General features: G+C 37.8%; 2 protein-coding genes across 2 annotated transcripts; both read left to right on the forward strand.

Annotated features, from left to right (window-relative positions):
- Positions 1-29,459: 29,459 nt before the first annotated feature.
- On the forward strand, positions 29,460-95,235 carry LOC131855828 (disease resistance protein RPV1-like). The gene is made up of 5 exons (XM_059214567.1): positions 29,460-29,946; positions 91,599-91,926; positions 92,910-93,987; positions 94,111-94,401; positions 94,501-95,235. Exons 1-5 carry the CDS (start codon positions 29,460-29,462, stop codon positions 95,233-95,235), a joined length of 2,919 nt encoding a protein of 972 aa, XP_059070550.1.
- Positions 94,140-96,875, forward strand: LOC131072446 (uncharacterized). The gene is made up of 2 exons (XM_058008613.2): positions 94,140-95,766; positions 96,123-96,875. The coding sequence occupies exons 1-2, from the start codon at positions 95,692-95,694 to the stop codon at positions 96,708-96,710; spliced, it is 663 nt and encodes a 220-aa protein (XP_057864596.2). The 5' UTR covers positions 94,140-95,691; the 3' UTR covers positions 96,711-96,875.
- Positions 96,876-144,179: the final 47,304 nt, after the last annotated feature.

Here is a 144,179-nt window from a genome sequence, read left to right on the forward strand (position 1 = left end):
CACAATGCAAGAAAAGAAGTCTCTTTTTTTTTTATGTTTTGAAAGCAAATAAAATATACTAGATCTAGATCTAACAATGCAATGCAATTAAATTGGAATTGGATTCACGTCGGGTTCACCAAATATGTGTAGGGGAAAATTTGAGACTAAGTATGGAAACACTAATCCCACTCTCATACACACTCATGAAATACGAAAGAGCCTAGGGAGGTAACACACTTCAGCTACTTCTTATGAGAAAGAGAGAGTCGTGAATTACCTCTTAGGGTTTCTATTCCATTGCTACAAATGAGAGAGAGGAATGATTCAAAATGCAATTTAACCTAAAGTGCAAGTAAGCAAGCAAACTCTAATTTGGAAATGTAGAATAGAAAACAACTAATAAACTGCTGAAAAGTACTAATTAGGAAGCAAAATCAGAAGTGCACCTGTGTCTGAAATCTTAGTCAAAATGTCTGGGACTAGGGTGCCACGCCACTATTCTGATTTTGCAAGTCTGAAGCTGCAACTGATAGGATGGGATCTGAGATTTCCAAATTGTTGCATTGTCAAATCTTTCTGAAAACAGGCAAGACCAGGGCGCCACGCCCTGTCTTGGGGATTTTTGCTGAGATCTGAACCCTAGGACAACCTCTGTGTGCTTTGTCCATCCTGAAACTTCCAGCGATGCTCGGATCCGAACTTGTACCTGTAGCTGAAAAAGAGGGTTTTGGGTGGCTATGTAGGGTTTTGCCTTAGTCAAACTCCCATTTTAGCGATTTCCACCTCAACAAATAGTCGATAATGTACTAAAAATGTGTAAGAAAGATCCTAAAATGAAAGCAAACAATCTAGAGCAACCCTAAAGAGTAAACCCTAATTTCTTATAATTGACAAAGTAAATTCTCTAAATCCATGATGCAAAGTGATCTAAAGCATAAATATGAGTCAAAATGAAGCTCATACAAAGACATGAAAACAACATGAAACCATACCCAACCCCAAGGGAGAGGTACAAGCCAATCTTCAGTCGGTGATCTCCTATTGATTTCCTATATCTTCAAAAGCCCCTAATTGATGAAATGATGTTTGATGAATGTTTGATGGATGAATGTTGAATGTTGTTGAAGACTTCAAAGATCTACTCTTTCACTACAAAGAAGGCTCTTTATACTCCAAAAACCTGCCATTTGATTCTTCGAAGAAGACCTCTTCAAATGAAGAAAGAGAGCTCTTAAGTATGAAACCCTAGATCTTAATTTCATGTTTAGGCCGACCTAGGATTTGAATTTACTGCCAATATTTTGGGGCTAAGCATTATTATATCATAGGATTATGCTCCCAAAATTTTGAGAAAAAAGTCAAGGACCATGTGCACTTTCAACATGGTCTGACCAACTTTTCACCAAATTTTCAAGGCCATTAGATATGATGATATTAGAGTGAATCCCAAAGTTACAGCTGATTCTGAGGTATTTTGATATGTGAAATCGGGCCTTAAAGGTTGAAATAGGACATAGTTAGGGCTTATGATTAAATTATTTATTGAAGGAATAAAAGAGGCACACTTAGGATAAAGGGCCCAATTTTATAACATGTGAAGTGATGAAATATGAATTTAGATTTAATTAAATTAATTAATTAAATGTTTAAAAGAGATTAGAAATGCAAGATGCAAAACACACTAAGGTGGGTGCTAAACCAAGTATGAAATTGTACCACCCTAGAAAGGGTGTACAATTTAAGACACTACAAAATGAACTTAGAAATTTAATGGGGTTATGTAGTTATGCATTTGATAGCTCATAATTTCAAGATAGGAAGAAAGTACTTGAGTAGAACTTAAATAAAATGGATGTTAATTATTTCATGATATGGATATATTATTGTGATGTTGCTAGTAAGTAGCGACTTTAAGATACCCTAGGGAGAAAGTGAATGGATGAATGAAAGATTAGATGTAAGCATTGAGATGATAATTGTTATGATGTTATTTCCACTTGTGTTATGTGTTTTTATGGGTGTGGTTATGTTCATGATGTTATATGCATTCATGTGATGTTAATCTATTATTTGTAGTAATGATAGTTATTATGTTGCATTAGTTAATGTTTAAAAAAAATATATCTCTATTTGTTGGTTAGTTTAGTTATTTTCTCTAGGGTATTTTGGCGAGCATTATAAATTATCTTAACCTTAATCTTGGGTTGGGAGGAGGTGAATGTGACATTGGAAGGATTAGATGGAGGTGGTGGAACAGATGTATTGAGTGGACAATGATAGGGTTGTTTTCCCTCAAGGAGTTTACAATTCTTGAAGCGCTAATGATCAGCCAAGATTATGATTTCTCTACCATTGTAAGGGAATTTAAGGCATTGATGGTAAGTGGATGGAACAAATTGAATAGAGTGGATCCATAGATGGCCAAGGAGGATGTTATAGGGGAGATCAAGGTCTAAGACTTGACAGGTAGTTTCCATCGTTGCAGGGCCCACGTGAAGAGGTAATGTAATTGTGTCTTTGGATACCCTTTCTGCATCATCATGAGCCTTTATTGTGATCTTGTCAAATGTGTCAACCAAGTCTTCATAAATACCAAGTTGTTTTATCAATTTATATGTACAAAGGTTTAGTCTAGACCCACCATCTATAAGGACTCTCTTGATTTTATTCTTATGTATGATGCACTCAATGTGAAGGGGTTCATTGTGGGATGGGTTTGCAGATGGATTATCTTTGGATGTGAAAACAAGAAGGTTTTTCATAGAAAGGTTGACAATTAAGGCTTGGAATTGGGCAGCTTTGATGTTATCTGGAATACGGGATTCCAAGAGGGCTTTCTCAAGGATCTCTTTATGAATGGGTGAGGTCTTGAGGAGTTCAATAATGGAGATCTGTGCACGCATCTTACCAAGGTGATCAAGGATATCATAACAGTGGGTAGACGACATAGAAGCTTGTAGAGGAGGAGGAGTTCCCTGAATGGTTACTCTCCCTCTCCAGGTTGTGACATTGCAGTAATTATGAGAATATGAAGTGGAAGGTACAACACCTTTAATAACCATCTTATCTTGCAAAGGTATTCTTGATGGTTGTTGGGGAGGGGCACCTTGAATAGCTAACCTAGGTCTCTGTGGAGTAAATGAATAATTAGCTTCTTGGATGATAATGGTGTTGACATGAGTGTCAACACATTCTATGCAGCCTACCAAGGAGTCAAAGCTTGTAATGTGATTGGTGTAATCATAATGGACTTCGTGAGATGATAAGATTTTATCATTACCATGATTAGGGAAGGGATCCAGATACATTTTAATTTCATCATTTGAATTACCAGGCTTAGCGACCGCAACTTCAACATCACCTTTATCAATCGGGTCTTGAATATAGTTCTTGAGTTTCATATACTTGTGTGTATCATGACCTTGGACACGATGGTAGTCATAATATTCATTCTCATTGTACCATCTAGGTTTTGGTTGATTTGCATCAAAAGGATGAGTCATCGGAAAGACAACAACGCTAGCCTTGACAAGCTTTTGGAAGATTACCTATATAGGTTTGGCGAGCGGGGTGTACTCACACTAGGATTAATTATTGGAATGGGGAGAGTGACCTTGGGTAGAGACGTTATTGTAGGGTTGGGATTGATTGCAGGAATCAAATTGGTTGACGAATTGAGTATTGGTGATGGTAGGTTTGGTGGGGATGGTCAAAGTTTGGATGCGCTTGGTGTTGATAACTCCATCATTGACAATATTTTTATTTTTGGACCACCTAGGCTTTTCATTGGACGAAGAGGGGCCTTGTGAATTTTTCTGATACGGTTTGAGAGTACCTTCTTCTAGAAGGAATATTTCTAATGTGAGACCTGTTAGTATTAAGTGGTGACTGAGAGGGGGGGTGAATCGGTCAAAACAATTTATACACAATTCAAACATTCAAATTGACTGGTATGCAATTGTCCTTCCAAATCTACTTAAACATTGCATAAATCATGAAAGAAAATAACATCAAATAAAAGAGATTTGCATGCACAAATAAGCATCACATAACACTAGCAATTATGTGTGGAAACCCTTGGTTAGAGGGAGAAAACCATGGTGGGGATAACCCACAATCTCTTTTACTGCAGTGGAAAAGAGTGCCCTGTTAAGAGCTTACAACCAGTTCTTTCTGAGAACATCACCCTGTTAGAAGTGACTAGTATCCGGTTAAGAATACCTTAGAACCTGTTAAAGTTCACCTTGCTAGAGGATTTTACAAATTCATGTCTGAAGTGACTCGGTTATGAGTTTTTACATAAAGAACCGGTTAAGGGATTTACAATGCTGCAATTGCTAAAAGGCAACAAAGATGATTGATTTGTCTGATGGGTGAGGTCTTGAGGAGTTCAATAATGGAGATCTATGCATGTATCTTACCAAGGTGATCAAGGATATCATAATAGTGGGTAGATGACATAGAAGCTTGTAGAGGAGGAGGAGTTCCCTGAATGGTTACTCTCCCTCTCCAGGTTGTGACATTGTAGTAATTATGAGAATATGAAGTGGAAGGTACAACACCTTTAATAACCATCTTATCTTGTGAAGGTATTCTTGATGGTTGTTGGGGAGGGGCACCTTGAATAGCTAACCTAGGTCTCTGTGGAGTAAATGAATAATTGGCTTCTTGGATGATAATGGTGTTGACATGAGTGTCAACACACTCTATGCAGCCTACCAAGGAGTCAAAGCTCATAATGTGATTGGTGTAATCATAATGGACTTCATGAGATGATAAGATTTTATCATTACCATGATTAGGGAAGGGATCTAGATACATTTTAAGTTCATCATTTGAATTACCAGGCTTAGCGACCGCAACTTCAACATCACCTTTATCAATCGGGTCTTGAATATAGTTCTTGAGTTTCATATACTTGTGTGTATCATGACCTTGGACACGATGGTAGTCATAATATTCATTCTCATTGTACCATCTAGGTTTTGGTTGATTTGCATCAAAAGGATGAGTCATCGGAAAGACAACAATGCTAGCCTTGACAAGCTTTTGGAAGATGACCTATATAGGTTTGGCGAGCGGGGTGTACTCACACTAGGATTAATTATTGGAATGGGGAGAGTGACCTTGGGTAGAGACGTTATTGTAGGGTTGGGATTGATTGCAAGAATCAAATTGGTTGACGAATTGAGTATTGGTGATGGCAGGTTTGGTGGGGATGGTCAAAGTTTGGATGTGCTTGGTGTTGATAACTCCATCATTGACAATATTTTTATTTTTGGACCACCTAGGCTTTTCATTGGATGAAGAGGGGCCTTGTGAATTTTTCTGATATGGTTTGAGAGTACCTTCTTCTAGAAGGAATCTTTCTAATGTGAGACCTGTTAGTATTAAGTGGTGACTAAGAGGGGGGGTGAATCAGTCAAAACAATTTATTCACAATTCAAACATTCAAATTGACTGGTATGCAATTGTCCTTCCAAATCTACTTAAACATTGCATAAATCATGAAAGAAAATAACATCAAATAAAAGAGATTTGCATGCACAAATAAGCATCACATAACACTAGCAATTATGTGTGGAAACCCTTGGTTAGAGGGAGAAAACCATGGTGGGGATAACCCACAATCTCTTTTACTGCAGTGGAAAAGAGTGCCCTGTTAAGAGCTTACAACCAGTTCTTTCTGAGAACATCACCCTGTTAGAAGTGACTAGTATCTGGTTAAGAATACCTTAGAACCTATTAAAGTTCACCTTGCTAGAGGATTTTACAAATTCATGTCTAAAGTGACTCGGTTATGAGTTTTTACATAAAGAACCGGTTAAGGTTCACCCTGTTAAGGGATTTACAATGCTGCAATTGCTAAAAGGCAACAAAGATGATTGATTTGTCTGATGGCACTACCTCTATCTCATAGAACCACTTTGCATGCTCTGTTCTTCCGATCAGTGTCAGCTTCACCGATTCATACCTCTATCTGTTGCACTCTATTCTTCTCCCCCTGTTTACATTCACATAGATATTTTTCACATTGACAACAACAACTATCAGAATGAATGATGTGAATATATTAGCCTTTAGTTCTAGTGTCAACTTTCCCTCCAAAAATCAGATTCAAAATTATGTTATCGTGCCTCAAATTACTCTCCAAAAATCATTCCAGGAATATCGATCAAGATAGTCATTCATGGCAATAAGCCCACCAGTTGAAAAGAGAAGATTGTATGTTCAACTGAATGTTCTCTGGGTTTGTCGGTTGAGACTCCTTTATTTTTGGTTGCCGCCTATGTATCGGTCCAATTATTCTTAACCGGTTACCTCTTGTATACCGGTCTACTCACTGCTTAGCCAGTTACCTCTTGTCTACTAGTCTACTCACTACTTAGTCGGTTAACCTCTATATACCGGTCTAGTCACTACTTAGTCGATTAACCCCTGTATACCAATCGACTCATTGTCGATAGGAATAAGGACTCTTGTTCTTCACTAGTTACCCTTTACTCCTTTACCGATGGATTGTGTAGACTTGGAAGATGATGTTACCAACAATGACAACCATTTCACTGGTCATACAAAATGCATCATAATGCCAACAAACACCTAGCCTTGTCATTGGATGAAGAGGAGCCTTGTGAAGTTTTTTTATACGGTTTGAGAGTGCCTTCTTCTAGAAGGACTCTTTCTAATGCGAGACCCTTCTTGGTAACTTGTTCAAAGGAATTAGGACACTGACAAGTCAAAGGATGAGACATTTCCAACACTAGGTTGCATAGAAATAACTCAATTTGGTAAGACTGTAGTATTTCCCAAGGGAATTTCTTGATGAGGTGTCACCATCTTTGCAAGAAATTGGTGCAAGTCTCTCCAGGCCTTTGATTTGTGTTGCATAGGTCCATCATTGAGGCATCATTTTCAATTTCATATTCATAATGGGAAACAAAATTTTCTACAATGTCGGGGAATTAATTGATGGAGCCATGAGGCAAGGCCGAAAACCAAGTGAGGGTGGGTCCACTAAGACTCTTGGGAAAATTCGATGTAAATAGACATCACTATAGGAGATCTCTTGATAGGCTATATAGAATTCTCAAATGTGATCTCTAGGGTATCCTTTGCTTTTGTATTTCTTGAATTTAGGCATTTCAAAATTGGGAGGATATAGAGCCACTAAAAGAGAAGGATCATAGGGAGAAGGAAAAATTTCCTCAAATGTGTATGGTTTCTTACGGGTCCCATCCTTAAGGTTTCTGATGAGATCCTTCATGTCCTAGATCTCTTTCATGAGGTCAGGTTGTTGATTTTGGACATTAGGAATGTAGTGACTTGAGTTGGACCTTGGGATGTAGATCCTTCATGTCCTTAATCTCTTTCATGAGGTCAGGTTGTTGATTTTGGATATTAGGAATGTAGTGATCTGAGTTGGACCTTGTGATGTACGTAGACATAACTAGTATACCACCACCAATATAATGATAGGATGAAGTGGGAGATCTTGAAGTGATTAAAGGGTGTGATGCAATGATGGTGCTAATAGGAGGTAAGCTAGTGTTGATGTAGTTAGTCAAATTTTGAAGAGGTGCGGATGACCTAGGAGGTTGGGAGATAGTGGGATTAGAAAGGATAGGGGGTATAGAAATTGGGGGTATAAATGTTGTGGGTGCAGAATTCGTTGGTGGTGGATGAAGAATGGTATTGAGGATAGGGTGATTTATAAGGTCGTGCAGGAGTTTCAAGAACTGATTGATCAAATTCAGGGGGTAATCATACCCTTGATTGATAAGCTAAGCCACAAGCCCATTGAGATCAAATTTTAAGAATTTCTCAATCATTTCTTGATTGTAAGAATCATCCATAAATGTTTTCAGATGTGGGGAGTGCTCAGGTTGATCCACTAATTATTCTTCTTGTTGGAGATCATGATTGACAAGGAGACTAGATTCAGGCATCTCACTACATTTGAAGGTCATCTTTGCTTTTTGGGAGTGAGTCAAGACCATACATGGGTAACCTCAAGAATGAAAAGGATGGAAATGACGAGAATGGATTTTGGATCTGCTGAGGAAATTGATGAGAAAGTCTTAGCGAATTTGGATTTTGGTTTGATTTTGGATTTTGGTTTGATTTTGGATTTGATTCAATTGGATTGGATGATCCTTGGATTAGGAAGAAATTGATTTGGAATATATCTTATTCCTTGGATTAGGATGTAGGTAAGGTGTAGGGGTCAATTATGCGGGCCACAAAATGAGGTAACAACAAAGCTAGGCTAAACTTAGACCTTAGATTAATATTGGATGAAGCCTTCTTCTACTTAGGATAGACTTCATTCTGAAGATAAATAAGAAAATTTCTTAGGGTTTTGATCAACTAAAATTATTATAGGATCAATTGAATAATATACTTGAGCTAGATTCTTTCACAAGAACAAGGCTAATTGAGGATTTGACAGATGGTAAAAGGTCTAAGTCAGACTTTGCAAAGTGTTGACCTTGGATTGGGAGGATGATTAATTGATAGATTGATTGAAATTGGATTAATATTTTTGGTTGGATTTATTTGTTAATTCCTCAAACGTGAAAATGGAAATGACTATGGAAGAAGATGGATTGAAGTAAAGAAATGGAAGAAACGCTACCATAGATAGAAAATGACTCAATAAATGATTTCTGGTAGAGGCAAGTTGGAAAATGAGATACGACCAACCCTATTAAGGGATTTGATGTAGAGGATGTCAAGGGAAGCACAATCAAGCCCTAACTCCAACCTTCTACACTAAATCAATTCCCTTGTTCACTTTGACCCAATGAACAATGCAGCTTTATTTAGCATGCTAAGGCTAATGGTTGATAAGACAAATTAGCCAAACGTGATACTACTCGAACCCTTTGGTTTAGGGAGTGGATAGGGTTCCCCCATATTGTTCCAGACTTGTTCTGATCAACCAAGTTGATCCCTAACAGCTCCTAGACCCACAACACCCAAATGCAACTTGACTGTTAAACCAGACCGTTTTCTGTTTGTAGCCCTCTAGACATTGTTTTTGGCAAAACAGCCTCAACTTATTCAAAGGATGAAAAAACAAACTACAGATAGGAGTACCCTTTATTGATTACCTTCAGACTCCAAAAGGATAGGCTCCAACTCCTCTTGTACACCTCTAAACTGTCTAGGTCGGACGGGCCAAAAAGGGGTAATCAGGTATGGTTCTGGGGCAACAACCTGCAAATGAATACACTTGGCTAGATTACCATTTGTTTCAGGTTTGAGGATGTTCCTACATACACAATCCAGCCTTGGATTGGTTCAGTCCACTCCCAGAGTCTTTCTGCACTCCTACTTCCTTAATTTTGAGACCAAGCACATGGGCATGGTTGGCCTAGGGTATGGTGTGGAACCTACGTGCTGACACCTTCTAGACTGCAACTACTGAAATCCTAACATACATTGCTCCAACTTGAAATCCTCTAATGGTCGTTGTGGTCCAATGCGGGAGTCTCAAGTTAGAGTCATTTCTAGATGAAAACCCTGACTTCACTTCACCCTGGTTGTCAGACGAGAACTAGAAAAATTTCTGACTCAGATGTGTCCACTCAAATCCTAAGCCAACTAAAACAAATGGAATTACTCAACTCCTAAATTTTCACACCCATGACAAGTCCTACCAGTACAATTTATTGATTGTATAATGCAAGGATGTTCTGTGAAACCTGCAACTGTATTTTTGTTCACACCAAAAGTTCGATTACATTTGTTGAATCATCCACCTCTCCTCTGGAAATTATTCAAACATGTTCATATCGGTCTCCTTTCAACATCCTCAACTAAAATTCAACTGGTTTAGCCATTGGAAGGAGTTGGAAGACCGAATTCCCTTTCGGTTACCATTTCTGGCAAGTTGGTAACTTCCATCGGGTTATCGGCATAGGTTGAAAACATGCCTTCCAATGCTCAATGACAAGCTTTACAATTCATGCGGTTCTATCTGGTCATTGGGTTAACCCAAAAACAAGCTTCCTGATGCCCGACCACAAAATCTGCCAACGGTGCATTCCTATCGGGTTCTTCGGAGTAGCTCAAACACTATCCATCTGATGCCCGATGACATGTCACCAAGGTGGTGCGCTTTTCCATCAGCTCTTTCGGGGTAGCACAAACATCAGCTCGCCGATGCCTGATGACTAGTGGGCACAAGACCACTTTTCCATTGGGTCATCAGGATGACTCCCAAACAGTTCCTCTGATGGTCGATACCAAAACTCCAAGTGGCCTGACTTATCGGGTCATCGGGGTAGTCAGGATCTTCGACTTTTGATCCCCGATGTCGATTCCTTCCGCATACTTTTCTATTGGGTCACCACAAGTGGAGTAAAACAACTACACTGATGCCCGATAAGACTCCTCTGAAATGTCACCCCTTCCATCGGGCTATAGGATGGCATCCAAAATGGTTACGTCAATACCTGATGACAGCTTTTCAAGAAGGCGACTCTATCGAGACAAGTTACATCGAAAATGCAAATTTTACAACTTTATGCAACATTTGGTCTATTGACCATTTATGCATTTTCCTACACTCCAAAGGTTTCCAAATGAACCCTAAGCACACCAAACACACAAAATTAACTCTTCCTAATCTATCATAGATCCATTGACCAATTTTGACCAAGTGGTTTATAAATGTACCATCTTGACAATTGGTCTTACAAAAATGGATCTTTATTACTAACAAGAAAATGGAAAAGGGGCTTCATTATTGGGGTGCTCCAACACCATAATCCCCCTATTGCTTTGAACTCAAGTTCCTACTTGAGAGTAGCTCTTGTAATGTGGTGCCATGCTTGAGGATTGTCTGCTCAACCATCCAGGTGGCATCCAAGTCTAGTAAACCTCTCCACTTGACTAGATATTCCTTGTAGGTGTTCTTCCAGGTCTATTTGACCACTTTAGTGTCCAGCACTTTCTCCAACTAGAGTGGTTGGCTAGGTGGAAGGTCCTTCAGCCATTAAACCTATTCATCATCATCTTCCTACAAAGAATTGTTATCACCTGCAATACTCCTAAATGGAGTGAGATCACAAACATTAAAAATAGGAGAAATAGCAAGATTAGGTGGTAGAGAGATTTCATATGCATTATCTCCAAATTTATGGATGATTTGGCAAGGACAAATCTTCCGCATTTGCAACTTGGTGTACTTGCATTTAGGCAACTTTCCTTTGTTCAAATAAGCCCACACTTGATCCCCTATTTTAAAACTGACATATCTTTTTTTGTGATCTGCCTGCACCTTATACTTCTCTGTAGTAGATTTCAAAGTCTCCTTCACCTATTCATGAACTTGTTTGATAAACTCTGCCAAATCTTCTCCTTGGGCACTTGTTTTGAAATCATTTGGTAGCTCTCTTAACTCCATCACCCCTCTAGGATGAATACCATAGTTGATCTGAAAAGGAGTTTTTCTAGTGCTCCTGTTAATAGTATCATTAAATGCAAATTTTGCCTGTGGGAGAATTGAATCCCAAGCTTGCGCATACTACTTAGTTAGACATCTGAGTAGGTTTCCAAGAGATCTATTTACAACTTTATTCTGTCCATCTGTCTAAGGATGGTATGCAGAATTGAAAGACAAATTTGTGCCTAACTTCTTCCAAAGAGTTCACCAAAAATGGCCTTGAAACTTTACATCTCTGTCTGAGATGATTGAGGAAGGCAATCCATGGAATTTGACTAATTCCTTAAAGAATAGATTTGCAATGTGAGATGCATCATTTATGGACTTGCAGGGTACAAAATGTGCCATTTTGCTGAATCTGTCTACAATGACAAAAATATTGTCAAACCCTTATCTTGTCCTAGGCAAACCCATAACAAAGTCCATACTCACACCATCCCACAGTTTTGTACGTATTGCCAATGGTTGGTAGAGGCCTTGATTTGTGCTAACTCCCTTAGCTCTTTGACAGATTGTGCAAGACTCTACAAACTTCCTAATGTTTGTATGCATTTTAGGCCAAAAGTAGTGCCTCCTAACCAACTCTAGTATTTTATCAATACCAAAATGACCTCCCATAGGACCACAATGTTTTTCCTTAATGAGATTTCCTCTCATTGAACACTTTGGAATACACAACTGTCCCCCTTTGAAAAATAAGTCATTCTGAATTTGAATCATATAATCAAAATACAAAGTGTGATATGCATCCGAAAAAGTAATGCAAACCTCATATATCTCACCAAAATCTGCATCACCCTTGTATAGGTTTTTCAATGTATCAATCCCAATACTCTGGATCTAAACCTCTTGCACTAAATGGACTCTCCTACTAAATGAATCTGCCACTTTGTATTGTGTTCCCTTCTTACATTTTATAGTAAAGGTATAGGCCTGCAACTGCTCAACCCACTTCATGTGCCTGTAACTTAGTTTCTCCTATCCAATCAAGAAGCTTAATGCATGGTTGTTAGTGAAAACAATAAATTCTTTGGGTAAAAGATAATGCCTCCACTTTTTAAGTGCTTTTACGATTGCATACAGTTCCAAGTCATATGTACTATACTTTTGTTTAGCTTCATTCAATTTTTCAGAAAAAAATGCAACCGGCCTACCTTCTTGGCTAAGGACTACTCCAATGGCCAAATTACTTGCATCTGTTTCTACTGTGAACATTTTATTTAAATCGAGAAGGGTAAGAATAGGAAATTGTGACACTCTACCTTTCAGGTATTCAAATGCTTCCTCTGCTTTGGTTGTCCATTCAAACTTTACCTTTCTTCCTCCCTTGATGGTGTCAAGGAGTGGTGCACAGATGTGACTAAAATTCTTAATGAATTTCCTATAAAATGTTGCCAACCCATTAAAAATTCTCACCTCTCCCAGTGTCCTTGGTGTTGGCCAAGTCAAGATGGCATCTACCTTATTCAGATCCATCTTCAAAGTACCTTTGGATATCACAAATCCCAAGTATATTAGTTCTTCCTGCATAAAAACACATTTTTCCATATTTATCAACAATTCTTGTTCATGAAGTCTTTGTAAGACTTGACTGAGATGTTCCAAGTGTCCTACCTTGGTTTTACTGAAAACAAGTATATCATCAAGATATACAACCACAAACTTTCCATTGAAGTCCTCAAGGACTTCATTCATCAATCGCATGAATGCGCTAGGTGCATTACTAAGGCCAAATGGTATGACAAGTCATTCATATAATCCCTTAGTGGTTTTAAATGCAGTTTTCCACTCATCTCCTAGCCTTATCCTAATCTAGTGATAGCCTGATTTAAGGTCTATCTTTGAAAAGTAACATGCACCTCCTAACTGATCCATTAGATCTTCAATCTTTGGAATTGGAAATTTTTATCTAATTATGATTTTGTTCACTGCCCTAGAATCAGTGCATAGCCTCAATTTTCCATCCTTTTTAGGAGCTAATACACTAGGGACTGCACATGGGCTCTTACTCTTTTGGATCAACCCTTTGTCTAGTAGATCCTGGACTTGTCTTGTGACTTTTGTAGTCTGAGCAGGGGTAAGCTTATAAGTTGCTTTGTTAGGTAGAGAAGCACCAGGTACGAAGTCAATGTGATGACATATATCTCTTAAAGGTGGTAGGGCATCCAGCAAGTCTCCTGCAACTACACCTTTGTTAATGTTAAGAAGTTATTGCACTTCTCTGGGTACCTCCTTAGGGTTTTCCTGCTCCTTGGGCTTCAAGATTAAGGCATAGGCTCCTTCATCTTCTTTTATGGTTTCTACCATCTCCCTTTCTCTTACCAATAATACCATTGGTTCATTTTGTTTTTCATCCCTCAAGTCAGGAAGTGGTTTCATGGTGTATACATTTACATCCTTGTTGATGGTATAAGTGTTTTTCATCCCATCATGTTGTGCCTTGAGGTCATACTGCCAAGGGTGACCTAACAGCAAATGACACACATCCATGTCTATAACATCACATAGTACTCTATCCCTATATTCTCCTATAGATAAATCACCCCAAGCTTGTTTATTTATGAGGGTTTGTTGGCCTTTGCTAAGCCAAGATACATGGGATGGGTTGGGATGGGGTAACTTTACAAGTTTGAGTTTGTCTACAATTTCTTTAGACACTAGATTCTTAGTTGAACAAGAATCAGCAACAAGTCTACAAACCTTACCGTGGCTCTTGCACTTTGACTTGAATAGTGTCTTCCTTTGTGGTGGTTCTTGCGGTGTTGGTGTCTTCAGCAACGTCCTCTTCATCATTAGGAATACTCCTTCTTCTAGATCCAAATCCTTTGAAGGTGAGTGGGAACTTTGTGCATCCTCCTAGATCAGGTTTGTTCTCCTATCTCCCTATGTGCTTGACCCTGTCTTCTCCAGACATCTATTGGCATGGTGGCCTATTTGGTTGCAATTGAAGCACCTCATAGGACCTCCATTTCTTCCACCAAATCTGCCTCTGCTATTGGATCTCCTACCTTTGTATCCACCTCTAGAACTACTCTCTCCTTGTGAGTTCTCTTGGTTTGACTCTCCTTGGGGTTTGAAGTTCTATCCCCTTCCACTAGACATTCCTTTACCTCTATTATTAAAGTGATTTTTGCCTCTACCCCTATTATTCTAGTCTTTCCTCCTCTTGATATTTTCTTCGACCTTTAGCGCCAATTAATAGCACTTTTTCACCATCTCTGGGTTGCAATGATTCAGTTCATCCCAAATGCTTACCCTCATGCCATTCAGGTATCTAGCTACCTTCTTAGTGTCACCTTCCACTGTCTTGGATTTCAGACATAGCCTTTGGAATTCCTTAGTATAGCTACTAACATCCATCTCTTTCTGTCTCAAGTTCTATCTTTTTTTTTAATTTGTACTTCATAATCTTCAGGTACATAAGATTCTTTGATCTTGGTAACCATCACCTTCCATGAAGTGATCATGTTCTTTCCTTCCTTCACCCTTTCTCATTGAGTGAAGTTCCACCAAGTCAATGTTGTACCTTTCAATTTTTTCTTTTCTATCTTGACCCTCTGGTTCTCAGGGATCTCATCACATTCAAAGAAACCTTCCAATGCACCCACCCATTCCATGACTAGGTCTAGGTCCATCTTTCCACTGAACATGGGCAAGTCCAACTTACTATCTAAAGTCCTTCTAGCCATAGACTTGAGGGCATTCACAAGGTGTCTTTGGTCTGCAGGAATTTCCTCTTCCTCTTCTTCCTCCTCTAGGATCTCCTCTTCTTCTCCCCTTTCTTCCACTAGACCTTCTTCCCTCCTCGCAATCTTGCCTTTCCAATTTCGTAGTTCAGTGCTCAATCCTTGCACCATCTTTGCAAGTTCAACATTGGTCACCTTCAAAGGGATCCTAAGGATTTCCTCCTCTCCTTCTTGGTTTTGGTTAGACATGTTCAGCTACTTCTTCCCTTAGGATTCGCCTAAGCTCTGATAACACTTGATGCAAAGGACATCAGGGGAAGCACAATCAATCCCTAACTCCAACCTTCTACACTAAATCAATTCCCTTGTTCACTTTGACCCAATGAACAATGTAGCTTTACTTAGCATGCTAACGCTAATGGCTGATAAGCCAAATTAGCCAAACGTGATACTACTTGAACCCTTTAGTTTAGGGAGTGGATAGGGTTCCCCCGTCTTGTTCAAGACTTGTTCTAATCAACCAAGTTGATCCCTTACATCTCCTAGACCCACAACACCCAAATGCAGCTTGAGTGTTAAACCAGACCATTTTCTGTTTGTAGCCCTCCAGACACTGTTTTGGAAAAATATCCTCAACTTCTTCAAAGGATGAAGAAAACAAACTATAGACTGGAGTACCCTTTATTGAGTACCTTCAGACTCCAAAAGGATAGGCTCCAACTCCTCTTGTACAACACTCATCTGTCTAGGCCGGACATGCCAAAAAGGGGTAATCAGGTCTGGTTCTGGGGCAACAACCTGCAAATGAATACACTTTGCTAGATGGTCATTTGTTTTGGGTCTAAGGATGTTCCTACATACACAATCCAACCATGGATTGTTTCAATCCACTCCCAGAGTCTTTCTGCACTCCTACTTCCTTAATTCTGAGACCAAGCAAATGGGAATGTTTGGCCTAGGGTATGGTGTGGAACCTAAGTGCTGACACCTTCTAGGCTGCAACTATCAGAGTCCTAACATACATTGCTCCAACTTTAACTCCTCTAATGGCCATTGTGGTCCAATGTAGGAATCTCAAGTTAGAGCCATTTCTAGATGAAAACCCTGACTTCACTTCACCCTGGTTGTTAGACGAGAAGAGAGAAATTTCAGACTCAGATGTGTCCAGCCAGATCCTAAGCCGACTGAAACAAATGGAATTACTCAACTCCTAAATTTGCACACCCATGCCAAGTCCTACTAGTACAATTTATTGATTTTATAACACAAGGAGGTTCTATGAAACCTACAACTGTATTTTTGTTCACACCAAAAGTTTGATTACATTTGTTGAATCATCCGCCTCTCCTCTGGAAATGATTCAAACATGTTCATATCGGTCTCCTTTCAACATCTTCAACCAAAATTCAACCGATTTATCCATTGGAAGGAGTTGGAAGAGCGAATTCCCTTTTGGTTACCGCTCCTAGTAGGTCAGTAACTTCCATCGGGTTATCGGCATAGGTTGAAAACATGCCTTCCGATGCCTGATGACAAGCTTTGTAATTCATGTGGTTCTATCGGGTCATCGGGTTAACCCAAAAACAAGCTTCCCGATGCCCAACCACAAACTCTACCAACAATGCATTCCTATCAGGTTCTTCGGAATAGCTCAAACACTCTCCATCTGATGCCCAATGACATGTCACCAAGGTGGTGCGCTTTTCGATCGGCTCTTTCGGGGTAGCACAAACATCTGCTCGTCAATGCCTGATGACTAGTGGGCACAGGTCTGCCTTTTGATCGGGTCATTGGGATGACTCCCAAACAATTCCTCTGATGGCCGATGCTGAAAATCCAAGTGGGCTAACTTATCGAGTCATCAGGGTAGTCAGGATCTTTGACTTCCGATCCCCGATGTCGATTCCTTCCGCATGCTTTGCTATCGGGTCACCACGAGTGGAGAAAAATAGCTACACTAATGCTTGATAAGACTCCTCTGGAATGTCACCCCTTCCATTGGGTTATAGGATGGCATCCAAAATGGTTACGCCGATACCCGGTGACATCTTTTTTAGAAGGCGACTCTATCGGGACAAGTTACACCAAAAATGCAACTTTTACAACTCTATGCAACATTTGGTCTATCAACCATTTATGCATTTTCCTGCACTCCAAAAGTTTCCAAATGAACCCTAAGCACACCAGACACACAAAATTGACTCTTCCTAATCTACCAGAGATTCGTTGACCAAGTTTGACCAAGTGGTTTATAAATGTACCATCTTGACAATTGGTCTTACAAAAATGGATCTTTATTACAAACAAGAAAATGGAAAAGGGGCTTCATTGTTGGGCTGCTCCTACACCAAGATTGGGGTAATTCTGATCTTTGATGGAAAGCATAGGATCTCAAATGTTCTTCATCAAACTCCTTTCCATAACTGTGTAGATAACCGTGAAAATGTTGTAGGAAGGTACGATGTTTCAACAATAGTTTATGGTTGGTGTACAAGACCTTACAACACTTGAGGATTTGTTTATAACTTGGCTTTTTCTTCTTGATTTGGCAGTAAATGGATTTCTTGAGATGTTTAAGCAATTTGGGTTTATGGTACATGAGTGGAAAAGTGAATTTGGATCATTTTTGTCTTGGCAAGAAATGTCAAATAATTAAAACACGTTGGCCAACGTAATGCTTCAAGCAAGCATGAAAGATAGGGGCCTAAATTAGGCCAATGTGACAAAATTTATAGGTATGAACAAATGAAGACACGCAAAAGACACACAAGCTAGGCTGGAAAGTAGATTCTACTTGTTGGATCCCCACGTGGATTTCTCCAAATACCTAGATAAGGCATATAGATAGAGATCTAGTAACACTAGCTCCCCTCCACAGCACTCATTTTTAGGCTATGTCACAAAAATAGGATAACCCCTACATTTTTTGTCAAATTTGTAGCCCGTGTTCTCTAAGCACGCTTTTAAAGGTAGTTTTCATTCCCCCTTCATGCATGATTTAGGACCCTCGATTCAAAGGTTCTAGTCCTTTTTTGGGTCTTTTAAGTTAGTTTTTTGTGTTTTGGTGAAAATCGAGTTCACAAACCTGAATTACACCTCTTTTGTCCACACCAATGTAAATCAAGGTTACAAACCCGAATTACACTTCCCCTTCAAAAATTTTAGTCCAGTGCAAATTGGGTTTGTAGCCCCGATTAACACCACTTCATAACCAAGTCTTGTTTTTGGTGCATGTCAGGGTTATAACCCCGACCTACACCAAGTCCTCTGATTTTGGTGTAAGTTAGAGTTACAACCCTGACTTATACCAAGTTCTCCCTTTTTGGTGCAAGGACGGGTTATAACCCTAACCTGCACCAAGTCTATCCATTCTGGTGTAGATTGGAGTCGTAACCCCAACCTACACCTAGTCATCTTGAGTCATCTCAAAATGGTGTTGGTCAGGGCTGTAACTATGACCTACATTGAGGCCTTACCCAACGCTGCATGTTGGGGTTATAACCCCAACCCACACCATTTTTCCTTTGCATTTTTCCAAGTGTTGGTGTGAATCAAGGTTGTAACCCTGACTTGCACCATGATTCTTTCTTAAGGTGTAAATCGAGGTTATAACCCTGATTCACACCAAAGATAGTTTCTTTCCTTTGTTTTTTGCATAAGTGCATTTTGGACTTATAAGCCCGATATGCACCTTTATCATTGTTGACCCTCCCCAAATGCAAATCAGACTTATAAGTTTGAAATGCACTTCATGAACCACACCTTTGGGCTTCTTTGTCCAACAATGGGAATTCTTCAAATCCATTTCTGCAACTCCACTCCACATGCCAGATTCAACACATTGGGACCAAATGACTGTGAAATAAAGGCTACCTTGTGACAATATGAAGATTTCTTGAAGTAAAATGGAGACAATGATGAACAAGACGAGGCTCCAAACACTTAGTCATTTTTATGCATCTCTAGCCTAGTGTAATTTTGTAATCTCAATCGACACCTCAAGTATCACTTTGTATTCAAGTTTTTGCATCCAGAACTTGCATGTGTCCTAAGTCAAATAAACTCTACCTTTGACTTGGTCACAAATTAGTTGTAAATTTTCTAGTTTCATGTTGCACCTCTCCTCTATATATATGAGGATTTTCATTGTAATAGGGATCTTTTTGATCTTTTTGGATCTAGAATCTTTAATCTATATGCCAAAACTCTGTCGAAGTCAAGAGCAAAAAGTAAAACTTTGTGTTCCTATTGTTATTTTTCCAACTTGATCAAATAAGAAGAAACCTTTGGCATTCAGACTTTGTGTTTGATTCATTATGATTTATAGTGAGAGTGTTCTTATGTCATTGTTGTTGTAAATTCATATTTTTCTCAAGTAAAGTTGTATTTGAGGAGATATTGTTAAAGAGTAGAAACAATAGTTGGTTTGTGGACTTTGTGTCATATTTCAACTCTTGTTGTTATAATTAGGAATAGGTGAAAGTGATATCATTTTGAAGACTTTGAGCTTCATATTGGTATTGTCAAGATAAAAGTTAGCTGAAATATAGTAAGATAGCACTTTAAAGACTTTATGCTTTGTTTTGTCATCTTGATAGAAGGAGATAATAACTTGAAGACTTTGAACTTCATATTGTTGTTTCTAGAAAATATTATCAAAAGTTGTAATATGTAATCAAGTTAAAGACTGTGCTTTTCTTTGATTTTCTTAATTAACACCTTGGGTTACAGAAGTTATTTGAATAAAGGTGGATAGGATAATTGTGATTGCAAGACTTTGAGAACAAACTCTATTTTCCCATCTTGGAGAAGCAACTGAGGAATTTGGGCCTTTATAGAAACTTTGCTTCTTTATTTGTTTGTAATATGTTCATTCACACATTTCAAGTTAATTTGTAACATTGAAATTGTATGAATTATTTTTTCTCTACATTGTAAATTCTTTCTTTAAGAAAGAGGAGAGAATAACATCTATTATGAAAAAAGAGGATAGGATGATGGACCACCAAAGTTTAAATTAGAAATCAAAAGTTGTATCTTGTTCTATAAAGATAGAGTAGTAAGTTAAAGGTGAGCCTTCCCTTAGAAATTAGGAGAGATTCAATCTCACACACTATGCTTGAAACCACAACTTTGTAAACTCATTTGGTTCGCAAAATTTTCAACCAACAGTTTTTGGCAACTCTGTTGAAATCAAGGAACACGAAGAGGGGGGTGAATCAGTGTTCTACTTGTACGTTAGGAAATAGGAAATCATCACAAACAATATAAACATTAACCATTAGCTCAGTCACGAAAGCTTAAAAGTAATGATCTATCCTAAACACACTCAATAGAGACATGAAATAAAAACATTCACAATTAAAGACATATGCAAACCAATGGTAGACTTGAATGCTTCTTCATGCGGCTCCATTGTCCTTCTTTCTTCTCCAAATAGCCTTTGTTTGTGGATCTCACCTTCAAGTGCACAAACCTAATGTGAAAGCAAGATTGATATTGGCACAAGAGTACTAGAAGAAGTGATTATTTCTCATTATCTGATTCTATGATTATGTGATTGCAAAAATGATTACCAATTAGCTTTGATTGATGAAGATCATCCAATTTATAGATAAATTGGAGATAGGATCAAATTAGCATGAAATGGATATTAGAAGCAATTAATTTCAAAAATGGCACAATTGAGTCAAAAGAAGAAGGTTATGACACCTTCTATGTCATGAATTATGACATATTGCCAATGCAAAGCTTAGAAAACTAGAACCTTATGACATCTTGCTATGTCAAGAGTATGATGCATGAGAAATTCATGCTTCCACCGAAGCACAAAAATAGGGAGAACTAGAGACAAGTTAATTAGGTGGAAATTTAATTTGACAAATTAGAAAATAGGTGGAAATTAGGAATTAGGAAATTTAGAAAATTAGAAATTAGGAAATTAAGAATTAGAAATGATGAAAATTAGAAATTAGGTAAATTAATTAATAATTTGTCATTTATTAATTAATTCACAAAGAGGAATAATTAGCCAATTAAATGAAGATTTAATTGTAATAAGAAGACTTAGGATAAATAAGTAATTTATTAATCCTAAAGGAAGAAAATGACACACACAAGGTTAAATGATTAAATCACGAAACCCTAGAAGATGAATTAGGTCTTGATGAAAGATAATTGACTTGATCATGATTTGATTTTGGGTTGATAAATGACCAATGTGATAAATGATTTGATTGAGAAAATGCGCCAATTGATGAGGAACAATGACAAATTGATCCAAATTGACATGATTGAAAAGGACAAGGATCGATGATGAATCGATCGCAATATGACAAGATTGACAAGGACAAAGATCAACCAAAATAATGATTGAATATTGTTGTCGACAAGACCAAATTCGAAAGCGAAACAGATGAAGAATGCAGAAGAAGGACTCGATGCTAGCAAATGATAAAAACCAAGTGCGTGACATAGGAGAAATGTTAATGCGACACAAAAACCTAAAATGAGGCAATGCGCAAATGTTAAAGCATGACTCCGCAAGCGTTGACCATTTTTAGGTGTCTACACTACCGATAAATAGATTTTCAAGCTTATTCTCAGACCACCGGAAGGATATGTAAGAAAGTAAAATACAAAAACACAAGATAATCAACCACAAAATCATAACACCAGGATTTTTACGTGGAAACCCAAAAAGGGAAAAACCATGGTGGGATTGGAACCCACAATATTCATATACTATGATCAGGAGTACATAAATATTACATAAGGGGAATGCACTTGCATTCAGGCACACTGCCTAGAACCAAAGGTTCAATTACAATATGGAAGTCTCACTGACTTACAGATCAATTACACTGATAACTTCAATTGTTAAACTCCAAAATAGCATCAAACAATGTCTGGATAAGTTTCGCTTAAGTGAAATAAGTCTGACTGTAACACATCTGCAACTCTGCTATATTTTTCTTCTCGGTCAGCTACCGGATCAAGAATGTGCATGTGAAATTATGCCAAAAGCTTTCTTAATCACAACTCGCTCATACCATCACCCAAAAATATCTTCTACATCGGTCATATATATTTGCAATCACAAAACAAGACATTCATCAAGTCGGCCAAGCACAATATGCAATGTAATGTGTAACCGGGTGTATGCTAAGACCGGATCACCAAAACTTATGTGGATCAACCAAATAATGTCTACATGATTTTTACATGTCAGCCCTATCATCCCATGTATGAATCTAACCACCGTAATCACTACAAAGATTCCAAACCAAAAGTTCTCTACTTATCCTAAAATACCAAAGACAGATTACTGGACCATTTCCTCCACCAGTTACCAAGAACCATTACTACCGGATAGGATTTCCAAGGAGATTTGCCATCAATGACAACTCTAATCCATTATCATTGCATTAGAATTCACCAGATGAGTGTCAATTGCCAACAATCTCCCCCTTTGGCATTGATGGAAACACTCGTGCAAAATGACTAAGTGTTGAGACTAGTATACTAGATCAAATTTTCTAAGGCTCCCCCTTTGACAACAATGCCAAAGTTGGGATGCTTCTCAAAAACTTATATACAAGGGTACATACCGGATATTCTATACATACTTGAATATATTTGTAAAAATAGTTTTCAAAAATCCTAAGTGGGTGTCACACCTATATTCTTTAAGTTGTCCAAAATTGTGATGAAAGCACTGAAAACATAAGCATATATTTCCACATCTTTTAATCCAAGCAGAACTGGTTGAGCCAATGTCTTCAAGAAATCAACTTTTTTTCTCAGCATGGTGTCCATCTAGGGAGAAATAAGGTTTCGGAGTTCACCAACCTACCTCAGTATCATATCCTATTCTGAATTTAGGCTCAAGATTTGATCAGTTAAAGCCATCACCTAACCTTCTACACTACTAGTAAGGGCTAAATTGGAATCAAATGACTGAGATATACTATCAAGTTTACCTTGGAAAACATTGATCTGCTTATCTATATATGAGGTGAATTTGGGTAGTATAAGGCATGACTTGTATATTTTTCATCCTTCACTCAATGCCTCAGAGATAGTCTGCAGACCTTTGTTCAGTCTAACTCTATCATCTTCAATCATCTTTCAGAATGTCTACAAATGCACCTCCTTGAATCTATTCAATACTTTCTTAGTAGTTTCCTTCTCCAGTGATTCAAAATTGGTATTGATATTGTTAATTAACTATAGCAGCCTATCAGAAGAGTTGGAGTTTTGGTACCAAATTTTGTAAAACACCTACAGACATCTCAATTAGCTTCTTGTCCCCATTCTCAGATTTCACCAAGTCCTAACTACCTTGTGCCTAGACTGTTGCAGCAACCACCAACCTTTCAGCTAGAGACATCTACCCAATATCAAGCGGTTTATCAAGATTAATCGAGATCTACAAGAGAACTCTTTTCCCTTTGTCCTTAGGAGTGTCAATTGCCATGACTACCGAGACATTGCTAGATTTTTTCTTTTCCTTATTGACCTCATCATCTTTATAATGTGCCTTGTCCTTTTCTACTTCTTCTCTTTCTGCATCCTTTTCTGATTATTTCTTAGTATGAACTGCTTCTTTGTCCTTTTCTTGTGCATCGGTGTCACCAATTGGTGCAGTATCATTTTTAGGTGTCTCTTGGGCCTCTTCACCCTTCATTTCCACTATCTTTGGGTGATCAAATAGAGGATTTTGACTGTCTTCTGCATCAAGGGTTACATTGGCCTAGACTTCCAAATGAGAAGTATCTTCCTTCTATGATTCATCATCATTGATTGGCAACTGATTGATATTTAGAAACTTTTTCCATATCTCTTTAGTTTCTATTCTTATTTCTTCAACCCTACCAACCATGAGCCTGTTTACTCTGTTTTTTCTTCTGAATTCTTTCTTATTGGCCATCTCTATGAGTCTATCAACTTCTTCTTGTGAAATGCAAGCACTGATATTTTTCAATTCTAGCTCTTTCATTTCTTTATCTAATCTACTTGCAATTAGCCTTCTAGCATCAAGAATGTTATATAAATCTTTTGGAATGCTATGTTCTAAATCAATTAATGACTTGCTAAAGTTATGAAAATGCAACACAACAACTTCCTCAATTTCCCTCTACTCGTTCTCATCAAGATCATCATAGTATGCACTAATATTCTTGAGGCTACAATCCTTAACTATTTCATCAGTCAATTCTTTAGCAGCCAATGGGGGAATAATGATATATTTACCTTCCACCTTGTCGGATTCAAGATCCTTATCAAACTCTCTCCTTAGCCTTCTTCCTCTTTTAGGCCTATCGGTTAGAGAGGGTTCAGATTTTATCTTCTTACTCTGCTCACCACTAGATTGGGGTTTCCTAATTACTTTGACAAATTCTCCTTTCTTCTTTGCTTTCTCTGCTTCCTCATCTGACTTTGTCTTAGAAACAACAAGAGATACAGCAACATAGATTCTTTTTGGCTTTTGCTTCTACTTCAACACTTCTTTTACTAGATGAGTTTTTATTTTTTCATGACTACACCAGAGTGGGAGAAGACTTAGTCTCCTTGGACTTTGCTTTGGAGGGAACCGGTTTAGTCTTAGGCTTCTTTGATTCCATCTCTGCTTCCATCGGAGCCTTCTTCTCCTTAGCCTTCTTAATAGCTTCTTTGGTAAAGCCCATTTTCTCATCTACAGCCTCGTCCATCTTTGTTACTTTTCTCTTCCTTTCAAGCTAAGTGAATTTCTTATGCAATTCCATATCTTTTTCCTTGAAAGTGCCAAGGTTCTTGAGGGTTAACCAGTTTTCTCAAAATATGTTGAGCATAGCCTTCAAGAGTTTGAGCATCAACCTCATAACCCATTGGCATTATCCATACTATCCTGGGCTCTATAGCCTCCATATGGCACTGATCCTTATCAACCATGATGCAGATCACTATCACTTCCTTAGGGATTCTCACTTTACTTTTCATTTTGCTTTGGAAGGTTTTGAAGAAGCTCCATAGGGAAGCTATATGATTCTCTCTATTTCCCAATCCCTACAAACCTTGTTTGATCTAAGTAGCTACCGGTAATTCATATGCCCATTGGATTGTGCATGTGTCAGGGATTTCATTCATGAAGTAGAAAGCTAGACAAACAATTAGTGAACCAAATTTGAAGACATTCTTCTTGTCATTTTTTATTTTTGTCAGATTTCTCAGGAGCTCTTTAAGAAGAATTGTGCACAAGTCATATTGTATGTCTTCTTTTACCATCCGATAGGATGCATATATCGCAATACCGGAGATCGAATTAAATCTTCTAGATCGAATTAACTTTGTACCACTGGTTAGCTTAGTGACGGTTGGATTAGTCACCTTCCTTAAATTGGGTTTTCCACTGGTCTGATGTAGACATGTGACTGCATCGATTTCCTACTTGGTTATCTTGTAGGGTCAGTCCAACCATATGAATTCATCATGGACATGGCTCAAAATGTACCTTACCCATTCATCCTCATCAAATGTTAGCAAGTGAACAAACTATGTGAAACCCTTCCTCTACAACTATGTATATTCGAGCTTGGGATTTCTAGCTTCATCCATTATGTGGTCAGTATACAAAGTTAAGATGTCCCTATTTCTAGTTTCCTCAACTGAACAGTGAATGTATGCCCTCACATCATCAATGTGAAAAACTCCATATGGAATGGACAAAAAAGAACCATTGGGATCATCCTCAACCGCCTTAAAAGGATGTCTTTTGAATTGGGGCCTTCCTCGCTCAAAAACTTCTACTACCAAAGGTGTATCAATAGAAGAAGATGCCATTTCAAGAAATTTTAGGGTTCAAAGGATAAACATGCCTCGATAAATATCTTTTTCTTCTATCAAATGCACAAGAACTCCTTGTTGGATCACCTCAAGCCTTCCGATCACCTTGAAAACTAGTTTGCCTCATTCTACAGCTTCAACTCTTTGTTCGCAATATGTGAAATGATTCATATTTCACCCTTTTTAACTTCGCAAACCCTAACCGAATGAAATAAATGCAACTATAAAGTTGAACCGAATGTCATGTTCAACATAATCCATTCAATCGGATTCCAAGATCGACATGAAGAATTCTTGATAATCATTTCCAAGCATTTGCAATCAACCTTGATCGATTAAATATCTCTCGAGGGGATTCTGCAAGATTGTGCATGAAGATGCCACCCCCTAAGGCCAAATGCCTTAGTTATCAGATGAAGATCCTACACCAGATTCTAGTGCAGATCCACTGTCAGTCTTGGATTCATCTTTTCTAACCCACATCTTCTCATGCTTGTTCTAGATCTCTTCTACCTTTGCTTTGTCTTTCTCATCTGATTTTCCTTTATTTACTGGATCATTATTCTTGCTTCTACAATACTTTGTAATGTGACTGGTTTTGTCGCATGCATGGCAAACAACATTTCTCTACATAGGCCTGAAATTCATCCAATTTGGTCTCATCCTACATTGGTTAGAGATATGTCCAAACTTCCCACAAGCATAACATCTCTTGTTCTGGAAATTGTTCATTACTACTCTGCACATGTTTGACTTGTGACCAAAATTATTGCATATGAAACACTGACTGATAAAGGTAGGACCATTTTTCATATTATCCATTCCATTATTCATCCTACTTCAGCATTGATTTTCCATATTTCCAAATTTATTGCAAGTAAAACATCTACCATTGAATTTATAGGCAGTAGGTTGTCTTACCAAAGGATTCTTGCTCTTCTTATGATTAGGCTTTGCATTAATTTGTCCAGGTTTGGAGGATTCACCTTTCTCAAATCTAAGTCCTTGCATGTATTTTCCATGTCTCTGAATTTCCATCATCTCGTCCAACCTTGCTGAGCTAGCATTGAATTTGTCTTTGTATTCATTTGCAGTAGCAAGTTCATCTCTTAGGGAAACAATTTATCTTTCAAGTTCTTGACCATTATTCCTTGATTGTGTCAACTCAAGCTTCAACTGATCATTCTCATATGTAAGCCTAAAGCATTCATCTGATCTGTCTTTCAATGATTGAGTCAAAATTTCTTCATTCTTCTTTCGGTCTTCAATCTCCTTAGTCAGCCTAATCACAATGGATTGCATGTCATTCTTCAATATAACATTCTCTCTAGAAAGCTTGTCATATTCATTAGCTTTGTCCTGATTTTCCATGGTTTGTTCTTCTTTCTCCTTCAACTTGTCCATCAACTCTTTCCTCTTGTCTCTTGAAGTATTTAATTGATCTTTCAAATCATTAATGAAGTCTTCAGCTGCATTCAAGTTTCTCTTTAAGGAACTTATTTCATTTCTTGTTCCATAAATATCCTCAAGTGTCACACAAAGATGTCTCTATAGACTGGAATCCATTGATTCAATCTCCCAGACCTTCCTCAAGTGGGTAGGCTTCCTTAGAGGAACTAGGCTCTGATACCAATTGTTGAAATGAAGGAACACTGAGAGGGGGGTGAATCAGTGTTCTACCAGTAAATAGATTTTCAAGATTATTCTCAAACCATCGAAAGTGGATGTAAGAAAGTAAAATATAGAAACACAAGATAATCGACCACAAAATCATAACACCGAGATTTTTACGTGGAAACCCAGAAAGCGAAAAACCACGGTGGAATTTGAACCCACAATATTCATATACTATGATCAGGAGTACATAAATATTACATAAGGGGAATGCACTTGCATTCAGACACACTACCTAGAACCAAAGGTTCAATTACAATATGGAAGTATCACTGACTTATAGATCAATTACAATGATAACTTCAATTGTTGAACTCCAAAATAGCATCAAACAATGTCTGGATGAGTTCTAGTTAACTGCAAGAACTCTGACTATAACACCTCTTTAACTCTTCTCTACTCTGCTTCTCAGTCAGCTACCAGATCAAGAATGCGCACGTGAAACTACGCCAAAAGGTTTCTCAATCACAACTCGCTCATACCATCACCCAAAAAAATCTTCTACATTATTCATATATATATGCAATCACAAAACAAGACATTCATCAAGTTAGCCAAGCACAATATGCAATGTAACGTGTAACCAGGTGTCGGCTAAAACCAGATCACCAAAAATTATGTGTATCAACCAAATAATGTCTAAATGATTTCTACATGTCAGCCCTATCATCCCATGCATGAATCTAACCACCACAATCACCTCAAAGATTCCGGACCAAAAGTGCATTGCTTATCCTGAAATACTAGAGATAGATTACCAGACCACTTCCTCCACCGGTTACCAAGAACCATGACTACCGAATTGGCTTTCCAAGGAGATTTGTAATCAATGAAAACACTAATCCATTATCCATGCATTATAATTCACTGAATGAGTGTCAATTTCCAACCAACTCTATTGGGGATACGATATGTATCCAAAGGCCTTATGCTTTGGGTTGAACTATACCAGTATCCTATTCATTGTAATTTCTTTTTATTGTAATTTGTCAAGCTTTCACAAAGGACATGTAAAATGGTTGCTCAAGGTCCTTGGGGAAATGCTTTTGGTTCATTGAATCTGACTCCACCTCTACATGCTCTTCCTAATGGCTCATGGAAGAATATTCCTAAGTTATATGGGGATGGCACACAACATCCAAATGAACATCTTGTTGCTTTTTACATTGCATGTGGTGTTCTCGAGGTTGAACATGGATATGTTTCAATGAGGTTATTCATTGAGACATTTTGAGGTGTTGTTGCTAACTGGTTCTACCATCTTGCACCATAAACCATCACCAATTGGCAAACACTCAGGATAAAGTTTGAAGAGAGGTTCAATCCTACAGAAGATTCTCATGCATTGTTAGCACAGTTGACTCAAATGAAAAAAGAACCACAAGAACCCATGTGGGAGTTTGTGGCTAAATTTAATAGCCTATCTAACAAAATTCCAATGGTGGCCCAATCCACTACTGAAAATTTAAAGTGCTTCTTTATCAATGCTCAGTTGCCTAAGGTGAGTTTCTTGTTAAGAAGGGTTGTTTTAAGAGACCTTGCAGATGCACAAACCTTTGCAATTGAGATTGAAGATGATCTTATCCTTGCTGGTAAGATAAAGATAGAGCCAAATGGGTCTAGAGAAAATTCTCCTTTGGAATCATCGTCTACCAAGAGAACAAATCCCATGGTGCAGAGGCTAGCTAATGAAGTGTTAGCCCTTAAGAAGCATTTATTACAAGGTTCTTCTTTTATCTCTTATAGAGATATCCTAAGGACTTATCCAAATATTGCTTCTAATCATGTTGTAGGAAATTAGGTCAAGCTTCCTTCACCACCACCAAAAAAGCTTAGACATGCACGAAAGTACCATTCAAGTTGAACAAAATGAGAATGCATCTATGTTTCAAGGTCGTGAACTTGGACATATTGTGCATGTGGAAGAAACTAGAAAGGAACTTGATGAAGACATTTTCACAAGCATAATAGAGGAGTTTTTCTTAAGTCTTGATGGCAATTATCCCAAATCTGAAGTTGGTGAACAACATGATGAAGCAAGACGTGCAGCCATATTTTCACTTCAATCACATGAGGAAAATCATTCCACTCGGCATGAGGTTGTGGTTGAGGAATCAGTTGATAAAGGCATAATAGGAAAGAAGATCTTAGAGTTTGTCCTATCAAGGGGATGTCCTATAAGACATCTAGCTTGGTTGGAAGATAACAAGATGTCAAAAGTTACACTTGAGCTTGAGCATGAGGACACATATGAACATGGAATCAAGCATGCATTTGTAGTTGAGCAGGAGCAATCCAGATTCATTGATCCATTTTGGAGCAGCAGTACATATGTTTTTCTTCAAGAGACAAGTGTATTTATTCATTTCTTCCAAGACATGGTGCATCATCTCATGGTACTACTATTTGTGATTCATCTACACCTAGCAATCTATGATCATGTCAAACATTACACCTTGTTGAAGAAAAGAAGCTCTACTTTGGAAGACCAGTTAATGGATTCATTTGTAGAAGTTCTTCTTGTTGGTTAACCTTTAGGTTAGGTTAGTTTCCCTTTCCAATAAGTGTAGTTGCACAAATTTAAGTCTTGTCTTAGTAGGTTGTTTTAGTTAAGTCTTGTTTTTTCCTTTTTTCTTTTATGTCTTTTGTTGCTTGACTTTGTAGCCCAATGAATGAAAAAGGAACTTAGAGTTATGGATTCTTCTCCCTTCAATCATTCCAATGATCTAAGGAAGTTCCCTAGTCAAAGCCAGCTATTGTCCTCATTTTTGGGCTATGTCACAAAAATAAGATAACCCCTACAATTTTTTTCCAATTTGTAACCCATGTACTCTAAGCATTCTTTTTGAGGTAGTCTTCATTCCTCCTCATGTATTATTTAGGACCCTCAATTCTTGATTCGAAGGTTCTAGTCCTTTTTGGGGTCTTTTAAGTTAGTTTTTGTGTTTTGGTGCAAATCAGGTTCACAAACCTGAATTACACCTCTTTTGTGCACACAAGTGTAAATCGGGGTTACAAACACAAATTACACTTGCCCTTCAAAAAATTTAGTCCAATGCAAATTGGGTTTGTAGCCCCGATTAACACTTCATAACCAAGTCATGTTTTTGGTGCATGTCGAGGTTATAACCCCAACCTACACCAAGTCCTCTGATTTTGGTGCAAGTCAGAGTTATAACCCCGACTTACACCAAGTTATCCATTTCTGGTGCAAGGCAGGGTTAGAACCTCAACCTGCACCAAGTCCACCCATTCTGGGGTAGATCGGTGTCGTAACCCTGACCTATACCAAGTCATGTTGAAATGGTGTTGTTTGGGGCTATAATATCGACCTACATCGAGGCCTTATCCAACGGTGCATGTCAGGGTTTATAAGCCCGACTCACACTATTTTTCCTTTGCATATTTCCAAGTGTTGGTGCAAATTGGGGTTGTAACCCCAACTTGCACCATGATTCTTTCGTAAGGTGTAATCGAGGTTATAACCCTGATTCGCACCAAAGACAGTTTCTTTCCTTTATTTTTTGCACGAGTGCATTTTGGACTTGTAAGCCCAATATGCACCTTTATGATTGTTGACCCTCCCCAAATGAAAATCATACTTATAAGTCCAAAATGCAGTTCATGAACCACACCTTTGGTCTTTTTTGTCCAACTTTGGGAATTCTTCAAATCCATTTCTGCAACTCCACTCCATATGCCTGATTCAGCACATTGGGACTAGATGACTATGAAATACAGGCTACCTTGCAACAATATGAAGATTTCTTGAAGTAAAATGGAGACAATGATGAACAAGATGAGGCTCCAAACACTTAGTCATTTTTATGCATCTCTAACCCAGTGTCATTTTGTAATCTCAATTGACACCTCAAGTGTCATTTTGTATTCAAGTTTTTGCATCCAGAACTTCCATGTGTCTTAAGTCAAATTAAACACTGCCATTGACTTGGTCACAAATTAGTTGTAACTTTCCTAGTTTCATGTTGCACCTCTCCTCTATATATAGTTTCATTTTGAAGACTTTGAGCTTCATATTGGTATTGTCAAGATAAAAGTTAGCTGAAATGTAGTAAGATAACACTTCAAAGTCTTTATGCTTTGTTTTGTCATCTTGATAGAAGGAGATAATAACTTGAAGACTTTGAGCTTCATATTGTTGTTTCTAGAAAATATTATCAAAATTTGTAATAAGTAATCAAGTTAAAGACTTTCTGCTTTGCTTTGATTTTTTTAATTAACACATTGGGTTACAAAAGTTATTTGAACAAAGGTTGATAGGATTACAGTGATTGCAATAATTTGAGCTTGAACACTATTTTCCCATCCTACAGAAGCAACAGAGTACTTTGAGCCTTTATAGAAACTTTGAATCCTTTATTTGCTTGTAATTTGTTCATTCACACATTTCAAGTTAATTTGTAACATAAAAATTTTATGAATTATTGTTTCTCTATATTGTGAATTCTTTCCTAAGAAAGTGGAGAGAATAACATCTATTCTAAAAAAAGAGGATAGGATGATGCACCACCCTAGTTTAGATTAGAAATCAAAAGTTGTATCTTGTTCTAGAAAGATAGAGTAGTATGTTAAAGGGGGAGCCTTCCCTTAGAAATTAGGGGAGATTCGATCTCACACACTGTGCTTGAGAACGCAATTTTGTAAACTCATCTGGTTTGCAAAATTTTCAACCAACACAAATGATTAAGGGTATTGATTAATTGGGTTAATGAGGAATTAGAGTGCAAGTGGGAAAGTTAGGAGGATGTGACATGAGAAGAGAGAATCAGTGGAGGAATTTAAAATTGAGGAAAAATATAAGCATGATTACAGAGTGATTCATTAGGCTACATGATAGGATTAGGAAAAGTGGTTTGTAGGAATCACATGATTAGCTTAGTTAATTAAAATTAATTAACTAATAGAGATTTAGAAGGAATAATGATTGGAATGACTTTAGATTAGGAATGGGGGAATAATTAATTTTGATAAATTAATTATAGGGCTATAGTGATAAGATTTTTTAAATTTGACTTAATTAACCCTAAGAGGAATGGGATCAACACAATTAAATTAATTAAATATGTGCAAAGTATTAAATTAATTAAATATTAATTTAATTAATTTTAGACATGTACAAATATTTCATTTAATTTCCATACTTACATGAAATAGAGTTAGTTATTTGATCTTCTGGCATAGTTTTGGGTTATGTCCCTTACAAATAATTATATTCTTGGTATGGAGATCAACATAGATTAGGTTCACAAAAAGCTTTGGTTAAGTTAAATTAAGTATGTTGATACTATTTTGTAGAGATTTAATATTTATGATTGTAAGCCAATTATTATTCCATTTGCAGTTGATAATAAGTTGAGTTTAGACATGTGTCCCAGTACCAATAATTCTTTTGAGGAGATGTCTAAGGTTACTTTCTCATGCTAGTGCTACTGGAATTTTGATGTATGTAATGGTTTTCACTAGACCAGATATAGCCCAAGGAGTAATCTCTAAGAAAGGTTATGTCTAATTTTGATAGATGTTGACATTTTATGTCATCATTAAGCCATCAACTACCACCAACTTGAGATGGAAAAAATGGCTTAAACCCCTCTACAATTTACCCACAAAGGCCTTAAACCCTAAACCCTAAGCCTTCATGCCTTGGTCATCCTCAATCTTGTTTTATTTTCATGTTTACTTGTTGAAGCCTCGCAGGGTAGTGGTAAAGTCGTTCACCCGCACTATCCACATGGAAAAGGGGGAAGAAGTCTTGTAGCCTAGCGGTGCATCTTGTGGGGTGGTGGTAAGGATGAGGTAGTGATTAAAGGGTGCTCCCACCATCCCACAAAGGGAAGAAAAACCATTTAGAAGATGGTTGTGGTATCGTGGTGAGATTATTGTTGGCCTGCTACTAAAGCAAAATTGTTTTACAAGACAATTGTGGGTGGGCGGTGAACCTGCTGAGTCGCAAAGGTTTCAAAACTTGTTCATAAGGCAGTTGCAGTAGGGTGGTAAAGACATCTACTATTATTGCGGCCCCGTAAGAAGGGAAAGAAAGATTAAAGGGATGGTTGTGGTAGGGCGGTAAAGGCATGAATGTTACCGCAACCCATAGGAATTCTTGGTTCGATCTTCATTGTCCATCTTACAACATAGATCCAGATCAACAATGATGTCTTAATCTCCCATTGTTAGGACTCCCAGAATGCATCAAGGTTACTCATTTGCACATGAAGTCAGATCTAATGGACCACATTCAAACTTGACGTAGAACATTCAAATTCAAATAGTTTCCCGAGGGTAGTTGCAAACTATTAGGTTGATAATCAATTCCAACCTCATCAACAGCCTGAGTTTGATGACTTCACCTCAACCACTTCCATTTGATGCGAGACAGTTGTCATTAATTCATCTTCACTTTGCAGATACTTCTCAAGGCTTCCCATGACCATTTATTACATGTAGAAGACTTTCATGTCCTGATAGGGAACAATCAGACACTATCTTTTTTATAGGGCCACCTATATTTTGATGTCTCTTACCTTCATTAACTGCAGCAACGTCTTTCCCATCCTATGGAGCTATTCCAACATGCAAGCAATTAGATCTTTGATCTAATTCATGTATCTTCTTTCCTGTTGTAACCTAACCCTAGTTGGTTAGGGTTTCTAAATTCAATGACCAATCAAAGTTATGCCTACACTATAATGTTTGTAACATATTTTTCAAGGTTCTTCTCCCTTCAATTCTCATATAGAAATTCATGCCTTTATGTATCTATATTTTTTTCTTGCCTTACATTAATAAAGCTACCTATTTTACCTTGTCTCTTTCAGCTATCTTGTGCAAGATTGATCTACCTTTGTATCTGAATACTTTTCTTTGTTTCTAGATTGTATGATTGTGTTAATTTAGCTCACAGGTGTTGTATTGTGAATGCTCTTTCCTTTTAATACCTTATGAATTCTAACCTTCATACGAATCTTCAAGAAACTAGTCAAGCTAGAGATTTGTGTATGTTTGGATATCTTTTTTGGGATGTTTTGTGCAATCATAGGCAGGGGAAGACCAATTCTAGTCTTGGTGCATCACCTCCATTCACTTTTTTGCACTCCTTATCCCCTTTTCTCTACAAATTAGTAAAAAAAGTTTAGGATTAGGCTTTACAAGTGTTGGGTTGGTTCAACATTGCACCCTAATTGGAAAGGAAGTTCGCCTTCTTCGGAGACTCAACCTCACATGTCAAGGTCCCACACTTTGAGGTTGTTTCCATGTTTCACAAAGTTGTCTGAGTTAATAGCTCGGGCAATGTTACAAACTTTTGTGACAACAATAGAAAGCATCAAAATTTTGTTAAAAGGGTGTTTAGATATTTGTGAGGTACTTATGATTATTGTTTTCTCTATCATGGTATTGATGATGTGGTTAAGTCATTAGACATATAGGGGTTTGCTGATGTAAATTGGGTAGCTGACTTGGATAGTCTAAGATCCACTAGTTGCAATGTATTTGCTTTCTTTATGAGAACAATGAGTTGGATGAGTAAAAGGCAACCTACAATTTATTTTTCCATCATTGAACAACAGATGGCTACTACACATGCCTCCAAGGAGGAGATATGGTTATAGAGACTTTGTAATTACATTGATTTTGATTGCAGGACTATAATGATCATATGTGATAGTCAAAGTGTTATTTGTTTGTCCAAGAATTCTATGTATCAAGCTCATACTAAGCATGTTTATTTTTAGTATCACTTTGCACAATAAATGGTTGAGAATGGTAAGGTCTTGATTGAAAATGTTGACACTTTGGGAAATGTTGTAGATTCTCTTATGAATTCAATGACCATGAAAAAGTTATCTTGGTGCAAGAAGGCCATAGGCCTTGATCATTGTCTTAATTTTATTATTTGCATCTCTTTGATGCAATTGCAATGCATAATGTCAAGTGGGACAATGCTAAGATAATATGTGACATTAACCTTGCAATCCTATGTAATTCATGTATCTCAACATTCCTTCAAAAGTGTTGTTGGGGACATGAGAGGAAAAATATTAAATATTTGTCTTTTATGTCAAATCATAATTACATTTTCAAGATGTGAACATGTTTCTATGATGGAAATAAGACAATGGGTAAAACTACCTCATAGGCATCCGCTTTGGGGAATATGAAGAGTCGTGCTTTGGGTGCCCAAGTTTGGAAGGTGAAAGGTCATGATCTGAAGAGTCATCCAAGAGTTACAAAGAATGATCCAAAAAGTAGAAGAGTTGAGTGGATATGGGTTAGGTGCCCAAGTTGGAGCCATTTGAAATATATTATTTTATTAACATGTCTACCGGTTGTCCATTATCCTAGGTATGGGTTTTTGCAAGTGGTTTCTTGCCTCTTGTTTCACGATACCACATTAGTTTTACCTCTCATAGTTTTCTATAAGTTGGATCCATGAGATGGTAGTTTTATGTTGAGTTCTTGCAAGTAATAGGGTGTTGGCAATGTGGAAAATAGTGAAGTGTATCGTTGTATAGCACTAGTGAAGGACTACAATCTGAGCATTATCAGGTTGAGCAATGTTGCATCAAATCAAACAAATTTAAACTAAAAATGCTAGTTCATAGCACAAATAAAAGCCTTATAAATTTTATTAAATATGTCAAGGTTATAATATTTGTGACAAAATTATACAATTATACATTTCACCTCTGAGAAGACTACTGACCAATTCATATTAACTTCACACGCTCAATCAATGTTCATACTGGAACATTTTCTTATCCCCCACGTAGGTTACATTTTGTTTTGTATAGACTAATTCAAAATCTCTGATTCCCCCCTTACATAGCTAGCCACACTTCCAATGCACTTACTCCCCCTTCTTTCTTCTCACGAACATACTTCTCTACTTTTCCAACCTTTTGCAACACTTTCTATCTGAACATCCACACTCTCTTCTTTTTGTTTCTTTGTGCAAGTATTATTATCCTTACTCACTCCCCCTTTCTTCTCAAAGAAAATATCTGCATACTTCTCACACACCCACACATAGGTATATTTTTTTAATTTTTACACAGCTTATATTTTTTTGATATCCTCACACACTTTTCACTAAACTTTTCCTTCTCGCTGCATCTTCCCAAAAACTGTTTCATATTTATTTCCCTTCCTTTTCTTGGTTGTTTTCTTTCTCATGCAATTTGTGCCGGTTGAAAGGGCTCCTCTTCCATGTAGCTTCATCTGCCATCTCTCTAACTTATGCAAATGATGAGCCTCTTCTTATTGTAGGTATGTTATTTGGAAAGTTTTTATTTTCCTTTTGTTTCTTTTTCCCATTCTTTGTTGTGGAAGCACTTAACTTCCACCCACGACATAAATCTCTTCAAGTTCACTGTGTTTGTCCTGAGTCTATCCATATTTAACTCATTGATTTGGAGTCCATGGAGATTACATATGAAAATAATAAAATTATATTTTTCAAACAAAATTTGGACAAATATTTACAACACTAAGAAAAGAGACATTGACATAAATGGAAAAACAACATCAAACTAAAAGGTAAGATAAAACAAAAAAGGGCAATGTGGATCACCTATGAGCTCAAGTTCTTTGACATCAAATGTCATGGGTATGAAGAAATGTTCCATGAGTGTGCAACGCATGAACATTTCAGTAAAGTTGAAACCAAAAACCCACAATTCACGAAATCTAATGCACTAACTCATGAAGCCTTATCTATTGCACAGTTCTTCCAACAAACCACATACTCCCAATATTATTTTATTCTCATCTTCTTAGTAATGTGTGAATCAATCACCTGGCCAATTCTCTCAAAAAATTCCTTCTCCAACAATTGATGTGCCCATTCTAGTGCATCTGACAAATATGAAATTGTATTATGTTGCCCACTTGATTCATTCTCATGAAACTCATACAAATCTGCAACATTAAATATTGGAGAAATATCAAGTCCAATTGGAAGCTCAATTACATATGCATTTGATGAGATCTTCCACAAAGTTTAAAAATGCCCAACCCATAGACTCAAGGTCACTGGTCAAGACCATCATTCAAGAGCTAGAAAGAAAGAGTTGTTATGTTTTGAGTTTACAAAGGCATGGTAGTCTTTCTTCCTCTTCTATGACTCGGTCTAAACTAAATTTGTCTAACAAATTTAATGTCCTCTCTAATCATGTGGCAAATGAGCCTAGAAAAGAAGAGGCATGCTCTCCAAATGACTTCTCTAATGGTGAGGATCTTAAGAATTCTCCAGTCTTTGTGGATGTATTGACTACCTTGCCTATGCGAACCCCAAACAAGATGGCCCTAACATGTTCTACATTTGGCAATGGAGGAAGTGATGTAACCTTTCCTACACAAGAGGAAAATGAGGAGCCAATCATAGGAAAGGAAGGTGAATCCCTACACGTGGACTCTCAAAGCCTAAATGAGAATCCCACTACCACTAATTATCAAGCTTTGATTCTATATCATAAACCTAGCAACACCCCTAGCTTAATGTCTGGTGGGAACCACATTGTGGATCGTGCTAGGACAACCAAGGAAGGCCCTAAATTAAAATTTATTAAGAGGAAGAAGAAGTCAAATCTTGATCCATCTCCCACCTCTAAAGATGACTCCAAAGATAAATTGATACCAAAAGGCTATGAATTTTTTAATGTGTTGAAACATTAAAGGAAAAATAGAATCGAATAATTTGCATCTCATATTCATAAAAGAAATGAGACTAGTGAAAGACTACCTAAGTGCGTTAAAGCCTTTAGGAAACCAACAGACACTACTGAACGATTTGATATATGAATATGAACTGTTTGTTATGTAATATAAGGGGGTTGGAATCCCCAGATAGAAAAATGTAGTGAGGTGATTCCTTAATTTAGTCAAAAATAAAGATGCAGTCTTCATCCAAGAAGTAAAAGGCACTCAATTTACACTAGATGCAAGCTTAAAATGCATATGGAAAGATTCTACTCAATTCAATACCAAACATGAAAAAGGAAAATGTGGAGTTGTCATTCTATTGTCCAATAAATAGGTCAACTAAATCATTGAACAGGGATCCTCCCCATGCAATAGAGAATCCTAGGTAATAATTGAAATGCTGAATTAAGGATATGATAGTGCTCTATTTATGCCCCAAATAACTACAAGAACATAATTGAATTATGGAAGTGGTTGTACACCCTACCTAATGTTCATTGGGTTATAAGTGGGGAATTTAACATGGTAGAGCACCAAGAGGATAAGATTGGGGGTAGCAAGTTTGATTGGAAGGGTGATAAGAAACACTACTAGAGAAAGATGAAGGACAAATTAAAATTATTTGACCCATTGGAAGCGAGGAGACAAGAGAACAAAACTATCTAGTACACGTGGTATAATTATCAATAGGAAAGAAGGAGAATCTATTGCAAAAATTGATCAAATCTATGTCAACAAAGAGATGTTTAGCCTCAATAAAGATGAGTTTGGAAACACTATCAAAGTCCTCCCCCATACTGTATTAGATCATCACCTCATCCAAGTTGAGATAGTATTTAACAACTATATGGGGATTTTGCATAATAGAGATTGCAATTTTTTTCTTAATACCAATATGCTAAAAGATGAGGACTAATTGTGCCATATACATGATTAGACAAATCAATAAATGGGGAATGTTATTGACGATTAGGAAAAAAATAAACAATTGGAAAGTCTTATTCCAAAATACTGGTAAGAAGGCGAAATATAATAAATGGTTTGAGGATAAATTGAATTATGAGATTCTTCTCTCTAAGACCCAATTGCAAGATGACCCCTATAATAGGGATCTCAATGATAAATTGTACATGGTAAAAAATTCTCTAAGGATAATTCATACTAGAAGAATCCAAGGCCTAAGAGTAAGATCCTGGATGAATTGCATGCAGAATGGGGACAAAGGTTCCAAGTTTTTCTTCAAATTGTTAAGACAAAGAGTTCAAGGAAAAAATACACAAGATATGGGAGGATGACAAAACAATCATAGAGCAAGATGAAGTCAAAGAGGCCTTCTTCCAATTCTACAAAAAAACTATTCCCCTCAAAAGGTATAAATAATAAATGTTAAGAGGCCAGGAGTTTTGCAAAACGCTTATCCCTAGAAAAATCACAAATGAAGGAAGACATAAAATTAAGAAGGGAATCACCTTGGAAGAAGTACAAAAGGCAATCAGTGTCCTAAATAAAGACAAATCACCAGGTCGAGATGGACTACCCCTTGAATTCTATAGCAAAAATATCAAATGGATCTATGAAGATATACTACAAGATTATAATATAGCCATTAATAAAGGTACCTTAGGGATATAAATTAACAAAGGGATTTGTTTTTCGCAAGTGGAAGGGGAAGTCCTCCCCACCCCCCCAAGGCTCAAGTGTTCATACCCCTCCTTGAGTTGGGTCTAAGTTGTAGAAGGTTGGATAGGTCTTTTTCTTTTGTTTGACCTTGCTTGTTTTGGGCTTGCTCCAATGTGTTGTTTTTATTGCCTGTGGGATTTTCTTTTTGATAGTCTCTGACTATGTAAAGGATCGGCACCCTAGTTAACACAGCTTTTTTAATTAAAAAAAAGGGATCATCAAACTACTTCCAAAGGATGGGGATAAAAACCTCATCAAAAACTAGAGACCGATCACTCTACTAAATGTATCTATAAAATCCCAACCAAGATAATTGCATGAAGATTAATTGGCATACTTCCCATGTTTGTAAGTAATACATAAATTGGATTCACTAAAGGAAGATATATCCTAAAAAAAAATTTACAAGCTAGGAAGAAATGAATTGGGCTAAGGTCTCTAATCAAAATTTTCTTGTTGGATTTTGAGAAAGAATTTTACCCTTGGTTTAATGGTCATTCATTTTAATGATTCTAGAATATTTTGGATTCCCAAGCACTTTTTGTCATTTGGTTCAAACTCTTATAAAAGATGCATTTGCTCAAATAGACATTAATGAATCATTGACTAAGAGGTTCCCTCTAGAGAGATCTATCAAGCAAGGATGCCCCCTAGTCTCAACCTTATTTGTTATTACTTCAAATACCATTTGCTATCTACTAAGAGAATCATCCATCTCTCCTAAGTTCAAAGGAATTACCCTACCCAATAGAAAGGATCTCTTGAACATCTAATTTGTGGATGACATTGCATTGTTTATCGAATTGAATGAAGATAATATGGATTCACTTATCAAGAAGCTTAGATATTTTGTGATGCATCTAGTGCTAAAATATCCAACTCTAAATCTATAATATTAGGTTGGGTGAAAGATCCCCCTCCTTGGTTTGCAAAATATAGTTTTTAGTTGGGTGGCCCCACTAAATAGGTAAGGTACCTTGGCATCTTGTTTACCATTAATCCCTATCTGAAATATACATGGCTATGTATTAAAGGCAAAATAGATAACAAGTTGAACAAACGGAATAAATAGTTCCTCTCTTACTGACATAATGCAAGTGTGCCAAAAAATCCTATCTTCCTACAATATATACTATTCTTCAATTTAGTTGTTTAGTAGTTACCAACTTAATGATATTCAAAAGAAAATAAGAAAGTTCCTTTGGTCTGATGGCAAAGTCAAAAAGAAGGCTCACTATATTAAATGGAAATGGTGTTGCTTGGATAAGAGGTGGGGAGGCCTAGGACTGAAAGATCTTAAAGTACAAAGTATTGCTCTTGCAACAAAATGGATCTTCAAAGCTCTAGAAGGGGATGAAACCTAGAAAATACTTATTAGAAATAATATCAATCTTTCTATCCCTAAGCAAGCCAAGACATGGAAATGTATTCCTCTTAATGACCTCTTAATTGGTAGCTTTCCTATTTCCCTTTTAGGATCCACAAAATTTTATATGATATAGAAAGCTTGAGAAAGTGTTCGGAGTATCATTACACATAATGGGATCATTATTGATGATAGTAGCATTTATGGTGAGAGACCCATTTGGTGGATTCTTACCCATAAGGAAAAGCCTCTTTCTCTCCTTCAAGGTTGCTCTGCTAGGAAGTGGTACTTCAAGGGTATCAAATGATTTAAAGATATCCTTTTTTATGAACAATTAAAATCCTGAGCTTCCTCAAGTCATAAAATTTGACCTCCCTGTCTCAAATTGGAGAACCTACTTTGTCCTTAGGGAAGCCTACACCCATCTTTGCCTTCTGAGGGTTTTCCGGGATTATAAGTAAAGCATGCACTATAAGTGGTATGATGGTAATGCCTTAATGAAGACTAATCCTAAGTTAATTTAAACTCTCTATGCAATAATATTGATCTTATTAAGCATCTTAACAACATATGGTAGGTAAACCTTAACAATAAGGAATGACATGATAGAGTGTGTGCACAAAGATGGTGGTCAGAAAAGTGGACACCACCCAAAAAAAACTTGGAAAAACAGGCAGCACGTACACGGTTTTAAAATTTCAAATTCCCGCGTACGCGCTTAGGTTTGTTCTTCTCGAGCCTAGAAAAGGTAGCACGTACGCGCTAAGCTTAGGAAACTGAGCGCGTACGTGCTATGCCTAGGAAAATTAGCATGTACACGCTGCTTATAGGAAAATGAGCGCGTACGTGCTAATAATCCTAGTAAAACCACGTACGTGGTGCCTGATGAAAAAAAATTTTAAAAAAAACTAGGTCCTCATTTACCCGAAAAGCGCATTTTTACTTTCTTTTTTTCCCATTTTTTAAGCTAAACCGCGAACGGGGTGAGAAATTTGTCCTCAAGCTATGGATCAAGGTTAGTTTTTGTTTTTTTTTGTCTTTCTTTCTGGTTTATGCAATTTGTTTTACATTTTGAATTTAATTTCATTAATTTTGATTAGGTTTTTTCATTTTTTGTTTCAAAAACCAGATTCTTCTAATCCAGAACAAGAACAACCAAATGCACCTCCTGAAAACCCACAAGAACAACCAAATGCACCTCCTGAAAACACACAAGAACAACCCCCAATTCCTCCTTTTCACCGCATAGCCGAAACACAGGAAGAATTAATTAATCAGTTAGGGCAAAATACATCCAAAATCAATAGACTGATTGTAAAATTGAAAACTTCTGAACTTGACCATCTTCAATCCCTCACCACTAGCCTAGAAACATTAGCTAGTGGTGCCATAGTTGTTTCCACTAAAATTACCAAATGGGGAAGCTTTAGGGATAGGTGTCGTCAATTCTATGCCAATGGGCTATCATACGATGGAGTTAAAAACAAAAATATTTCTAAACAACAAATATGTGCCCTTTTTGTTGACCCCAAAATTGGTCAGTCATTACCTCCTAATGCAAAGAGGTTTCCCATACATTGGTGTACCAATATGCAGATGAAGAATCTTTTTTGGCAAAGGTGGTGGATGGTCTTTGATGATCCACCCTGTAATAATTATGAGGTGCCATTATATTTTTTGAGAAAAATATATTGTGAGTTTGTGCTCAATGTGCGCCCAAATTATTTTGACATGAGATATTTTCATGGTAGAGGTGGTGGCTCTGCCCAAGATAGACCTAGAGCCCATAGGCGATTAGCCGCAGAGAGTCGCCGCCCCCTAGCACCCAAACCCAAGATGCATCAGGCTATCCCATTGGAGCTGAAAGAGTCGATGGAGCTACAAACTCTTCAGGCGGCCACAACATTGACTGGTGCCATCTTCCAGCATGGGACATCATTAGTACACCCTATTGTATTGGATGATGAGCCATTAGAGGGCGACAGAGAGCCCATCAAGCATATGTGTGTCAGTTGCTCGGCGATATGCTCGGGGATAGATGATGCAGCCGGTGTAGATGGATACTCATATCATCTATGCATGATTTGTGGTTGTAGATGTCAGGCTCACACGGTTGAGGATGTCGTGTTGACAGATGAGCTGATGGACATGGTGTTTGCCCATGAGCCACAGACACAGGTGTGTTGATTTGAATTCATAACATTTTATTTATCAGTCACTTTAATTTTGTAATCACATAAATGAATTTTTATTTATACATCGATTTAAATTGAGACAAATAATATGCATTTCAGGATGCAGCAGCGGTATCCCATACACCTCCCCCAGTTACCACAGCTGCAACTTCGACGCCTGAGGTATAAATTTTGTAACATGTTAAAATAGAATAGTACACTTTGAATTCAAAAAAATACAAGATATACTAACTATCTTTAATGCTTGGTCCAATTTCTGGTTTGTAGGTGTTGACAGGGGATGAAATGTCCCAGATTGATGACATCACGCTGTCGGCGATTGATTTTGGCCTACAAGGCTATACGGTATCATATTTTGTACAACTCTTTTTATGTATTGTTTTGATGGAATATGCAAGTCATTTCATTTTAGAGTTTTAAAATTATGTTTAATTTATTATCTGTACTAATATCTCATGTTAATTTTCTATTTTTAGGGCACCCCCTCTGCATCTAGGGCTTGTCCAAAGAAAAAGAATATCTCAAAGATGCCAAAACATGTGAAGAAGGTAATTGAACACATTTTTAGTTGTAAAATTGTTTGAAAATGTTGAAATCAAGTATTAGTTGGGGTTTGTAGATTGATTAGTGTTTTTTGTCTATTTTACATGTACAATGGCCATTGAGCTTTGTGGATATGTTGAATGCACCTGATTCACCCGCAAATCAAGACAGGGCGGAGGTATGTATCTCTACTTTATTTTCTTGATTTCATGATTATATGCACGTGTACATGTGAACTTGTGATATATTATAATCTTATATTTTTTTCATACAACAAATATCCATACCTATTTCGTCAATGGCGAACCCTCCTCCTTGCACTGGAGAAGCATATCAGGATCTAGTACACTTTTGTTTGATATGTAAAACTAATTGTTTTCAACCTTCAATACTTATCATTATATTAATTGTATTTAATCTTTGTACATTTTTTGTATAGGTAATAGCGATCGTTTCTACATCGATGGTGAGTCATCCTCAGTCCATTGGAGAAGCATCTAAGGCACAAGTATGTCATTGTTCTCTATATTATAGCTTTTAAGTGTTTTTGATATATTTATATTAGTACATTGTATTAATTGTACATTTAATCTACAATAGACTTGTTCGTGGTACGGCCATAACGTGGATCCATTTAAGTATGTCTTCAAGAAAACTCCTAAGAGTGACAAGGAGAGGAGAGTGAAGACATTAGCTCTTGGATCAGCTGATGAGGTAATCTACATTTCAATTGCAAAGGAATTAAAGTTAAATTCATAGTTATGATGTCAATTGTGAACTATTTTCTACAAAAGAATTCTAACTTGGCTTTTGAATTGTGGTTTTGCAGCCATCTACAGAGCCGCGTACTACGCCGAAGAGGCTTGATTTTGATGATCCACCAGAAGTTTAGGATCATATAGTGTTAGTTTTGGTCATAGAATGACCAATACATGTAGATATATTCTACATTTTTATTGTATATCGATTTGGACATGGCATATGCCACATTTTTGTAATACTTGTATTGACTTGGCAGACATGCCTTTTTTTATATATATAAATATCGATATTCGATCCAATAAATGTGTAATGAGTTCATTATTTTGTACTCGTTGTATTTTGTGGTTATCCTTTTATAAATTTAAATGAATATTTGTATATGTAATCAACAATATGAATATAAACAACAAAAATATATGATATAAAGTATTGCAATCATGGAATATGATTTGATAAAATTTCTAAAATGTTGAATTAACCGTACAAAACTCCTTGTATTAAGTTCATTATTGTGTATTCGTTGTATTTGGTGGCTGCCCTTTTATAAATTTAAATGAATATTTGCATATGTAATTAACAATATGAATATAAACAACAAAAATCAACAATATGAATTTAAACAACAATGTGTTTGGTGAGAGAGCACCCTCACGCTCGCAATGGTCAAATTTTATTCCTCGTGTGCACAAATCGATGTCGCGAGCGCATCCGAGTGGGCATGTTTACACTAGGAATGCCCCTGTCATGCATCCCAAAGCACCAGAACGTCGAGAGTCATACCCTATCGATGAGATCTCTCAAGCACCCTGAGTCCAAAAAATTGTCAAAATTTGACAGACTGTTTCTTCCAATCCACGACACATACGGTCAATCTGTTTGATCCCATGGGGTCGCGTGAGGGTCCTCTACAATGGCCTATCTCTTTTTTTGATGACTCGAAGCCATTTTCAATTAGTAGCATTTTTTCGCTTGCTCAAAAAACCGTTAGTTGCTTGCAAGGAAAAGTTGCAAGATTGGCTAGAATTGATTATGTTCCTCATGTGCACAAACCGACATCGCGAGCGCATCTGGGTGGGCATGTTTATACTAGGCATGCCCCTGTCATGCATCCCAAAGCACCAGAACGTCGAGAGTCATACCCTACCGACGCAATGTAGAAGTTGCTTGACAACTTTTTTGACAATTTTTTGGACAACAATGACAATTTTTGCTCAAATTGTATCTAGTCTCAATCTATCACCCCTATGACCCGATAATGACTCAAATAATTATCCATGATTATACAAGAATCAAGAATGCTCATGATTGACTAGGGACACATCACATATACTCAAAACATAGTCACAAAACATTGACACACAAAATAGTCACAAAACATTGTCACATATTATTCAAATCAGCTCTTGGCTATTTGATTATACAAAAAATTGTCTTACAAATAATCTCATGGGCTTTTATACAAAATTTGGCATTACAATATATGCGATTTAGCTTATCGCCATTTTAAAATACAAATCATCTCATGGGCTTTTATACAAAATTTGGCATTACAATATGTGTGATTGAGCTCATCGCCATTTTAATATACAAAATTTGGCATGTACATATGTACAAATCAGCTCATTGCCACTTAAATATACAAAATTATGCCCCTAAACAAGTAAAAATCAGCTCATGGGCATTTATATATACAAAAAATGAATATAGAACAATTCGTCGACGATTTATACAAAATTCTCAAAATCATTCTACTCTGAACCGTAGAATCAATCAAGTGAGCCTTCAGGATCAGCTCTGACCCGTATTGTGTCAAGTATTGCCTCGTGGTCAGATTCATGAACTTTCCATAAAATCTTGTTATGAGGTCTACCACGATACTTCATCAAATGAATATTTGTTGCAACAACAAGGTTAGAGAAATGAAGAATATGCCTGTGTGTTTCAAAGTCCTCGAACAACCAAACATCAGAATTCTTGATAGGGTATCTCTGAAGCCATGTTCCTATCACAACAACAGACCCTATTGGGTACTCAATACCCTCTCTGTCAATGATTGTGGTTGTCAATTTTCTTTTAGACTCAACACAACGACACAAATAGTAATCTATTCCTTCTTCATTGTTCTCTTCTGCAACAACTGCATACACATGACCTGCATTTTATAAAGTGTTGATTAATACCAAAAATAAAGTATGATGTACAACAAAATGAACCAAAAAGAATACTTGCAAAAAAATTAACTCAAAAAATCACCTGAATCCACTAGGTCGGATACATGGTCAAAATCCACTGATGTCTCCATCTAGCTCAATTGTAGTGCTTTGGGAATTTGATATGAATCAATGGGAACCAATGGTCTACAAGACCATTTGTCAACCCACTCTTCTTATTCACATTCTTCCCACAAACAATACATGCATGAAGAGCAAAAACATACCATCTATCTCGTATAAATTACCAGTGAACTTGAATTTGAACTCATAAATGAGTGCATGTCACTCGATCCTACAACTGTACAACAATCTAGATAGTTTTCAGTGTTAGATTCAATAATCAACCAAAAATATCTACGAACCAATGACGTAATTGGATTACCTGGATCCATCGTAGACTTACACCATCGCACAATTGTTTCTGCATCTACCAACTCAGCACCACCTTAATACTTCAATTCTTCCCTGGCTAGGGCTCTTTTCACACATGCTTCTGCACCATTGTGCTCTCCCTTACCATGTCCAGCCTCAGTCAAATTCCAAAAATGTTGTACACCACTTGTCACATGCATCCTTGTCAGCCAATAAAACATCCTTGCATTCTTGAATTGTGCGGTGCAATTATCTGACCATATTAAGTGTCGGTTGTATCGTATGTTCCTTTCCCTTAAACTATCATAGAAAACTTTAAAGCATCCTTGTACAAACTCCGATGAATGAGTACAATCATCACTTATGTAGAAGTGATACTCTCTTACAACCTCTCTATCCTCCTCTGTGCTATCATCTGCATGCATGAATGCTATGTGTACAAAAATAGAAACTTGTGTAGAGTGATAATACATGGATTGCACTTCATTTTGAGGTTGTAGAGTATAATTTTCAGCGAAATCAATGATAGAGACAATGGTGCCAAGAGGAAATGTGCCCTTACACAACTTGAATTGCTCATCTAACCATCAAGCTCTATGTGTATGCATTATGTACTCATAAACTAGTTTCTCTTGAAACATTTTCATAAATTGAACTACACATATATCATTTTTCACTATCTCACATCTCTTCAAATCTTTTCCATCTTTAACTCCATATGTGACTGTCTTGTATTTTCCAAAAGAAACTAGTTTCGTACCAATTTCATGTGTGCTCTCTAAATGTATGCATCTTGGTAAACATTGCAAACCACCACATATAGCACAAGAACCTTCCAAACAAGGCATCTTATAATAAATGCAACCATCATGTCTATTACATAACACACTTGAAATAAATTTTCTTGCCAACTTAGGAGGTGCTTGTATATTACATTCCTGTAAAACATCGTTAGTATGCAAAGTAGAACAAATATGATGAAAAATATCATAATGCATGGAAAATTCAATATGCATCCTACAACAACACGTGGTGCATACGTGATTAATCTTAATATAAAAAGGTTTTGCCATTTCAAAAAATCTTTGAGAAATTTTTATTTGAGGAAACTTTTGAAGGAATCTTTCATAAAATTTAGTTTGAGTCATATCCAAATAGTGTTTCGCATGTGGCTCATGATTTTTAGACCCAATTAGCCTTCTAACAACATCTCTTTGGTTGGGTGATACTCTTGTGTTGTCATGCCAAAAATTTTGAATTAATGTTTTTAGTGCATCTACAACAACCTTGTCTTTACGTGGTAGTCTACCCAAGAATGCCCAAAGAGAATTATTGTTAGGTTCCTCTATTTGTTCTCACCTCTTTAATGCTTTACTTAATGTTGTTCTACTAACGTTCAATGACTTACTTGTTTTGCTTATCAAACGATCTTTTTTTTATTTTCTTGCTCATTATGGTTGATGTAATGACACATCGAGTAGCATTAGAATCTTTACTACGTGATTTTGAACCAATAGATTGATATGCATCAAATAGATTTCTGACAATAGTTCTTTCACTATTACTTTCAAATGATCTTAGGCCTAGAATTTTCATTGTCTCTCTAAAATTCAAATTTTTAATCATTTGAATAGTTAATTGACATCTTGCGGTTTGATTTAAGTTTTTAAAATTGTTTTGCCATATTCTTTTAACCATTCTCCTACAAGTTCGTTCATTCATTTTATTGGGCATTGACTTCAATATATTCTCATCAATGTCAATTAGATACTTTGGTTTCCTACGAATGATTCTAGGAGGTGTTAACATCGGTGCATTATGTACTTTCAATTCATCAAGTAGAGAAGGTGTAATATGTTCACCATTTAATTGATTATTCAATGCGGTATCTTCTTCAATTGCATTAGGTTCAAATGGTAAATTATCAAATGTTTCTTCTTCAATTGCATTAGGTGCATTATATTCATTTGGTAAATCAAATTGAGATGTTGAGGTTGACATACCTTCTTCTCCCATTGTTCTTATGTCACGCAATTTCTTCATATGTTGCCTTTTTCTTTCCTTTTGAGCCTCTCATTGTTCCATAGTTCCTTGCTTGTTCTTTCCCATGGTTGAGATCGGTTGACCTAAATAGAATCATATTACATATATATGTAAAGAAAAGTTCAAAAATAAATAAATAACCATAAGTATGCATCTTATCACAATTTTTTGGAATCAAACTATTAAACAATCACAATTTAATCATTTGAAACCATGCAAAAATAAAAAACTAATAAAAACAACAATTCAATCATTTGAAATCATGCAAAAAACAAAAAATTCACTTACTTTTATGTATACAATAGTGATAGAAGTGCAGACACAGTTCTAGTGGGGCCTTCAACGACCTCAAAAACTTCTTTTGAGGTCGTTGAGGCTCTTGGGCAACTAAAACTATGTCTATAAACCGCGTACGCGCTACATTGATAACCGCATACACGCTGCTAGGCCATAGAATGTTGGCAAGCCCAACGGTATTCTTGGCCTATGAGTAATAAGTACCGCATACACTCTTATGAGTAAAAAGTACCGCGTACGCGCTAATAAGCCTTAAAAAAGTTATGGAAGGGGTATGGAGGAAGGGAGAGGGAGAGAGGGAGAGAAGAGGGGGGGAAGGGAGAGAGAAGGAGAGGAGAGGGGAGAGGGAGAGGGAGGGAGAGAGAGGGAGAAAGGGAGAGGAGAGGGGAGAGGGAGAGAGAGGGAGAGGAGAGGGGAGAGGGAGAGAGAGGGAGTGAGGGAGAGAACATGGGGGGAAGGGAGAGGTAGAGGGAGGGAGAGAGGGAGAGAAGAGGGGGGAGGGAAGGGAGAGAGAGAGAGAGAGAGAGAGAGAGAGAGAGAGATGGAAGGAGGGAGAGAGAGAGAGAGGGAGAGGGGAGAGGGAGAGAGAGAGAGAGAGAGGAAGGAGGGAGGGGAGAGGGAGAGAGAGGGAGAGGAGAGGGGAGAGGGGAGGAGAGGGGAGAGGGAGAGAGAGGGAGAGGAGAGGGGAGAGGGAAGGAGAGAGAGAGAGAGAGAGAGAGAGAGAGAGAGAGAGAGCATGGGTGGAAGGGAGAGGTAGAGGGAGGGAGAGAGGGAGAGAAGAGGGGGGAGGGAAGGAGAGAGAGAGAGAGAGAGAGAGAGAGAGAGAGAGAGAGAGAGAGAGAGAGAGGGAGGGAGTGGGGGAGAGAGAGAGAGAGGGAGAGAGGGAGAGGAGAAGGAGAGAGAGAGAGAGAGAGAGAGAGAGAGAGAGAGAGAGAGAGAGAGAGAGAGAGAGAGAGAACATGGGTGGAAGGGAGAGGTAGAGGGAGGGAGAGAGGGAGAGAAGAGGGGGGAGGGAAGGTAGAGAGAGAGAGAGAGAGAGAGAGAGAGAGAGAGAGAGAGAAGGAGAGAGAGGGAGAGGGAGAGGAGAGGGGAGAGGGAGAGAGGGAGAGAACATGGGGGGAAGGGAGAGGTAGAGGGAGGGAGAGAATACATGATAAAAATCAAAGAGGAAGTTGCAGATAAGAAATAAATTCACTTACTTCTATAGAAGTGCAGACACAGTTGCAGTGGAGTATGAAGGGAGAGAAGAAGAGAAAGAGGGATGGGGTATGGAGGAAGGGAGAAGGGGAGAGAGAGAGAGTGAGAGAGAGAGAGACCTTGCATGCGTTTGAGAGGGAGAGATGATACACTTACATGTGTATATGTATGTTTAATATATTATATGTATATAAACATATTATATATACAATGTCATATTATGCACATTATATATTACACATATTATATGAATATACACATATTATACATAGAATATCATATTATACAATAGCGTGTACGTGTTGTTTATAGTAAAGATAGCGCGTACGCGCTGTTTAATGGGAAACACGCGTGTACGCGCTTCTTACACTATAAATACCACATACGCACTTTTTAAACCATATGTACCCCGTACGCGCTTTTGACTTTTTAGGCTTGGAAATAGGCCTAGATGACAAAGCTGCAGATTGGAAGTTTGATTTCCCTTTATTTCTCTCATTTTTGACGTGTTTTATTTTATCAACTTGGTTTATCGACTTTGTCATCATCAATTTTACACTTCATAAAGTGGGTATTTCTAAAATTGCCACCATATTTTCACCCATCTTCTGAGCTTTCTAACCATATAAATTTTTTTCAATTTGAACAACAATAACATATTATTATTGAATTTCTTTTACTAGTGTCTCCATAGTTCTCACAGACATAGGTGCACCATTTTTTGAATAACTTTTTATATACGTATCCAAATTTAAAAAACTTTATATATTATTGTAGTGCACTTGATTCTTTACAATTTAAAAATAAAAATTGTATTTTCGATTTGTTTAGTGCAACTTATGCTTCGCGCACGAATAGGTACCAAATTTTCAGGATGTGCTCAATTGGAAAAACCATTAAAAAAAAAATACTCAACAAAAAATTACAAAAAAATACACATCTTCTAGTGCTCACTCTTAAATATCTTTCTGCCAAAGGATTTGTCAAAATACTAAATCTAACTATGACTTTTTTGATGAGCACGTCAGACACTATGTTATGTTTTTCAGAAAAAAATAGGGTCAGTTTTTCGTACGCAAAGGATTTGACCCCCTTAATCTTATCCAATTTTGAAAAAGTTTAGTAGTTTGGAAACTAGATTCAGAGTACTACAATATTTTTTCTTTGATTATCTTCATATCTTGAGTGGATGAATTTAAAATTTTGCCTCTAAGTTCAGGTTCACCTGATTTTAGAAAAAGTGTCCACTTATACCCCCCTTTTTGACCACCATCTTTGTGCACTTACCCTATATTTTCTCCTGAAGATTAAATAATAGCATAAAGCCTAAAAAGCCCTATTTCAAATGGTTTTTTATTGCAGATATTGCCCTATAAATATTTCAATAGTGATAATGGCCTGTGTATTATTTGTAGGAAACCTAAGAATATTAAGCATATATTTCTTGAATGTTTTGTTGCCAAAGAAATATAGAAACACTTCAATTCTAATTTAAATGGATGGAATGATAACATTGTCTATTTTGGAATTGTGTTTGGTTTTATCACAACTATGAATAAGGAATTCAATCTATTTTGTCTAATGGAATTTTGTGGCAAATCTGGACAATGGGGAATGAGGACAAGTTTAAAGGGGTTAAAAGGGTGCTTGTTGAGTCTTATAAGAGACTCATTACTCTCAATGTTGTCTTGCAGGTCTCTATCACATTGAACATCTCAAGGTTCAAGTTTGAAAAGTTGTTGGAGGATGACATAGTAAGATTTAACTCCTTTGAGATCTCATTTGGGCATACCTATGTTTACACCAAAGAAGACTATAAGCCATTTTGTGGAAGGGCTACATGAGTTTATGAAAGAATACAATGAAGAAAAGAAGACTAATAAAAAATCCAAAAAAATAAGGAGCATATAGAAGTAGAAAAAAGAGCCAAGAAAGGAGGATTCAGATACCACGTGAACACAAGGGAATGTATAGCCATGGAGTTAGTAAATTCAAAAGAAGAAATCTCAGACATAGACCCTCCATTGGATGGCAAGATCTGGATCAATACAATGAGTGTAGGAACTACTAAAGGCAAAGATAGAAGGGGCAAACTTTTTTGTTGAGAAAATGTAGTTAAGACTATATAATGATATATAAAAAATGTATCTAAACCATATGAGAGTGTTTTTGATAATAAAGTAGCCAAAAAAGAGGGGGCTGACCCATAGGTACAATTAAGAGAACAGTGGCAGGACCATTGTTCACATAAAATCAGCAAAGTAGCAACCTTTTGCCTCTATCAAAAACAAAAACCATACTACAAGAGTTTATCAGCGATAAAAATCTACCAGTCACAGTATAATTCATATGCCATGTAGGGCAATAAACAGCAAAATAATAACATAAGCCTAAACTGCACATATCCAGCCCGCAACTACACATCCTAGACAAAAAACTCCTCCACATGCAGACAGTTATTTCTTTTTCCCTTGGCTCTTCTTAGGGAGCAGCTTTCTAGCCCATTCCTTCGTGAGGAACTTTAACACACCTTTGTAGTCATTGTCCTCCTTACCTTTCCCTTTGGTCGTGGTATCCTGCAATAGGCATAGCGTAGTAGCCGAGCATCTCATGACATTCAGCGTGAACTTGGACACATCATGCATCTTGGACTCCTCGCCTCCAGTATGTTGGTAATCACCTGCACATTGTCAGAGAGGACCTCTATCTTTTTCTCAAGCTTAACTAAGTTGGGATCTTCTTCCTTCACGCTACTGGCCTCTTCAACAACTAGCATTTTTTCAATCCTAAAGGTTGGGGATGGGAAATTGGCTGGCTCCAGATTCATAGAGGAGACAGGGCTTTCAAAAATCCAGGTGGAGCTCACAGAATGGGGGGTCTGTTTGTGCTGGGTCAGGGGCATTATGACATTCAGAATGGATTTGCCTGTGTCATGCGAGGAGGAGGGGTCTCCCAGGGATTTCTCTAAGGGTTTAGAGGCCAATCTGGTAGAGTGGTAGGGGGTGTTGACTTCTTCAGTAATGTCCAAATCAAATTCAATCTCTTGGATTTTGACTCTTTTAGGGGTTCTGACCTCCTCCAGGGAGTGATTCTTAGTTTTCTTGCTGGAAAATCCGAATTCCGAGCACCAAGGGCTTGAATCATTAATGGTCGGAGGTTGGGTCAAGGGGCTTACATTCTACACAGAAATAGAAAGGGGCGGGTAGAGGGCGAGGTGAAAGTTATACAGGCAGAGCATAAGGCCCTGATGTAGGATGGGAAAATCTTTCCCTTTCTTCTTAGCTTCGGCTATATTTTTAATGTTAGCATCCATCGAATGCAGTAAAAAGAACGAAATGGAAATGAGGTCTTTGTCCCTCAAATGGTTCAGGAACGGGAGATGGTAGTAGTAGAAAATGCCATACCTTCCCTCCAGCATAAAATACTTCATCATGATGTAGCAGACATCATCCCACGGATGAGGAAGCTCCTCCCTATTGAAACCTCCAGCCCTCTTGATAGGGTTCTCGCCTTGGCAGAAAAATTGGTTGAGGCTAGTAGAATCCGCAATGTGGCTCTGCTTTTTCCATTTTTTGCCTTCCATTGAAAGGCTCGTCGCTTGAGCAATGACCTCTTCGTTGATTTCAAAAGAGATTCCCCCCATGGTCACCCTTCTGTCCTCCCAGGAAGTCACAATTTGTTTGGAGAGTCTCTCGTCGTTGCCCTTCATATTTTCATTGAATTTGTCAATACCACCTTCAGTGCACACAAACTAGGCCGCCGGTTTGGCTTTGAACTTGTCCACTTTGTTGGGTTCCAATCTGAGCCTATCCCCCCCCATTCTTGAATCCTCCAGTTTCATAGTTTGAGAATGACAAAAATCCAGAAGACAAAGCCGAAGCAAACTCAAGATGGAATGGTTGAGAAAAGTGTGTTGGACTTTAAATAAATGGTCATAATAATCAGAGTGATTATTATCCCTTAAGATCTCGTAGATATGAATGGCCAGAGATCTACTCAGAATGTGCGAGCCTTTACTCGGGCCAATGTGAGTTGACAGATCCCCAATGCCACCTTTACCATTGCCAGTTGGCTCCGTCCGGGTAATAATTAGAGGGTAATCATTCCCGATGTCAGTACTTCCATCATAAATCCATTCCAAGTGGTAGTGGTGACTCAGCCTACCCTTGATATGTGGTCGTCTAGGGTAGAAATTGGCGGGATCTCCGCACTAATTTAAAAATTGCAAAAAGGTTTCCTTCATCATTGAGCGGATGGGACAGTCCTTTCCTGGATAAAGGCCTTTTCATTTTCCAAGATTTCCTTAATGGTGATTGGTAGCAGATTGGGGTCCCTCCAGCATCGTAAGCCATTCTGTAGCCTTCCTTCAGCCACCATGGAATCGACAGCTCTGTTTCCTTCTCTGAAGATGTGGCATATAGTGAAGTCCTCCATTTTGACTAGAAAGCACCTGATGTCCCTTAGAATAGGTTCCACTCTCCATCCTACTGAAGTGTTTCCTTTGGTAGACTCAATAATGATTTCAGAATCTCTTTTGATTTCTAGGTGTTTTATTCCTATGGAGTTAGCCATTTTCAGACCCCAAAGGAGGGCCATTCCTTCAGCTTGAGTGACCATATTATCCCTTAGGTTGTTAGCATAGGCTGCAACCATGTTCCCTAGATGATCCCTGATGACTCCACCACCTGTCTGACAGTTGCATTGAGAAGAGCCATCAAAATTCAGTTTAAACTAGTGAAGCCTGGGGGTTGACCATCTAGTCATCCATCTCCTCATCTTGGTGTTGTTGTTGAAGCGATCAAAGCCAGGGGGGAGCTTCCAGCAAACAAAGATCTTCTTGTCCGCCTCATCGGGAGGATAGGGGGGATTTTCCATTTTGTAACTTCTAAATTTTCAGTAATCATCTTAAAGCAAATGTGAGCCATAGAGTCCGGGGGGGTCTCAGTGTCTCTGAAAATTCTGTTATTTCTTTCTTTCCAGAAGGCCTAGTAGATGTGCGATGGAATTTATTTCCAAAGTTGAATGATGAGGGGATGATGGGAGGGGGGAGTCCAATCAAAAGTGAAATTTTTAATATTCTTCTGGAAGACCCAACAGAGACCGCATTTCTGAAGAGTAATAGACCAAATATGAGCTGCAAAGGGATAGAGAACAAAAAGGTGGTCAATAGATTCCTCATCAGCTTTACACAAACTGCATCTATTGGGGAGATGGAATCCCCTCTTTTTTAGGTTATCAAGTGTGAGGGTTTTACCATGCATGAGGGCCCACTAGAAGAAATTAATTTTAGGGATTAGCTGAGGGTTCCAGACTTTCTTCCAGCATTTTGTGTCCATAGGGTACTTAAGGAGCTAATTGTAAGCAGATTTGACTAAGAAATAGCCCAATTGTGTCTCTTTCCAAATGAATCTATCTTCATTCAGAGCCAGGGGGATTCTGGTTTTCGAAAAAATGAGTTACAAATCCTGAGCCAAGGGGACCAGATTAGGTCTATTGCTGCAGATGATAACAATGTCCTTCTAGCCCCTCCCTGGGACCAAATAATCCACAGCATAATCCTCCAGGATACCTTTAAGGTGATTCATGATTTGATGGAAGTGAGTGTTGACCAAAGGCATGTCCTCCGTCCAAAAATCCTCCCAAAATCTCACCTTTTTACCGTCTCCCAGCTGCCACTTCAGACCTTCTCTAACCATCACTTTTTTCTTCAGGATGTTGTTCCACAACTTGTAACCTTGGGGAAGGTCAGTTGTATTCAAATTATAAAAGAAATGCTCTCGGTCCAAGTACTTCGCTTTGATGATGTTGCACCAGTCCGCCTCACCTTTAGCCAGGTTCCATCCAATCTTGGCAATTAGCGCCTTATTGAGGGCATTAATCTTTCTTATGCCCAAACCTCCCAGAGATTTGGGTAGACACATACTATCCCAATTGACCAGAGCAAGGCATTTTTTTTCCTCTAAGCCAGTCCATAAAAAGTTTCTTTGGATTTTTTCAAGTTTTTCTCCCATGGTCCCTGATATTTTAAACATGGAGAGGAAGTACACCAGAATTCCCTATAGGGAGGCTGCGAGAAGCTGGAGCTTCCCCACACTACTGAGGAATTTCCCTTTCCATCCCGCAAGTTTTTTCTGCATTCGTTCCAAGATAGAGTTCCAGAAGGTGGGGGTGACTTCCTTGACCGTGAGGGGGAGACCCAGGTAGGTCCCTGGGAGAGTTGCCACTTTGCATCTGAGGATGGAGAGAATTTTGAGTTGGAGGTCATTTGGAGTGTTGAAGAAGTAGAGATTACTCTTCTCATAGTTGATGCATTATCCCGACGCCTTGGTGTAGTCTGCCAGTAGGATCTTCCATCCTTTAGCCTCCATGATAGAAGTCCTACCCAAAAGGAAAGTGTCATCCACGAACTATTGAATATTAGAGGGGGGGAGCATGGAGGCCTCTTTGAATCCTTGGAGCCTACCATTGGTGACCAGATGAGTCACATTTATGTTTAAGACTTCAGCTATCATGATAAACAGATAAGGGGATAAAGGATCGCCCTGCTGGATACCTTTCTCAGCTTTGAAGCATCCCCTAGGAGTCCCATTAATCAAAACTAAGAATTGAACCATGGTCACACATTCTTGAATCATATTCACCATTTTTTGGTTAAATCCCAGTTTTAGAAGCACTTTGAAAAGAAACTCCCAATTAACCTTATCATAAGCTTTTGATATATCAAGTTTAAAGGCTATACCTAGCAATTTGCTCCTATCCATGGAGTGGATTATCTCATGAGTTGCAATGGAAGCATCCAAAATTTGGCGTCCCGGGACGAAGCCTTTCTGAGACGGACTGATAAATTTTTTTAGGAAGGGTTTAATCCTATTCACAAGGACCTTGCAGAGAATTTTATAAATGGTATTGCAGAGGGCTTAAGGGTCGATACTCCTTCAAGCAGCTGAGAGTAGTGGTCTTGGGGATGAGGACAATGAAGGTGTTGTTGATCTTTTTCAGTAGTCTCCCCATTTTCAAGAAATATTGAACAACTTTGGTGACATCGTAACTAACAATGTCCCAAAAGTCCTGGAAGAACGCCAGGGGGAAACCATCCGGGCCTGGTGTCTTTTAGGCTCCCATAGCAAAGACAGCCCTGTGAACCTCATCGGTCGAGATGGGAGCCAAAAGTTATCGGTTGTCATCCTCATTGATGGCCATCAACAACTTACTAACAGGGCAGTCTTGGAGCAGAGAATCCCTTCCACCATCCGCATACAATCTGGTGAAAAAGTCCACCGCACTCTGTCCAAGCAGAGAGTCCTCAGAGATCTCCTGGCCAGTTTCATCCTTAATACTTTTGATATAGTTTCTCCTCTTGTGGATAGAAGTCGATCTATGGAAGAAAGTAGAATTTATGTCCCCTTCTTTCAACCACTGGATCCTAGATCTTTGCTTCCAGTACACTTCTTCCCTAGAGAGGGTATCTTTCTAGCTCTTGCGGCAATCTTCCTCCTCTTTCAAGATGGGGTCCAGGGGGTTACCGATAGCCATAATATTCTGAAGATGTTCCAGTCTGGCTCCCAGGTCCTTCTTTCTTTTGAAGATATCTCCAAATGTGGTCCTATTCCACCCTTTGACTTCCCTGCTAATTAACTTTAGTTTTTCCATAATTTTGAACATGGTATTCCCTTGGATCGGGGTGGTCCACCAGCATATTAACATTTCCCTGAAATTCGGGTGGGAAGCCCACATGATCTCATAGTGAAAGGGGGGGGGGGCCTAGTAGGGTCTATCTTTCCAATGGAGAAGAAGGGGGTTGTGGTCAGACGCAGTCCTTGGGAGCGTTTTCAGGTAAGAGCTATTTCCAATGTCCTAATTGGTGGAAATCAGGAATCTATCCAACCTGACTTGAATAAGATGTTTGTCTTTCCTATTATTTGACTAGGTGAAGGGGGCACCCTGCAAATTAATATCCATAAGGCTTGTAGCATTGATGAAACCGGCTAGGTCACCCATGCTATCAGAGAAATCTTCCAAACCACCACACTTTTTGGACAGGTAGAGGGAGGATTTGAAATCTCCCGCAAGCATAAACTGGTCCTTCTCATTAGTCCTAATGATATTAGAAATTTCCTCCCACAGAAGTCATCTCCCTGATCTTGAGTTGGGAGCATAGATATTGAACATCTGCCAGCATTGTTCCCCATAATGAAGGGAAATAGCTAGGAAATTTTGGGAGCTAGCGAAAAGCTTGCCTTTCATTTTAATGGGATCCCAGAGGGTAGCAATACCCCCAGAAGCACCCAAGGCATCAACATACAGATAGTCTGCTCCAGGCCAAAGTTTACCAACAACCGCAAAAAAAGTTTGAAAGGGCATCTTGACTTCTTGAATGAGGCAAATGTCAATTTTCATCTCAAGAATGAGTTGTTTTATGGTGAACTACTTCTGGGGGTTGTTCAAACCCCTTATGTTCCAAGAGAGGTGTGTAGGAGAAAAAGTGACACTAAGCAAACATGCCCTAATCTCACTTTCAACCACACACTTGTGGAATACGAAAGAGCCTAGAGGTATCACACAATTGGCTACTTTTTTTTGTGGAAGAGAGAGCCACGGGCTACCTATTAGGATTTTTATTCCTTTGTTGTAATTGAAAGATGAAATGATGCAAGTTCAATCCCTAACCCCAAAGTGCAAGTATGAACTAATAACAAGATTACAGAATTGAACTTAAATGATGGAAAGCTGTAAACACAAGGACAAGACAAGAATGTAAATGTGTACCTGGTGTTAAAATATGAATGAAAATGTTTGGGATGGGGGCGCGGGCGCCACTGTCCTGATTCTGCCCCTGAAACTGCTCCGGAAACTGATGTTTTGCACTCTGGAAAAGCTGTCAAAAATGCTGAAAATGCTGTCTGTCAGGAGGACCAGGGTGCCCAGCGCCCCTATCCTGGCAGGACCAGGGCGCCCCACGCCCTTGTCCTGGTCTTTTGCTTTGAGATTTGGTGTGTTGTTTGGTCTTCGTCTGCTTCTTCCAGATCTGTAACTTGCGGCGTCGTCTGAATCCCGAAATCTGCACTTATATCTGAAAAGGTGTTTTGGGCGGCTATATAGGGTTTTGCCTTAGTCAAACCCCCGCTTCGGTGATTTCCATCTCCATGAATAGCCAAGTTGTATTGTAAAATGTATTGTGTGTGCAGACCTAGTGTGTGTGCAAGGTCCTTAAATGCAAGAAAGCAAACTAGAGCAACCTAGAAAGTAAACCCTAATTGCTTGTAAATGATAATGTAAATGCTCTAAATCAAGATGCAAAGTGATCTAAAGCATGAATAAAGGATATATTGAAGCTTATGCAAAGACATGAAAACAACATGAAATCATACCCAACCCTTAAGGGAGGAGTACAAGCCAATCTTCAGTCGGTAATCTCCTATTGTTCTTCAATGTCTCCCAAGCCCTAAATGAATGAAATTGATGAATGCTTGATGGATGGATGTTGAATGTTATTGAAGTCTTCAAAGATCTGCTATTTCGCTGCATAGAAGGTCCTCCAAAGCCAAAATTCAGATCCTCTCAAATGAAGAAAGAGAGCTCTTATGTATGAAACCCTAGGTCTTAATTTCGACTTTTGGCCGACCTAGAGATTGAATATCCTGCCAATTTCTTGGGGTTAAGCTTTATTTTATGATTGGATCGAGCTCCTAAAATTTCGAGAAAAATGTCCGGGACCATGTGCACGCCGGGCGCCATGGTCCCGACAACTTTTCACCAAATTTTTAGGGCCGTCGGATATGATGATTTTAGAGTGAATCCCGAAGTTACAGGTGATTTCGAGATGTTTTGACCCCCGAAATCAAGCCCCCAAGTTCAAAACAGGACCCAATTAGGGTTTTTGATTAAATGATGTATAGGAGGAATAAAATGAAAAGGGCACACTTTAATGAAAGGGGCCCAACTTTATGATATGGGAGATGATAAAATAGAACCTTAGACCTAATTAATTTAATTAATTAAGTGCTAAAGGGGAAATGCAATGCAAAATGCAAAAAGCACCAAGGCGGGTGCTAAACTAGATGTGAAATTGTACCACCCTAGCAAGTGCGTACAATTTACGACGCTACATTTAGCCCCCACTTTAGCGATCATATGAACACTACGTGCATATGCAAGCTAAAGTACAGAAAAGTAAACATTATTTGAAAAAAAGGATATATCCATAAGTCTGTCGAACGAAGCCCCCAGCGGTATCTGCAGTACACAGTTAGGAACCGCACCCTACAAAACCACATGTTAGATCACAAAATCACCTAATGCTTACTAAGGAAGGTGATGAAAATTCGAGGGTAGCTATATGCCCCCCTTGTTTCGGCTTGCTAATTTTAGTGAGTTGAAACAGGGTATCATGTTTACCACTTCGAATTGTTAAAGAATATTGATGACAAATGCTCACAAGAAGATTTGATATGAGATCAAAAACTAATGGAGAATCATTTGGTAAGAAAGAGGACTAAATCTCAATTCCAACACAACAAAGAGTGTGAGGATTTGAGAGTTCTCTAACACAAGATGAAGGATGTAAATGGAAACAAAATGCCAAGAGAACAAAAGAAAGGAAAAAAGCATGAATACACACATTGGTGATCCATGAGAAAAATAGTGAGAGAGAAAACATGGACTTCTCGCCCCTAGATCTTGTCTAGGTGATCCATGGGAAAAGGACATGGAAAACTAGCCCCTAGAGTCTGTCTAGGTGATCCATGTAAGGGAGGAGAGTGAGAAAGTCTAGCCTTATGCCGCTAGTTCCACTCAACCTCGTGCATGTGTGTGTAAGGGAGGTTAGGAGCACCTCATAGGAGTCTATGCCCGAGTATGCTACAACCAGTATATGTATAGTACAAAAGCGTGACATCTCGCTCTAAGAGTCCGTGCTCTGGTTCCGAGAATAATCACCTTGCATAAAAGAAAAATGGAGGCATCTCGCTCTAAGAGTCTGTGCTCTGGTTCTGAGAATGACCCACTGCTCAAAAAGTGTAATTTTTATGTCATAAGCAAAGTAGAACAAGGATACCTACCTTCATCACAAAAGAAGATACCCCAAAAATGCAACAATGTCATAGATCCAAGCAAGAGATTTTTTGCACTCTTTAAGCAAGGATAAGATAGTTGAAAAGGGATATCTTGTAGTATGTGTAAAGGAGATCCTTAGAGGAGAAGAGATCTTTGTACAAAAGACACCTATCCCCAAGAGGAATTGTCTTAGACAAATATAACATCTTCTAGAATAAGACAAAGAAGAGAATAAGAATGCAATACTTCCTTCTTTTGCGAGGTGAAAGTGATTTCTTAATGAAGGATGACGCTCTTTTTAACCCAATTAGGAGAGTGAATTCGTTATGGATGTATTTTACCAAGTGCAAAAGAGGTTGTAGTCAAGGACTTACACCTCTTGTAAGAGAGAATCCTTGAACAAACAACAACAAATGCATACAAGGCATAACATCAAGTAATAAAGTCCACACCATCCACAAAATAGGAAAAAGTGGATCCTTAGATAACAATAAGGAAAGATCATTGCCTCCCAAGGATAAGGACAATGAGAAGGACTTACACAATCTTCTAGGGAGAGATTTGGACATAAGCAAAAGAAGAGATGTATGAAATCACTCTTGTCCCCATAGGAACAAGAAAATTAGGCTATTATGTTGCTTCAAAAAATATGATTGCACTTGAAATTGTACCATCATGAATGACAATGAGCCCCCAGTAAATGAGCTACCAATGTCACATAATGATGAGCAACATAATAGCCATTAATGTTATTTAAATACATGATAGACTAAATGAGGTATTTGAATATGACATGCTAAATGCTCAACTATAAGTGAGATCAAAAACATGTATAAAATGACAAAAATTGAAGAAGAAAAGTCACAAGAAATCTTAGAAGAGGGATGAGTGTAATCTATTAGAGCCTTATCCCTAGAGGAAAGAATTTTATGATGAATAGGAGATAAAGATTCATAAGTGGGTTTAGAAATCTGAGGGGAGTCATAAAGAGATTTGTTCATCGCCAAGATTTCCTTATGAGGGGAATGAGAGTTGATAAAAGTAGGAGATGATTTAGTTGAAGTCAGATCATCATCACTACTAAATATAGCATTCACATTGAGAGATGGTCTTTTAGATGCTTTGGTATGTTTGCAGGGATTATAGCCGAGTCCAAAGGCATAATTGTGAAAATTAGCCTCTAGAGGAACCTTTATCCCTTGTTCATGAGCGCCACAACCATTTCCATGATACCCATGCTTAGCAAAAATGCAAAAGCCATGACCATAATGATCAGCCATTTCAGGAAGAGAAGGTGGTTTTTCATAAGACAAAGAATCAAACTCTTCATAATCAGAGGTGTGAGGAGAAGAAGTTTGAGAAGCGGCCACAAAATTATTGCTCATAGGTTCAAGTAAGATTGATTGATTTTTAGTTTCTTCCCTCTTTTTAACTTTAAACTCTCTAGGAGGAACCCTATACTCACCTACAAAGGTGGGATTAAAGTCAAGAGATCCCCAATCATCTTCTGCGAGAACCTTCTCAGGATCAAAAGCCTTTTTATGCATATATTCAAGCCGAGAAGGATCTTCTTCAGGAGCTTCAAACTCATCCAAAGAATTTTGATTATCAGAGGGTAAAGATTCATCCATAGGTATCTTGTTCAAAGAGTCAATACTAGAAGAGGAAGGCTTAGATGTTTGCAAACAAGCTTGGAGATTAGTGTCACCTATCAAGGTATATGTCTTATTGTTGTAAATGAATTTAACTTGTCTATGCAATGTAGAGGGGACAGCTTGCATACTGTGAATCCAAGGCCTCCCTAATAACAAGTTGTATGTTAGATTTCCTGACATAACTGTAGCGTCCTAAAATTGTGACACTTACAATTTCGACTGCATTTTGGTCTTCACGATGGCGACGCAACACGCAACCTGAATGGAGACCCCGAAACCTGATTATGACACCAAAAAATGCATTTTCTTGCACCCTGGCTTGAACCTCCTTTGCACCCTGCTGTCCCGGGAGGTGGGACCAGAGCGCCCAGCGCCCTGGTCCCCCAGGACCATGGCGCCCAGTGCCCTGGTCCCTGGGTCCTATTTTGGGCCCGGTCTCTTTTGGACTTCGGGTCTTTATGTTTGCAATTTGGAAAATAATATTTCCTGGTCGGCCTAAGGTCAAGAAAATCAGTCTATTAACCCTAATTGGCAAGTATATAAACTACATTTGCCTCTCCCATTGGGGGTAAGAGGGACATATGTGTACAAGCATGGAAACTATACTCAAGCATTCAAGCATTCAAGCATTCCTTCAAGTAATTGATCATTTCAAGTCTCCATTCAAGGCTAAGTGTTGCATTCAAGACAAGGATTCAACCATTGAAGAGGAGATCACTTACAACACATTACATGCTACAACATACAACATACAACAAACAACAACATCTATACCTTCGCATATAAGGATACAAACATCCTTACAACAAGGTATTAGTACTTGTTTTACATTACATTTACAAGCATTTCTCATTTCTTGGTTAATTCCAAAACTGGGGTTTGACCTAAAGGCAAACCCCTCATCCCTAACCCCCCAATCGTCTTCGCTTTTTTGTGTGTAGGTTGCAGGTACGCAGCTGAAATTGAAGATCCGGAATCCTTGTGCAGAGACGAACAGATCCCCCTTCATTTCACGGATTTTTCGGAGGACCGTGGCGCCGGGCGCCATCGTCCCAACAACTTTTGCTCAAATTTGCAGGACAATGCCGTATCGACATTTTACTGCTAATTCCAGGTCCGCAACTTCATCCTGTATCCCTATCTCAGTTTATAAGCGAATCTTTGTCACTTTCTATGCATTCCTAGCTTATTTCTTCTATCAACATTCTTTACAAAAGAGGGTAGCCTTGCTTTCTTAACCCTTGAAACACATTTAGCATCCAATCTTGCATTGTGTGGGATTGGATCTTGTGGGTTTCAACCCCTCTTTTGAATGTAAAGTCTCTCCCCTAAGTGAAAACCATCAACCCTAGTGACTCTCCCTTCTCTCTCCTTGGAGTTGGAAGAGGGGAGAGCAACTAGGGTTCGATCGCGATTTTCCGCTTTACATTTTGGTGAACCCGACGTGAACATCCTTTCTGATCATTCATAGTTAGATCTGAAAATTGGATTCCTTGATTACATTTCCATGTTTGATCTTTTGCAAAATTTTAGAGGTTAATTGCATAAAAAAACCCTAAATTTTCTTTTTAAGTAATTAAACTTGTGAAATGTTTAATTGTTAATGCTTGTTTCAGATCTGCCTTTCTATTACAAATTGTCAATTCATATTTGTGCTTTAATTCTGAAAATTAAGTGGTTAAGTGTCAAAACCCTAATTTTTGAAACCCTCTTGATTCAACCTTTGTCCGACAATTTCACTGATCAAAACATTTCCAAATCAGCTGTAACTTTGGATTCCGCAATAAAATCATAATATCTTTCATCCCTGAAAATTTGGAAAAAAGTTGCGAGGACCATGTGCACTCCAAGCGCCATCGTCCCCGACATTTTTTCCAAAATTTCGGGAGCGAGATCTTACTGTATTTTTCTGCTAAAATCCAGAATTTTGGCTGATTTTATCAATTTTAACACCTTCAAAATTAAAGTCAAAGTTGGTCTAGTGATTGCTTGGATTGAGGCTTCTAATCATTCAAAAATTGTTGAAACTGAAATTCATGTCAAAATTGTGTTTCTTACAGTCCTAAATCTGAAAAGTGTGTTATCATTCATTCGAAATTTCAGTGCTTCATTCAAATTTTTGCAATTTGTGACTTTTGAAATTAAGTGCTTAATTACAACAACTTTGATTTCCGCTTTCAAAATTGAATTTTGCGTGAAATTGAGTCAACTTTCAAATTTCAAAACTTGCATTGCTTTTGGTATTCCCTCTAAAATCATAAAATTCAAAATTTCAGTTTCCCTCTCTTTTTCAAAATTCAAATTTTGCATTTTTTGACAATCTTGGTAGGGTTCAATTTTGAGATTACAACTTTAATTTGGCCTATCTACAGATCGTAAAAACACTCAATTTTTTCAGGTTAGCTGTAAAATCATCATAACTTTCATCCCTGCAAATTTCGAAAAAAGTTGCGAGGACCGTGTGCACCCCGAGCGCCACGGTCCCGGACATTTTTTCCAAAATTTCGAGAGATTGTCCTGATGGTATTTAACAGCTTAAATCTAGAAGATTGGCTGGTTTTACTGAAATTTGCTACCTCTAAAATTCAAAATCTTCTCTCTCTCTTTAGTGCATGAGTTTTACAACAATAAGCCCTACTTACACTAGTCCCGTTAGGCGAAGCCTTAGAATTAAGTCTTTCCAAGGTTTAATTACTGAGGAGATGGAACCTAATTTGAATGGTCTTTTTAACGAGGACATGGGTAATTCCTCTAATCCTCTTAATGATGAAGAAGCTCTCCATGAGGTTTCTGTAGAACAACTTTCAAAATTGGATAACCAATTTGACGATTTTCGACAATGGATGTCTCAAGAATACCCTGATAGTCAAGCTCTTCCTTTAATCGAGGGTCTAAAACGTATGCTTCAAAGTGATAAGAATGGAATTGATATTTTGCATGGTATTGCACACATTGTGGATTCAAATGTGATGCCTATGAAAAGTTGTGCCGAAACCTTAGGTTATACACAACCTCCTACTCAAGACAATCATTCTATTCCTTTGATGACTCCTCTTGCTAGTATACCTACTTTTACATTAAACATAATGACTACTTCAATACAAGACATTCCTCCTATGATCGCTAATCATGGGGGCAATCCTTCTTCTTCAATCAACCCTCTTCCTTCATTCAATCCAACTTCTTCATTCATTCCTTCAGTGAGTGTTCCTCTTATATCTCCACAAATGAACATGACGCAAGGGGGCAATTCATTTAACCATTCCATTCCTCCTTGTAGTGTTCCTCCTGTCCAATCATCTCCTATGACTAACTATCATAGTGTCCCACCACCTTACTCTCTACCTTCTTTCAATAACATAACACCTCCATCACAATCTAACACGTCTAATAAGAACTCTTCGACTGAAGCGACCATTAACAATCTTGCACAAACTGTCTCTTCTTTACAGCAACAAATTGCCTCTATGAATCAATCTAAGTTTGGTGTGCCCACATTTGATGTTGCGAGCCCACTTTCTCTTGATATTGTTCGAGCTATTCCCCCTAAACATGTTGAAATTCCGCATTTGGAGCTTTATAATGGTAAGGGTGATCCTCTAACACATGTTAAGACCTTTCAAACAATATGTACTGATTTTGCTTATGACCAAAGGTTGCTTGCAAAATTGTTTACTAGAACATTAAGAGACAAAGCCCTACAATGGTATTGCTCGTTGCCTTCCTATTCTATTACTTCTTTCGAACAACTTGCAAATGCTTTCATTCAACAATTTCAAAACAATATAAGTCCTAAAGTTACTTTGATTGATTTAATGCATTGTAAACAAGGTGTTAAAGAAAAAGTGACTGATTTCATTGGTAGATATAAGCATTTGTATGCTCAAATTTCTTTTCCAGTGCCTGACAATGATATTCAAAGAATCTTTATTTCTAATTTACAAAAAGACATTAGAGAAAAACTCCTGTTTTCTGAGTTTACTTCTTTCCAACAGTTGTGCGCAACTCTTCACAATTATCAACTGACTGTGAGTCAAATGGAACAATCACATCCTATGGCTCCGAGTGATAAGGGTGATAGTAGTCAACAACCATTTGGGAAGTTTAAACCGAACAGAGAGTCCATTAAATTCAATGAAAACATCATCAACAACAATGTGAATGTAGCATCAGGTGCGCCTCCTATTTCTAAGTTTTTCAAGAGAGAAAGAAAGTTTACTCCTTTGAATGAATCATTGCATAGTATTATGAATAAGTTATTGGAACAAAATGTGCTTACACTTCCTCCTATAAGGCAAATTGACCCTGCAAAGATTAATTCACCTTATTTTGATAACAAATCTTTTTGTCAATTTCATCGTCAACCTGGGCATGATACTGAAAAATGTTTTACCTTAAAGGGGAAAATTCAAGATTTGATCGATAATAATACTATCTTTGTTTCTGGTGTGAATGATAAAGGCAACACATCTGTAGCTCCTCCTAACCAAAATCTTCAGATTTTCACTGATCCATTGCCTTCTCATACCTCTAATGCGATTGATACTACTGATGCCTTTGTCTCACCTGATGATCTCGTGTCTATGACTCCGAATGTGATTAACTTTGTGGAGCAGTAGAAAATCCCTAAAGAACCTTCCATCACATTTGATTCCAGTGAAACTATCAGGGCACCTGATGGTCCTTTATATATAGTTGCAAAAGTCAAGAACACACCTTGCCGTGGAGTGCTTATTGATCCTTCTTGTATGGTTAATGTCATTACTAAAGAATTTCTTTTTACTTTGCAATTGAATCAAGTAATCTATGATGAAACAAATGTGGTTGTGAAACTATTTGATGCATTTTCTTCTCCTGCAATTGGTTCTATTACATTACTTCTTGAGGTCCATAACAAATCCCTTGATGTGAACTTTGCTATTATTCCATCTTCCGAACAATTTCGTGTGAAGCTTGGCTATCCTTGCCTATCTTCCATGAAAGCTATTGCTTCTCCTATTCATAAGTGTTTGAAATTTCCCCATAATGGTGAAGTTGTTACTATCAATCATAGTCTCTTTAAACCAGCTGAAAGAATTCCTAGTGTTCCTATTGATTACTTTTGGCCTAAACAATTCCAATCTCTTCCACTGCGAAGTGATCATCTTTTCAAATCTTATCAAAAGTGGAAAAAAGATATGATCCTATCTCTAAGTGAACCTAGAACACCCAAACTTGACATTCCTATCATTCTTGAGAAGGAAGTTCTTCCTTTGAAAGATAAAACTAATGTCTTTCCTCAAGAAGATTCCCAACCCATCCCTATGGATGTGACTATGCCTATATCTAATAAACTTCCTAAGAGTAGACCTATCCCTCCTCGTCATGACGGACTTGGTCTCCTTCCTAAACCAAATATTCCTCCCTTATATGGAGCAGTTCCTCCTCCTTCCTTTTATAGAGAGAAGAGACCTTCCTCTTCTCCTATTGTTCAACCTAAGAGACCTCAACCTAAACACCCAAGTGATAAGGATGAGAACATTCCTCCTCCTCAATCTTCTCAATCTTCCTACTAAGACTAGACGAAATCATTCTGCACATGAACGCCAACGAAAGCGTCGTCTTAGAGCTCAGGCAGCTGCTTCTCAAACTTTGCAATCCCCAAAAACACCTTCAACAAGCATTATTCCATTTTCTCCTCAGCCGACGATTGAGCCAGAATCTCCTAAACATAAGATGCATGATGGTCTTGATCCTATGCGAGTTAAAGATCCTATTTTTATAAATCTTGATGATGATATAGATGAAAATGTTATTCATGATGAAAATGTTACTCCTCTTGCTTCTGATAGTGAATATGAACTTGTTGATATTGATAACCATTTATCTAATGAATTTTCTAAAGCACTTATCCTAGCTCCTAGACAAGAACACCGCAGCTTGGGATATGAACATAGCCCTTGTTTGGATCTTGTGATAGCTCCATCTGCTGTGTTGGATGTTCCTCCTCTAGCGTGTTTCCTACCTTCTCGAAATACTGATCAGCAAGATCGGGGGGTAGATGACGTGCTAGACTAGTTCATTAGCATAGCAGATTCTCTCCTCCTCTCTTTTGTTACTTCTTCTATGTGTTATTCTCATTCTTCTATTTGTTGTCCTTAGTGTTGTCTACTTGAGGACGATGTAAACCATTGAGATCTCCTTTGGTCTCTCTCATGTTGACTCAAAAGACACATGTGTTCCCTTCTTCTAGGTGACCTTCCTTGATTGGGCAATGAAGAACAATTATGCATACATACATATGATATACATGAATTATCATACAGCATACTGACCCCGAGGAAAGCGAAGTCACCTTGTGCTTTGTGTTTTGTGTCTATTATCCTTGGGCTTATCTCACACTTGGGGGCTAAATCCTTGTGATAACGTGCTCCTTTCCCTTCTCATTCTTATATGTATCACTACCTTAAAGCAATCACCCCCGGTGAGGCATGTGCGATCGCTTTAACGTAGGGGGGCATACATCCCGTTCATATCTTTTCAAGATACTTGAAAATTTCTTGACAAATTTAGCTTTGCCTTGAAAATTTTTGATATCTTTCTTGCATGACTCATAGTGAGGGAACCTTACTACTGACAGTCATGGTTCTCCCTCGTGATTTTCCCTTTTACTTTGTCAATCGAAGTCGTAAGATCCTTAGTCCACTGGGGGCTTGGTGTATCTTGCCTCCTTGACGTGGTGAAAGTCTTTCAATGTTGATTCCTTGTACTTTACCAGAAGTATTGGCGTACGCTTATACTCCCGCTAAAGTGGGGGCTAAATGTAGCGTCCTAAAATTGTGACACTTGCAATTTCGACTGCATTTCGGTCTTCACGATGGCGACGCAACACGCAACTTGAATGGAGACCCCGAAACCTGATTATGACACCAAAAACTACATTTTCTTGCACCCTGGCCTGAACCTCCTTTGCACCCTGATGTCCTAGGAGGTGGGACCAGAGCGCCCAGTGCCCTGGTCCTTCAGGACCAGGGCGCCCAGCGCCCTGGTCCCTGGGTCCTATTTTGGGCCCGGTCTCTTTTGGACTTCGGGTCTTTATGTTTGCAATTTGGAAAATAATATTTCCTGGTCGGCCTAAGGTCGGGAAAATCAGTCTAGTAACCCTAATTGGCAAGTATATAAACTACATTTGCCTCTCCCATTGGGGGTAACAGGGACATATGTGTACAAGCGTGGAAACTATACTCAAGCATTCAAGCATTCAAGCATTCCTTCAAGTAATTGATCATTTCAAGTCTCCATTCAAGGCTAAGTGTTGCATTCAAGACAAGGATTCAACCATTGAAGAGGAGATCACTTACAACACATTACATGCTACAACATACAACATACAACAAACAACAACATCTATACCTTCGCATATAAGGATACAAACATCCTTACAACAAGGTATTAGTACTTGTTTTACATTACATTTACAAGCGTTTCTCATTTCTTGGTTAATTCCAAAACCGGGGTTTGACCTAAAGGCAAACCCCTCATCCCTAACCCCCCAATTGTCTTCGCTTTTCTGTGTGTAGGTTGCAGGTACGTAGCTGAAATTGAAGATCTGGAATCCTTGTGCAGAGACGAACAGATCCCCCTTCGTTTCGCGGATTTTTCGGAGGACCGTGGCGCCGGGCGCCATCGTCCTGACAACTTTTGCTCAAATTTGCAGGACAGTGCCATATCGACATTTTACTGCTAATTCCAGGTCTGCAGCTTCATCTTGTATCCCTATCTCAGTTTATAAGTGAATCTTTGTCACTTTCTATGCATTCCTAGCTTATTTCTTCTATCAACATTCTTTACAAAAGAGGGTAGCCTTGCTTTCTTAACCATTGAAACACATTTAGCATCCAATCTTGCATTGTGTGGGATTGGATCTTGTGGGTTTCAACCCCTCTTTTGAATGTAAAGTCTCTCCCCTAAGTGAAAACCATCAACCCTAGTGACTCTCCCTTCTCTCTCCTTGGAGTTGGAAGAGGGGAGAGCAACTAGGGTTCGATCGCGATTTTCCGCTTTACAATAACATGGATAGGAGTAAGCAAAGTAACAGGTCCCACTATGACGGGTAAGGTGATAATACCTAATGAAGACTTAACCACATTATCAAAGCCTCGAATGGGATGAGAGTCAGGCTCAATAAGGGATGTATCCACATTCATCTTATGCAATAGATTAATGCTACACACATTAAGGCCAGAGCCATTATCTACCAGTGTTCATCTTATAGCAGTGTCATTTACGATAACCACAATCATCAAGGGATCATATTGTTGTTGAATTTCACTAGTAGGCAACTCATCTTGGGTAAACACAATTTGAGCTTTAGGATTCATCACAGAGTCAACCAAAGACACTATATTACTAGATGTATTAGGTGGAGGAACATTCAAATCTTTCAAGGCATCTTGTAACATTCCATGATGAGCAGAAGAGGTTTGGATCAAATCCCAAAGGGATATCTTAGCAGGGGTAGTTTTAAGTTGTTCTATGAGATCATAATCCTTACTAAGCATTTGTGAAATACGAGGAGCTTGAGGAAGAATAGGTTGGGAAGGAGGAAGCGAAGTGGGGATAACTGGAGGAGGATTAGGTTGCGTATTGTTTCTTGTGTTATAGGTATGGGCAACCACATGATAACTCTCTCTAGTCAGTTGCTTAGCATACTCATAAGGGCTCTTAGTAGAATAACCTCCTTGCACAGTAAAAATAGGTTTCTTAGGCGTGCAAAAAGAATTATTAGCATAACCACCTTGAACCACTAAGATAGGCTTATTTAAAGGTTGAGAATTTTGAGAAGGACAAGCACCTTGGACAGTGAAGAGAGGTTTGTTAGGTGTCTCATTCACATGTATCAAATTGATTGAGGATGGTTTAGAGGAATGAACAAAAGTGTTGGAAGAATTATTGATAGTCTTCTCTTGCACTAAAATCTTATCACGGATTAAATCAATTTTAGGAGAGAGACCAGGGGTAGGCATTGATGTTCTAGTAGGAAAAGTAATACTAGGAAAGGTCATACCATCCTCTATCATCAAAGGATCTACATGGGGAATAAACTCTCTAGGAGAAGAATCAACATTACTCTCTAAAGTCTCACTTTTGAGAGGGAGATCTTTGAAAGAGATGTTAACCATCTTGCTTTGAACCAGGGTATCCTTATGAGTAGAACCAAGTTGAGGAGAGGGAGATGCTTTATTTTTAGAAGGAGAATAATTGAGATTCAAGGAAGGTGAGAAACTATCAAGGGAGTTTTCAATCTTGATTTCATCCCCTTTGGCTAGGGGTAGAGAATAATCTATACCTTCTTCTAATGGTTCATCCCAAATAGTGAGGTTGTTGAAAGGAATGTTTGAAGTATTGTCAATTTCGGGAGAGGAGATAACATTGTTTATTAATTCCTCATCCTTAGGAGGGAGAGCATTAATAGATGTTTTAAACTCATCCTCTTTCCTCAAAATATGTTCAATATGATCTTTAGGGGAGAGAGAGTTAAGGAAATTGCTTATTATTTCATCTTCTTTCTCTAAGGGATGCTTATGGATAAGACAAACTTTAGGAGAAGGGTAAGCATTTATCATTAATTCATCATCTCTAGTGGGAATTTTGTTGGAAAAGGAAATGCCATCACTAGTAAATGTAAGGATAATGTCATCTTCTTGCACAAAAGGATCCTCATGAAGGGAGCATTTTTTAGGAGCCACAAAGTTATCAAGGGAATCATCCAACAAAGCATGATCATATCTATTAAAAGGTTTATCTTTTGATTCAAAAGGAGATATCTCTTCATAGAGGGGATCATTGAAAACAACCACGTTACTAGATTTAGTGGAAGAGCTGATAGGAATGTACCCTTGAGAGGAATCATTCGACTTATCTTTCTCATCACAACGAAATGGCATAGTAACAATGTTTATGAGTTTTTGGTAAAATGAAGGTTTGGTATATTTAGGTTTCAAAAATTCATCTAAAGCTTCATCTAACTCATAATCATCACAAATATGAACATCTTGCAAATAAAAATCTGACATTTTGAAATTGCATAAAATTTAAACACACAATGCAAAGAAACACACTTTTTTTTTTTTTTTTTTTTCTCTTTTTAATGAAAATCAAATGAAAACACACTAAATCTAGATCTAGATCTAACAAATGCAATGCAAGAGGAAGCAATGATAGATTCACGTCGGGTTCACCAAAATGTGTAGGAGAAAAAGTGACACTAAGCAAACATGCCCTAATCTCACTTTCAACCACACACTTGTGGAATACGAAAGAGCCTAGAGGTATCACACAATTGGCTACTTCTTTTTGTGGAAGAGAGAGCCACGGGCTACCTATTAGGATTTCTATTCCTTTGTTGTAATTGAAAGATGAAATGATGCAAGTTCAATCCCTAACCCCAAAGTGCAAGTATGAACTAATAACAAGATTACAGAATTGAACTTAAATGATGGAAAGCTGTAAACACAAGGACAAGACAAGAATGTAAATGTGTACTTGGTGTTAAAATATGAATGAAAATGTTTGGGACGGGGGCGCGGGCGCCACTGTCCTGATTCTGCCCCTGAAACTGCTCCGGAAACTGATGTTTTGCACTCTGGAAAAGCTGTCAAAAATGCTGAAAATGCTGTCTGTCAGGAGGACCAGGGCGCCCAGCGCCCCTGTCCTGGCAGGACCAGGGAACCCCACGCCCTTGTCCTGGTCTTTTGCTTTGAGATTTGGTGTGTTGTTTGGTCTTCGTCTACTTCTTCCAGATCTGTAACTTGCGGCGTCATCTGAATCCCGAAATCTGCACTTATATCTGAAAAGGTGTTTTGGGCGGCTATATAGGGTTTTGCCTTAGTCAAACCCCCGCTTCGGTGATTTCCACCTCCATGAATAGCCAAGTTGTATTGTAAAATGTATTGTGTGTGCAGACCTAGTGTGTGTGCAAGGTCCTTAAATGCAAGAAAGCAAACTAGAGCAACCTAGAAAGTAAACCCTAATTGCTTGTAAATGATAATGTAAATGCTCTAAATCAAGATGCAAAGTGATCTAAAGCATGAATAAAGGATATATTGAAGCTTATGCAAAGACATGAAAACAACATGAAATCATACCCAACCCTTAAGGGAGGAGTACAAGCCAATCTTCAGTCGGTAATCTCCTATTGTTCTTCAATGTCTCCCAAGCCCTAAATGAATGAAATTGATGAATGCTTGATGGATGGATGTTGAATGTTATTGAAGTCTTCAAAGATTTGCTATTTCGCTGCATAGAAGGTCCTCCAAAGCCAAAATTCGAATCCTCTCAAATGAAGAAAGAGAGCTCTTATGTATGAAACCCTAGGTCTTAATTTCGACTTTTGGCCGACTTAGAGATTGAATATCCTGCCAATTTCTTGGGGTTAAGCTTTATTTTATGATTGGATCGCGCTCCTAAAATTTCGGGAAAAATGTCCGGGACCATGTGCACGCCGGGCGCCATGGTCCTGACAACTTTTCACCAAATTTTTAGGGCCGTCGGATATGATGATTTTAGAGCGAATCCCGAAGTTACAGGTGATTTCAAGATGTTTTGACCCCCGAAATCAAGCCCCCAAGTTCAAAACAGGACCCAATTAGGGTTTTTGATTAAATGATGTATAGGAGGAATAAAATGAAAAGGGCACACTTTAATGAAAGGGGCCCAACTTTATGATATGGGAGATGATAAAATAAAACCTTAGACCTAATTAATTTAATTAATTAAGTGCTAAAGGGGAAATGCAATGCAAAATGCAAAATGCGCCAAGGTCGGTGCTAAACTAGATGTGAAATTGTACCACCCTAGCAAGTGCGTACAATTTACGACGCTACAAGAGGAACTTCATTTCTTGCTTTTGTTAAGTCTATCTAGGGTCAGTTGTCTGCCCTTTGAAATTTCCCTTGCCATAACCTTGTGCCTTAGGACTCTTTCTGAGGGTCTGCCTACTTTGTTTTCGTTACCCCCCACATCTGCTTTCTTGGCCTTGACTTTTTTCTTCTGGGTTATTCATTCTTCATTATCCATCTGGGGGGAGCCCAGGAGGGACACTTTCAGCGGAGTTACCAGGGAGGTTCCAGGGTGCGCATCTCTATCCCCTGTTACAGGGGAGAGAGGGTTTGAAGAGGTGGGAAGCTATTTTCAGTCAAAAGAGGCTTGGCCAAAGCTGAGTTGAGGGCTATCTCCTGCGGGATCTCCCCCTCTTCCGGGGGAATGCTTGAGTTTTTGACTGGGTCTGTTCGGGATTTTAAAATCTCAAGGATCTTGTCTGTGTGTGGGTAATCTTCAAAAATTTCATTCACAATAGTCAGCTCAAGGGGAGCCAAGGATGATGGGTCACCAGGGTTGATGGGTTCGTCCCAGATGGCTTTATTTTTGAGATTGGGTTCCGCAACCACGGGGGCTTTACAATCAGTATATGAATGCCCCTGGTTATTGCTTTTCTAGCAATACAAGGTGGCATTTTCGTACACAATAGCCTAGGACCATTTTCCCCATTTTGATTTTAGGGAGATAAAGTTTGGGAGAGCCTTGTTAATAGTGACATTGACACAAAAATGAGCATACACCAACTTGGATTTGTTGAGAGTGATCGAGTCCGCTGCAACAAAGTTGCCAAATGAGTTTCCAATCTAGAGGAAGATTTGTTTATCCTAGAATTCCAAAGGGAGTCTAGGAAGCCTAACCCAGATAGGAGCCATACGGTTTAGTTCTGCGAAGGGGTCAAAACCAGGCTTCCATTTAGCCATGGTTAGGAAATGCTTTCCATGAGCCCAAGACCCTGACAGAACATAGATCAGATCCTCGTCAGTGTTGAACTTGAATAGAAAGAGTCCCCCCGGCATAGCTGAAACCTCCAGACTTCCTTTAAGCTTCCAACGAGATTTTGCCCGTCACTTGACCATGTCAATAGATGGTCGGAAGGAAAAGAAACACCAACTATTGTCAGGTGAAGGGAAGAGGCTATTTTGTCCATCAGGTTGTCTGGGAGTTTGATCTACGTTTCGTCTTCTGTTTGGGAGAAGGTGGCCACAACATCTTCAGGGGTCGACTTTGTTGACCCAAGGAGGGCGTTCTTCTAGCTAGTCTTGGGATTCTCCTTCACAAGATCCACATCCTCCTATTCGGCAAAAGTTTCCAGTCCAGGATGGGGTATATTCCTTTCGTCCCCTTTCAGGCTAGTATCAGTTAGACCTAGTGAAGTGGAAGGGGTGTGAAGGCTGGCATTTTCTTCTGTATGGTCCACAGACTGTGGAGACCCTGCAGTCGGCTCAACAGCATGCGCACCAACCGTAGAATCGGGTGTTGGGTCCAGCGGGGGAGGGGGGACCTCCCCAGAGGGGGTGGTCATCCAGGGACACAGGTTCAAATGCGAAGCAGACGGGAGAGTTGCATATGGACTTCACAACATCAAACAGGTTAATTACCATATGAGAGTGTTAAATGTGAAGTAGATAGGAGTTTAATAATACCAATACCCTTTGAGGATGTGACATCTATTTTTTTATTCTTTTTGGTGAATAGTTGTAGACTGCCTAAACTCTTTCATACTCAGTGTTTTGTAAGTTTATAAACTATCTTTAATACTAAAAAAAATTATTACAAATCTCCTCACAAAGTTAATCTGACCAAAGAAAGACTAAATCCCCTTGACTATTTAAGGGAATGATATCTTGTCAATGGATTCATCCTATCTAGATCAATCCTTATTCCATCTTTTAAAATAATATGGCCCATCAACCTTCCCTTTGTTACTCCAAAAATAAATTGCCTAGGGTTTAGGGAGATCATATACTCAAGGACTCTTGTAAATATATTCTCCAAGTGCATACAATGGTCCTCAACCTTTTTGGAAAAGGCAATTAATTCATCTTGATACACAACCATTTTTATGTTAATCAAATAAAAAAATACAACATCCATGGACCTTTGGAATGTTGCCCCAATGTTTGTCAAATCGAATGACATCCTATCATAGACATAAGTTCCCAAGGGAGTGTAGTGTCCTAAAATTGTGACACTTGCAATTTTGACTGCATTTGGGTCTTCACGATGGCGATGCAACACGGAACCTGAATGGAGACCCCGAAACTTGTTCATGACATCAAAAACTGCATTTTTCAGCACCCTGGCCTGATCCTCCTTGCACCCTGTTGTCCCTGGAGGTGGGACCATGGTGCACAGCGCCCTGGTCCTTTAGGACTAGGGCGCCCAGCGCCCTAGTCCCTGGCCCTATTTTGGGCCCGGTCTCTTATGGGGCTTCGGGTCTTTAAGTTTGCAAATTGGAAAATAACATTTCCTGGTCGGCCTAAGGTCGGGAAAATCAGTCTATCAGCCCTAATTGACAAGTATATAAACTACATTTCCTCTCCCATTTTGGTAAGATGGAAAAAAGGCGAAAGCGATATTCAAACATTCAAGCATTCAAGCATTCAAGCATTCAAGCATTCCTTCAAGCAATTGAGCATTCTAAGTCTCCATTCAAGGCTAAGTGTTGCATTCAAGACAAGGATTCAACCATTGAAGAGGCGATCACTTACAACACATTACATACTACATACATTACACCTTCGCATGTAAGAATACAAACATTCTTACAACAAGGTATCAGTACTTGTTTACATTACAAACATTTACATTTACAGCATTCTCATTTCTTGGTTAATTCCAAAACCGGGGTTTGACCTAAAGGCAAACCCCTCATCCCTAACCCCCCAATCGTCCTCTCTTTTCTGTGTGTAGGTTGCAGGTACGCGGCTGTAATTGAAGATCTGGAATCCTTGTGCAGAGACGAACAGATCCACCTTCATTTCGCGGATTTTTCGGAGGACCGTGTGCACGTCGGGCGCCATCGTCCTGTCAACTTTTTCTCAAATTTGCAGAACAACACCGTCTCAACATTTTACTGCTAATTCCAGGTCCATAGCTCCATCCCATATCCCTATCTCTGTTTATAAGCGAATCTTTCCTACTTTACATGCATTCCTAGTTCAATCTTTCTATCTACATTTCTTTACAAAAGAGGGTATCCTTGATGTCCTACCCCTTGAAACTCATCTAGAATCCAATCTTGCATCGCGTGGGATTGGATCTTGTGGGTTTCAACCCCTCTTTTGAATGTAAAGTCTCTCCTAAGTGAAAACCATCAACCCTAGTGACTCTCCCTTCTCTCTCCTTGGAGTTGGGGAGGGGAGAACGACTAGGGTTCGATTTTTTTCCGCTTTACAGGGAGTGATGAAGGTAGTCTTGTATTGCTTTGATTCCTTTACCTTCACTTGGTTATAGCCAAAGAAGCCATCCATCATAGACAACAACTCACACCCAGTTACCTTTTGCAGCATTGCTTCTATGTTTGGCAACATTTTAGGTAATTGTCGTTTAATGAAGACACATTGAGATATTTGAAATCCACACACAATGTGGTGTCTCCATTCTTTGTCACAAGCACTAATTTAGAGACCCAATTAGAGTGTCTTACAAGATATATAATCCCACCATACCTCAGCATCATCAATTCCTTCTACATCTTAGGTGGCATGTTAGGATTAATGGGTATTTGCTTTTGTCTAAAAGGCTTAGCATCAAATTTTACAGGTATCTTATGCTGGAAGAGATCCTCTTTATATTCTTTTAGATCATCATAGGACAATGCAAAAACATGTTTGTATTCTCTGAGTAAGGCAACAAGAATAGCCCTAATCTTTGGCCTTATCTTCTTTCCAATGCACACCTTCTTAGGAGAGGCATTAATGCCCAAATTCACTTCTTCTAGGTCATGTTCATAGACTAGAGATGTAGTAATTGTTTGTTTGTTTTTATTATCAAAATCTCTTTACAAAGCCACCAACCCTTTTGGTATTTTGTAGGTCTTAATTTGAATCACCTCATTTCCAAAAATTGTTTCCTTTCCATCCACAACCTCCACAAATGTTGAAAAATCAATTGCATGATTGTGGAATTCATCTATGCAATGGAGAAACTTCAAAACGTCATCATCATCCTGAAAGACTTGCCAATTGTAGATGTTGTTAGGTACAAAAGGTCTAGTCTTGACCTCAACCTTTGATATTCTTGTAAGAGTTACATCATCTACTCTCAAATCTACGTTTGGAAATAAATCAACCATTACATTCTTGGATCTTTCTATCCATTCAATTGAAAATGCATCAAAAAGCTCCAAGCTATCTAAAACTACAAACTTGTATTATTTAGAGCCTTTTGTGTTTACATGCATACTTTTCCTTTATAAAATAACCATTTTCAAGTCACCATGTACTTTCAACATTTTAATTCCATGTTTTACAACAATGTTAAGCCCTAGCAGAAGTGCCTTATATTTTGTATATTATTCATACACTCAAAATTGAGAAGAAAAGAAAACTTAAATGTTTTACCACCAAGTGCAATAAGAATTACACTTGCACTCCTTGGAACAAGCTTTATCAAAGTGCCTTTTTGACAAATCATTCCTACCAGTAGGAGCCTGAATTTCACCACTTAGAGAATCTTTATGTTATATTACTAATTGGGATGTGTCAACTCTAAAATTTTCAATGTCAATGTCACAAAAGCAAACTTGTTTTGTAGGCTCCACATCTTCAACTATTGTAGGGGATATAGTAGTAGGAGACAAGGCAATATGCACTTGATTATACAAAGAAATATGTGTAGGATGTGGATTTGGAGGGGAATGTCCAATTGAAGGAAATATGAATAGTGGGGATTTTTTTTTGGATTTGAATGGCTTTGGGAGGGACACTTGATGTGACACTATTGGAAGTTTATGTGACATTTATTGGGGTAATATTATATGTCATGTTATCAAGGAGACTTTGATAATGGTAGCAATGAAATATGACTTAAGAAAGAGAAAAATGTATTCTTAATTTAAAATACTTTAGTTATGAACCATTCAAGTTTGACATAGTACAACATTTAAAGTTTATTTCAACTTCGATTTTCTTTTTTAGTTTTTAGTTTTGAATGAGTTTTAAATATAAAGGGGAGAGATGGAGAAAACATTAAAATAACCAATATTGTTGAAGTGGGAGTGCTTGACCTATGAGCTCACCAATATGCTAATCTCATTAATAAATAGTGTTATCCTTGTTGCCAGGAATAATCATTATGTTATGTTGTTATATTATGTTATGTTGTCGTCGGTAATAATGAGTTACAGCGGTTAGTTAGTTAGCCGATGGGTAGGTAGTTGGAGTCACGACGGTTGTGTCACACCCCTTCGGGTATTATATATTGTGTACCTTTTCTTTGAAGTAGGATCATGTTAGTCATGTCAGATGTAATGTTATAAGCACTTATTGTACATGGACTGTGGAATTAATATAGAGGCTCGTTATTTAATATATTTCCATTATGTTTTGTGCATTTACTTTCTGCATTTAACCGTTTACTCGAGAGGGCAAACATTTGGTGCCGCTGCCTAGACGTACTCAAGAACGGAAGACACGGATGGCGCACAGACACAATGGGCCTACCCATTGGTGAAATAAACCCAGAGGCTGATGACGCCCAAACAGAACTTTACACAGGAGAAGACACAACAACGCGAGAATTTTCAATTTTGCTCCAGGTAGCCATTCAGACCTACGTCCGACGAGAAGTGGCGGAGGCAGAAATCCCACCAAGTGCCATGTGGACAGCACTAGAGGTTAGCCCAGCAGTAAACCGGTTCATGAACCACCTCCCCCGGTTGCTTGCACAGGCATCGCTGGCACAACAAGCCCGCCTGGAGGAGATTGCCCAGGAAGAGCGACGACAACAAATCCTACAATGCTACAAAGAGAACAGCCGACGGGAAACGGAACGAGATGGTGCCAGGCCAGGAGGAAATTGAACCTTGTAATAATCTCGACACCCTGCTGATATAAATTGTGGCCGAAAGGCAAAATAAAAATAATTTTTGTGTACATGGCGTGTGTTTGTTGTGTATGGAAGTGACTTATGCCCAATAGACTAAATAAGGACAAAAATAAAAAGATACAGAGTGACGAATGGGAAGTGGCACAAACCGTGTTGAATCTCAGACAGCAGATAGAACGAAGGCGTAGGCTAAGGCCGCTTGCCGAGGGACGACCGACCGAGGGGTTGCCCCCGAAGGGAACCCAGGAGGTGTCACGGAGGTTGCGGAGGCAGAGATAGACGGAGAGAATTACACTATCATAGGATTGCCTGAAGGGAATAGAGAAGGAGTCACAGAGGGTGCTGAAGGAGAACTCTACAGTTCGCCAGAATACCACCGTAGGGTAAGAAGTCAGGAAGAGTTGGTGGAACAAACAAGGCGAAGTCTAAACTTGATTGACGCTACCAAAGACTTGCTAAAGAATTTGTCCATTTCGGAGGACAACCGGAGGGAGACAGCGGAAGGTGACGATACAATCGAAGGTGCCGAGGGAGCACAAGGGTACCGTACGAGAGGCAATTTGTTCGGTTCGGTGTCAGCAACTTTTTCCAGAGGACCCACGAGTGGAGGTTCAGTTGCAGGAGACAGAGGATCGCTAGGTACAAGCACACAAGGAATTAGAGGAGCGAGACCCAGTGGTGGGATGGCGAGTAAACAAAAATTGCCAAAGTTCACAGGGGAGGGCAAGGAAGACCCCTTATGGCACTGTTGTACATGTGAAACCATTTGGTCCGCCAACAGAGTAACAGACCAGGATGACTGGGTACAGCAGTTCCCAGCCATGTTACGAGGAGTTGCCATAGATTGGTACTCTGATGTGGACAAGCAAAAAGTGGCCACATGGGCCAATCTACAGAAGAAATTCACGGGGGAGTTTCGGTTGCTCCGTGATGACAATGAAATTGTAACGGAGATATACAGTACCAAACAAGGTACCAGGGAGACAGTACGGGCATACAGTCGGAGGCTAAAAGAACTCTTGGGTAAAATGGAAAGCCAACCCGCAGATGGATTGAAGAAATGATGGTTCGTTGAAGGGTTGAAATCCTCCCTACGGAGGAAGATGAAAATTGTACCCCCGACGTCATATGACGATGCTTATAATAGGGCGATGGACCTGGAGAGTGAACACAAAACATCAAAGAAGAAGAAAAGTAATAAATCCTCATCCGAGGACGATGACTCTTCACAGGAAAGCAGCAGCGATGACGAGGCTGGCAAATGGGTGCAAACGCTCCAGAAAGACATGGAGCAAATGAGAAAGGAATTCAAAATAATGAGAAGCACTGGTCGGAACGAAGGGGACATATGGTGCACTGAGTGCAAAGAGGAAGGGCACACAAAGGGTACTTGCCAAAAGAAGGCATTCTGTGAGATTTGCCAAGTGATGGGACACTCCACCAAGGAGTGCCCATACAACATGAAAACCCAAAGTATGCAAATGAACCAAGTGTTGTTCACAGAGTAGGCCACAACGTCCGCACCAGCGGGTACTGGCCAACATACTAACACAATGGCATCATCTGGAGGATACCGGGACAACAGACGCGGCGGTGGAAGGAATAGCAACAATAACAATAATGGAAGCCGTATCCAGTATGACGCCAAGGGCCAGCCAATTATCCAATGTAGGGCCTGTAATCAGTGGGGGCACTTTGCCCGTGATTGCACAAAGGACGCCACCCCTCAGCACCTCTGTCGTTGGTGTGGGCCAGGCGACCATGAGGACGCAAATTGCCCGCAGGCAGGGGTTAATCTCTTCAACATTGAGAAGGCTGAGAAGACTGGTGAGAAAGAAGTACTGGTGATCACCCGCGCCCAGACAAAAAAAGCCACTTATCCCGACCCTCGTATGGAGAAGGAGAGATTACGGGAGGCAAAGGCCAATATTGAACGTGAGATGACGACCGAACGATGGGACAACGAGGTGGCGAGTACATCATCCAGTATGGAAGGGAAAAATAACATCATTGGGAAAATCTTGTAGATAGAGGTGCCGAGAAAGGTAAAAGACCTTCTAGACTCTATGCCACAATTGAGGACTGCCATCCTCACCAATGTGCAAAGCATCACATCATCAAGTGCACCACAGGTATGGGTTCCCGCCACCACTTCGAAGAGTACACCACAGGTAGGGGTTCCCACCACCGCATCGTCGAGTGCACCACAAGTAGGGGTTCCCGCCACCACATCATCGAGTGCACCACAGGTAGGGGTTCCCGCCACCGCTTTGAAGAGTACACCATAGGTGGAGGTTTCCGTCAGTCCTTCGACTGACCCGATGTTACTAGCCTTGAGCAGTGTTAGACACCCAACTATGGTAGAAATGGGTATCCGTGGGACCATTCTGAAGGACACCATTATGGATGGGGGATCTGGGGTGAATGTACTACCAGAAGAAACATGGAAGTGGCTGGGGAAGCCCACCTTGTGGCCACCCACATTCAACCTGGTGGGAGCAGACCAACACGACATTAAGCCACTCGGCCTGTTGATGGCCCAGCAAGTGACAATTGGTATGCAACCATTCTTGTTAGATTTCATGGTTATTCCCTCGAAGAAGAAAGGCTATGATGCCATCCTGGGGAGAGCGTGGTTGATCAACACGAGGGTAAACCACAACTGGAAGAAAAATACACTTTCCATGGAGAAGGGAGGGCGGAAATATACCATTGACCTACACACCCAAGATGTCGGCGAAGAGCTCGCCTCTTCCGACTTGAACTCAAAGGACTCTAATAAAGGGGAAGGGGGTCCCGATGAAAGCAAGGGCAAGAACGCAATGGAGCTAAACAGTGAAGGGGTGCTCGAATTGGAGGGATGTTCTGAAGATGAGATATGCTCACTTAACGGGCTCTTCCACTGGCAAATGGAGGATTACGAAATGTTCCAAAGCTATAGGCTCGAAGTAGAGGAACCAGAGCAACCAATAGAGGTGTACCTGTCAGAATACATAGAATATTGGAAGGGAGATGCCCCAAACCTCGGTGACATAGATAATCTGAAGAACAATTGTGTCAACAACGATTGGAACCCTATGTGGAAGTCCGCTGCCTTCAAAATCTTTATTATCCTTCTTTTTCTTATGTACGGGAAGGAGACCGTGGTCCCTATAGAATTTGTGGTTCCAGGTCTTCGGATGGACATTGAAAATAGATTGGCCACCAACGGGTACAAATTGAAACCCTACCACGCCAAGCGCGCAGATGACCCGAGGGGCTAGATAGACACCCAAGAGCCCGGAGGGGGACCCGAGAGGATGGAGGGGGACTCGAGAGGCCAGGCAGGCGACTCAAGAGGCACAGGACCACAGCAAGCGACTCTCGAGTGAGGAAAACTAAGAAGGATGAAGGGCAATCCCAAAGATAGGGGACCTGAGTAGACGACTCTCTAAGACAACTAAATTAGGAGATGAGAAAAAAAATGTACAGTCGTATGACAGGCGACCGAACAGTCAAAAATTATTTTGAAAAAATGAAAAAACCGTATGGTCGTACGACAGCGACCGTACGGTCAAAAAATTATATATCTATATATATATAATTATAAAAAAAAGAATTATTAAAAAAAAAAAAAGGAATGGACCACCATACGGCGATGGTAACACCAACGGTGACCACCATGCGGTGGGCCATCGATGGTGGTAACACCGATGGCGACCACGTGTGGTGGTAACACCGACGATGACCACCGTGCGGTGGGCCACCGGCGGTGGTAACACCGTACGGTGGACACCGGCAATGGCACCCACAACTACAAAGCCACACAACACGCAGCCCATAGCTGCACAACTCACCCGCCCACACACTCACGTGTCGAACAGCCCGCAGCCGCACAGCCCGCAGCCGCATAGCCATGCAACCGCACAAACACACATGCAGTCGCTTCGTCGTTAGTGGTCACTATACGGTTGAACTGCGTTGGGCGTGCGGAAGGAGGACCATACAGTGTGCACAGTTGAGCATGTTGTCGATACGCTGGAGGTGTGTCCGTACAGTAAGGAGGGTGTCGACCGCACAGGAAGATGGTCGCACGATTGGAGGTGTCAGTGCTATTGTTGACCGTACGGGGAGGTTGTAAAAAAAAAAAAAAAAAAATTGATGACGTCCAGATTTAAAATGATTCACTGGAGTTTGAAGCCAGGACACTAGAAATTCAGAGTGGAGAAGAAGGGTTTTTGGCATCTTAAAATATCACAGAAATTTTGTGCGCCATGGACTTTTGTATGGTTCTGAGGGTTGTAAATTGGTGTTGGTGGCGGGGGCGCTGCCCCTCGACCCCGCCCTGTACTGCGACAGGGAGCGCACCTGGGGCGCTGCCCCGGGACCCTGCGAGGGGCGCTACCCCTCGACCCCGCTGGGGCGCTGCCCCAGACCCTGCGAGGGGCGCTGCCCCTCGACCCCGCTGGGGGCATTGCCCCCAGACCCCCAGTTTATTTTTGAGCTACAGAAGACCACGGGAAGTGTTGTGGTTGTCTGTATTGTGAGAAAGAAGCCTGCAGCTAAGCATTGGCGGGGAATCCATAAGCTGTAGCGGGAGACGGATTTGGAGGTTGGGAACAAACAAAGTTTGAGGGAAGGCATTGCAGGTCCGCGCAATTGTATGACACCAGGGAGTTATTCAGATCAGTTTTTAGCCTTTGGGGAGTGTGATGGAGGATTTGAGGTGTCTCCTAACATTTGTGCTAGCGGATTGTGGCCACCTCCAGGCATGACTGGTATGCTTTAAGGAACTCGGAGTATGTCTCGGTTGGACGTGAGGTTGCCTTGGTGGATGCACAGAGGGCTCGGGAGGAGCTGAACACTAGGTTGGAGGCAATAGTCGCGTGAGACTTAGTTCAGCGTACCCAAGAGTTGGATGCCGGGAGAGCAACACGAGTGGCTATCGAGGACAAATTGGCTAGGGAGACAGTATCATTTGAGTAGCAGTTGGTGGAAGCTGAGACTGAAAAACGTGTTTTGCAGACAAGTTTGGGTTAGGCACAAGAGGACTTTGATGGCAAAGGAAGCAATATTGGTGAAATCTGCACTTGAGCATCAGATGGTAGCAGAAAAGGGTTTTCAGGCGAGGACGCAGGAAGTGTATAAGATCCGGGCCCGACAGGCGTCAGTAGTTCCTGCCATTCATCTCTATTTTGTACTAAGTCGTCGGAGTCGACTTCTTTTCTTGGGGGGATGATGTTGCCGGGAATAATCATTATGTTATGTTGTTATATTATGTTATGTTGTCGTCGGTAATAATGAGTTCCGGCGGTCAGTTAGTTAGCCGACGAGTAGGTAGTTGGAGTCGCGACGGTTGTGTCACACCCCTTCGGGTATTATATATTGTGTACCTTTTCTTCGAAGTAGGATCATGTTAGTCGTGTTAGATGTAATGTTATAAGCACTTATTGTACATGGACTGTGGAATTAATATAGAGGCTGGTTATTTAATATATTTCCATTATGTTCTGTGCATTTACTTTCTGCATTTAACCGTTTACCCGAGAGGGCAAACAATCCTAATGTTAAACAACATCAACTATAGAGGATTGGGACCATACCCATTGTATACACCTAAAAATGGTCTGAAGATAATTAATTAAATAAGCAATTATTTAATTAATCCCCCTTCCTAATTTAATTGAATTCATTAGGCAATTTGATTAAATTCTCCCTTTCATCTACTTATTAATAAATCTAAGGATTTGTTTAATAGGTTCATTTCCATAGTCCCCTTTGATTAATTAATTCAAATTAATTAATCTTCGCCCCATTTTCAATCAATTCTTCTAATCCCCTAATTAATTAAAACAAATCAATTTATGAGTTGTTGAGAATTAATTAATATTTTCCTATTATTTAAATTTTTAAATTCAAATTACCCACATACCTCCTAACTTCTAACCACCTAACCTAACCATCCCTCTAACCTAACCCATTCCACCGAACCTTGGGTTTAACTAACCCTATCATATCTTGCACATTCTAACCTCCTATGGTGTGGATATTTTCTTCTTGAGACACATGGCACTTTGGCCACATGTCTCCTCTCTTGGACACTTGCCCTTTTATGAGCAAAGCTCCTTGACACTTGTCACCACAGAGATGACAAGTGTCCCTTCCTCCAACCTCTTCTCCAACCTCCTCCAATTTCACCCTTGATATCTTCAGATTCAATCCTAACCGTTGATTCCTCCCACCTCACCCTTGGCCTTGGAAATCCTATAAATATCCCCCATTTTGGAGCAATAAGGATCCCGTCTCATTTTCATCTTATGCATTGTTACTATAGGCATATCATTTGAGAATTTTTGTTATAGGCAACTGCATTAGCTTAATTTGATCATTTTTCTAGCATAATTGTTGAATCATGTAGCTTAATCAATCTATTTTCTAGCTTAATTGCATCATCATCATAGCTTAATCATGCATATCATTAGCTTAATTAGTCTCTTGGATCAATTTAGCATAATCAATCTCATCTTTGCATATCATTATCATTTCAAATCCTCCATCTAGGTGTAGTCAAGTCACTAGGATTGCTTATACAGATCTGAGAGCAAATCCATACTCGCATCTCTTAGGAGGCAATAGGTCACTTTGTCATGGTTCATCCTTATATGCTTATTATTTTCTAACCATGCTTGTAATGATCTATTGAGTGTTTATGTTGCAACTGCAAGTATCACACTTCATAGGCATGACATCCATAGCTCATTATCTTATCTCCAAAATTACACCAAGTGAGTAACTTCTTAGGGCTAACCAATTATTAGTGTATCACATGTTATAAACAACTAATGAAATCCTAGTCTAGTTTAAATAGGTATAAAAAGGGGGCCCTCCTTAAAATACCTTGCAGTACATGAGGACTAAATCCATGATACAAAGTGGTTGCTTGAGGCTTAGGTATTGGTGAGATGAAACCACCTCACATTGTGATGCACTTTAAATACACAACTACTTAGCCAGAAATGATAGTTCATTTTTAAGGAATTTATATAGCTTACCAAAACAAAATATTTGACTAAGCCTGGTGATGAAATCCAATTCATTAAAATTTTAATAAAGAGAATAAATTTTCAAGCTCATCTTATGATGTGAGGAAAGTGCATACATAGATGGATTCAAAAAACACAAGTGACTAAATCGTTTATGATTGGAAAGATCATTTCTAAGTGCAAGAGAGAATCATATGCTACTTGGTCACATAAAAAGATAGATAAATAATTCAAAAATAAATTAAAATTTTAATTTGTTTGATTTTTTGTGCCTTTATCTAACATGGTTACACAACATTCAGTCTTTTTAAATGAATTTTTTTGTTACACAATACTTTTCATATAAAATAGTTTTGTTTGAATATTACATTAATATAAATAATCTTAAAATCAATCAATATCTATTACATCCATTTAAAATAAATTAGAGTAAAATATTTTTATTTTTATTTTAAAAGGTGGCAGTGCCACTTAAAAATTGAAATAAAATATTAGATATTGAAAATAATTTTAATATATTCATATTCATTGCTAAATATAATTTTTTATTATATATAAAGAAAATTATATCTCATACCTTTAAATATTCCCATTGTTAGTTAAATAGTTGCTCCTACCACATTTTATTTTACTATGTGATAAGAATGTGAGCTTTTTTCACCATGCAAAAAGGGGGGAAAATATTTTAAAAATCATGCCAAAAGTGTATGTGATATCCAATGTGGCAATGAATCTCCTTTAAAAATATTCAATTTCAATCACAAATTTTTTCAATTAAGGGTAATTTCATAAAAATATAAAAATGTCCTTCCATAAAGCTCAAAGTCTAGAATATATTTTGTTAATATTTAGATCAAATTTACTATCTTTTTTTAATTTATTGCAATATAATGAAATATGAGGTCAATTAGAAGTTAAAATAATATATACTTTAAAAAAATCTTAAAATATATGACACACTAGAAGAAAGAACTCTCTCCAAAAGAACATTTTTATTATTATTATTATTATTAGATAATTAGATAAAATTTGATGTCCCATGAAAACTATGACATTTTGAGTAAATTTGTCTTCTAAAAATTTAAAAATAAATATTAGTCATTTTTTCCATGCACTATATTTTCAAATTGTTTAAATGGAAAAATAATTATAAGAATTAAAATAAATTTGTTATAATTTTTTTATGCCCCATTAATCTCCTTTTTAAAAATAGTAATTAAATTACTGTCTTAAATTTTAAAACACTATATCACACGCATGCCACTTGAAGCCAAGTCAAAAAAATATATAATCTGCTATAGTCTGCTATTATATCATACTATATTTCATGAAGTATTTGTTGTTATGAATTGAGTAGTTGTCTAACTATGTGATTGGATGTCCTTCACTCGGTGCCTAATCCAAACTACATAACAATCTAAGTTTGTGAATTCCAAAAGCTAAGAAGCTCCTAATGTGTAATTAATGACAAGTTGTGAAGTGCTCTAAATAATCTTAAAAGATACTTAGCTACCTTCTAGTCTCTTTAATGAGGATCTTGATAGAAACAAGAAACAAGATTAATTGCAAAGTAAATATTAAGATGATTGTATCACCTATCAATACAAACTCGAATCAACTCATAATATATTACATTAGAAAATAATTTAACACTTAATTAAAAAGGTAGAGGAATAGACTTCACAATCACTCGTACCAAACAACAAAAGTTAGTGTCCTCTTGAAGACAGAGTTAATCAACAAGCCTCCACAATAGTTTGGTCCTAATAACCTTCATACTTGAGTGGGAGGAAAGGTAAGACAGTAGGATTGCTTTAAGTAAGCAAAGTAGGAGAGAATTACCTCAACCTATTCAATACCTCCATATTAGAGTGTATTGGACCTTGGAGAACCTACTATTCTAAAGGTAGTTGTGGGAGGGAAGAATTATAAATGGATATGTTTATGTTTTCTTCTTTTTGAAAAAGTGGGTGAATAATGGACAAATATGCCAAAAGACACTTTCCCTCCTTGATAAAACTAATTCTTACCCAATAAAACCTTAGAAAATTAAATAAAAAATCATTATTTTAAAAATTAAATCAACCTAAATTACATTTTTTAAAAACTTTATTTTTCGCTATCCCCACTCTATTTTCTATGCAACGTTTGTTTATTCACCTAATTAGTTAACACTAATTTTTTATAGTAAAATTAGTTGATTAGCATAGACTAATTTGTAAAGATTTGGTTTTAAAGAATTTTGAAAACCAGATGTAAACCACGAATATTTATTAAAAACACAGTGGGTAAATGAAAAGTCTAGAGTTGACCTCGGAAATAATGGAAAAAATAGTTTAGCATCTTCAGAGACGTCTTCCACACGGTTTCCAGCGACCAATCATATTTGGGTTTTTCACTTTCTGTATTTATATAACCCCGAGATTCTCACACCTTACGCATGCCATGATTCAATCCAAAACGGCAATTTATTAAACAAGTTTACAAGTATACAGTGAGCAGAAATGAACCCTGGGCCAGATAAACCTGCTGGATTTGTCTGTGTAGATCAAATCTGCACAGTCAAATCTAGAAACTTTCAATTGCATTAACATAGACTGTAAAATTTTAAGTATTATATCCTTAAATAGTTCCGTGAGACTCTAAGTTTAATTTTTATACATTTCCTGACTCTCTCAGCCTCCCAACAACTCATCATTTAATTTTCCTGCATTTCCATGGCTTCCACTTCCACTATCGCTTCTCAATCAGAGATGAAGTTTACGTATGCTTTTGATGAAATTGCTTCAACATCTACAAGTGCATCTGCATCATTCTCATCAGTAAAAAACAAGCTGCCCTGCCGTGTATTTATTAATCATCGGGGACCCGATGTGAAAAAGACCTTCGCCACAGCCATCTACGATGCCCTTTATGCCACGGGTATTGGTGTTTTTCTTGATACCAAGGAGCTTCAGTTGGGGACTTCTTGCCTGCAGCACTAGAAGAAGCAATGCGTGCTGCTTCCCTTCATGTAGCAATATTTTCTCCCACCTATGCTCAATCGCCCTGGTGTCTTGCGGAGCTATCATTTATACTCAAGACCGGTAAACCTATTATTCCCGTTTTCTATGGTGTTCAGCCCACCGATCTGCGATGGGTGGATCAAGGAATGTATGCCCAAGCCTTTTCTAAGCATCAAGAAAAGGGTAGATACAGTGAACAAAAGATCAAGGAGTGGAGCAAGGCACTCCGCAAGGTCTCATATTACAAGGGTGAAGTCATCAATAACAATGAGTAAGCAACATTTATCTTTCTCCTGAACATCATTTATCATGCTTTCACCTCTCTTTTTTTTATATTTCTATTTTCTATATTTAATCTTGATATAATCATCACGCTTACAATAGTTGAACATCCTAATTTTGTGTCTCTCATTAACAATTTCAAATCATTTTCAATTTTTTACAGTCTTCTTAGTTATTTGCAGTTTCAAATCGTTCCCAATTTTTTACAATCTCCTTTTGCTCTCTATCATCCTAATGATGGATCATGGAGTGTGATCCGAAACGTTAATGAAAAAAACACTTACACTATCAAATCCAGAAACAATACAGACAGCAGTTTACTTGGCAAGTCCCCTGCTTATAGCTAAGGTTTTAAGTTCATATCATCAATATGATGCCACATCCGTATCTTTTTTGTTGAGGTGTCCAAAATGACCCCAAAAAATAGATAAACCAATAGTTGTGCACGAAGTCATATTTTATCGGTGCTTGATGTGGCATATGATTTGATGCTCTTTAGATCTAAGGAATACGTTTCATTCAATATGAGTACTCATCATCAACACTAACAACTTTAAAGTAACAACTGTAGTGCTATAATATTTAATAAGCCCACCAAGAACATCATAAAGGATGAGCCCGGGTTCGTGCCCCGGGCGAATTTGACGAAATAGATACCCCTCAGTCCTTGGCTCTTAGCTGAAGAGGTTCAGTCTAAGCTTGTGCTCCTATGTCAGGTAGCTAAAACAATTGTGGATGAAATCCTCCATCAAAAAAAAACAAAAAATATAGGACATTAAATCAACAAATACTATAACTATTAGATCCTCTGCCTTAGCTATAAAATTTGATGGATTTCAATAAATTTATATGTAAAAATTTTGGTGAATTTTTATATTTGAGGTCTGTTATAAATTATTTTATGTCAAAATTGATATTTTACTATTTAATTATGTAATTTCTGTTTTTTTAAATTATATTTTACATGTGCAGTGTGGAGCAAGAGAAGTTGAAGAATATTGTGAATCGTGTATTGAAAGAAATTGAAGTGGTACCGTTAATTGTAGCAAAACATCCTATGGGTCTTGAAGAAGCTGTGATAGATTTTGAAAAAACTGTACGTGAATCTGGTATGCCTCAAATTGTGGGAATTTGGGGCATGGGAGGTTCCGGTAAAACAACTCTTGCAAAAGAACTATATAACCAAAAACGCTCATATGTAGATGGTTCAAGTTTTGTCTTTGATATTAGAGATGCTGCGTCAAAAAAGGAATTGCATAAAAAGCAAAAATATTTATTAAAAGACCTGGGTGTCAAAAACATACCACCTTTTGACAATATAGAAAAAGGCAAGGAGATCCTTTCAAACCGTTTGGGAAATAGTCGTGTACTTATCATTTTGGATGATGTAGATCATATAGATCAACTAGATGCTCTATTGCCTATAAAGGATAACCTTGCATTAGGTAGTTTAATCATTGTTACAACACGAGAACGAGATGTCCTTACCTATTGGAACATCTCTTCCATTTACAAAATGAAAACAATGAAATATTTTTATGCCAAACAACTTTTTTGTTGGCATGCATTTTTACAACCCTTTCCAAAATTAGGATTTGAGAAACTTGTTGAAAAATTTACAAGTGCTTGTAATGGGCTACCTTTATCTTTGAAAGTACTTGGAGGTCAGCTTTATTACTACTCTAACAAAGATTTATGGGAAGATCTATTATTGAAAATCTCAAAAATATTGCCTGAAGACATCAAAAATAGATTGAGAGTGAGCTATGATTCTTTAGATGAAGAAGAGAAACAAATATTCTTGGATGTGGCTTGTTTTTTTATTGGAGAAGACCACAAGAAAACTATTGCAATTTGGGAGGGATCTGGTTGGAGTGGTTTACACAGTTGGGAGAGGCTTGTAAACAAATGTTTTGTTGATCTCGACAGTAATAATCAAATAAGAATGCATGGCCATTTCAGAGATTTAGGAAGGGAAATTGCAAATACTCAACTACCCTGCCGTCTATGGTCCAGAGATCAGATTACAGGCATTCAGACACAAGAGGAGGTGAGGTTAATACCTATTTCTTAATATTGTTACAAATCATGACATAAAAGCTTCATTTGTTTGTCTACTTTTGTGTTTAACCTTTTCAATTTTAAATTCGTTGCTTTTGCCTTTTTAAATCAGGAAAAAGTCCAGATCCGAGGAATGATCTTGAATGCAGCAAATAATGGTGTGCAGGAATTTCCTGGTTTCCTCTTAAATACAAGAAGACTTTCCCTTCCTGAATTTAAAATATTTGTGGTTAAGGGGAATTATGGGGACAACTTACCCATTGCCGAATTTTCAACAAATTTGGCATGGCTTAGCTGTACTGGAACTGCTGATAGAAATCTCCCACTGAAAATGGAAAATTTAAGAGTTTTAGAATTATACAAATCCAGGCAGTTAGTAGGCTTGTGGAAGGATGTGCTGGAAGTCAGTAACTTTGCTCTGCGATTCTTTCTAATGTGTAGTTTTAATTATATATTATTGTTCTATTTTGTTCCTTGTAACCAAATTGCAAATTTGTGGCAGGCTCCAATGCAGTTAAGAGTGTTGATTGTTTCTGATTGCCCTAAATTGGGAAGAATTCCAAAATCCATAGAATGCCTCAAGAAGTTGAAACAGATGTCCCTGTGTGGGTGCAAAAATGTTAAGGGACTGCCAGAGGAATTTTGCCGTCTTGAATTGTTGGAGCATCTGCAGTTAAAACACTGTGAAAAGCTATCATCACTGCCTAGCTGCTTTGGTGAATTGATAAACCTTCGACATCTAGATTTGAGTTATTCTTATAAACTGAGAAGGTTGCCAGATTCTTTTAAAAAGATGAAGTTGCTGCAACATCTTAATTTAAGTTGGTGTAAAAGGCTTGTCTTACAGCCAGACATCCTGGAGAAAATGACAAAGCTCGAGTATTTGAATTTTTCAAATTGCTTCAAATTGAGAAATTTGCCTGGTCACATCACAAAGCAACCTGCCTTGAGAGAGCTCTATTCAGAGAAAACCTACTTAAGGGAGCTCCCAATGGACATTGGTCAACTGAGCAATTTGAGAGTTCTAAAGATTGGTTCACATTTCAAAATCCAAGCTTTACCGGAGTCTATGGGGAATCTCAATCATTTAGAGCACTTAGCATTGGACTCTTTAAAGGCTCAGTCTTTACCAATATCATTTACACGACTGATCAATCTTCAAACTCTGGAAATTAGCAGTGCCCAATCAGAAAATTGGATTGTGAGCAGGGGCAATTTACCTCGTTGTCCAAGGTAGATCTATACAAAACAAAAATGTCTATGATTTCAATTTCTGAAGAATCTTGTCCCCGTCTTGTAACTCTTGCACTTCGGCATATTCAGCATTTAAGGAAGGTTGAACCCCTGCCAACAACTATGGAGAAAATAGAAGTCATAAACTGTCCAAACTTGGAGAAGCTTCCAAGTTTCTCTACATTAGCTTCTTTGAAAGTATTTGAACTGCGAGCTCTCCACAATATTGAGAAGTTAGAAGGTTTGCAACACTGTACATCATTGGAGAATCTGCTAATAACAGACTGTCCGAAGTTGAATGTGCTTCCAAGTTTTGCAAAATTAGCTTCACTGAAAGCATTTGAACTCAGAAAGGGCAACAAAGTGGAGAAGATACAAGGTTTGGAGCACTGCTCAGCAATGGAGCAGTTGGTGGTAGAAAACTTCCTAGGAGGTGCCAGGCATAGAAAGCTTGGAGCAGATGCATAGATTGAGAATGCTGCAACTCGTTGTAAAGAAGAAAGCAGCGCTTGAGCCTTGTATATCAAAGATACAGGTAATAATTGTTTTTGATTAAGGTAAGCAGGGACCTTGAAAGGGCCCAGACCCTTGTACAAAGAGAAGATGCTAAATAACAACCAATACGGAAAACAACAACACTACTAAAGACAAGGCATTACAAAACCTAACAAATTGTCAGTCTGAAAATTGTATGATTTGAAATCCCTTAAACTGAAAATTCGTTCCCTCATCCAACCCCAAAGCTTTAAAAGAGATGTCAATCATAATACAGTCTATAAGAACTTTGCTCTGATAGTATAGTATATAGGTAATAATTGTATATAGAAACAAAAAATTCTAATTATTTTCATCATGAAAGTTTTAGTTTATGTTATTTTCATTTGTGTGCAGAAACAGAAATGGCCTGGAGAAATAATAATATGCACTAAGGCAGTCCCTGATGCGGAATCACTTCTAAAATCTTCGGCCTTTCCCAATCTCTCTGTCCTCCACTCCTTTGCGAACAAGAAAATCCAGTTCTCTGACTCTTTGCGTACTGCCATCTTACCCTTCTTAGAGCTAAAAGTGCGAGGAAACAGTTCCTCCAATGACAACGCCACAATGCTATGTTTGGTTATAAATTGTGTCTCTCCACGCATGGAATTAGTTATAATGGAGGACGATCCGATTTATAAAAGAAAGGATGATCCTATTTACAGAAGCATGGGTGATCCTAGTTCCAAAAGTGTGGATGATACAATTGATAATTTATCTTCAACTGAGATTGAAAAGGGTAAATGGATATGGTTAGGTGTCTTCAAGCAATGTTCTACTTTCCTTGCTGCACCTATACACCGCATAGTTGAAAGAAGAAACGATGGTTTGTTTGGAAAACTAAACCGCCAACACAGTGAAGTGGAGAAGGGATTGCTTGTGACAGGGCACGAAAATAACATCATGGAGTCTTTCCACCACATATTAAAACTTCTGGGAGATTAATATTGTTATGAAACATGAGCTCAATTCTAGTTTATCTGTAATGTGTGGTGAGGAGTCCATTGCACACAGTCTGAGAGAGGTTCTTCCGAAAGAGTTTTAAGTGGAGCCACCCTGTGAACGATCCTACAGATTCTTCTCTCAGTAAAAAAGAAAATTGTTATGAAACAAGAGCTGTTGAGTAGATCCAGTCCCTCTTAAAAAGTGGGTTGACGTATTGCAAGATAGATTATAAATTTCTAAAATATCTATGGTATTATTATTATAGTTTTCATGGGTTTAAAACTTCAATTAATTTATTATTTTTGAAAAAATTTAAACAAATATATTAGTTTTTATTTGATTATAAATGCATTCATAATAAATAATATTTTATGAGATATGGGAAGATATCATGTAACTTACTAGTTCTTCTAGTTGTAGATCTTCTATATTGTAAAATCAATGGGATGATAAGATATATATTTATGATTAGAACTCCAATAAATATGATTATAAGCAATCTCCCTGTCTAATAACAAATTTCACAAGTGATGTATAAGAAGCATATAAATATTTTATGAATATAGGAAAAAATCTATCAAATTATAAGATCATGCAAAATATCATGTAATTGGTTCTTCTAGTTGTAGATCTTCTATATTGTAAAATCTATGGGATGATAAGATATATGATTATGATTAGGACTCCAATAAATATGATTATAAGCTAAGTTACTGGTTCAGGTTCGGATTCAGGTACGGATTCGCGGATTCAGGCCAAAAAAAAAAAAAAAATCTTGAGTACAAGTACGGGTTCATCCGTACACACACACACACACGGATATGTGTGTGTGTGTGTGTGTGTGTGTGTGTGTGTTCAAACATCAAAATTATAAAATATAATTATATAATTTATAAACTATCACTACCATTATTGATTATTACAATGATACAATCCATAGAAAAATGAAATATACAATGTGACTGATGCAATGATATATTATAGCAGTTATAAACGTATCAGATATTACAGAGAGTAATATAATACAACATCATTCAACCATGAAAAAAGGATCCTAAGTTAGAGCACGACAGAGATGAATAAGAATAGCATTAAGACAGAAGGATGAACAGAATAAGGACATAAATAAAAGCAGATATGCAGTAGTCTAGAATAGCTTGGTGCGATAGAACAAGAGAATATATAAGCAGCCTTATGTAGAGGATAAGAACAGAATTTAGAGCAGACCGGTGAAGCATATTGGAAAAGATCAAAGAGACATGGGTTTACATGTTAAAAAAATATTTTAAAAAGTATTTTTTAATTGCTTTTTGTGTTTTTATGACCCGTGGGCACCGTTTTTGGGAACCCATGGGCCTAGGTCCTCCTGGGTCCTCCCGAGTTCTCCCTGGGTTCCACCCGGGTCCTGCCCATGTGGATAGGTTCTTTGTGGGGTTCTTTGTGGTGGGACCCACAAAGAACCCATCCACTTGGGTAGGACTCGGGTGGAACCCAAGGAGAACTTGGGGAGGACCAGGACCCAGCCTAAAATGCCAAGAACCGGTATCTTAGGTTTTAACCCAAGTTACCGGTTTGGGTTTAGATTCAGGTACGGATTCGCGAATTCGGAAAAAAAATAAAAAAATCTTGGGTACGGGTACGGGTTCGTCCGTATATATATATCTGTGTGTGTGTGTTCAAACATCAAAATTATAAAATATAATTATATAATTTATATACTATCACTACCATTATTGATTATTACAATGATACAATCCATACAAAAATGAAATATACAATGCGACTGTTGCAATGATATATTATAGTAGTTATAAACATATCAGATATTACAAAGAATAATATAATACAACATCATTCAACCACGAAAAAACGATCCTAAGTTAGAGCACGACAGAGATGAATAAGAATAGCATTAAGACAGAAGGATGAACAGAATAAGGACATAAATAAAAGTAGATATGCAGTAGTCTAGAATAGCTTGGTGCGATAGAACAAGAGAATATATGAGCAGCCTTATGTAGAGGATAAGAATAGAATTTAGAGCAGACTGGTGAAGCATATTGGAAAAGATCAAAGAGACATGGGTTTACATGTTAAAAAAATATTTTAAAAAGTATTTTTTTATTGCTTTTTGTGTTTTTATGACCCGTGGGCACCGTTTTTGGGAACCCATGGGCCTAGGTCCTCCTGGGTCCTCCCGGGTTCTCCCTGGGTTCCACCCGGGTCCTGCCCAGGTGGATAGGTTCTTTGTGGGTTCTTTGTGGTGGGACCCACAAAGAACCCATCCACTTGGGTAGGACTCGGGTGGAACCCAAGGAGAACCTGGGGAGGACCAGGACCAGGCAAGAACCAGGACCAAGACCTAGCCTAAAATGTCAAGAACTGGTATCTTAGGTTTTAACCCAAGTTACCGGTTTGGGTTTAGATTCAGGTATGGATTCACGAATTCGGCAAAAAAAATAAAAAAATCTTGGGTACGGGTACGGGTTCGTCCGTATATGTGTGTGTGTGTGTGTGTGTGTGTGTGTGTGTGTGTGTGTGTGTGTGTGTGTGTGTGTGTGTGTGTGTGTGTGTGTGTGTGTGTGTCTGTGTGTGTCTCTGTGTGTGTGTGTGTGTGTGTGTGTGTGTGTGTGTGTGTGTGTGTGTGTGTGTGTGTGTGTTCAAACATCAAAATTATAAAATATAATTATATAATTTATATACTATCACTACCATTATTGATTATTACATTGATACAATCCATACAAAAATGAAATATACAATGTGACTGTTGCAATGATATATTATAGTAGTTATAAACATATCAGATATTACAAAGAATAATATAATACAACATCATTCAACCACGAAAAAAGGATCCTAAGTTAGAGCACAACAGAGATGAATAAGAATAGCATTAGAACAGAAGGATGAACAAAATAAGGACATAAATAAAAGCAGATTTGTAGTAGTCTAGAATAGCTTGGTGCAATAGAACAAGAGAATATATGAGCAGCCTTATGTAGAGGATAAGAATAAAATTTAGAGCAAACCGGTGAAGCATATTGGAAAAGATCAAAGAGACATGGGTTTACATGTTAAAAAAATATTTTAAAAAGTATTTTTTATTGGTTTTTGTGTTTTTATGACCCATGGGCCCCGTTTTTGGGAACCCACGGGCCTGGGTTCTCCTGGGTCCACCCGGGTTCTCCCTGGGTTCTACCCGGGTCCTGCCCAGGTGGATGGGTTCTCTGTGGGTTCTCTGTGGCAGGACCCACAAAGAACCCATCCACCTGGGCAAGACCCGAGTGGATTCCAGGGAGGACTAGAACCGGGAAAGATCCAGGACCTAGATCCAGCCTAAAATGCCAAGAACTGGTATATTAGATTATAAGCAATCTCAATGTCTAACAACAAATTTTATAGGTGATGTATAAGAAGCATACAAATATTTTATGAATATAGGAAAAAAACTATCAAATTATAAGAACATGCAAAATATTTGTGTTGATAACCATCATTAAAATACTTCATATTAATTGTCACATACTTGTCAAGTGAACTTAAAAGTGTTCCACTTTTGGAGGATACAAAAAAATCACACACAATCAAAACCAAAAACAATAGCAGCAATAGGAACTTAAAAGTGTTCCACCTTTGGAGGGTTAGTCATAGTTTGAGTCCTACCTTCCTACCTAGTCTACCTTGCCCGTCTATGCAAGGCATTTATGTACATTTTACACACTCTTTATATTATATGATAGTTATCCTATTGTGTTTATCATTTCACTAGTTGAAGATTGTTTTCATGCTTTCAAGTTCTTGGCTTACTTCAACAGAGTATCAATCATGATTACACATTTCTTCCCACATCAAGGTGATTCTCACACAAATCCCTATCATCAAAGCGTCACAAAGCCAACCAGACACCACCATCATGTTCAGAGGGCTTAAAAAATGAAAAAATACATTTTCTTTCGTTAATTTCAACCATTTTCATTTTTTGTATCTTTTTGTTGTACAATTAAAAAAATTAATTTTTTATTTAGTAGAGGGCCAAACTGCCCACTGCCATCTGCTATTTATACCAGATTGTAGGCTGATATGAATACTTATTGTATGTAGATATGAATGTCTAAATCTAACATTAATATTTACATATTTAATGATGTGAATTCTTATTTGCAATGATCGATCATGCTGGGGGAAAAGGAAGGGAATGCAAGAAGAGGGAAGGGCAAGGGATACCTCACTAGGCACGCCACCTCATGAGAACGGTTAAGGACCACATGAGGCCAAGAGGGATAACGTCCACCCTTGGGCCTAGGGTCAAGGGTCAATTTAGGGGCACCCTATTGCATGTCTTCCCTACGAACCCATATTGATCAATTGTTAACATGAGCTAGAAGGGACCTGATATCACAAAAGCTCGCACCCTTGTTGAGCTATCAACTCAGCAACCTTGTGAAAATGAAAACAACCCTGAAGTGTGGGACCTTGCGCAAAGGGGTTGAATCTTCAGAGAAGGTCGGCTTCCTTCTCAATCCAAGTGCAAGTGTTGAACCAACTCAACACTGCAAAACTAACTCCTAGGCCTATCCTAACAAATTGTAGAGGAAAAGGGAAGAGAGAAATGCTTAAAATGAAAGGAGGTGATGCACTAAGATAAGAGATTGTTCCTCTCCCCACCTGAAATGGCACAAGGAACCAAATGAAATACCCAAGAGATGCACAAACTTCAGTTGTATGAGTGACCCAAACACATGTATGGAGGTTAGAATTTGCTAAGTGTCAAGAGGGGAGAAGGATTCCCACAAGTCACACTTAGAAAAAACAAGTTAACACAGCATATATGGGGAAAAGAGCCACAAAACATACACTTATGATGAAGGCAAGGAAACATACACAACATGCATAAGTTGAAGGAAGGCAAGAATGTAATTTCAATTCATTCAACGGCCAAAGGCCAAACTTACAGTTGCAAAAATGCAAAAAAAAATTACAAGTCTTTAAGAGAAGAGAAAGAGCATAGGAAAGCTCAAGGCAGCAGGGAGAGAACCCTTTACAATGAATCTTAACAACCTTATATATAAAAATGGTTACAAGAGTGATCATGACCTCTGCATGTCAATATGGGAGTGCAGCGAATTGCATGTACTTGACTTCTGTACATGCAAACAACCTATCCATACCCACAAAAGGCAAGCCTGAGAAGGTGGATTGACTGACCTTCCAAAGTCAGAGTATGCAGACATGACATAAGTCACCACAACAAGTATGGCCACGTACCTCCCTTGATGGAAATTCTGCCAAAAACATTAAATGCACCCCTGTGGCTCTAAAAAAGAAGGTGCATAAGTCACAAAATCTATTGAAGCATTTAAAGCCTTGAGTGTCGATCACACCATCCGGATGTTAGGGTTCCCATAGATACTGAGAGGGGGGGGGTGAATCAGTATCTGACCGGTAATGAAATTTTCTTGAAACTGAATATGCAAAATATAAAGTAATAGTATACTGGTATGCAAGAATTAATGCAAATAACAGAATCAAAAACATCCACATGAAAAGAACACCATAACACAAGATGTTTAACGAGGAAACCTGGTGTGGGAAAAACCTCAATGGGATTTGTGACCCACAATATTCACTTACTGGACAATAAGAGAATATTACTTACAATAGGGGCCTGCACATGCAAGAAGACCAACTGCCTAGAGCTCACTGCTCAATAAGAAGTCACACTGACTTACAATGAGGATTATGCAGATCCAATAATCTGTACTACTTTACAATAGCATCTTCAATGCCAGATTCAGTACCGGTTCTTGCTCTGTTCTTTACATATACCCTTGACCTACAATTCGCACATTAGGTCTGCCTTATAATTTATTATGCTTCCTATCCATATCCTACAAATGTCTACAATGATCTCTTTTATATACAAGAGTCATTTTACAATTTGCCAAGTCGGCTTACAGTGATAAAAAAAATATTACATATCAAAAATCCTGTCGGCCTCTGTGCCGGTATACATATTTCCTTTTGTGTCGGTGTACATCTTCTATGCTGGTGCCGGTGTAGATTGATTTTGTTGATGTCGGTGCACTGTTTTGTTTGAGTAATGCTTTGCCAGAATAATGTCTTGCCGGTGCCATAGGATTGCAAGGTTGCCTGAGTAATGCTTTGTCGGTGCCATAGGATTGCAAGGTTGCCTGAATAATGCTTTGCCGGTGCCATAGGATTGCAAGGTTGCCTGAGTAATGCTTTGTCGATGCCATAGGATTGCAAGGTTGCCTGAGTAATGCTTTGCTGGTGCCATAGGATTGCAAGGTTTCCATCAATGACAAAACCTTCAATCACACACAATGTCTCATTGGAGTGTCCATATGCCAACAATCTCCCCCTTTGGCATTGATGGCAACACTCATGAGAAATTTCAAAAAGATATCCAAAAATGTGTAGACCAAAAATGTTACCAAAAATGTGAGAGCTCCCCCTGAGCATGTGATCCCTGTGCTTTGAATTTTCTCATCTACTACTCCCCCTTTGGCATCAATGACAAAGGTTAGTAGATTTTGTAGTTGTACCAATTCATAACCTCAACCTTGTAGTTGGGTAGTTATTAGCTGAAGAATATCTCCCAAAATTAAGTTTATGCCATCCATAAACTTCTTGCTCTCCTTTATTGCTATCTCAATTTTGTATACTGTACCGGTGAGATGCTGCAAGTGCTCTGCCGGTGTTTTGCTACCCTGTGTTAGTGCCTCTGAGATTTCCTTCCACAGAGATGCTAAATAGTCCAATCTTGGACTTAGTTTAGATCTCAAGAATTTTGCCTTGTTTATTATTTTCTCTTTCTCTCTTTCTAATTTGAGCAATTCTTCCTCAAAATTTGTTATCTTTTCCTCAAAAACTGATAATGTATCGGGTAAGTTAACAAAATTATCAGCAAGTTTATTGATCTCTTCCTGTACCTTACTCATCTTTTTGTCTACATCCATGGTCAAAAAGTTTATTTTACAGGTGTCTTTGTACAGAGTTTTGTATTCTTTCAATAAATTGCACAGTTCTGGTAGAAGTGTGTCAAATTCCCTGTTACACTTCTTTATTCCTTCCTCAAAGAATTTTTGTTTCTCTTTTTCCACACTTTCCTTTACAATTTCTACCTTTGTTTGCTCAAAATTTCCAGAAATATATTTACAAAGTGTATCCAACTGGCCTAAAGAATCTTTATTGGCTATATTACAATTGGGAGCTATTGATTTCAAAATTGGAATTGAATCATCTATCGCTTTATAAGCTTGTGAGCTATAATCAGTTATTTTCTTGATAGATTCGAGCAATACCTCTGTTACATTTGATGGTGACCCAATAAACTGAGTGCCGGTGGAAGTGACCATGCTAGTATTGACCTCTGGTAGGTCTGTTTGTGTCTCCATCTCTTTAAGCATTGGTTTTCCTGCATCATTTCTTATCGGTGGCATCTGTTCTGGAGCCTTTAGCTCTGTTGATTTCTCTGATTGTGTTCCAGATTCCATCTTTTTCTCTGAATCTGCTGCCGGTTGCTCTTTGTTTCCTGTTGCCGGTTGCTCTTTGTTTCCTGTTGCTGGTTGCTCTTTGTTATCAGATTTATCTATGGTATCCTTATCTACCACTATGTTGATTTTCTGAGTATCAATATTCATAGTATATAGGACTTCAGGATTAGGATTATTATCCTTTGTGTCCATGCTCTCAGCTGCCAGTTGATCTTCTGCATTTGTTGTTTTTACCAGTGGAGTATTTAAAGGAGGTGGGCGTAAGTTGTCTCTAATTTTGATACTTGGTGGTCCACCAACTTTACCTTTCCCTTTGTCCTTTTGATATACCAGAATGGGCTTGGGATTCCTATATTCTTCTTGTTTTTCTTTTTCAACCAAGAATGTATCCCAACCATCTTCTATTTCCTCTGAAACTTTAGTAACTCTACCTACCATTAGTGATATTTGCCGGTGTGCAGTGGAAAAAACTGTCTGGTTGGCCTGAGCTATCAAATCATCAATTTCCTTAGGTGAGTTGACCGGGTATACTGCAAGTAATTTCTCTATTTTTATTTTCTTATCCAACTCAATTATTCCTTGCCTTCTAGCCTCAAGTCTTTTATATAGTTCATCAGGAATTTCATTTAGGACTTGCATCAAAAACTTTTTATACATGTCCATGTGTAATATAACACTTTCCTCGACTTGTCCTTTCTCATCATCTGATAGGGTGTCATAGATTTTCCCTATATTTTTCAATTTACCTTCCTCTATGATCTCATTCAGTAATATGTCAAAAGGGGCCAAGTCAGTGTTTGTCTTCTTCTTCTTTTTGGGGGTCATCTTTTTCTTAGGTGTGGCTTTCTTGACTGGAGACCTCATAGCTTGTTGCTTCTGTCTTGTCCTTCTAGGTGAAGGAGTGGACACCAGTGAGGGGTCTCTTTTCCTAACAACTCTTTTGAAAGTTGCTGGCATATCTCCTTCTGAGGAGGTATCTACCGGTGATAGATGAGTTTTAGGCTGTTGGGCTACCAACTCTTCTTCTGTTATGCCAGTTTTCTTTAATACATCTTCTTTTATGGCTTTTGCTTGTCTGGTTCCTTTCCTCACAAATGCCTCAACCTTCTTCACTCTCTTCTCAGACTGAATATGTTTTTCTATGGTCTCAGCACTACCAAATACTTTTTCTTTTGGTTCCCTGGGTGCTTCCAGAAGTGCTTTAGCATAAGTTTCAACTATGTGGTCATCTGTTTCATACCCCATCTCTGTTACCCAGATTGTTCTTGGGATGACTGCTTCCATCCAAATCTCATCCTTTTTTATTACAAAACATATATCATCCTTGTATTTGTTGACAATTTCTTGTGATAGTCTGATTCTTTTATTCATTCTGACCTTTAGTGCTTGAAAATACTCATTGATATTTTTTTCTCTGTTTTCACCCATGTTGTTGAATAAGTCAAACAATTGTTTTCCTACCGGTATGTCAAATCCAAAATCCTTGTAGCCTATACTGGGAGCCTGTTTGGTTATATGTAGCATTAAGCATACAAGTAAATTTCCAAATCTAAAGGTTCCTTTCTTATCCTTCTTGATTTTTGCTAAATTGTCAATTAACTCATCTTTTAACCATTCACAGATATCAATTTTTACATTGTCTTTAACCATGTCATAAGCACTTTTTATGCATAAACTGGAAACTAAGTTAAGCCTATTAGCATGAGTTGCTTTGTAACCTAGAATCATGCTAACAAATCTAACATTTGTATCGGTCACATCATCAACCCTCAATGATCTCTTGTCGGATGTTGCACCAGTTAAGTTTGTTACCAAGTCATTGGAGACCTTCTTGGTTTTGTATGGTCTGTTACCGGTGGAAGGTAACCCTGTTACTACTTTCACGGCTACCTTTGTAATTTTATGCACTGAGTCAAGCCAAAAGAATGAACCATGTACCCTACTCAGAACTATCCTAACCACTTCCTTGGGAAATTCAGGAATGCAGAGGATTTTAGTGAATCCTAGGGTTTCAACAATTTCATGTTCAGGTTTCACATTTCCGGCATTGTCACATATAACAGATTTATACATGTTTTTAATTTCTTCATCACCTAATTCTTCTATGTTGCAATGAATATACATTCTAGGTTCTTCTGCATAAACAACACCCTTTGGAATTTTTGAAAAAGCACCTGTGTTGTCATCTTTCTTAACTACCTCGGGAACTAGCTGAAACACGGGCCTAGGTCATTTTATAACCTCGACTACTATAGGGTTTTCTATGAATTCAGGTGTAGAGGAGGATGCCATGATGATAAATACCTTTTCTGCCTTTGGATGGATTGATTGCTGAAGTGCTTTGCCTCTTTTCTCGGAATGCCTTAGCTCTGAAATCTTCGCGCTCTCTGAAAGTTTGAATTCACGGTGAAATGAAATGGAGCCAAAAACCTTATTTTATAAAGTCTTTTTTGCTACCTACCACATTAATTGTTTGTCGGCAATGTATTAACTCAACTTTATTTGCCGGTAATGAAGGATTTTCAACTTCTTTTCTCTAACCGAGGGAATAATAGCACATGTGTCATTAAATTGGCAAACCCTCAAGATAATTTTCTTCAATTTGATGAAGAACATCCTGTCGGTGGAGCATTGCTCTGTCCTGCCGGTGGAGCATCATATTGTCCTGTCGGTGAAGCATTTGTTGGTTCTACCTGTGGAGGAGTAACCCCAATATTTAGATCACCTTTTCTAATCCATTGCTTTGAAAATTCTTGCTTAACCTCTTCAACCTTTTCTTTACCTTTCAAGCTAGTACTTTTGTTATCTACTGGTGTACCTTTACTTCTACAAAATTTAGCAATATGACCAATCTTGTTACATGCATAACAAGTTACATTATTTTTCTGAATAGCTTTCCCATAACCTATGTCAATTTGTGTTCTGCATTTATTTGATAAATGACCAAATCTTCCACAAACATAACATCTTACATTCATTCTGCAATTTTCAGAGTTATGACCAATTTTGTTGCATTTGGTGCATTGATCGGTGGGAGGATTGATGTTCTGATAATTCCTATATCTACATTCATTTGCCCTATGACCATATTTATTACAGTTAAAGCATTTTCCATTGAATTTGTAAGTATTAGAAGGTCTTACCAGTTTGCTGTGATCCTGGGTATTTGTAGTACCGGAGCTTTCTCCAACTTCAAATCCAATTCCAGAAGTGTCACCTTTGGGTTTTTGATTCTTCAATAAGGTACCAAGTTCTTCTGAGCTTTTCTTGAATTTTTCTTTGTGTTGATTTGCAGTTTCCAATTCCCTTTCCAAGATCTCTTTTTGTCTCATTAGTTCATTCGAGTCATTCTGAGTATGCATCAGATCTGTCTTCAACATGTCATTTTCATAGCTAAGTCTTGTGTTCTCATTTGCTGCATCACTTAATCTTCTGGTCAATTCTTCTTCATTCTTCTTTCTATCCTCAATCTCTTTGCAGAATCTCATAGTCATATCCTGCATTTCATTTTTTGTTGTCATGATCTCTTGTTTCAATTTGCTTATCATATCATTTAGTGATTCCTTTTCATCATTCTCATTTTGCAATTTTTCACAAAGTTCTCTTCTCTTGTTTCTTGTAACAGTAAGATTTTCTTGAAGTGCCTGAATAATGTCCTGAGCTACTTTTAAATCATCTTCTAATTTGATATTTTTCAACTTCTCTACATCATAGTCAGTAAGAGCTCCTTCAAGTTGCTTCATCAGATTTTCCATCTTTACCGGTGTCAAGATCTTCCTCAAGCTGTTAGGCTTCTGAAAATAGAGGACCAGCCTCTGATACCAATTGTTAGGGTTCCCACAGATACTGAGAGGGGGGGGTGAATCAGTATCTGACCGGTAATGAAATTTTCTTGAAACTGAATATGCAGAATATAAAGTAATAGTATACCGATATGCAAGAATTAATACAAATAACAGAATCAAAAACATCCACATGAAAAGAACACCATAAAACACAAGATGTTTAATGAGGAAAACCGGTGTGGGAAAAACCTCGGTGGGATTTGTGACCCACAATATTCACTTACTGGCCAATAAGAGAATATTACTTACAATAGGGGGCTGCACATGCAGGAAGGCCAACTGCCTAGCGCTCATTGCTCAATAAGAAGTCACACTGACTTACAATGAGGATTATGCAAATCAAATAATTTGTACTGCTTTACAATAGCATCTTCAATGCCAGATTCAGTACCGGTTCTTGCTCTGTTCTTTACATATACCCTTGACCTACAATTCGCACATTAGGTCTGCCTTATAATTTATCATGCTTCCTATCCATATCCTACAAATGTCTACAATGATCTCTTTTATATACAAGAGTCATTTTACAATTTGCCAAGTCGGCTTACAATGATAAACAAAATATTACATATTAAAAATCCTGTTGGCCTCTGTGCCGGTATACATATTTCCTTCTGTGCCGGTGTACATCTTTTGTGTCGGTGCCGGTGTAGATTGATTTTGTTGATGTCGGTGCACTGTTTTGTTTGTGTAATGCTTTGTCGGTATAATGTCTTGCCGGTGCCATAGGATTGCAAGGTTTCCTGAGTAATGCTTTGCCGGTGCCATAGGATTGCAAGGTTGCCTGAGTAATGCTTTTCCGCTGCCATAGGATTGCAAGGTTGCCTGAGTAATGCTTTGCCAGTGCCATAGGATTGCAAGGTTGGCATCAATGACAAAACCTTCAATCACACACAATGTCTCATTGGAGTGTCCATATGCCAACACCAGAAGTGTTGCAAGCCAGAAGGAGTTTGGAAAACTTCAGAGACCTGGGTCACCGAAGTTGGGAAGACTTGGGAACCTGGGAACTTCAAGGTTCCGGAGTTCTGGGGTTGAGGAAGAGAAGACTTAGAAACTTCGGAGACCTAGCTCACCGAAGTTGGGGAAAACTTGGGAACTTGGGAACTTCGGGGTTCCAGAGTTTCAGGGTTGAGGAAGAGAAGACTTAGGAACTTCGGAGACCTGGGTCACCAAAGTTGGGAAGACTAGCAACTTGGGAACTTCAGGGTTCCGGAGTTCCAGGGCAAGAGAACAAGAGACCAAGGAAGGGAACTTCGGAACCTCGGGGTTTTGGAGTTTCGAGAAAGAGAGAGAAAGAGAAGGAAAGGAACTTCAGAACCTTAGGATTCCAGAGTTCTGAGGAAGAGAGAGGAAGAGAAGGCTTGGGAAAGGAACTTCCAACAAGACAACACTTCATACTTCATGATTCCATCATCTTCTCTTGATCAACTAAGGCAGCGCTGGTCCATAGAACATATCTCTTATTGGTTCTCACTAATGGACCAAGGGTTTCATAAAATGACAACAAGACCCTCAATCATAAGAGAGAAGGATGGCATGATTTAGGGAAACACCATACAAACACCACTAGGTACATCAACTCATGAGAATGGTTAAGGACCGCATGAGACCAAGTGGGATAAGGTCCGCCCTTAGGCCTAGGGTAGGGGATATATGCGACACCTTATCATGTTACCCAACTCTACCCTCATTATGGTTGAACCCTCATATAATCATTTAGATTTGTTACATTCTATAGATATGTACATCCCTTAACCCTAGAAATGGAAGTATTCTATGAATTATATATACATCATTATCTAACTTGGTCGCAAGTTCCCAAGGCAAACTTATCTCATCTTATTTCATAAGGTTATATCCCTATCTATATTATGTTCCTTGTTATTGTGAATTTATGGCAAATTATAGAGTAATCTAGAAAAGGGACATTACACCACTATCCAACTTTGAAGGCTATCTCCATCACATCAACCTGCAGCTCATTCGTGGCTTCAATCACTAGTGCCATACCTCTAGCCTCTATTCAAGGCATCTCAACATCTTACATGCGACCTCCCTGCCCCATATCCATGTGGTGTATCAGATTTGCAGTTTGAGCAATTTGAGGGCCCACTCAGCAGCAAAATAACTCTTCACTTTGACTTAGTCTTCCCCTCTCCACATGACCACATTGTGGGTGTTTTTATGTGTTAGAGGAGTTTCCTTTGTAAGAGGTGTATACACCTAAAAATGGTCTGAAGATAATTAATTAAATACATAGTTATTTAATTAATCCCCCTTCTCAATTAATTGAATTCACAAGCAATTTGATTAATTTCCCTATTCATCTACTAGTAAATAAGTCTAATTGATTTATTCATATAGTTCAATCAATAATCCCCTTTAGGCTTTGATTAATTAATTCCCCTCATTTTAATCAATTCTTCTAATTCCTAATTAAGATTAACAAATTCTTAATTTGTTGAGATTAATTATCTTTTCCTAATATTTGAATTTTTCAAATTCAAATATGAGCACATGGCTCCTAACTTCTAACCACCTAGTCTAACCACCCCCTAACCTAACCCATTCTATCTAATCTTGGGTTTAACTGACCCTATCCTATCTTGCACATCCTAACCTCTTTTATCCTAACCTCTTATGGGTTGGATATTCTCCCCTTCAGACACATGGCACTTTTGCCACATGTCTCCTCCCTTGGACACTTGCCCTCTCATGAGCAAGGTTCCTTGACACTTGTCACCATAGAGATGACATGTGTCCCTTCCTCCAACCTCTTCTCCAACTTCCTCAATCTTGGCCCTTGATATCTTCAGATCGAATTTGGGTCGTCGATTCCCGCCACCTCAGCTTTGGCCTTGGAGTTCCTATAAATACCCCTCATTTTGGAGCAATAAAGATCCCTTGCATCCTAGATTTTAGCATCACTACTATAGGCATTTTTATCTCAATGATCTAGCATAATTATCATTTTAGATTAATCATGCATACAATCATGCTTCTCATATCATTTTAGATTAATCTAGCTTAATTTGCTTAATCTTGCATTCATTGAGTTTGCATTCATATAGATTAAATCCTCCGTCTTGGTGTAGTCTAGTCATTGGTATTGCTTAGATAAATCTGAGAGAAAATCTATACTTGCATCTTTTAGGAGGCAATAGGTCTTTTTTTTATGCTTTTTACATTTATTGATTTTGATCAATTAACCATGCATGCAATGATTTATTGAGTGTTTGTGTTTCAAATACAGCTTCCAAATTTCACACACATTAATTACCCTTTTATCGTCATCTATCAATCAGCATTTGGGGCATCATATTGAATCATGTCTGCATCAAATCAAATTTTATATTGAGATCAAATCTGCATCGAATAATATCACATTAGCATCATCGAATTGAATTTTCTTTGAACCAATGCGTCGTCACACATCACTTCAAAGAGGGGCAAAATATATACACCTAAAAAATGGTCTGAAGATAATTAATTAAATACATAGTTCTTTAATTAATCCCCCTTCTCAATTAATTGAATTCATGAGCAATTTGATTAATTTCCCTATTCATCTACTAGTAAATAAGTCTAATTGATTTCTTCGTATAGTTCATTCAATAATCCCCTTTGATTAATTAATTCCCCTCATTTTAATCTAGAGATCGGAAAATCGCCCAGGACTCGCCAAACTCGGTGAGTCCGAGTATGATTTATGTCCCCCTGAGTCTGGCGAGCTCGGACTCGAACTCATCCGAGCCCAGGGGGGATCTCACCAAACTCACCGAGTTGACGAGTTTGGCCTAAAATCGCCAAACTCGGCGAGTCTAGTGCTTGAAACTCGGCCGCTGGCTGGGTTAAATAAAATGACATAAAAAAACATTTTAAAATTTTTTTTTAACGAATGATCTCGTCTTTGTTCACTACAACCTCCACCTGAGAATGAGAAAAATTAGGGTTACAACCTCCGCAAGGGGTGATACCCCTTGACCCCACCTTAGAGGCGCTGCCCCCAAATCCCCGTCAAAAAATATGGGGGGAAACTGCATCGATAGAAGTAGGGAAAATTTAACCTCCAAGTCTAACACTGATTGGATCGACTAGGTAGATATAGAGGCTGAGACTGTATCCATGGCAGAGGAGGAGTAGAGAGCACAAGCAGAGACAGGAGATTCAGAGGCAGATAGTGACACAGATGTTCCTGATGTTGGTGAGCATGGCATGGTGTCACGGGGAGCATCTATGGTTGTCGAATCATCTAGGACCTACCTTAGACGCCTTCGCAGGGGGCCGAGGCAGGCTCCTCTGAGCCATAGGCTTGTAGTTGTATTTACCTTTGGTATTTGTATGGAACATTTGATGATGATCATATGACGACATGAATTTTTTATTCCGTGAGTTTTGTAATATCGTATACATTTGATAATATTTATATATCTATGTTTGTTATTTCCTTCAGCTACAATTTTTGTTTATGCTTATGTGATTAATGTATACTTGTGTATGTAATCAAATGAGTCGAGTTTGATGATGGTATTGTGTCTTTAAGGTGTATTCAATAAAGGGTGCATGAAACAAGTTTTAAATCTTTAAAAACCTCTAAATTTCTTGAGTTTTTCACTTTCCCGAGTCCAGTCGAGTCTGACTCTGAGTCCCAAGTCCGAGTCTGGGTCGGCCTTGCCGAGTCCGAGCCGAGTCAGAGTCTTGTTTCTATGTTTTAATCAATTCTTCTAAATCCTAATTAAGATTAACAAATCTCAATTTGAATTTCAAAAATTCAAATATGAGCACATGGCTCCTAACTTCTAACCACCTAACCTAACCCATTCTATCTAATCTTGGGTTTAACTAACCCTATCCTATCTTGCACATCCTAACCTCTTTTATCCTAACCTCTTATGGGTTGTATATTCTCCCCTTCAGACACATGGAACTTTTTCCACATGTCTCCTCCCTTGGACACTTGCCCTCTCATGAGCAAGGTTCCTTGACACTTGTCACCACAGAGATGACATGTGTCCCTTCCTCCAACCTCTTCTCCAACTTCCTCAATTTTAGCCCTTGATATCTTTAGATCGAATCTGGGTCGTCGATTCCTGCCACCTCAACTTTGGCCTTGGAATTCCTATAAATACCCCTCATTTTGGAGCAATAAAGATCCCTTGCATCCTAGATTTTAGCATCATTACTATAGGCATTTTTATCTCAATGATCTAGCATAATTAGCATTTTAGATTAATCATGCATACAATCATGCTTCTCATATCATTTTAGATTAATCTAGCTTAATTTGTTTAATCTTGCATTCATTTAGTTTGCATTCATATAGATTAAATCCTTCATCTTGGTGTAGTCTAGCCACTAGTATTGCTTAGATAAATCTAAGAGCAAATCTATACTCGCATCTTTTAAGAGGCATTAGGTCAATTTGTTACGGTTTTTACATTTATTGATTTTGATCAATTAACCATGCATGCAATGATTTATTGAATTTTTGTGTTTCAGATACTGATTCCAAATTTCACACACACAAAAGGAACATTTATTTCATGTTACAAAATGTTAACCATAACCACTAGTTGTTATAATGGAGAGTAATAACTTTGGTTATGACATACTTTCCCCTTAAAAGCATGCATCGTCCCAATGCATCAATCAAATTTTATTATTATACCAAAAATAGGACCAACAAGATTCATTGAGACATGGTTAATATTTTCATTAACTAAATGTAATCTAATCATCATTTTGCAAACACTCAAGATAATGCAAGCACGCACATTCATCAAATAATCATTTTCAATGACAATCCTAAGTGAGTGTGGATTCTATCACTGCCATTCAGTTTCATGAAACTAGACTACCTCTCTCCGACAATGTTCTCCTCCTTATGATGTGCTGGCATAACTATCGCACTTACAGAAACACCACACATAAAACCTCATTAGTGTTCCAAAATCTAAATCAAATTAGAGACTTCTCAAAAAAAAAGCCTACTTATCAAAAAGACTATAACAATTCAAATGAGAACTACAATAAGCTAGATTGCATCTTGATCATATATAAAGAATAATGAATAAATTATTCATACATACCCTTTTAAATGTGATACTTAGGTGTGATCACAGATCATCCATGCATACTCCCAAATCATCTGGAAAGTTAATAGATCCACCTACCTAGCTCAAGTGACCTAGGCATCATGCCCATCTTGTCACTATCTAATCATGCAACCTAGGCTTCATGCCCATCTTGTCACCATCTAATCATGTGACCTAGGCATTGTTCTCATCTCATCACTACCTAATCATGCAACCTAGGCATTATGCCCATCCCATCACATTATGCATATAGCATAGAAATTTCAATATAGACATCATATTCATGTAAAGACTCAAATGCAATTAGAAACTTCAATATACTAGAGTCAATTTATATATAGTCACTTCATTCAATATCAATCACATAGAGAATTTACATCATCTCAAGAATATCCATGCATTGCATCTTACAACATTTGGCATTCACATCAACATGCATGTAATGTACACCTCTTAACATTTCATAAAATAATAATTTTGTTCAAGCGGGATACTAATACAAGTTCAAGATTGGCACGTTGTCTACTATCTACTCCCTTCAACATTTTATCAATGTTCATCATGGACATCAATATCACATCACAAGACTAGCAACATAAAACACATAGCCTATTCACCACAGGAATGTAAGAGAAATCTCAAATGGAAACTAACAAATCTCCAACTTGAAGTTGCAGAAATGTCAAAATCAATAATAAATAAAATGTGTTCAAGAATCATGAGATATATAAATGAGAAGGCTTTGGTGACTAGTTCATCGCAAGAAATTTTTTAAGTTTGAAAGGTATAGCCCTTACCACAATTCAAAATTTCATCAATAACTGAAAAGAATCATCAAACTTGAAAAATAATTTCACAAAATAGGACATGATAGCTTTGGAGACATTAAGTTTACTTTCTCAGTTTATAAGTGTAATAACCCACCTTACTTAACCCAACCAAATTTGACCACTTTTTTCTTTGTTTAAGTTAATCATTTGTGTTTGATTCAATCGCATACTCTGGGCATCCATCCATTAGGATTAGGCATTCATCCATCCGGGATGAGCATCTAACCATATGGGTTAGGCATCTATTCATACGGAGCAGGGGATTTCATCCATCCAATATGGGATAGGCATCTACCCATACGGGGTAGGCATCTATCCAAGTGGGATAGGAGGTGCTCTGGCCAGAGACTTAGACTCATCGGGACCATTCGGGTCCTAAGCCACTCACTAAGTACTACACTCTTCTAATAGGAGTGCCCCAAGGTCGCCGTCCTTAGGAGAAATCAAAATAACATAATACAACCTTGAATTACGCCTCAAAATTTGGCTTAAAGCCTCGGGAAGTCAAGCGAATCCATACGGGATTCCTTCCGAGTATGCATTGAATTACTTTTTCCTTTTTTTTATTATACTTATTTTTCAAATTAGGATTCTACTCAATCCTTCTTCTTACCAAACCTAGACCCCGTCCACAAACGCCTGAGTACTAGGGACAACTCCGTCCCAAGACTACCTACATACCCATTTCGGCACGGGATCAAGGCGTAAAGTATGTAGTTCTATCTTCTACTCTATTTTTTGATGTAAACTGGTTAGTGGGTACGCAACCCTTTCTAGGGTCAATGTCCCAGACAGTTTCTCTGCGGTTGCTACCCACGGTGGTAGCACTTAAGAAAAGGCTCAAGGTGGCCTATTGCTTGTGGCCTAAAACAACTAGATCCTAATGCCTATCATGAGTGTCACCCTTGACTCAGTTGTCAATCATCAACAACTCTTCAAGATTAAATCAATTTCATACAAGAATTTCACTCAATCAACTTTAAGGGGGTTTACTATGGTTTAACTCAGGGGATGTAAAATCATTTAAGGGTTATCTTATTAGATTATCGATCCAAGGGGGATTACCCGCCCCTTGGATTTTAACTTCCAAGTGTCCCTTATTACTCCCTGACGATTTATAGGGACGATGCCACAAACGTTGTTGATGCAGCTTTATTAGGCATTAAGTGCAGTAGTTCGACACGACGACATTACCTGTAAGCGTGACCCAGAGGCACTGTATATACCGAATGCTGCTAAGTTTTGGTTTTCCGACTTCCTTTATTTAGTTTTCTAACTAAGAAGCTATGAAAAATATCATGCTTGGAAACAATTATGAATTGAATGTGTATAATTAGACAATGCAAAGCTTAATTAATTGAAATAACTACTTGATGAACCATGTGGAATAAAAACCATAACTAAATTATTTAATATTCAAAGTTGAAATATAATTTGCATAATAATGACTATTATGAAACTTGCATATTAATAATTAAACATGTAACTTGCATGAAGATGAAGAAAATGTAACTTTGACATCAATAAATGCAAATAATGAAGCAAGGATAGTGTAAGTTACATGCAAGGTTAAGCAATGTGTTGATTTCTACCATGAGAATAATCACTTATAAAGTCACTAGTCCCAAAATTAGAAATTAGATTAGACATTTGATTCAAATCGTATTAACATAAATTAATTGCTTTAATGAGTCTAAATTGCCAACTAAGTGACCCAATGAATCTTAAATAGTTTGAAAAAAAGATTCTAATTATAAATCTTAATATAATTTAATTTATAATTATAAATTAATTATAAATTAATTATAAATTTACCTAAATTAAATTTTTTATTAAACAAAAAAAAGGTTAACAAAATTGAAGTTGCCATGAGTTTGAACTTTTTTGTAGTGGCTTTTAAAAGCCAAGTGGGAGTGGGACCCACAGGTCCCATCACCACTGCGGACCTGCGCATACAGGTCCGCAAGGGTGAGGGGACTATTGTGGTCGCCTCCACTCCCTCTGCGGGTACTGTCGTAGCAATGACCGCAGGGGGTAGTGGAGAGTACCACTCCCCGACGGTGTAATAAACCGCCCCCCCTGCATTGACCGGTATTAATGCGATGAACATTTTTCGATAACGCTACGCATTAACTTAAATATATTCTTTGCGTTAAGTTTAAATTTTGTGAAATATAAATGTGTATATATATATATAAAAATATAAATATATATACATATATACATATATATATATATGTATATATATATATATAATATATACATATATATATGTATATATATGTGTATATATATATACATATATATACATATACATATATATATATACATATATATATATACATATATATATGTATATATATGTATATATATTTATGTATATATATATATGTATATATGTATATATATATATGGGTTTATTTTTTTTCATTCCAGTTTATTTGATAATATAAGAGAGAAATATATATAAAAAAAAAAGATATATGTATAAGAAAAATGTTAATGTAAAAAAAATGAGAATAAGAATTTAATCACAGGGATGAAATAACACAGAGAAATAGATTTGTTCCAGCAATGTACAGATAATTAAATTATCACAAAGATAGGTAGATGATTACGCTGAGAATAACAAAGCTTTCGAAGAAAGATTTTGAGGAACTAATATTCACAGAGAGAGAGAGAGATTTATAATTTATTTCCACAGAGAATAATGAATACAGTGAAGTTTATACTTTATTTCCAGATGTTTTCTGTTCACAGAGAAGTAAGACTGCTCTTAAGGAATTAAGATTTATGATCAAATCTACATTCAGAGAGAGAGAAATGGGTTTTACTCACAGGAAAAATATTTAAATAACTTCATATGCAAATGATCAAACTTGTATTCACATAGAGGTAAGATTATTCACAGGGAAGTAAGATTTAATTAAAGAAATAAGATTTACATTCAGATTTCCATTCCAAGAGCAAGAGAAATGAATTTAAGAGAAGAATAATAAGGAACAAGATTCATACACAAGTGATTATTATTTAATCACACAGAGAAGAGTCTAATCTCAGAAAAAGAAATTTAAATAAGGGGAAATATGATTTTTGCACAGATCTAAAAAAAAAAAAAATTGGAAAAGCAAAAGCAAGATCTAATATATTTTTTTTTTCTAAAGAAAATTAAATAAATAATAAAGCTACCTTTTACATGCATTATATGAAAAGTACTTTTATCAATATTTATCCCTAAATAAGAAGAAAAGATTTACAATCTAATAAAAAAAATTCTATATAAAAGAAGATCTAGAAGCTAAAAAAAAATTTGATAGTACAAATTTCTCATATGTAAATGATAGATGACAAAAGAAGAGAACTTGGCTTATCGAAGCTCGATGTTGAATCCTCTCCAATCCTCTAGCTATCCTTTTTAGATCCTTCCTTGCAACTTGAGAGAAATCTTCAAGAACAACTTAACAATCCTACAACGAAAAATGAGACTACCAAAGAAGATCCTTCTACTAAAAACTTGGGAAATTTTCTTCAAAACATAATGAACTCCCTCTTTTGAAAACTTGCATACAATATATAGGAAAAATCCCTTAATTCCACTATCTAGAGAAATTAATTAAGAATGAGATTCTTTTCCAATATTGGACCCATGCAAAATTGATTAATATCCTAGTAGGGGAGTTACATGCAAGGTATTGAAGATTCCTCTAGAAGCTTATAATTCCTCCTACAACATGTGCCATAATTGGGAATAAAAATAAAAATAAATAATGCCTTTTGAATTATATTCTCCAAGTGTGTATGTGGGTCCATTATTTATTCTTTTATAATATTCATTCAATTATTTTCAATAGCTCAACCAAAAAAATATAATAGAATTGTATCAAATCAAAAGTGATAAAGGAAGGTTGTGACAATAAGGGTCTTCATACCAATAATTTTATAGAGGCTCTTGTCATTTTGTATGTTGTGGAGCGTAGTTGTGCTCTTGGTTGGCAAAGGATTATTTGTGAATCAAATTCTCAGGTGGTGGTGACCTTGTTGATAGAGCAATGGTTAGATGATGTTAGTTGCCATTTAGCTATGGTTATTAGACAGATTCTTTGGTTATGTGGCTCCTAGGGTGTGGAATGGAGTTTCTAATTGTTTCGCCAAGTGGGCTTCTGATCATGTGCAAGGTTGGAATATTGTGGATAGGGAGAAATTATCTCTAGATTTGTCTCATTTGTTGGATAACTTAGAGGAAACTGACAAGGTTGTGTAATGCTCTTTTCTCTGTTGGGCGTGTGGCCCTTCTAGCTTTGTATTTCTTTCTTTGATTGAATAAATTTCTACCCCTCTTTTAGTATAAACGCTAGTCACATTGAGGGAGTAAAAAGCTAAATGACACCTTGGGGGTTACCACATCCAAGGTACGTTAGAAAACATGTCCAACACTTATTGCCTTAGTGCATTATGATAATATTACTATGCAAGAATCAACCATCAATTGAGCATGCATCATAAACCTTGATAAGACCATCAATTCCCATTCATAGGCAATTTCATGCAACTTATCATGCAAAATGAAACATGTTTACAATATCCAAATGATTATTCATTTCGTGCATATAATATGCTAAGTTCTTTTCCAAAGAAACTAATGTAGATTTGGAAACATGTCCCTTTCTCAAAAGATCTATATAAAAACTCACACTTTTTTGCATCACACATGCAAAATGCATCCCTATAAGGATTAATACGAGTATCAATTGAAACATTTCAACTCTCATATCATAAAAAGAAACAGTCATCAACCTTGACTTCAAATGCATCACTTGCACAATATAGTTCATAATTTTCATTCAAAATTTATGGATATGCAGTTTTAAGAAAAAGTCACACAATTACACAAATCAATAGAGTGCAAAAATATAACGAATCACTTCAAGGCTCTATCTTACTTTAGCATCTTAAATCAGGTAAGGGCAATCAAGTAGTCACACATTACACACATATATGCATAAAGTCTCAGCAAGAATGTATATGCAAAAAGGGTATTACCCTGAAAGTGGTTATTTTCACTTTTAAAATGTTTCAAGCAAGGGAAAACTTCCCTCCCTATTAGGTGTAACATGCAAGAGGCTCTCTCCCTCACTACTCAATTTGATCCACATTGATTCAAATTTTGACTCAACTTCTAAGTACTTATGCATACGTGCACTAAACACGACTTTGTCTAGAGGTTCATGCGATCAAGTGTCACAACTTAATGTAGTGAAATCAAGGCCCTAGTGCAGAACCCAGAGCTCTAATACTATATGTAATGACCTCTATATTATTAAAACATTAAATTATAAAAACACCCTTAATCGCATAAAATTAAGCATACATTAAGGCGATTTTCTCAAATATATATATATATATATATATATATAGAGAGAGAGAGAGAGAGAGAGAGATGAAATTATATTTTGACATAATGTCTAAGTATACAAGTCCAAGAGTAAGTTAAACATAAGGAAACTATTTCCTTAACAAGGGACCATAAGGTTGAAATACAATTAAAGCAATTTGCTCAATATATAAGAATAGAGACATGATATTAGATTTAGACATAATGTAAGAGTACATAAACTCAATCATAATTTACATTTAAGGAAACAAATTCCTTCATAATTCTGAATTCAATGATAATGTTAAGTACATAGCTAATGATAATCTTGACAAGAGCTCCCGACACCTATCTCCCTCGAGCACATCTCAGGCGAGAACTGGCGAGGTGATGGAATCTGGTGCAGCATGATGCATCTAACATACAATTTCATGTACATAGAAAAAGATATGCATCTAACATCATGATATAGCAGAGAGTAACATCATGATATAGCATAGAGTAAACAATCATTCACAAGATGATTTAAGTAAGCTTTGGCCATAGGAATCTTTTTAGACCAACTACCAATAGATAGATCTAAGTGGAGATCTTCCCTTTTTTGTTTACACATATTCGAAACCCATCCATACTCACAAACAATACACATTGAACATGCAACAATGCATATAAAAGCTTGCATCAGCATAAATGAGCATACATAGTCATACAAGAGTATACAAGAACAATCAAGAACATTCAAGAGCACAAAAGAGTAATCACTTCGGGAATAATATTGCATGTCTAGCATAATTCAATCACACAAGTTCCAAGAATATTTTTTCGTAACTCCATTTAATTATGAGGTTATTGTATTTGTCAACTTGTTTTGTTATGGATAATCTATGGCTTATCCTACTCTTCCAAAAGTCAACTATACCAAATATCATTGATTTACAAAATGTCAATGACCAAATCACCTATCATCATTATTTTTAAATATTATTAACAATGGTCACATAATAATATTCTTAATTTAGGACTAGAAAACACAATTAGGTACGTATCAATCTAAACTAGATCCATAGTACACAAGAACCTAACCATTCCCTTAGTAAACCATGGAACCAATTTACTCTTATAGATTCTTGTGCTATGTCATCCTAGTAAAGAGAATATTCTTGCACAAATTTTTATGGAAACATATATTAGGCTAACCAATTATCTCAATACAATGATAAGGTTTCTAAACCCAACAAATGGTTTATAAGGAATAATTAAGGGTACATCAAGAATTCCATTACTCTATAGGTACTTCCATCCAATGATAAACCAATCAAACCCTTCTAAGATATTTTTATTTGTACATCCCTCAACATTAAGATATAAAGATCAGTCAACCTTAAGTTGTAAATAATCATCTTATTTTTTATTTATTTTTATCCATCAACATATTTTGAGACTTCAATCTTTTCTCAAATTACCATACTTGAAACTAGATAACAAACTTAAGCATATTTCATCTTATAACATCTCCACTAAAATAAGCAAACAACTATTGATAAATTTCTATGTAGTCTATTGATCTATCATCCAAAACCCAGCTCAATTATGACATATACATGCCATATAGCCTCAAACAAGCCTTAATGGTTAGAAGTTACCCTATCTTTTGGTTCATCAATTTTGTTCATCTTCTAACTAATTATTATTGTTAATAAAAGCGTTTTCTAATTAATAATTCAAATAATCTCCTAGAGTTTCATATGGTGTTGTATGTAGCTAGGTCGGAGCCCTTCTAGGGCCGACCTAGCACACCTAGCGTGTGTATTGGCTCTGGTGGCCTTAGAAGACAAACACATTTTTTGTATTAATCATGCCCTAAGTGGGTGGCATATGTAACTTGTATAATTTGTATCTTAATTGTGACCTATTCCTCTTGGCGCCAATATTGACAAGGCCAACCTAAGACAAATTCGAAGGCTAGTGTCGCATATACATGTAATATCAATATCATTGCAATTACTCACATTCAACAGCTGCATTCCTATCTTGGTATCCTACAGCAAAGTATCTCTATGATCAGCGAATTATATTCAAAAGACAGCGAGTCATTATTAGAAGTCAGCAAACATTAGTAGATGCACAGCGAACATCTTTGAAAGCACAGTGAACCCTTTTGAAGGACTGCAAACTGGTCTAAAGGGGCAATGAACATCATTCAAGTGGTAGCAATCATCATTCTTATGAAAATGAACTAATCTTGAAGACAACAACTTCAATCTACAATCCTTCTTGTGACAATAACATCTGTACTTCAGATAAGTTCATCATTGCAGTCTGCCCTAGGTTATTGTGCATAGTTTGTTGATAGCTTCAAGTATTGAAGCTCATTGTAAAGGTACATTTGGTTATTGCCTAATAATGATCTGAGATTTGTTGCTGGATTTTTTAACCTCCAAGAGGGAGGTTTTCCCAGGGTATATTGGTGTTTATTATGCACATTGTCTTGTTTTCTGTCATTGCTATCTAATTGCTACAGATTGATCCTAAAATTAACATGGTATCAGAGCTAAGGTTATCACAGTTGTAATCAGAATTTGTAACAGCGCTCCTACCTCTTATTCCTTATGCCATTTCCAGCATTCAAGATGGTGTATGGTCTGAAAGTTGAGGACAGACTTGAAGGAGCTTCAAATTTCACCTCATGGAAATTCAAAATCCTTGTCACCCTAGAAGAAAATGATCTTTTGGAGTTCGTGCAAGGAAAGGAGCAATCTGAACCTGAAGATCAAGATGAGAAGCTTCAATTCAAGAAGAATGCAGTCAAAGCCAAGAAAATCCTTATTGATTCCGCGAAAGATCATCTTGTTCCCATCATCTCCAAGATGTCTTTAGCAAGAGATATGTTCAAGACATTGGAGGGGATGTATGAGATCAACAACACAAGTAGAGAACTTGCATTGTGTCACCAACTTTATCAAGTCAAGATGGTGAAGGGAGATTCAGTCATCACCTACTTCATGAAGATTTCAGAATTGAGAGATCAGCTCAGCGCCATTGGAGATGAAGTTGTGGACAAGGACCTAGTCATGCTTGCATTGAATGGTCTTCCTCATGCATGGGAGCCATTTATTCAAGGCATAAGTGGGAGATCCAAATTTCCCAAGTTTGACTGCCTCCATTTTGATTGCATTCAAGAGGAATCAAGGTTGGTTGCAAGAGGTATCATCAAGAGCTCTCATTGTGAAGACTCTCATGTTCTTGCTACCCAATCTGTCAAGAAGAAAGGAGAGAATTGGAAGAAAGGCAACTTCAAGAGGAGCAGAGATCAAGGGTCACCATTTGCACCTGATTCCAAGAAGAAGAAGAAAGACCTCTCGTGCATCTAGTGTTTCAGATGTGACAAGTTTGGTCACTATGCAAGAGACTGCCAATCAAGACCGATGCAACAAGGGGTCAACATCAATGAAGTTTGAAATCAGAAGGATGCAGAAGACAACTCCAATGAATTCCTCTTCATTTCAGCCATGTCAAGCAACATTCCCACAGATAGTGATACCTGGTTGATTGACAGTGGAGCTTCTAGACACATCACCGGCTATTGGGAGCATCTTTTAGATTTGGTTGAGAGGGACTCTAATCTCCAAGTCATCATTGGAGATGATGCACGCTATTATGTGAGAGGGTTTGGTGCTACTTCCCTCAACCTTGATTCAGGAATCTCTCTTCATCTCAATGATGTCCTGTTTGTACTAGGCTTCAGGAGGAACCTTATCTCCATCTCAGCCTTGGAGGACAAAGGTTATCAAGTGATGTTCTTAGAAGGAAGAGTCCTTGCATGGCCAAAGAAATCTAGCATCAAATCTTCTCATGTGATTGGAAACCGGTATGAGAGCTTGTACAAGATTTCCACTCATCCAGTCCAAGCTCTCCTTCATGACTCCTCCAGTTCAAGCGAGTCATGGCATAGAAGACTTGGATATCTTCACTCATGGGCTCTTCCAACCTTAGATAAGATGGTTAAAGGTATGCCTAAACTTAGTCATGTTCGTAATGATACTTGTAAAGGTTGTGCTATGGGTAAAAACACTAAGAGTCCATTTCATAGTAGTGAGAGTAGGTCAAAAGAATTATTAGCCCTTGTGCATTCTAATTTATGTGGACCTATGTCAGTTGCATCTCCTAGTGTATTCTTGTATTATGTAACCTTCATAGATGACTACTCTAGGAAGACTTGGATTTATTTCTTAAAGTCTAAAGAGTTTGATGAAGTCCTAGGTAGATTCAAAGAGTTCAAGGCCTTAGTAGAAAACTTATCTGGGAAAAGAATCAAAGTGTTAAGGTCTGACAATGGAGGTGAGTACACCTCGGGTAGCTTTCATGATTTTTGTATTGAGGCAGGGATTAAGAGGGAGTTATGTGTACCTTACAACCCTCAGCAAAATGGGGTTGCTGAAAGAGAGAACAGATCTATAGTTAAAGCTGCAAAAGCCATGATTATTGATCGGGATATTCAGACTTTTCTATGGGCAGGAGCTTCTAGAATAGTTGTATACATTTAGAACCGATGTCCTCATCGGATATTGAAGAATATGACTCCAGAAGAAGCCTTTTCTGGGATCAAATCTGATATCAGTCACTTGAGGATCTTTGGATGTCCATTATATGTACATGTACTTAAAGACAAGAAGACCAAGCTGGAACCTTCTGGCAAGAGAGGAATATTTGTACAGCGAATCTTCCAAGTCCTACAGAATCTACATTCTAGGACAGAGGTACATTGAGGTCAGTAGAGATGTTACATTTGAAAAAGATGTTGCATTCAAGAAATCCAAGGGTTTGTGCGTGGAAGATGAAGATCATCCTCAAGACATGAATATTGATCATGATCATGAGATTCAGAGGGAGACTTCAGATCCTAAGGTCTAGAGGGAGCCTTCAGAACCTGAGACGCACAATGATCCAGTTGAGCCTATGGATCCTACTAATGGGCCTAGAGATATTGTTATAACTCGGAAGATGCCTCTTTGGGCAAGGAACACTATGCAGGAGGCAGAACAGTTTGTGGCTCTAAGAGGTACATTTCAAGAAAGTAAGAGACCTTAGAAATTTGCTTGTTATGTTGACTCGATGCGTAATCTCATTGAGACTAAACCTACTAGCGTTGAAGTCATAAATCAGCAAGTATGGAAAGATGCCATGGATGAAGAATATCAATCCATTATCAAGAATGATGTTTGGGATATTGTGTCGAGACCTAAGGGAAATTCAGTTGTGTCTTCCAAGTGTATATTCAAGATCAAGATTGCAGCTGATGGTAGCATTGAGAAATACAAGGCTAGATTCATGGCTCGTGGTTTCTCTCAGAAAGAAGGGATAAATTATGAAGAAACCTTCACTCCAGTTGCTCGAAATACTTTCATTAGGACCATTATTGCAATTGCAGCAGCTAAAGGATGGAAGCTACACCAGCTGGATGTGAAGACAACCTTTCTCAATGGTGTGATTGAGGAGGAGGTCTACATTGAGCAACCTAAGGGTTTTGTGATCCATGGAAAGGAGTCTCATGTATGCAAGCTGAAGAAAGCATTATATGGCCTTAAGAAGGTTCCTCGTGCATGGTATGAGAGGATTGATAGATACTTGACAAGCTTCGGCTTCTGCAAGAATGATGTTGATCCAAACCTCTACTTCAAGGTATTTAATGGTGAAATGTTGATCCTGGTATTATATGTTGATGACTTATTTGTTACAGGAGAATATCATCTCATTCATAGGAGCAAGAAGGAGTTGACTTCAAAATTTGAGATGAAAGACTTAGGACTCATGCACTTCTTTCTAGGGTTAGAAGTATGGCAAAAGCCTAATGAGATCATCCTAAGTCAAGGAAAATACACCATTGATATCTTGAAAAGGTTTGGAATGATAGATTGCAAGTCTATGCCTACTCCAATGGAAACTAACTTGAAGAAATTGAGGTAAGTTGCAACTAGTTCAGATCTTGTCGATCCTACCATAAACAGGCAGTTGATTAGATCCTTGATGTATCTTGTTAACACTAGACCGGATATTTGCTATGTAGTGAGTGCACTTAGCCAGTTCATGAGTGAACCAAGAAAGATACATCTAATTGTAGTCAAGCACATCTTGAGTTACTTGTGTGGCACAATTGTCTATAGATTGAAGTACTCCTCCAACATTGTTCTGAATTTGCAGGTTATTCAGATTCTGATTGGGCAGGAAGTGTCACTGATCGCAAGAGCACTTCCTGAGTTTGCTTCAGCTTGGGATCTACCATGATTTCATGGTGCAATGGGAAACAGTCTTCAATGGAATTGAGTACTGCAGAAGCAGAATACATTGCAGCATGTGTGGCATCTTGTGAAGCAATGTGGCTTCAGAAGCTCCTTGTAGGATTGTTCGAACAATCGTTAGAGCCTACTATCTTTCATTGTGATAACCAAAGTTGTGTGGAGCTTTCAGTTAATCTAGTATTCCATGACATATCAAAACATGTTGAGATTCAGTACCACTACATCAGGGATATGGTATAGAGGAATGTTGTTCAACTGAGATACATCTACATTGAGGAGCAGATGGCCGACATTCTCACCAAGCCCCTTGCCAAAGTGAAGTTTGTGCATTTCTGAGACAAGCTTGGAGGAAAATGAATCCCTTGCTATGAGGGAGTCTCAACATCAGTGATACATTGAGATGTATCTTCCACCCTCTGTGAGTAGGCATGGTGGAACCACCCTCTGTGAGTAGGCATGGTGGTAATGCACTCTTCTCTGGGAGAAGTTTGAGGTGAAATCCCTCCTCCACCCTCTGTGAGTAGGCATGATGGATATCATGGAATAAATTCCATGATGTACTTGTGTTTTTCCACTCTCTATGAGTAGGTATGGTGGACCCACCCTCTGTGAGTAGGCAACATGGATATGATTCAACACTTGTGCTTGTTCACCCTCTGGGAGTAGCTATGGTGAACGTCATCCATGGGAGTAGCCATGATGGTTGTATTCATTTACATTTTTCATGGGAGCAGCCATGTATCTCAGATCTTGTGAAGGTCTCCTCCCTAGCTAAGAGGGAGTGTTGTCGTATGTAGCTAGTTCAGAGCCCTTCTAAGGCTGACCTAGCACACCTAGCATGTGTATTGGGCCTGGCAGTCTTAGAAGACATAAACATTTTTTGTATTAATCATGCCCTAAGTGGGTGGCATATGTAACTATTGATGTGTTTTTCATGCACATGCGAACACAGAATAAAATACCAAGGTATCTTAACCTCTCTTGAACAAAGTTTCCCTGAATGCTGAAGATTTCGCCTAAGGATCAATCAAGGCAACTCCAAGGTTCTGGTATGTAGGTTCTCTATGTGTGGATAAGCTCAATTTGGTCTGATGTGATTATCCTGGAATCACAAGGAGACTTACATTCGAATGCCTGAGCATTTGATTTGTTGGAACTCAAGTCCTATCTACTAGCTGGAAGATAAAGAAATATCAAAATATGCAGGTTTTGGAGAATCTAATCTAAGGCCTAGAATGCAATAAGATGGATGAATGACTAGGTGGAGTCCTACTGGGATAGGTCTCACCATCAAACTGAACAATTCAATACTAGCTCAGTGTGATCTTCTAGGGTAGTTTTGAAGATGTTCAAATCATCACTGTCAAACACTGATCACCATTCAAGTTAATGTATGAACAATAGACGTGTAACGACTCGATATTAAGCTCATTCAATGCCAGTTGACCACGTAGGGCACCCTTACAATCAGCAAGAGGCTAGTGATTTGGACTAGATGGATTCCACGCAAGTGCATTCAGTAACTTCATTCATTCAATCTAATTATTTACCATCTAAGATTGAAGATTCAACAAGAGACCATGCATATTGCAAAGAAACAACACACTTCACCATAACTTCAATGAAAAATGGAGTTCATTTACAATCAAGGCAACAATTCCTTGCCTTCTCTTCCTAATCTACTCTAATTGCTATTTTATTCACTATTCTAGCTATTAACCTTCTACAAAATGAAGAGTCAAAGCCTTATATAAAGAGCTCTTTTCATTTCAATGGCTCTGATTGATTTATAATCAATGGCTAGGATTACAAGATAGAAACCCTAATTAGGGTTTGTTACAACAAACTCCTTTAGCCAATGAGAAAATTACATTTAATGAGAAGGGACCAATAGATGTCAGGGGTAGGTGCCTCAAAGTTTGTGTCATCACTAGTGAGTCAGGTATATTGAATCTAGACATGCTGAGATGGAATTGTTTGACTAGAGGAACAGTGACTAGGATGCCACCTTGTCTTGCACTTGCTTGTATCTCTTTTGATACTCAATTTGGTGATGCTAAGAAGCTAACTTTGATTAACTAGCTCAAACCATGATTATAGGTCCTTAAGGCTTGGATGAGGTCATTCTTCCTTATGAAAAGTTCTTGAACCAAGGATTATACCCAAACTGGAGGTGAGATGTAGATTTTGAAAGAATTCACTCCTATACCTTTGGAAGGGTCAAGAGTGAATTTGATCCTCTAAGCTCAATTCATACTCCCTTTCACTTAGTCTTGTCTTAGACTTGACCTTTCAATGCCTCTCTCCTGAAGACATCATTGATTTGACCCCTAAAAAGGCTTAAAAGAAGGATTTCACTTTGGACCTTGGCCAAGGATAGGACCTATAAGGAATTACGCTATGGATCCTCTCCAAGTACAGGCCCAATAAAGAAATTTGCTCTGGACCCTTTGGAAGGGTCAGGAGCAAATTTTGTGATTTAGCTTCAATTATATCATTTCATTGCCTCAAATCACTTTTCAAGGGCAAGTACATATCAATTATTTCCCAACCATGCCTTAGAAATCAATATTTTGGTCTCGACAAGGAGCAGATAGAGGCTTTAGGAAATTTCGCTCTGGACCCTTTGGAAGGGTCAGGAGCGAAATTTACATTTTAGGCCCAAATCTTCCACCTTTTCACCCCTCAATTGCTTCCAAGGCATGATGAAATCCTATCTAAGGCTTCAAGGCACAAAATTAGTTCAAATTTGAAGCAAAGGGAGGATTCTATAAAATTTTGCTTTGGACCCTTTGGAAGGGTCAGGAGCGAATTTTGTATTTTACCCTCAAATCCATCATTTCCTTTACTTTCATTCAGTTCTTAAGGCAAGTATATATCCATCCTCCCTCAACCATGTCCTAGGAACAAAGATCTTGGTTTGAACAAGGAGGAAAATTGTGTTTTCAGAAATTTTGCTATGGACCCTTTGGAAGGGTCGGGAGCGAAATTCTTCCTTAGGCTCATTTCACACTTCTTTTTTCTCTTAAATCACCTTAAACTTGCCTTATCAGACCTCCTCTTACCATGATCAATTCAATTTTCCATCAATTTATCTTAAAACAAGGTTCTTTTAGTACATTAGGCAAAATAAAGAGTCTTTCTAGGAATTTCGCTCTAGACCCTTTGGAAGGGTCAGGAGCTTAACAGGAATTTCACTCTAGACCCTTTGGAAGGATCAGGAGCGAAATTGATGTTTAGCTTGATTTTCCTTCACAAAACTCCATTTTTCATCCTTTAATCATCAAAAACAAGTGTTTTGCCTTCAAAATTGCTTGGGAATGAGTTAGTTCGTAGGTTTGGGCAAGATATAATGCTTTATGAAGAAATTCGCTCTGGACCCTTTGGAAGGGTCAGCAGTAAATTTGTTCGATTAGACTCAATTCTCATCCTTTTTCACTCATATTTGCTTTAGAATTGTCTTTTGAATCTTTTCCTTGCCATGTATGTCCATTGTTTGATGTCCTTAGTGAAGAAATGGGTTTTTGGGGGAATTTCTCTCTGGACCCTTTGGAAGGGTCAGGAGCTTGAAAAAATTTCGCTCTGGACCCTTTGGAAGGGTCAAGAGTGAAATTTGCAATTATGCTCAAATTCCTTACTTTTCATCACTTCACTTTGTGTCATACCTCAATACTCTCTCAACTATGCCATAAGGACAAGGTTTATGAGGCAAATTAAGACCAAGAAGGGAGATATACGGGAATTTTCTCTAGACCCTTTGGAAGGGTCAAGAGCAAAATTTGCTTTTTTGGTCAAATTCCCAACATTTCTTTCAACTTTGTTCTTAGACTTGACCTTTGGGTCCTTCCTTCACCTTAATCAAGTCAGTTTGCCTTCAATGTGATGTCAACTCAATGCCTTTTGATGATAAATTAGGCCTTTCTAAGGATTTCGCTCTAGACCCTTTGGAAGGGTTAAGAGCGAAATTTGTCTTTAATGCTCAAATTTGTGACCTTTCTTCAAATTTTCAAGTCTAGACTTGATCATTAGGCATTTTCCAAGGATAAATAGGTCAGTTTCACATCAATCAATGCCTATAACTTCATCATTCATCAACAGGACCAATCTCAAACCCTCAAAGGGAAGAATTCTTGAGAACACCTACTCGCATACCTTCATTCACTTCCTTAATTCAAAGACATAGGTCAAAAAGGCAAGAATCCTAGCAGGATATAAGGCCTTCGTCAAACTCAATCAAGACTTAACCTAGAAACAAGAGCAAAGGCCTGAACTAGAGAAGGCCTTTGAAGAGACCCTAACCTAGACCACCTATTGACCAATTTGAGCCTAAGCAGACTATCCTATCCTAACGAGCCCTCTAGAAATTCTCAAATGCAAAGGCTAAAAGCCAAAACCAGACAACTAAGCAAAGAAAACTAACCCTAGAAAGCAAAAATCAGGGGTCCCCATTTACAATGGGGTGATGTGTAAATACGTCACAACAGTAACTTGTATAATTTATATCTTAATTGTGACCTATTCCTCTTGGTGCCAATATTGACAAGGTCGACCTAAGGCAAATCAGAAGGTTAGTGTCACATATATATGTAATGTCAACCTCATTGCAATTACTCACATTCAACAACTACATTCCTATCTTAGTATCCTACAGCAAAGTATCTCTATGATCAGCGAATTATATTCAGAAGATAGCGAGTCATTATTAGAAGTCAGCAAACATTAGTAGATGCACAGCGAACATCTTTGAAAGCACAGCGAACCCTTTTGAAGGACTGCAAACTGGTCTAAAGGGGCAATGAACATCATTTGAGTGGTAGCAATCATCATTCTTATGAAAATGAACTAATCTTGAAGACAACAACTTCAATCTGCAATCCTTCTTGTGACAACAACATCTGCACTTCAGATAAGTTTATCATTGCAGTCTGCCCTAGGTGACTGTGCATAATTTGTTGATAGCTTCAAGTATTGAAGCTCATTGTAAAGGTAAATTTGGTTATTGCTTAATAATGATCTGAGATTTGTTGTTGGGTTTTTTACCTATAAGAGGGAGGCTTTCCCAAGATATATTGGTGTTTATTGTGCACATTGTCTTGTTTTTTGTCATTGCTATCTAATTGCTATAGTTTGATCCTAAAATTAACATCATAACCATACTAAAGCACTCCTTAACAAATGTAAAAGCCATTACTGTGTTCATATAATTTAACTCAGGCAATAGAAGCAGGTGGAAAGATTTGAACTCAAAACCTTTAAGTGAGGATGGAAAAGACTTAGCCACTACACCAAACATCTTGTGTCAATACAAAATGTGTGATAAACAAGTATTATCAGTGCTGACTACGAGATGAATCAGAAAAATATACTTATTTTAACTATGAATATATATTTGATTATACTACCCATGGCTCTGTCTTCCTAAAAGATGTGATACTAAAGGTTGATGGACAATCAAGTCACTGCCAAAATTGTGTGCAATTACTAAATGAAAACTTATCACGATTATATCTATGGTTTACGAATCCTTAGTGGAGGAGTATTGCCAAAAGATCATAGTTTGAAAATAAAGATGGCTGAAAAGAATACTAATTAAGACAAATAAGTGCAAGAGTAGGTTGCTTCAAACTTAGTACTAAATCGGACCTAACTTCATACTATTTCCACCACTCGAATTCACTCCCAAAAGCAACTGATAGAACAACAAAATATTGCTTGAAAGCTTCAATGAGTAGCACAAGCAACATTAAAGAGTTTACATATGCGATTTTTTTTTTTCAAAATAATCAAAACTATTTTATAATGGAGAGGAAGAACTTAGATTATGACAAATAACTTTTGATCAGTAGTTCAAAATTGAGTGCCACCTTTTGCAAAAGTTCATATCTTGACAAAGGTGTGTAGGGTGGGTAAAAGTGAAGGTCACCATAAAGCACATACCCTTCCTATAGAAATATATAGTAATGAATTAGAATACTCAACTGTAGTAAGGTCTATAAAATGGTGTAGCAATCACAAAAGACAAATTTTGAATCCTAGAAAACAATGAAGGTATAGCCTTAAGGACAAACCTTGTAGGTAGACGTTCAAATGGGCTCACAAAAAATGTAAAGGAAAAAAATCATTTTTCGAATGTTAATCTAAATTAGTTAAATGAACACACACAAATAGGGTACAAATTAACATAGATTATATAAATGATAAATTGGGAATCATAATGCATGTAAATTAGTGTTATCCTAAGAAATTGAATGTAAAGGATTTGCGTACTTAACTAGTGGAACAAAAATGTGGATAGGGCGGTGAAAAGTGAAGGTCATGATAAAGCACAAACCTTACCTATAGAAATATATAGCAATAAATTAAAATACTCAACTCTAGTAATGTTTATTAAATGATATAGCAATAAGAAAAGATAAATTTAGAATTCTAGAAAGTAATGAAGGTATATCCCCAAGGACAAGGCATGGAGGTGTTGGATCATATGGGTTCACCAAAAATGTAAAGAAAAAAAAATCCTAATGTTAATCTAGACTAATTAAATGAAAGCATAAATATAGGCTACAAGTTAACCTAGATTAAATAAACGATAGTTGGGAATGATAATGCATGTAAATTGGTGATATTTTAAGAAATTAAATGCAAGGGGCTTTATGTACTTATCTTGTGGAACAATAAATATAGACCTAATGTAGTGTGGAACTCAATCATTGGGTATAGGAAATATAAGCAACCTTGGCATACTCACTATCGATAGATATTTTGTAGAACTATAACTTTGTTTTAGTTGATTCTACGACACTAGATCATTCCTTATCTTATAAATTTGATCTTTGATGTGCAGTTCATATCTAGCATAATGTAATCTTTTGGGACCTGATTCACTATGATCTATATTTGCCTGTTGATGTTAAGGACTAACATTGTTTAAAAATACTTTGAGGAAGTCAAGGAATCATAAGTCAATCCCCTTCACTGGACTAGTAGATTCAAGACACATGAGCAAACAACATACAAGATTGCAAGTGATTTAGATATTGATTTAACACAATTTTTGTTTTTGTTAGTGCTCCAAACATGGTATTTATAGGGATAGGCTTTGTAAATGTGAACGATTATTTGATGTTTGTCAAATGTTATTAAATGTTCAAATGAATGCCTTTAAATATAAGACTTCTGGCAAATCAGCCACATGATTTTCCTAAAGTCCATGAAGTAGATGTATGATAGCTTTTGGTTTTAACTATGTATTTTTTTCAAATGCAAAAGATGCTTAATAAGGAGGCAAGTGAGGTTGTCATCCAATTGTTTTTATTGGAAGACTAGTAGGCAAAGGTTCATATACTACCAATAGACATGCTATAGTCTTTGGAGCTATGCCAAAAGGAATGCATCTTAAAAGATCATGATCATGTCATGTAATTGGTACCAAGGAGCCAAGCTAGATGCTACAAGTACTCATATTATCAAGTAAGTCAAAGTGCTTGCTCCTCTCTACTAGTAATAGTGCGTAAGAAAGATGCCACCTCAAAAATTTGTCCTAATTATAAAGAGCTCAACAAGTACACAAAAGATAAGTCTTTGATTTCTAAAATTGATGATTTGCTAAATGCGCTTAATGGTGCTATTTATTTTACCAAACTTCATATTTTCTTTGTTTATCATCAAACTAGAACTAGAAATGAAGATGTACATAATACAACTTTTTTAGGCCATGAGAGCCACTATGAATTTTTGGTGCTAACTTTTGGTTCACATATGCACCATCTATATTTTTAAAGTTTGATAAGCTCTACCATTACGCCATAGAAATTTGTTTTTGTATTTTTTATTATATCTTCATATAAAGTAAAACTTGGGAAGAATACTTACTACAGATGGATTAAGCTTTGATTTTCAAATAGCAAAAATATTTTTTATTAGGTGAATTAGTTTTTAAGGGACCAAAAACCCTATGTAATAGATAAAACAACTCAAAGCTTACCAAACAAGAATCAATATAATTAGCAACCAAGTTTCTAAGCACAAAAGAGTAGCCAAGGATCCAACCTAATTAATGTTGAACCCCACCCTATTCAATATCACCCTTCACTCTAATGTGTGCTTGGGAGATAGATTTTGGAAGAATTTTCTTCTACCTTTGAACAATTATTCAAGATATGTTATCAACTAAGTCCTTAAACAAAGGAATGTCCAGTCAATGTTGTCAATCTTCAATCAATCACCTCAAGAGAACCAATGTTATGTGAAGCCACCAAGTGTGTAGTCAAAAAGTGGAGTACCTAGGTCATATTTTTTCACATGAGGGAATCAAGGTGGCCTCTCACAAGATCGAGGCCATAGTAGAATTGAAAATGTCAAGGATCCTCAAGAACCTATAAGGATTTTTAGTGCTTACAAATTATGATTGTTGATTTGAAAATAAATGTGGTAGTGTAGCATCACTTCTCGCAACTTAATTAAATTTCAACATTCCTTCCAATGGAATGATGCAACTAGCAAAGCATTTAAGAAGCTAAAGAAAGGAATGTGCGTGACTCTAGTTCTAGCTACTCCATTTTTTTCTAAAATATTCCTTGTGAAATGTGATGCTTTGGGACATAGCATAGGAGCAATACTCATGCAAGAAGTAAGACTTGTAGCATTTTTTAGTTTCCAACTCAAATGTATGAATTGTTTAAGCTAATTTATGAGAATGAAATGATTGTTATCCTATACACAATCAAATAATAGAGACATTATCTAATGGGAAGACACTTTAACATAACAACCTATCATGTTAGTCTCAAATGCTTCTTGGAACAAAGGTTGTTATCTAACGAGCAACAAAATTGGTGACAAAGATGTTGGGATATGACTTTGAGATCATATATAGGAAGGAAAGAAGAATGTTGTTCTTATACTCTATTTAGGATGGATGAACCAAAAGTTGAACTACTCACCAAAAACAAAAACTCGCCAAGGCCCGAAAAAACAAACATGGTGAAAACTTGGAAACTTAAAAAATTGCTTAAATTTACTAAAAAATGCTTTTTTTTTGCAAAATTCAATGAGGAGATGCATCCAATGAGCCAATAAACGAGTACACAAAAGAAACAAGTTGATTCTAGATATATTTGATTGATTTAAGTGCAAATTGAGTACCAAATGGCATCCTCTTGTGGAATGTTGATGGCTAATAGACTAAAACAAAATGAAATGGCAAATTGTCTTTGTAAAACTAAAAGTAAATATTACATCAAAACATTCTACATCTTCCTCTTCCTAGCTCTAATTAAAACCAAGGGAGAGATAGAACTAGAGGGTCTCGCCCTAGGAGTTTGATGTTGCTCCTCCACCTCGCAAAATGAGGTTGAGGATAGCACCCCTCGTGGGGATCTAAGGGTTAGAGAGTGAGGGGTAGAGAGATAGGTCTAGGTCTTGGGGGAGGAAGGAGAAAGTGAGATAGAAAGTGGTAGAGAGAGGGGATAGAGGAAGAGTGATAGGGAGATAGATAGATCTAAAATTCAGGGCAAATAAAGTGAGTGAGATAAAGAGAGCGAGAGAATGTTGATAGGAGCCTACTGATTATTGAAATTTGACTGTTTGAAAATTTAAAATATATTCTAAAATCTAGAATTTGCATTATAATCGTGTTCTACCAAAATGCATTTCCCCCCTTTTGGGTCGCGTTTCAAAGACGAGGACATTTTCGGGATAGGGAAATGAGAATGTGACATCTCTCGTTGTCCCGTCACCACCACCAGTGCTCTGCCAAAGATGGGGAAATGTCTTTGTGTCTCCCAAGGAGATGTGGAGACATCCCCAAGTCTCCTTGGGAGACATCTCCATGTCTCCACATCTCCTTGGGAGATGCCTAGGCATTTCTCGAGGGGCGGGAAGACATCTAGACATCTCCCATCGCCCACTCGTCAAATGCCAAAAAAAATTAAATTTAAAAAAATACTTCAATTTTTGGGGGTTGGGGGGTTAACCCTAATTTGACATGGGCCCCACCCCTTCCCCCAAAACAACACAAAACCATCATATTTGATGATTTCACTCACATTTTGAAAGACTGGTTTTTTTTCCAACAAACTGAAGACGAGGAAAAACTTGTATAAGTCTGATTGAAGGAGTGAAAAGAGTGATTGTGAGTGTGATAGGAGTGAGAAGGAGAAAGAAGAAGAGGAGGAAGAGGATTCTACTACATTTTGAAGAGATTTTTCAAGCACAAGGTAGGGTTTTTCTTGTTTTTTTTTGTTTGTTTTTTGTTTGTTTTTTGTTTGTTTTTTCTAATTTTTAATTGTTTGTTTTGTTTAAACTTGTTTTTTTTCTTATTCATCTCAAAGTCAGATTTGATGTTGAATCTTGAGGGCAAAATGATGAATGAATTATTCATCATTTTGCCCTCAAGATTCAACATCAAATTTTATTATTTTTATTTTTATTTTTAAATAATATAAAATTATAAATTGTAAATTTTGTTTTCAAAATTGAAATTTCAAATTTTTATTTCAGTTTATTAAACTAGGATGATTTTATTTTTATTCTTATTATGTGAAATGCAGTGTCACTTTCACAATGAGCTCCCAAGACATGAGTGAGGAAGAGATGGAAATCCATTCTCATAGTGAACATGATTCAAAATTTGAACCTGGGGATGAGGGGGGTGACCATGGGACTGAACCTGGAGCCCAATCTAGTTCCATGGCGAGTGCACTAGCTAGTAAAAGTTGCCCTTCAAATTTGTTGGCACAGTATGCTAAGGGTTCTTATGATCCTAAATCTCCTCTAAGACAGTTTGCTTCAAGAGTAGAAGGCACATCACGTACAGGTGGGGGAACAAGGAAGTGGAAGTGCAATATTTGTGGGGTTGAATGGTTTGGTAGTATCACTAGAATGAATGCACACATTCTTTTTTGGACAAGAAAAGGTGTGGATCATTGTAAGTTTTTTAAGGAAATTAAAAATATACAGTACAGAATTGAGTTTAACAATAATGCACCACATACTTCTCATGCTTCACACACGAGAGGAATGATGTTTGGATATTCATCCACTTCCACTTCTAGTGCCATGCCCCAATCATGAGAGGCTAGGGGGATAAGGAAACGCAAGTTGCAAACATCACAGAGTAACCCCATAGCTGATATGTTTAATGTGCAGCTGAGAGATGAGATAGATGAGTCCATTGGCAGGTTCTTCTTTGCCAATGACATCCCAATTCATGTTGCATGATCTCCTTATTATAGGGACATGATTTCTATGGTGGAAAAGGGAGGACCATCATATGTGCCACCAGGTGAGATGAAATTGAGGGCCTTGATCTTGGATAAGAGCTAAATTCCAATATCAACATTTTGATGGAGAAGATGAAAGCATGTTGGGTGGCATCTGGGTGCAACATAGTTATGGATGGGTGAACGAACATTAGCCATCATCCACTCATCAACATCATGGTCACATGTGCAGAGGGGCCATACTTCCTTAGAGAAGTTGATTGTATAGGGCATCACAAAGATGCTGATTTTTTAGTTTCAGGTCCTCAAGGAGGCTATCAGGGAACTTGGGCCCAAAATGTAGTCCAAGTAGTGACGGATGCAGCCCATGTGTGTAGAGAAGCAGGGAAACCCATTTAGGCAGCCTATAGACATATTTGGTGGACCCCACATTGTGTGCATGCCATAAACAATGCACTCAAGGACATGGGCAAGATTGATTGGATTAGATGAGTGGTCAGCAATGTGACAGATGTGCAGATGTTTATCTACAACCACCACAATTCACATACACTATTCAGGACCTTCGCATAGAAGGAGTTCTTGAAACCAATTGAGACCAGATTTGCATCCTATTTCATTCTCTTGGAGACAATGATTGAGTTGCAAGAGGCATTTTAACTCATGGTTATGACTAATGAGTGGAATAGGTGGGATGAGGCCAAGATAAAGCAGGGGAGAAGGGTGAAGGAGATAGTGAAGAGTGATGTGTTTTGGATTGATATGAAATACATTGTCTCTATCATTTCTCCAATATTCCAAGTCATCGGATATGGGGATGGGGATGCACCTAACCTTGGAGAGGTGTATGAGTGCATCGACTCTATGCTTAACCAGATGAGGTTTGTTGTGTGAGTGAAGTACCCCTCTCTAGAATTGTACAATGAGCACATCTGGCTAATCATTTAGCACAGATGGGACAAGTTGGACACTCCTTTTCATATGGTTGCCTTTGCCTTGAATCCTAAGTGGTACAAGGCTCGACGAGGTAGAGAGACACTGATTCATGATGATGAGGAGAAAGCGTGTTTCTTTAGGTGCATAGAGAAGATGTATGATTCTAGAGATGTTGGCATAATTCGCACTAAGCAAGGAAGATTTGTCACTCTTAGAGGCTATTGAGATGCGGCAAAGATGGATATAGAAACTATGGCACAAGAGGATCCACTTTTGTGGTGGAATTGTCATGTTTTGAAATCTGTGACCACCACTCTAGCTATTTATTTGTTATCCTAGGTTTCCAGTTCTTCAGTTGTTGAGAGGAACTGGTCTACATATAGCTTCATCCACTCTCTTAAAAGGAATAGACTTACCTCTAAGAGTGAAAATAATCTTGTAGCTATACACAGTGCTTTGCGTCTCATGGACTGCAAGACACTTGTGTACAAGGAGAGTTTAACAACATGATGGAGGAGACAACATAGATTGATGAGGATAATCCTTCCACTTCAGATGCAAGGCCAGTTGGTGTGAGCTTGAGGGATATTGACCTTGTGGAGTCTAGCAATTCCAGTGATGAGGAGTTTGCAGATGATTAGAGGCCTCCCTTCACTACATTTTGAGTTTTGACATTTTTGCATTTTTTCTTCTATAATGTTATTGATATTAGTATCTATATTTGCTACTCATTGTAATGATGAATCATGTAATCATCTTTATAGACTTTGTGATTTCTCTGTGATATCAGATATTCATATTTTCAATATAATACAAATCTCCAATTTGACAATTTCATTTATCAAATTTTATTTAGCAATTAGCATTCAAGAAATCTTCGTATTTAGATTTAATATTTCAAATTTTGCTATGTTATAATTTTACTAATTTCCTATAGTTTCATGTGAAATGTAATTCTTATACTATTATATTGTTATACATCTTTTCAAAACTAGTTTTTCAAGTACCATAAGTATATGTATAACTATATTAGCACCACCACCCCGCCACACCCCTGCCATCCCCAAACTTAGGCCCTTTGTCCCCTCATCCTTGAACCCCATCCCTGCATGCCCCCATCCCCAATGCCCGTGGAACACTGATTATAATTCATAGAAATCCGAAGCCACTCTCAAACACCCTATCGATATATACAGGAAATATAACTTAAAGTATACGAACATAGATGTTGTATTTCATGTATATATTTTGATGAAGAGAATGACACTGACTTGAAAAAATAAATTTAGATAATTTTTCGACATGTTTGGGCCTCTTTTTTAATGCAAACAAGTTTTTGCCAGAGACTCGCCAATTTTTTGTGAAAAACTTGCCAAAAACTCGATGAGTTTTTCCCAAAACTCTACAAGTTTTTTGTGCAAGTAAATGGTGTAAATACTCACCGAGCAAAAATAACTCGCAATTTTTTCAAAAATTTATGAGTACTCTATGAGTATTCCATCTATGATTGTAACTTATTTAAGAGTTAAGGTAGCCACAAGTTGACTACTCATAACATGATACACACTATAGAGTTAGGGGCATAACAACACCCATCTCTCTTGTTTATTTAAAGGAAAACTTTAGAGATAAATAATTGATGGTGGATGGTACCCATATAGTGCCAAAAATGGAGACATTTTGGATAAAGCATGTGTAGCATCGTAAATTGTCACTGGGACAATTTACACCTCATGTTTGTGCCCCTACTATAGCGTGTCTGAGTCTCATCACCTGTCTAGGTCCATTTTGTGTCCATTCTCCAGTTCTGATGCCATGAACACCCATTGATGGAATCCCTAGTGGGATACCCTCTCCCTGAGGCTTCATTTTGGTCCCTTTTATAGAAGCCAATGCCATGGTCCCTCTCAATGAGGCCCAAATTTGAATTAGGGCAAGGGTCATAGCTCTCTAGCAGAAATTCATCTTTGTGGCTCTACATGACCATTGGAGGTTGGCCTAATCAGTAATTTACCTAGACACCCCTATATAAAGACATTTGATCAACCTAATTTCAACTATCAATTCTAAGACTCAAAGCAATCAATTCCTAGCACTCTTGCATCTGTGAAGCGTTCATTATCAAGCATTTTCAGAGATCTTCAAGGCTACATATTCATCATCCATCCATTGTGGAGCAAAATTATATCATTCATATGCAAGCATGTGTATGTGATTAGTTATTTGTCATGTTCATGCCACTTCATACAACATATGTGATTACATTCAAAGAAGCAAAGCATCATCATCAACAATTGCAGATTTGAGGTATATCTTTCCAAAACTTATTTTAATATTTGCATTTATTCATTCAAGGTTAATTCCTAAACCGAGATTTAGGCAAACCCCTATTCCCAACCATTTTCCCCTTTTTCACTGTGTACAGGAACAAGTACAAAGTTGTGTTTCAAAGGAATGGCAGGATTCACAAAGACGAATAGGTTCTCATTTGGATGGTGAAAAGTTAGGAGGACCAAGGCAACCACCACCATGATCCAACAATTCAAGTAGAATTTCAAGGAGCAGATCCAAGTCATATTCCTTTGACCAGATCTAGGTTTGTAGCTTTGTGCAAGGACTGTAGCTCACTATTATGCCCGATCTCTTCAATAACCACACATTTACCCCAATTTTAGCATCTTCAATAATTCAATCTAAGGAGGAAAGAGCCCTATCAGAAGAGCCTGAAATATGATCAAAATCTTGGTCTTGCAAGGATAGATCTATGAGATTCATCTCCTCCTTGATGTAATGGTTAATTAGGTCATTTAGTGGCTTTATTATCTTAATTTAACCCTAACCCTAATTTTCAACATTACAACATGAAAATAAGTACTATAAAACCATGTGGCTAGTGGTGGCCATTGCACCCATCTCTATTGCTTCTTTGAAGAAAAACATTAGAGATAATTCTCCAAAAAATTGTTGACTACCTTAGTTTGGCCACTTGATGAGGGATGATATGATGAACTATAAGTAAGTTAAGTGCCCAAACATGAAAAATAATTCAGCCCAATATTTTTTTGTAAATAGAGGATGACAATCACTCACTATGACATTTGGAGTCCCATTCAAGTTTTACATAATATCCATAAATGTTGTTGCTACAATGCTTACTACAAATGGGTGTGACAAAGTACAAAAAAGTAAAAATTTGGTGGGTCAATCCACAACAACCATGATGATATTTTGTCCTTCAAACTTGGGGAAACTTGTGATGAAATCCATGAATGACTCCTCCCACATCAAGCTTGGAATAAATAGGGCATACAAAATACTTGAAGTCTTAATTGTTTCTCCTTTATTTTGTTGGAATGCCATGCAATTTGTTACAAAATTTTAAACATCCTTTGAGCCCATCCCAAAACAAATCTTGCTTGATTCTATGATAAGTCTTTCAAAACTTTGAGTACCCACATATTGGAGAAATGTATCTATCTATATCTTAAACTTAGATTCAACATGTCCTTGTACCATAAAGTGTTTCCTATCCATGCAAATTTATGTCCTTCTACTATAAAGAATTTCCTATCCGTGCAAATTTATTTGATACATGTGGATCTTGTTGGAGTATCTCAATGAGAGTTTATACATGTCCTACCATTCTTCTCATGCCTCATTTTCCTAGTCTTCTTGTATTATGTAAATGGCATACAATAGTGACATCGTTGGTTCATGACATAATTATTATTATAATCATTTATATGCATTTAGGTCATCCTAGCAGTCACATTTAAGTATCTAAGTCGGCCTAGGTGGTATCCAAGGCATAAGTATGGTATATATAGGAGGTATAGGTTAGTCATTATCATCAAGTTGAGTATTGAGTTCTTGGTGAAAATTATTGGATGTATCCCGCTCAAATTGGATTAGGAGGTTTCCCCATCAAATGGCATATTATTATCAAGACTTTGCAGCATATTTCCTATTATATTCCTCTTGTGCAAGTTATTTCATTACAGGTGCAATGATTGCCACCAGCTAAATGGTGGTAGAAGACTTGTTTCCATAATTCATGCAAAATGTCTCAATTTTTGGTACTATATGGGTAACATCCACCATCAATCACTTTTGTGGTGGTCAACAAATTCTCAAAGGGTGATCTTCAATGTTTTGCTTCACTTCCACTAGCCAAAGGTTGGTACAACATTTCCATTCATAAGTCATCCAAAATGTCTCCATTTTTGGCACTACAAGGGTATCATCCACCACCAATAAACATGAGGTCCTTTCTATTCTAAGGGAGAACTTGGCAATAACAAAAATAGAATGGAGCAACAAGGGGATCAACACTACAATGAAAGGAATTTTAATATAGGGGACTAGGTATTTGTGCAATTACAACCATCTAAGAAAATGTTATTAAAAAAATTGAAGGAGGATAACAAGCTTGCTCCCATGTATTATGGTCCGTATAAGTTTTGGCCAAGAATTGGCAATATGAAATACAAACTAGAGTCACCTATGTCAACAAAAGTGCATCTTGTCTTCCATGTTTAATGTTTGAAGAAGGTTATTGGACAAAGAGTAACAACCCAAATTGAGTTACTAAAGATTGATGAGGAGGGTAGAATGATTTTAGAATTGGAGAGACTTCTTCAAAAATACACTAAGAGGCTACAAATAAGGATATCACAAAATATTTGATCAAATAAAAAATAAATCTACTTGAAAATGCTACACAAGAAAATGAAGATTTTGTGCAAAAGCATCAATATTGAGGACAATGTTTCTCTACAGAGGGGAAGCATGCTACACCCTTGACCCATTGATTTTATTGAGATATGTGTAGCCAAGAAGTTATAGAATCATTTATATCATCTTATATAGGTAGGTAAATCAGCTTAGGTGGCATCCAAGGCATAAGTGTGGTATATATAGGAGCTAGTTGTTAGTTTATGATCATATTGTAGATTGTGTTCTTATAAGAGACTTTTGGAGGTTTCCCCCCTCAAATTATCTTATTATTCTCAAGTATTATCAAGCATTTATAGAATATTTTCTATTTGTGCAAGTTATTTCATTACATCCATAAGCAACTTAAGGTACGATGGACAATGAATCTTTGTTCATATACAATGCCTTTGCTCATTTTAGTTGTGGATGTTTATTTTTTGCTATTTCAAAATTCTAGTTGTACTTCTACATGAAAATGAGTACAATATAGGTTATGACAACCAATTGGGTCTAGGATTGTGCCATGGATTTAGTTTAATTTTGCAAAATTTTCTCATAAAACTTTGTATCATTTTTTGAAATCCTTAAAGGACTACCCTCAAAAACCTTGTAGAACTCTAAAGTGCATAAAAGTTGTA

The sequence above is a fragment of the Cryptomeria japonica genome, chromosome 11, assembly GCF_030272615.1.
Source record: "Cryptomeria japonica chromosome 11, Sugi_1.0, whole genome shotgun sequence".
NCBI classification, from domain to species: Eukaryota; Viridiplantae; Streptophyta; class Pinopsida; order Cupressales; family Cupressaceae; genus Cryptomeria; species Cryptomeria japonica.

Bases quoted from the DNA above. Each gene is read 5' to 3' on its own strand.
- LOC131855828 (XM_059214567.1), top strand. From the start codon at position 29,460: ATGCACGAAAGTACCATTCAAGTTGAACAAAATGAGAATGCATCTATG. The intron at 29,947-91,598 runs GTACATATGTTT...CTTGATACCAAG, and splicing joins TGATCCATTTTGGAGCAGCA to GAGCTTCAGTTGGGGACTTC. The intron at 94,402-94,500 runs GTCAGTAACTTT...AATTTGTGGCAG, and splicing joins TGTGGAAGGATGTGCTGGAA to GCTCCAATGCAGTTAAGAGT.
- LOC131072446 (XM_058008613.2), top strand. From the start codon at position 95,692: ATGCATAGATTGAGAATGCTGCAACTCGTTGTAAAGAAGAAAGCAGCG. The intron at 95,767-96,122 runs GTAATAATTGTT...ATTTGTGTGCAG, and splicing joins CTTGTATATCAAAGATACAG to AAACAGAAATGGCCTGGAGA.